The sequence below is a fragment of the Pezoporus occidentalis genome, unplaced genomic scaffold, assembly GCF_034315485.1.
Source record: "Pezoporus occidentalis ecotype Australia unplaced genomic scaffold, CSIRO_AGI_Poc_V1 ctg8, whole genome shotgun sequence".
Taxonomy (NCBI): domain Eukaryota; kingdom Metazoa; phylum Chordata; class Aves; order Psittaciformes; family Psittacidae; genus Pezoporus; species Pezoporus occidentalis.
The window spans coordinates 2,960,598-3,073,427 of record NW_026916158.1 but is presented as its reverse complement, the minus strand read 5'-3'; the positions used below and the strand labels follow the sequence as shown (position 1 = coordinate 3,073,427).

The 112,830-nt window shown below is 44.1% G+C and overlaps 3 protein-coding genes and 1 pseudogene across 3 annotated transcripts; 2 read left to right on the top strand and 2 right to left on the bottom strand.

Annotated features, from left to right (window-relative positions):
- Positions 1-18,568: 18,568 nt before the first annotated feature.
- LOC134155748 (zonadhesin-like) lies at positions 18,569-71,937 on the top strand. The gene is made up of 60 exons (XM_062603223.1): positions 18,569-18,670; positions 18,759-18,908; positions 20,516-20,778; positions 21,380-21,461; positions 23,657-23,722; positions 23,982-24,226; positions 25,715-25,998; positions 26,657-26,934; positions 29,703-30,301; positions 30,699-31,263; positions 31,865-32,064; positions 32,157-32,537; positions 33,190-33,476; positions 34,208-34,479; positions 35,775-35,924; positions 36,359-36,615; positions 36,719-36,803; positions 36,929-37,012; positions 37,120-37,361; positions 37,456-37,739; positions 37,849-38,126; positions 38,413-39,011; positions 39,409-39,973; positions 40,125-40,324; positions 40,426-40,806; positions 41,167-41,453; positions 42,028-42,299; positions 42,592-42,678; positions 42,867-43,016; positions 43,971-44,227; positions 44,329-44,413; positions 44,829-44,921; positions 45,225-45,305; positions 49,591-49,671; positions 49,967-50,047; positions 50,342-50,422; positions 50,722-50,802; positions 52,560-52,807; positions 53,081-53,258; positions 54,772-54,880; positions 55,360-55,451; positions 56,073-56,249; positions 56,964-57,166; positions 57,470-57,614; positions 58,350-58,591; positions 59,221-59,385; positions 59,833-59,957; positions 60,678-60,946; positions 62,154-62,362; positions 62,829-62,970; positions 63,638-63,888; positions 64,503-64,632; positions 65,674-65,842; positions 67,047-67,223; positions 67,954-68,084; positions 68,948-69,147; positions 70,333-70,471; positions 70,771-70,902; positions 71,256-71,364; positions 71,685-71,937. Exons 3-60 carry the CDS (start codon positions 20,629-20,631, stop codon positions 71,833-71,835), a joined length of 12,063 nt encoding a protein of 4,020 aa, XP_062459207.1. The 5' UTR covers positions 18,569-18,670; positions 18,759-18,908; positions 20,516-20,628; the 3' UTR covers positions 71,836-71,937.
- Positions 43,642-43,762, bottom strand: LOC134155880 (5S ribosomal RNA; annotated as a pseudogene).
- Positions 71,938-74,101: 2,164 nt separating the features above from the next.
- On the top strand, positions 74,102-76,147 carry PLAAT1 (phospholipase A and acyltransferase 1). The gene is made up of 4 exons (XM_062603013.1): positions 74,102-74,303; positions 74,719-74,960; positions 75,138-75,406; positions 75,786-76,147. The coding sequence occupies exons 2-4, from the start codon at positions 74,822-74,824 to the stop codon at positions 75,885-75,887; spliced, it is 510 nt and encodes a 169-aa protein (XP_062458997.1). The 5' UTR covers positions 74,102-74,303; positions 74,719-74,821; the 3' UTR covers positions 75,888-76,147.
- A 1,458-nt stretch (positions 76,148-77,605) lies between these two features.
- LOC134155631 (probable cation-transporting ATPase 13A5) lies at positions 77,606-112,277 on the bottom strand. Its single transcript, XM_062603011.1, has 30 exons — positions 112,156-112,277; positions 107,266-107,439; positions 106,331-106,471; positions 106,063-106,133; positions 105,907-105,987; positions 105,296-105,365; positions 104,247-104,381; positions 101,920-101,992; positions 101,009-101,140; positions 100,227-100,397; positions 99,851-100,008; positions 99,382-99,570; positions 99,061-99,122; positions 96,488-96,638; positions 95,092-95,175; positions 93,845-94,001; positions 92,335-92,452; positions 91,598-91,722; positions 91,285-91,448; positions 90,630-90,752; positions 89,759-89,838; positions 88,743-88,785; positions 87,791-87,900; positions 86,971-87,067; positions 85,006-85,078; positions 84,257-84,431; positions 81,742-81,932; positions 80,176-80,264; positions 79,242-79,322; positions 77,606-78,543 (listed from the first exon to the last, which is right to left on the bottom strand). The coding sequence occupies exons 1-30, from the start codon at positions 112,216-112,218 to the stop codon at positions 78,343-78,345; spliced, it is 3,582 nt and encodes a 1,193-aa protein (XP_062458995.1). The 5' UTR covers positions 112,219-112,277; the 3' UTR covers positions 77,606-78,342.
- Positions 112,278-112,830: the final 553 nt, after the last annotated feature.

The following is a 112,830-nucleotide window of genomic DNA, read 5'->3' as shown; positions in this document are numbered from 1 at the left end:
CGCTTCGTGGCGAAGCGCGGTGGTGCAGGGTGGGCCCCGTACAGGTGTTGCCACCGCAAGGCCCCATGCCCGGCCCTAGTCCCGGAGGAGAGTGAATCCTGGTTACTTAGTGCGTGTAAACGGCCATGGCTGCAGCTCTGGGCTGGAGGAGCCCTGGAGTGGCCAGTGTGGCTAATGGTGATGGTCACTCTGTGTGACGGGGCTGCAGCCCCGGGGGATGCTGCTGCTGGGGCACACCTGCCTTTGAGGGCTGATGAGTTGCGTGTTTCTTTTGCAGACACAAGCTAATCCCAACGTGGCTGTTGTCATCTTTCTTCCATCTTCCCTGCTCTGAATTTGCAAGAGCTAAATGGGGATAGATACCTAGACATTTGCTATGGCTTCTTTTGTTCTCTGATCTGCAAACATTTGCATCTGGCAGCCTTAGCTGTATTGCTAAAACTCAGGGGGGCATGCTGGTGTCGGGCGCTGTTCAGCATGTTTCACATCAGGTGGTGGAATAACAATCTGTTGAATAGCATACAACTACACTCAGGAAGATGTTTTCTTTCAAGGTTCTATAACAACAGGGCAAAAAGAGTTGGCATAAGCAGAAAAAGGAACAGAAATGCCTATCAGAAATGGAATTCAGATGAACTCCAGGGCTGGCCTTTCTTATGGCAGTCCTATAGAACCTGCTGACTGCCACTTGGCTAGTCCCAGCCCAGTTAGCAGGGATTGCACACCGTCACCTTCTGGTGCAAGTAAGCAAGAGCAGTGATTGGATTACTACTGGAAGTCCTCAGAGAAAGAGTCACCAGTCCTTCTTAAGTTAGAATCAGAGTGGAGGCAAACAAGTATGGACTAGAACATTAAAAGCTACTTGGGTAAATGAGCTCCACTGGAAAGGGGAAAAGTCTTGTATTTGTCTAAAATTACAATCAGAAGGAGAAATGGCAACAGGCTTTTGGGGATAATGAATGTGCTCTGTGGCAGTCTGAGGTGAATAGAAATGATTGCTACATCTGTCTAATGGATGGTGTCCCACAAGAGGTTCCTGAGCATTTGTTCAGGTTTGAGCTGTTGGAAAATGTGCTGGCCTGCTGCAGACTGGCAACAGTTTGGACTCTTTTCTTTTACCTTCCCTCTGTCAGCATTTTGAAGAGAAATTTCCTCTGGGCCAATCAGGGAATATGGTAGACCACAGCCTAGTTAGAAGTGGGCTGAGTTCAGAAATCCTTTTCACATCACTGTTAGTATGAGACTTCACCTACTGATGCAGAGGGGATTGCTGATTCGGTACATCCCCATTTCCCTGCTGTGAGTGAATTAATCCCTCTGGCCTTTTATTCTTCATAGTCATACAGAGGAAGCTACCCACCTCCGTATGTCTGTACTGCAGCATCAGCAGGCCCGGCTGAGGCTGGGATGGGCACATACCATATTTAAATAGCAGCTGCCTTTTGCTATCTCGTTATTACAGCCTTCTGATTAATGATTCTTATGTAGAACAGAGGAGAAAGCTGATGTCTCCCACAGACAGATTTCCTGACTACACGTTCACCCTTTGCCAAAGGCTCATACAGTCAGCACTTTCTTATGATTAAACTTTCTTTGAGAAAAAAAAAATATTCTAACAATCAGCCTTTAATCTTTCACCTACTGCTACAAAGAAGCTTTAGAAATAAGAATTCCTGCAGTATAACGCTTTTGAAATGTATATGCCAAGAGTGATAAACCCCTCTCTTTTATACTTGGGAAACAAATCTGTTTCATAGAATCATAGAATAGTTAGGGATGGAAAGGACCTTAAGATCATCTAGTTCCAACCCCCCTGCCATGGGCAGGGGACACCTCACACAAAACCATACCACCCAAGGCTTCATCCAACCTGGCCTTGAACACCAACCAGGAATGGAGCATTCACAACCTTCCTGGGCAACCCATTCCAGTGCCTCACCACCCTAACAGGAAAGAATTTCTTCCTTATATCCAATCTAAGCTTTCCCTGTTTAAGTTTTAACCCGTTACCCCTTCTCCTGTCACTACAGTCCCTAATGAAGAGTCCATCCCCAGCATCCCTATAGCCCCCCTTCAGATACTGGAAGGCTGCTCTGAGGTCTCCATGCAGTCTTCTCTTCTCCAGGCTGAACAGCCCCAACTTTCTCAGCCTGTCTTCATACAGGAGGTGCTCCAGTCCCCTGATCGTCCTCGTGGCCCTTCTCTGGACTTGTTCCAACAGTTCCATGTCCTTTTTATGTTGAGGACCCCAGAACTGCACACAATACTCCAAGTGAGGTCTCGAGCAGAGTAGAGAGGCAGGATCACCTCCTTCGACCTGCTGGTCATGCTCCTTTTGATGCAGCCCAGGATACAGTTGGCTTTCTGGGTTGCAAGCGCACACTGAAGCTGGCTTGTGTTCATTTTCTCATCAACCAGCACCCCCAAGTCCTTCTCCACAGGGCTGCTCTGAATCTCTTTCTTTGCCCAACCTGTAGCTGTGCCTGGGATTGCTCTGACCCAGGTGTAGGACCTCGCACTTGGCATGGTTAAACTTCATGAGGCTGGCATCAGCCCACCTCACAAGCGTGTCAAGGTCCCTCTGGATGGCATTCCTTCCCTCCAGCGTATCGAGCGAACCACACAGCTTGGTGTCATCGGCAAACTTGCTGAGGGCATGCTCAATCCCACTGTCCATGTCAGCGACAAAGACGTTGAACAAGACCGGTCCCAACACCGATCCGTAAGGGACACCACTCATTATTGGTCTCCAGCTGGACATTGAGCCACTGACCACAACTCTTTGTGTGCGGTCATCCAGCCAGTTCTTTACCCACTGAGTGGTCCATCCATCAAATTGATGTCTCTCCAATTTAGAGACAAGGATGTCGTGTGGGACAGTGTCGAACACTCTGCACAAGTCCAGGTAGATGACATCAACTGCTCTACCCCTGTCCATCGGTTCTGTAGCCCCATCATAGAAGGCCACCAAATTGGTCAGGCAGGATTTCCCCTTAGTGAAGCCATGCTGGCTGTCACCAAGCACCTTCTTATTTTTCATGTGCCTTAGCATGCTTTACAGGAGAATCTGCTCCAAGATTTTGCCAGGCACAGAGGTGAGACTGACTGGTCTGTAATTTCGCAGGTCATCCATTTTCCCCTTCTTGAATATGGGGGTTATATTCATCTTTTCCAGTCGTCAGTTGGGTGTACTCAGTCTTCCTCATTTGTTTAACATGCATCTTCAGTCTGTCTGAAGAGAGACCAACTTACTGAAGCCCTAGTATGTAAGGCTTTTAGATCTATTTTTATGATGTAGATGAAGCAAAAGCAAAACTGCAATGGGAAGGTGAGCACCAGACAACAGAATTAACGTCACTAAGTACCCTGATTTATTGTATAGCAGCCATATGGTTAGGTTTGTAATTTATGTGTAGATACCAGGATTCTCTCAGAAGTTGCCATACAGGAAAATCACAAGGAATCCTTACAGCAAAGGCACGGGTGGCCAAGAGCTGACCCACCACACATGCTGCTGTCAGAATGGAAATACACCCATAGAAGAGCTGCAGGTCTCTGCCCCACAGGAGCAACCAGTTCCTGCCTGCCTCATCTGGCATTGCTTCCTTTAGGAAAGACCTGATCTTTCTGCTGTCCATTCCTGCTATCTATTTCAGCTCATCTCTAGGGCAGAGAGGAATTTGTGGAAGCTGGCAGCACTTTCAGATACAAGCACTGAGTACCTTCCTTATCTTTAGGCAATTAATTTTGTCATCTCTCCCTTCCCTGTTGGCATAACTTCTTGGTAGACAGCGAAGCTTTGTTTGTTGAGTCATCTCATGGGTTGAATATTTTCATGTTGATGGAAAAAGATAAACCCAACTTAATATAGTAACATTTATCTGGCTGCAAAAATAAGCTCACACCCAGTGATGTGTGCTGCTCCCCACCCTCATACAGAAGCCTCACCCAAAATATAGTTTGTTAATTGTCCTGCCAATCTACTTAATTCTGTTGGACTGAAGGAAGATTTGGTGGCCAAGGGCAGAGCTTTCAGTAATTCTTTTGGTTCCCCAATTGACAGGTATAATGGAGACACTCTGCTTGACTTATGCTGTGATGATACATTGGCATGAGGGGCTCTGTAAGGCAGGTCCTAAAGGCAGGTCCTGACTTTGATTAAAGTCAGTGAGTATACCACTAATAAACTGAAAACTACAATTTTGCTGCAGTCTGTTATGACTCCATAAAGGCTTTATTGCTACACACAAACTGTGTGTCTGCTGAGATCTGGCTTCAAGGCAGAAAAGGTGTAGTACAAAAGTACTTTGAAGATGGGCAGTGCCCAAAAGGCCTTGCAGTTCTAATAGATGAAGGTGAGAAAAAGAAAGAGTTTTTGTCTCTATGCTATAGACAGACAGTGGAGTAGGTGTACCTTGAAATTGTACACTGCTGCTCATAGCTCTGAACCAGCTGATAATGCTTGGTATTGCTAAAAATCGCTATTGGACAGGCAAGGGCAGCACCATACAACATTGCCTTGAGCTAGCACACCTCTCATTTGACTTAACAGATCTGTGTTCTGTAAGTATAGCTAGATTGCTTCCAGACTGAGATTGGGGATCACTCAGCCACTCTGGCTCTTCACTCCCAGTTTCTTTGAATTTCTTTTCATCAGATTTAGTATGGCAAAGTCAACATCTGAATGTACACCAGAACATCCACCCATCACTATGTGAGTAGGCTGTAAGAACCAGGATTTAACCCTGGGTTTTATGTCCAGTATCTCACTGAAGGTAAACTTTCAAGTTGGCCTCCAGTAAAGGGTGATATATTTCAAAGTTGGGACAGTTGACAGTAGTGAATATGTAGTTGCAATCGTTTCACCATCAGTTTGATTTAGTCTGAGGGAGATTAAAATTTCCTCCTGACAATACCTGGGTAATAAAACTGTGATGCTTCTTTACTGACCACTGCAATAATATAGATTAAATATAGATAAATAAATTTCATTGTTCATTGTCATCCATCACCACATAAGTCACTCAAAGTATCCTGATATAAAGAGATGAAGAAACAACCTCAGAGAAAAAGTTAATTTTCCTCAATGTTTAAAACCCTCTCAAAAATTTGAAGGAATTTCCTAAATGGTCTATTATAGATCCCTTTTATATTCCTAAAAAATCTTTTATACACCATCTTTCATCTGTATGTACCTCAGAGTATGTTTTTTCCATATTGAGACTAGTTTTTACCCCAAAGTTTCAGGAAGGGCTCATGATTTGGAATGCTCCCATGCTAAGGACCCTACCTTGACATACTTGGAAAAGCTGAAAAATATTTAATCTGCCTAAACGTCACCATCCATCACTTTCAAATTTGAATGACTGCAAGACTCCTGTTAACCGCTGCTTTGCTCCATTAACTTGAGAACCAGACAACTCCTGCCTAAGCTTTCATTTCTGCTGTGCTCACAGTCATGCAGTGTCAAAGGGCACTATTTAAGATAGTCATGTAACTGTGGAAGGTTCCTTTTATCTTTGTACTTTCTACACCTACAATCTGAAGGCAATTAAATAATGTGCCTCAGGGCATGTCTACACAATGCAGTGCAATGCAGAGATTTTCAGTTACCACCCATTCATCCCATAGTGGAAGTTGACATGACTCCCAGGAGTCATTACAAAAAATTAAATTATGTACAGCTGCCGGAGCTGAGATGTCTGTTACAATGCTTCAGATCTTTCAGTGCCTTCAAAGTATCAGAGATTATGGGAAAAATTAAAGTATGTTTATGCATGGACAAACATTTAAAAGGCACGCTTCTGTAGTTCCTAGTCAGACTGCCTAAAAGACCAACAGATACCTGGTAGAACTTGAAAGTCTTCCACATTAAAGCATCAGGTGATCAGGACACTTTACTTCCGCCCAGTTTAAAATTAGGCTGAAGAACGTTGTTTTCAGAGGCCATCAGGAGCTCAGCACTTGAATACCTTGAAATGGAGACAGAATACTTACTTTTGAGAATTTGAGCAAGTAAAAGTAGAACTCTGCTGCTGTCTGCAGTTACTGATGTCATATAACCGAACTAACAGTTTGGGACATTTTCCATAGGACTGTGGGCTTCAGGTTTGGTTTTCCTGATGTACTCCAAGTAGAACTAATGAGTTAAAAGAAACTCTCCCAAAACAAGACAAAAATTCTATTTGGTCTGTATGTTAAAATTCCAGTGACTTTTCCACTTCATGAAGAACCAGACTTCTGGCCAGAATACAGTTTGGCCAGATCCCTGTAAGTGAATTCAAAAAAGCCACTGGTAATGCCATGAAACAGCAGAGCTAATGAGCCCCATCTCACTGGTAACTTGAAGGTTGCAGACCTGAGGAAGTACATCTCTTTAGCATCCGCTGACAAGGGAGGGAATTATGGCACACAAGAAAATTATTCCACCACACGTGGAACTGTGTTAAAAAAACAACCAAACAAAAACAAAGCAAAGAAACCTCACACCTCCATTAGATTTATATAGTCCAAGACTCTGTAATTGCATGACAGAATTTAAAACTACCATTTCTACTTCCATCACTTTGGCCTTATTCTCTGTAGGCACTATGACATTTAAGTGCATATCTGCATATTATTTATCAACAGTATAATATTTTTCAATATTTAAAGCTCCTTCTACCTGTTCTCTTTTGTATAATTTTGATATTTTCAGCAGGTTTCTTGGATCTTTGAATCCAGACTAAAATAACATACTCCAAATAAGCAGAAATGCTTAGATGACTATAGTTTCCATAGCTGACTTGGCATTCTCCACCCCAAATCAGGTCATCCCTTCTGTTTATGATATTGAATTCTGCTGATTGTACACTGTGAACATTCAATCTTTTGGAAAATTTCTTCTATTCTGTCACCTTTCTTTAGGTATAGCCTGTATTTTGGTAACAAGAGTACAACTTTATATTTGCCTTAAATGAATGTGCGTGCATATTGCAAGCACTCCAGATCTCTGTATCACTGTTCTATAGTCTTTCTTATCTTATATAGTCATAAATCTGTGTCACTGCAGACCTCATCAGTCATGATTTTATGGTTTCTACCGTATCTTTGCTCAGAATGTTAAACAGCATCCACCCAAGAGCTGAGAATAAACTGCACACCCAATCTGTAATAATCCCTTGTTTATAGTAACTCTCTGGGGTTTAGGAAATAACAGAGTTGGAAAAGGAACTCCTCAAGAGTTGAAACTTGTTCTCACAAAAAAATATTACACAGTGCATAGAATGTGGCTTTGCTAGAGGACTGTATTTTCTTAAAACCCTACTGACTGGCAGGTAGGGAGCATGTGAAAGTATCTATACTTAAAATGTTTATCCAAGCATTCACAATGTGTGAATAATCACACAAAGAATTATTACATGTCACACCTAGAGAAGCAGGGCATCTCTTTGAAAACATCCTCATACATCTCTTCTACAGGTTAATGAGTCAGTAACTCTTTAGTTAGAATAGGTTGCCCAGGGAGGTTATGAATGCTCCATCCCTGGCAGCGTTCAAGACCAGGTTGGACGAGGCCTTGGGTGATAAGATTTAGCGTAAGGTGTCCCTGCCCATGGCAGGGGGGTTGGAACTAGATGATCTTAAGGTCCTTTCCAACCCTAAAGATTCTATGATTCTATGAGCACAGCACAGTTTGATTTGGCCATCACCTGCAGCTGTGATTATCCAGGAATTATTGGAGACTGGTAATAATAGATGCACCTGCCTAACACTCTTACCCTTGTTTCATTTTAGGCAGCCTCCTCAGTGTCTGGTGGACTCTGGAGGTAGCAGAGGTGACAAAATTGAGCAGGAATAGCACCAAACTATCAGAAGAGAGAAATTATTGTCTTTCCTCCGTAACTGTCTGTAGTTTTGATGCCAGGGTGTTTGATCACATGGATTTTGCTCTGGTCTATTAAAGAGAGAAAGTTATTTGTGAAATTCAGCCCCAGAGTTTGGAGGGAAAGGAAGAGGGGACTGTGCCTAAAGATACACACAAGTACTAAAACAAGAATGATTGCCAGACATTAAGGAGGTTTATCCTCCGTTTCATAGCATGCCAGGGCTGGAGTCTGCAAAATGTCCAAGAAAGTTCAAAACCACTTCAGACCTTGGCTAGGCTTGCTGAGATCAATAGGACAAAACACAGTCCTGCCAGAAGACATTTTTAAATGCTTCATTACACTGAGCCAGAAAGGCAAAAGATTGGACCCGATCTTATCCAATCTCAAGAAAATAATCAAAGGGCAAGGGTCATGATTGACGGTTGTTTGACTTAACCTTCGAAAACTACCCAAGGTTTTCATGTCTATGCCAACCTAATACCAACATTAAAATCTTGAGGGATAACCAAAACAATAACTATTTTCTTGTTTTACACATTTTGCCTGCAGATACCAAAGCAAAGTTGACAACTTTACATAAAAGTCAAGATGAAGTGGCTTGTGATGAAGAGCTAACTCAGTGGGTCTGCTAACAGCAATGGATACCATACTCCACCCAGCTAAATGCTGGGCCGGGTTGTCATGGTGCATATCAAAGCTTACTCTTCTAAACACCAGGCGTGGTGAAGATGGAGTTTGGACTTGAGGAAGAAACTGCCATGCTGCTTGCTCAGCAACTGACTTCCCCGCAGATCAAGATCAGACCAGGTACCAGAAACAAAACCACAGAGCAATTCCAGCACAAACAGAAAATTCCTGTGACGTTACTGGGTGATCCCCTGGTTGCGTAAGGCCCATAGGGGACTGTGTAATAGGTAAAACAATCTGAACATGGAGAATCTCCTCCTGTGAGGAGACAGGTGGTGTGAGACATTGGGGTCCTGCCCTCCGTGGCATCCACCCGTGTGCCAGTCTCTTCCCTGCCAGCAGAGGCGCCACACCACCAGCCCCCCTGACCGGGTGCAGCCTGGGCCCCTCATGCAGTGCCCGAGCCAGTGCTGACCAGCTCAGGGCAGTTCCTGGCCCCCCAGGCTGAGGTGTGAGCCTATGTGTGGGGGTCACGGTGAGGCACAGACACAGCCTGGGATGGAAGGGTGTAACAGTGCAAGCCAGGACATCAGCTTGCAGGGCCTACAGCCAGTCAGGGCAGGGCTGTGTCATGGGCCAAAGAGCAGCCCCAAGTTGGGCTGCTTTTTAGTTCAGGTTTTGAGTACCAAACCTCAACTCCCTACTTACCACCAGCTTCTGCTACCAGCATCTCTGGTATTTGTCTCAGCCTGCTGCCAGGTGCTGGGGAGTGTCCTTAGGAAGGCCAGCCATCCCAACTCTTCACCTTGGCAACTCCCAAAAGTGATCTACCATCATCCCACTAAAAGCACGTTTGTATTTACAAAAGCCAGGAGATGCTTGGCAGTGTTTCAGCTACTTGCCTTCCATGGAGAAGCCTCACCCTTCACTGTATTTTCCAGTGCATAGTTTTCTCTTTCCTAGATGGCTGACACAGTGCAATTTGACCACCTTTAAGACTTAAGGGTTGCTCATCTGCTCATCTACCTGTACTCTCCATCACAGCCACTGTTTCATTCTGGTGAAACTTTGATGTTTTACAAATTAAGTAAGTGCTCTAGTCCCTGAGCTAACCAGGTAATTTCTCTCACATTTTTCTTCCTTGGACTTGCTCATTTGCTGTGAAAAATTAAATGCACCTGGGCCAGAAAGACAGGCTGACTCATACGGGATGTGGAAGACCAAGGTACAAGAGTTTACCCTGCAGAACAGGCATTTGAGATAAAGGCTGGGTTTTTTTTCCACTCTGACCTCTGACAGGTCCTGTCATATCATGGTTCCACCCTGGGAAATGGGAACTAACGAGCAGCTCTGAAACCTGATCCTGGGGAAAATTTTTCAGGTATAAGGAGCAAGCCCATGCGGCTTTATGGAGTGAATGCAACTACAGTACTATAGTGCACTTGGTCCCTGGAACACAGCAGTCTGGAAACCTGTTCCTAGCTGTGTGGATGCAAAGGGAGACAAGAGCAATGCTTTACAGTCTGTGGCTGCTTAAAAGATTTTTCTAAGTATATTATATTATTGTCTTCATTTTATTCATCTCCTGGATTTGCATGTTAACACAGGTAATAGGAGAACTGTGGGATAAAATGAAAGCTATTTTCCATAGTAAAATCTTAATTGATTAGTATACTAAATTTTCTTTTCTGTTTTCTCTTTTTTCTTTTTCTCCCCCCCCCCCCCAAGCTTTTCTCACAGATTATCCTCTGCTATACTCTTTGTATAGCAGGCCTAGAATAAAGAGAATTTACCAGGACTTGTAGGTGTCACATGATCCATCTCTAAAAGGTTTATTCAAAAGTACAGGAAAGATTTAAAAGTTTGCCTTTCTTGGAAGTCCTGTACTTAGAACATTAACAGTGTGAAGGGAATTGCCCCTGCTTCTGTTTCCCAGCTTTACCCATGTGTTTTTGTGTCATTGCTAATCCTCCCATTTTGATCTTAGTTTTAAGAAACTGTTTTCATAAATCTGAACTTGTGAAGTGGATATTTTTGACTCACAGATGGTGTTTTGCTTAAAAACAAACAAGGGAGAAAAGCATTCTACTTCTTTGAAAACCTGAAAGCATAACCTGGTATTACCCGGAGGATCAGAGCTCTTAGGGCAGTGAAGAAAAGGCAGAGGTGTGAACTTTGGGACTCTTTAGCCATCGCAAGGTTATTTCTGAAGCCTAACATGAATTTTCAGCACAGGTTTAAGTCTTGCTCATGGCACAGATGCACTAAGTACTACTATCCAAGTAAATCATATATTCTCATATGTTTGGAAGACATAAGCCTTGTTTTCCGGTATAGCTCAAAATTCACGTGCTTCTTTATAAATACAGTTCACTCCAAAGCAAACAGCAGAATGCTGATCACTCATTCTGAACCTGTCAATGACACAAGTGATCTTCATTTCAGTTTAGTTCATTTCAGATGTAGAATTTGTAGAACAAAGTACAAATAACAATGAATTTCACAAGTTTCATACTTTGCTAGGGTACAGAGTGGGTTTAGCTTTTGATCTGGGGACAGACTGTGCAACAGCTTGTATTTCATGTCTGTCTCTGCTTGTAGAAGCAGCAGGAGCTGCCAGACTGAGACTTTTTTTAGCTCAACTCAGTCACCTCTTAATGGGTTTTCCTGTCGACTGGAGAGGAAGGTATTTGTGATCTAGGTAATGGAAAGCAGCAGTACATAGTTCCAGGAATCATGGGAAGTTTAGGATATAGATCAGACCATATTAATAGATGTTGACAAGCTTCTTCATTTTTAAGTAATTTATAAATGCTCATAGAATCATAGAATAGTTAGGGTTGGAAAGGACCTTAAGATCATCTAGTTCCAAACCCGCTGCCATGGGCAGGGACACCTCATACTAAACCATGTCACCCAAGGGTCTGTCCAACCTGGCCTTGAACACTGCCAGGGATGGAGCATTCACAACTTCCCTGGGCAACCCATTCCAATGCCTCACCACCCTAACAGGAAAGAATTTCTCCCTTATATCCAATCTAAACTTCTCCTTTTTAAGTTTTAACCCATTACCCCTTGTTCTATCACTACAGTCCCTAATGAATAGTCCATCCCCAGCATCCCTATAGCCCCCCTTCAGATACTGGAAGGCTGCTCTGAGGTCTCCACACAGCCTTCTCTTCTCCAGGCTGAACAGCTCCAACTTTCTCAGCCTATCTTCATACAGGAGGTGCTCCAGTCCCCTGATCATCCTCGCTGCCCTCCTTTGGACTTGTTCCAACAGTTCCATGTCCTTTTTATGTTGAGGACACCAGAACTGCACACAGTACTCCAAGTGAGGTCTCACAAGAGCAGAGTAGAGGGGCAGGATCACCTCCTTTGACCTGCTGGTCACGCTCCTTTTGATGCAGCCCAGGATATGGTTGGCTTTAGTAATTTATAATTGTACATATCTATATATTTACATAAAAAAGGAAATTGTATTACATTTTTTTTTGTGAAGCAACTGTAATAACAAGGTTCAATAATTTAATTGCAGGAGCCATTGCATATCTAGAGGGCTCTCTTGCTGTAAGAAGTGACTGTTCCTTAGGACTATATCTTGAGAGAAAGCAACCTTATCTATGAGGTAACAGATGATGGGAGAAGTCATCCTTCCTGAAACAACCAGGAAAAGGTAAGAGGTCTGTAGGATTACTCAAGACATGAGAAATTGGACTGGAAGGCAAGGAACTGCACCAGTTCATCTGGGATCTATAGAAAAAAAATCAACCAGGCACATAACAGCTGTTTAAAATTGGTTCAAGTAAAAGCTTGTTAATATTAGAGTGCTGAGGACTGGAGGGACAATGTAGGCTTCATCAGCCTCAAAGAAGTGTGCAATGGTGAGCTGAAAATTCAATCACACTCCAGCATTCATTAAGCCAGGCCTGAGATTTCTAATTTTAGACACAGATGCATCTGTAATTTGAGTTATGTTATAGAGAATGAGCTATGTGTCTCATTTGTTTACACTAGAATGAACCAGGACTAGCACCACCAACTTTTACAGTAGCATATTGGAACTGAAACAGAGCGGAATCAGACCTTTACAGTAGTCTAAATCTTTTATCTCTGTAGGTAGTTTGGTTTCACAAACCCATTTGATGGAAATGAAAAAGCATCACTGCCTCTGAAAGAAACTACTGTTAGAGAATGGTCTTTGCATGCCACGGGTTTGTTGTGTATTGTAGATCCAAACCAATAAATGTAAAATACATCAAGATGCAGATATGAAATTATTGAACTCCAGTGAGACAAAAGCAACTGATTAGATTATCGCTGAATAACAAAACCCTAGAAAGAAGGCAGTTATAGAGATAAGTATAAACAGTTTCCTCCTGCCAGAGATCTGTTCCTGGAACTCTTGTATATCTCATCTGTTATTAATAGACAGACTTGGAAAAATTTCTGGGCTTTTATAAACTGATTTACTAATCTATGATTGCAAATGTAGCACCCCAAAATTAAGAAGAAAGCAGTTTTACCTGTGACAGTCTTTTCTTTATTCAAAATCAATTGGGATGCCAGCAAAAACTCTTTATTGCATTGATCAGGAGAAATGTTATGTTCATTAGCTTGTTATACCTGAAATGAAATACTCCGTGATTTATTTCAACTAAAAGATAATAAAAGCCTTAATAGTTATGATTTTCGTTATACATTACCCATATAGTACACCTTTGTAAGCACTTGGTAAACTTATGAATGTTACTTTGAAAATGCATTTCTTTTAAGTCACAGTGTAAGAGTACTATTTGCAGGCAGGAATTTTGTTAACAGGCAATTGACAGCTGAGAATACTGTCAGAAAACTGCTATCTTTTTATTTCTGTTAGCTCTGCAGTGTTCAAAACATAAGAAAGAGAATGAAATGTTAATCTGTCACCTGCACTTTAATAAGAATGCTACGTTTCATTTTCAAAATCATTACAGCTATCAAAGCAGGAAAAAGACAACTTGAATTTCAGATAGAAACTTGAGTTTGGGGAGCCAGCAGTTAGGAAAACAGCCTCAGCTTGTGCTCCATAGAACACAAGTACGCTTTACTCAACAAAAAACCATCCATTTGTTTTCTAGCAACAGAGATTTTTTTTGTGTGTGTACTTCCTCCTCAGCTTGTCAAAGCATGTTACTCAACATAGTAAATGTGGGATTAGTTGCACTGCTGCATAATCTAAATTCATCTGATTATAGATTTATGGGTGCTGATTGTTCATTTCATAACTCTTTAGTGAAGGTTTACAACAGTGACGTGGGTAGCTCAAACAAGAATCCAGCATAGACAGATTTGTGAAGGAATGAGAGATCTGGCTGTGCCTTCTCACACAAAGGCAGAGTGGAGCCCAGAGGGCACTAGGGGTTCCGGAAATAGTGACAGAGGTATTTCACGCTGCAGAAGTTGGCTCAGTCATTTGTCAGGGCAGAGGAAGAGCTGAATTGTTACCTGAATAGAAACAACAGAGGGATCCCTTTACTCATGCAAATGGTATCAATTTAACTAAAATTGATGCAAAAAGCCAATGCAGTTAAATCTCTGCAAGCCACAATGAGATACATTCATTGTCTGAAAATCACATAAGATGTTTAGGTTTTATGTACAAATTTACCGAACCTGATATATTCCAGATTAAGAGAATCTGCATGGAATTCTGCCATTTAAGAACAGCCATTTGGTTAATTCAGTTAAAATTTCTTCTAGATAGAGCCTCAGACAGAATAGGCCCTGGGGTATATAGGTGGTGCAAGTGCACCCCAACAAGACATCAGCATTTCATATCATCCAGTGACCTCTCTGCTTTGGGCTATGTAGCAGTGTAGAAGTCTCCCATAGTGTCACTATGAGGCTCAACTAGCCTCAAATCTATGACTTAGGAAAAAGAGGGTTTGTATAATTTTCCCCATTCTTCAAGGTTGCCAAAATCCTTAGTTTTCTACTGTTTATAACACCACAGACTAAGCATTATCAACATGGTGAAGTGCAATTGTTATTCATCAGAGAACACTTGGATTCAAGAAATTGGAGTAACCAGATTTAGATACTTGAGGACAATTGTATATGCTGGAAAAAAGCAAAAGCTGCACTTAGCACTCACTAGAATGGATGAACTGCTGAGTTTGCTTCTTTTAGTCTTTGATTTATCTTGCCCAGGACAATTTTTCTTTGGTTGCATCTTCATTTTGTTGTCCCTTTGCATAGGTATCTGGCTGATCCTGTCTCCTGGGAAGCATAACTTCATCCTGCAAAAATGAAGAGTCCCTTTCTGACCACCAGCCAGAAATGAAGCTGTATGCAATAGGATCTCTGTCCTTTTGAGGATGTTGTGTGCCATTGACAAGCTCTACTGTTGGCATCTTCTTATGCAGATTTTATGTGGGTAATCTGTCATGTTTGTTCCCACTGAGTGGCCCCAGTGAGCCTTGTCAACAAGCAGCAGGTGAGGAGAATTTCTAATGCTGGTGGTAGATGGGGTGAAGTCTAGTGTTTGGTTTCAAAATGAAGCACAGCAGTACAGAGCACTAAGCCAGCCATGGGGATTAACTGCCATTTGTCCATCACTTGCATCCTTGGTTTAAGCAAGAAGTAAAACATAACTTCTTTGTAAGATTGTCTCTAAATGCCCTTTCTTGGGAACAATTTTAGCTTCATGGTATTAGAAATGAAGAACTGTTGTTGTTCTTCTTCCTCAGGTTGCTATGCAGTCCAGGCCGATATACAAATGGCAGTGTCTCCCAGGAGCCTTTCAGAGATACGAAGCATGTGGGTAGAGAAGAGAAATAGTAGGCCTGCAAGGTGATCAATTTGGTTGTCAAGACTGCAGGATACTGTCACATCCCACGGCATCAAATGGCAAGTAATTTTCTTGTCATCCTTCCCATATATAAAAGTAGTTATTAATCGGTATCCCAGTTCACCTTTTACAGAGTACCTGAGCTGGCATTAAACAGGAGTGACAGATGATTGACAGAAAAGGTCACACAGCATGGCTGGAGAGCATGCCATGTTCTACTGACAGGAGTGTTCATGTACTGCAGTGCTTCATATTTGCTGTGGGTGAGGAGGGGTCAAGGACTGTGCCTCATCTGGATGGAAGGATTTACCATTTACCTTTACAGATTTGCCACTTACTGGGCCAGCATCTCAGCAGCCCTGCTCAAAATGCACTGTGCTCAATGCAACTTTCAGATGGTCAGTCATATTCTCCCTCTCACACTGAGTGTGCTCTATGGTTTTGTGCAGGGAATAAGTTTCTTTGTCTAGATCACAGAATTCTCTCCCCTGTTTACTGATTACCAAAAATACACACATTTTCTTAGGAAGGGATTTTCACTGAGAGGGGTGATTGCCAGTTACATAAGCATCCATCATTTGGCTCTGGTGGGGCTTGCGTGGGGCATCAGCCTGTGGCTGAATTGGCCCGAGGCCCATTGTCAACACAGCCATTAAGATCTAACTTGAAATATGTTTGTATTTCTGCTTACATTTTTGCTTAGTCTTACTTGATCCTCCCTTATTTCTCTTGTTTATATGATCAGCCTCCTAAGTTACTTGTTAATGGCAAGTGAAAATATTTTGTGCTGAGTAGGGGGAAAGGGAGTAGAAGAAATTACAGGCTTACATTATGAAGCTTAATGGCCTTAATCACTGGAATATAATCACAAAGGAAAAGTGCTTGTTACTAAGAGGCCACTTTCCCAGAAAGCCCCACTCCCAGAGACATCCTTTTATACAAAAATAGAGCTGTGGTCTAGGGTTTCTAGGCAATGTAAGGAAACACTGTACACTTTCTGATTCTCCTGTGGTTCTCATCACTCATAAAATTCAGATGAAGTAGGGAATTGGCTGCCTTCAAACCATTTCTTTGCAGGCCCTGATGCAAGGAATGCTGCAAAGAACAGAATAGCGAAGGATGAAGCGTCAGTGGGAATGATTCACTTGCTTTTTCTGTCCCAGTAACCAACAGAGACTCCATTATAGCCCAGAAAATGACCATTTGATTTTCAAGCAGGGCTGATATGATAACAATACTATTTCAGCAAGTTTGTGAATTGTGCCCACAAAAACATGACTGAATAAATTGAAAGCTTGTTATCAGCTCTGCTGAATGCTGGTTTCAGAAAGGGAGAAATTCAGTCAATATGAGGAACCTCACTTATGATAGCAGTAAAATCTGGGCAGGAGTTTTAAATGAAGAAAGTTGCCTTGCTATCAATGTAAGAAAAAAGCTCTTTAGAACTGCAGACTTTTAAAAATATAAAACAGCAAAACCAAAAATTGCCAATATCAAATCAATTTCTCCAGCAAGCAACTAAGAGTGTCAAAGCAAGTGACATTTGAAGTGAATATGAGCTTTTGGATCACATGTGCTTTTCTTGAGGTAGATAACCCAGGAAGCATAACTGATATATGGTCGGACAGGTTTTTATAATCGCCTCCACCCTCTGGTCAATATATTCTTCTGTTTCACTGTAGGTCATCCTCATTTTCTCCTCACCGAGTACAGCTGGTGGATTACTATGCAAACTATACCACACAGAAGACTTTACTCTGTCTTCTAGCATGGAGACCCTCTGGCACTTCCAATACACTTTGATTTTATTCTGTATTTCAGTGCTGAATACTACAGGGTAAGTAGCACAGTACTGAATTCAGCTTAATTCAGGAAGCTTAGCTGTTAATGATAAATATCCTTTCTTCACTTTTTATATGTGGAATGTTTCTTCCCTTTTTCAATGTGGAATATTGTACAACTGAACCATGTCATTGAAAAAAAGAAGAAATAATTTAAATTTTTAGTTCAGTTGAATAATTTAATTTTGCCTAATTCTGCACTGGCTCCTGTCTGTGTGAAAAACCTGTAATGTGGATTTTTGATGGCACATCTGAAGAGGAGAGATCTTGACAGAATAACCACAGTAGTTACAGAACACTAGAATATATCTAGGCTTAGGACTATCTGGCTTAGGACTTACCTGATTTGTAACAATTAAAAGACAGCACTGAATAGAGATGAGTGGCAACTTGTCACAGCTTTCCCTTTTTCATGAGAGAAGAGATCCAAGAAGGAACAGTGAAGAAAATTTTCTTACTTTATCTCTCTTTCCATATTCTCTTTCCTCCTTAGCCTTAGCTTGGTCAGTTCTCCAGTTGCTTGCTGCATTTCACTGATGAATTGATTGCGTGGTATTTGCTCCTAATGTCCCTAGGTTCTCTGAATATCATTGCTTGGATTTTGAAAGGCAGTGGGGCCATTCACTGTGATGCATTCACTTAAGGGCAGATTCTATATACTGTGTCAAGTACAATAAGAACAATTAAGGAGGCACCACAGAGGTTAGAACTGAACCGTTCCTCCAGAAACTGGGGGGCACCGTCAGAGTATGTCAGGAACTACTATTGTAGCCTTGCAGTCCCTATACAAAACACCCAAAAAGCAGAGCTATTTATGCTGTGATCTGTGACGGGATTTTGGTCCTGTGTCAAATCATCTCTGTGGGAGCATGTAGCACCACAAGGAATGTGCATTTGTAACTGCTTTTGTTCTGCAGCACTTTCAGGGTTAATTCGAATAGCTGAATGAGGTGGCAGCTCATGAGGTGAATGAGGTGACTCTCAGTGTCATGAGAGACTTGCAGGAGTTAAATACGTAGCCTTCCAACAAACAACAGAGTTACATAGTACACTAGTTTACAGGCATTTATCCACTTTGCAACAGTGGTGATGACAATCCCATGAGCAAGTCCTTGCTCTTATCCTACTACTATCTGAGCTGAGCTGCATCCATCCATCCCTTATGTAGCTCCCTGTACCAGGGGAACTGGTCTCCTTTCAGTTCAGTGGGATACAACGCAGAGGATTCCTCCACATAAGATGAAATGAACATATCCCACCTTTGACTCGCTCTCTGAGCTGTATCATGAAGGAGTAAATATGTATGGGAAGAGAAAAAGTGAGACATGGATCTGGTTCTATTCAGTTATTCAGTGAAACACCCAAAGACATACGTCAAAGTCCCAACATTCTTTCTTAAATAGTTTTTGAGTCACTAATTCCACAAGGGCTTCACTGTGTTGTTTTTCTTGGCAGGATCAAGCAAAGACCAGCTGGTAGCTTGAGAGCATGGGATCCTGAAACAGGTAACTGCGTGTCATTAGTGCTGTTAATATCCAGGCAGATTTTGAACATACTAGCTGCTCTTCCTTACTTTGATGTGGTGTATTTCAGCTTACCTCACCAGATGTGATTTTAACAACAACTCAAGACCATTTTGTGACTGGACCCAGCCTTGCAATCCCAACCAGGGATTGTGGATACGAACCAAGCATGATACTCCGACTGATGGAACGGGTCCTGATGGAGACTATCCTGACGGAAGTAAGTGCTCAGATATGGCATTGTTGATTTCCTTATGACTATCTTTATTCTTCTTTCTTTGAAAAAGAAATTAATGAAACCCCTTGCAATATGCCAGTTTTGTTTCATGCTAACACCTGTCTTTGACTTTTCACTGTCAGTTACGAGTAAATTAAACTGAGTTGGAAAACTTTATCAGTGCATGAAAGTAGAAGTAACCTAGTTATGTCATGGTTAAGGCTTCACAGAAAATGCAGTGATGTGCAACAGATTCAAGAGAGGGCTTGTGCCCAAATTACACTGATACCAGTTAATGGCAATAAATTTAATGATGGCTGTACTTAATGATGGCACTAGATGATGTTCACTCTAGTAAAATGTTAAAAGATCAAGTCTGAAATCAAAGAATATCTTTAAAAAGCTTGTCCTCAGCTACACGTGACTGAAAAACTGGGGTCTAACATGGTTGTATGGTTAAACAAGTGTTTTTTATTGCTCCATCTTTATCTTTTTGAACCGCTAGTTTTGTACCAGCAGAACCATTTATGGGTGATCAGTCTGCAGTCATACTGCTTTCTGTAATTATCCCAAGACTGAAAGCTCAACTGCTGTCAGGCTCAGTAAGTGGATCAGAACAGAGTTACAATTTTTGCTAAATTATTTTCTGCACTTTTAGTATTCTGATACTGAACAATTAAAATTGCCTGTTGAAAGAAGAAATTAAATAATTTTAATTTGGATTTACACAGTAATGTTTTGGTTTTTGATTCAGTACAGACCATATACCTTTAAATGTGACTTATATTTTCTCACCAACTAAAGCATGAATGTTAGATGCTATGTGTGGAACCATACTTTCCCATACAGAAATGGTTAATCATTCCTTTCTGATTCCTTTCCATAGTCAGATGGGAGAGTTGATTTCAGCCATGCTGGGGAATGTAGCTTTGATCTTAGCCCAAGGGAAGCAAAAATTTCAGGCCTAGTAAACCAAAACATGATCTCATATTGAAGCAATTCAGACTAAAGTGTTTCAAATCCTAAAAGAAATACTGTGAGTTTCTGAATTTTGAAAGTTTGCTTCCTTTTCATAATGTAAAACCTAAATATGTTGATGGAAATATCTGCATTAATTACTATCCCTTCCATTTCGAGATAAAAAGAAATGCTGACAGGTTGGAATCTTCCCTGTGCTTGGGCTTTGCTCTCGAGACCAAAATCTTTAGAAAAAAATACATCCCACAGGAGAAGGTGTATAGCAGATTGTATTATTTTCCTTAGAGGAAAGAGGAAACTGAACATGGACCAGTAAGGCACTGTATCTGGAGGTGCTGTCTTGTGAAAGAGGCCTACATCTTTATTTGTGATCCCAAAATAATGGTTCATGTGAGATGGGATATATTTGCTTTGCTCTGCAGCTCACATTCTGATTTGGCTAACTACATGGTGCTAACCATTGCAATGTAAATTCCAAGCGCTTTCAACTTTGCATTACTAAAGATGCCCTTTATTTCTTTCAGAGTTGGGTTGTACTTCAGTTTTAAATGACATCTGACAATCTACAAAGTTTCAACCATATCTGGTTTTGGTTTTGGTTTTTTTTTTGTTTGTTTTTTTTTAATATGCAGAAGGCTATTTCATCTACCAAGAAGCAAGTAATCTGATCCCATTTGACACTAACAGACTTGAGAGCCCAGATATTATAGTGTCTGAAAAAATATGCATAGATTTCTGGTACTATATGTTTGGGTCAGAAGAAATGAATGAGCTGAGAGTGCTTATCCAAGACAGCATGGGCGAGTCTGCAGTGTGGAGTCAGAAAGGAAGCCAAAATTCCTTGTGGAACTATGGTGCCATCACTCATAGTTTTCTAACAGAGAGAAAGATAAAGGTAATACATCTTCAGAATAAATTTATTTATACAGTATCAGCATTTATTCTCCCTTTGCAGGCTGTAAAAGGTTGAACATGTAAAGCAGAAAAATATAACCTCAAGATTTGCTCAGTTTATATTTTGTAAATATAACGACCTCATGCACTATGCTGATGAACTATGAGAAGAAACAAACAACCCCCTGAATTTTACTGGTGCTATTAGTTAGGGGATAAAAATATATTTAGTTTTCCTCTTTTTCCTTCCTTCCCTTCTTCACAAAGGAAGTCAATGGCTTTAGGTGCCTTAATTAAATTCAGCTTTGTCTGCTCTGGGTTAGGGTTTGAATTGTGAGATGCTGCTTATATTGGACTTCTCTATAGAATCCAGACAACTGATTTATCAGTCAGCAGAAGATAGGGCAATGTTTCCTGAAGTCCTTACCTTATTACAGAATATATATTCTAGGCTTCTAAGGGAAGCTAGGAAAATTGTTGTACCCTCAGTTTTACTTAGCACCTTTAGAGATAGACCAGAAAGAATATTTGAAAACATGCTAAGGGAAATGGTCTGCCATTTGCCTAAAGAAATGCAGTGATTCACTTTTCTTCCTGTCTAGGTAATTTTTGAGGCTGTCCGAGGACTGACAGAGTATGGGGATACGGCACTGGACAATGTGAGAGTAAGGGATGGATCCTGTGGTAAGTCTGTTTTTGCACCTTAGAGTATACTTCTTCATCTCTGTTCAAGCTGTTGATCATTACTCAGTTCCATGTAGAAACTCCTCATGACCTTGAACCACAAAAGAGAAAAGGCAAAAACTTTATAGCTCACTTCACTTCAATGCTCTCTCTTTTGCTGTGGTTCTTCCTAAATCTTTCCACACCACCTCAAATGTTGAGAATAAGCTATCCCATTCTCTGAAAACATGACTGTTTTCACAAGGTCCAGCAAACTTTACCTTAAATCTGAAGTGCAACTCTAAACCCACCCAAAGGTATACATACTGGTCTTGGGTTCCAGATTAAAGTGCTCTAATTGGCATATTGCAGCAAATCTCAGTTCATACAAGCTCAGCAAATACAAAGTGCTGCAATAAAAAGAAGTAATGGTGAGTTATTAAAGCTGAGTTGCACCACCACATCTGACTATAAATCAACAACATGAATTTGAGCCTTGACCCTGTAACAAATCAGCTAAGACTGGCAGAAGCTGTGGATGACTAGAATCTGGAAGTGAAATACAGTTTCATCCCATCTTTACTGACAAGCATGCAATACTTACAGAATGTGAATTGAACAATAAACTTGCTGAAACCACGTAGAAGGTGTTGTTAGGTCTTATTAGACCTCAGTCTTTGTGAAATACTACTCATATAATGACAATAAAATGTTTCAAATTTATGCTAGCAAAGACAAGGACTTCTATTCAGGTCCATGCTCTTAGAACATAAAATTTTCTTTTAAATTCTGTGAAAATACTTGGGGTCTTTTCTTTTTGAGGGCTAGTGAGAGCCAGTCCTTCATTTTTCCAGGTGTATTTGCACCAGGTGTATTTCCAGGTGTACGATTCAGCCACTGGGTGGTGCACTAACATAACTCCAAAAGTGCTTCTCCCTCTGTTATACTATATAGCTACTAGTGTGATGAAAGTTGAGTTATTAGGTCCAGAAAAGTCAAAGTCCTCCCAGCCTTTTTGTTTCTACAAGAATGTTTGATTGAATAGGTATTTTAATCAACTTATAAAATACTAAATGTATGTCTATTTGTCACATGAAAAAATAGCTTCCAAGGCAAGTTTGTGATGAGTTTCTTCAGTATACACTAGACTTCAAGTTACGTGAAGTCTATTGGTTTCTTCTATATTACAAATAGTAAGTATTTTGCAAAACCCCCACATCCAGCTCAGTTTGAATTGCATAGTTAGCACAAAAGCAGTATGGTCATAGTATGTAGTTACTGAATCGTTACTCAAAAATCTCTAACTTGTTCTTGTATAACTTCTTTTCTGTATTACAATTTAATTCGTATAAATACTGTCATTAGCAATGTCAGTGATACGGAAGAACAACTGCCTTACTTGTGGATTCATTTGAATGGTTATACACCTATAGTGCATCTATAAGTAGGTTGGAAAGCATTACCTTCCATGAATCAATTCATCACTTGGTCATCTTCTTGTGCAATGACTGTTATCACACCCTCAGTGCACAGTGGAGGGCTCATTAGGATGCAGTAGAAGAGTACCTGAATGAGGAGAGCATTCTTTGTTTTGCAAAGGGGCAGGAGTGAATGCATGCATGCTCTGAGGTTAGTCTGTTGTACTTCCAGAGATTCAGATCCAACACTCATTGGCATGTCACCAGGTTAATGAACATGACATGGGAATACTCACCCTGATGTTTCTAGACCACACATACAAGTACACCAAAAGGATCACTTCTTTTAGAAGACATCTTTCTGATGGGTAAATATAGGTTGAGGAGGTGCAAATGCTTATTAGCAAGCAGAAGCAGTTGGGAGGGAAGACTCTGCAGCATGACTGTTTGTTGTGTCTGTCAGTAGAAAGCTCTTACAGCTGTCACATTCCCAAGACATAAATATAATTTTAAAGGAACAACAGAACTCTCTGATTAGAAACTGCCAGTGCCCTGAGAATTATTTTTTTTTCTGCTATACGGCATCTGTTGACAAGCTGCTGACTTGCAGACCAACCTAAGAATCAGACAAGCTTTTCTAAGCACTCAAAAGACCTATGTATCCTCATTTTTAAATATAGGCAGTCCCACTTCTAACTTTATGCTGGTGAAGAATAAGAAGAAATTAATGTATGTTGGTGTGTAAGTAGTGTTCACCCTATAATGTCGCAACTCACTGTATTTCTTTTCTATTAACAGAAGCTGTCGCTACCCCTGTACCACCAACAACTGCACCAACAGAATCTACACCATCTTCAGTGACAGGTAATTTTAGACAATCATATGCTAGCCAGTGGGTTGTAGAAGGACACCTAAAGCTTTCACTCTCTGTGCTACTTATTTGCCTCTGTTGATTTCTTTGGGTATATCTGTTATGGCCATATAAATCTGCCTTTTCTGTTTCAGTTTTTCCATATGTAATCTATAAAATGGGGATGATTGTGCTTTCCTACTGCACAGCAAGGTGGCTTTTCTGGATGTATCCATGTGTTAATGAGAACATACTCCTTTTTCCTGTCTCCAGAAGCAATTTGCAGTATACATGGAGATCCTCACTATGACACATTTGACAAGCAGCTTCATGACTTTATGGGCACCTGCACTTATACCCTCTCCAAGCTGTGCGAGAGCAACAGTTCGCTGCCCTATTTCAACATAGAAGCAGCCAATGAGCACAGGGGAGGCAACACTCGCGTGTCTTACATCCAATACGTGGATGTTGATGTGTATGGCTACAGGATTAATCTGGGTAAAAACAGAGTTGTTAAGGTAAGGTTAGAGCCCACTATCTATCATTAGTAGTTCATAGCCTGAAAGAAGAATGACTACAAATTTTATCACACATGCAGTAATACTTAGAGGGCAATCAGATATTTAGGAGTAGGAGTAGTGTGGAGCTCTTAAGATTGGAATTTCAGAACTGAAATCATAGGCTACAGTTTTGTGCTTTGTAGCTACAAGTTGGGATTAGAACTGACACCCCAGAAGGTGTTGGTGGGCTAGCCTATCTTTCTAGCTTGCCCTGCATGCTCAAGCTGGGTCTGAATCAGGGAATAAAAAGGCCCTGCATTAACCCAGTCTACGCTGGTAGTTATTTCCTGATTCTGAGTGGTATCCTGTAAAACTTCATGCTTATCCCTGATTTCTAGTTATTAGACATCACTGCTAACTTCCCTTGACACCTGGCACTTGCTATAAGCATGACCAGATGAGAGTCCTAGAGTGACAATCTGATGACTCTCCTCACACTCACCCATTGTGTCACTTTGCCAGTTATTGTATTTTAAGGCTTCTTTATGGCACCTTTCCATAAAGGGACAATAGACATGTTTGATTCAAACCCCAAATAAATGAGTAGGTCACCTTACTTTGCTACCAACCTTCTTTTAAGAAAATAGTATAGTGATTTAAGTAATAGGAGACAAGGTTTAAAATGTACATTGAGACCTTTCATATTTGATCTTAGAAACATAGTAAACTCATATATCCACATTTGTCTATGGCTTCTCTTTTATAGCTTTTATAGCTTTCATAACTTGTATAGCTTTTATAACTTGTATATCTTTTATAACTTGTATAGCTTTTATAACTTGTATAGCTTTTGTAACTTGTATAGCTTTTATAACTTGTATAGCTTTTATAGCTTTCCCTTCTATTTACATTTTTTATTATGTATGTGTTTATTTTTTTATATATATGTTTCTAAGTAAACCAGACTTTCTTACATATGTAATAAGAGCAAATATTCAAAGTAGATACTAATTTTAGCAAATTTTAAAGGATTTGAAGTTTTTTTGTTTGGGTGCTTACTTTTTATCGTCTGGTGTTTCAAACATGACGTTTGAAAGAGAAAAAAAAACACCCCAAACAAAACAAAAAGAACCTTTTTCAAGATTTGACCTATCCTGAAAATTTTATGAGAATTGATTGTAGCTACATCTTTTTTAATCTTACCTAAAATAAAAGACTACTGCTGAGAGATCATGCCAAGTCTTGGATTTCTGCCAGTTGGGTCTGGTTCACCAAGCTCACTTTGACTGCACTTGGAAACTATGTAGCTATGTTATTATGGCCTCCAGGTCTTAGACTATGCCCACATATACTACATTCATGGTAAATAATACTTAACCCAATATGAATTCTTACTGCTCACTGTGTAAGTCCTATGCTCAGGAAAGGGGTGTGATCTAAGAGGGTCGTGATTAAAAATACTTCTTTTGACGTTATTATAATGACTATCCTTCTCTGTGCCTGCAGGTTAATGGAGTCAGCCAGGTGCTCCCTCTGACCTTGGTGCAGGGTGTCAGTATTTCCCTCAGTGGGCAGTATGTGGTGGTTACTACTGACTTTGGGCTGAATGTCAGGTTTGATGGAAATCACAGAGCACAAATCACTATTCCCAGTACCTATATGTCTAAAGTTTGTGGAATATGTGGAAATTATAATGGGCACAAGGCAGATGACTTCCTTAACCCAGATGGAGAGATGGAAACAAACTCAGCCAGCCTTGGCAACAGTTGGCAAGTTTACAATGATTCCAGGTAGGACTACAAATGCCATGCTGGGCCTTAGCTGTTGGTTATGCAATGATAAGTATTTTCAGCAAATGTTGTACGTGTACCAAAAATGTCAGGCACATGGGACAAAATATATTCTTGTTAGTGTGCTTACTTTTATCTGTCTGGGTAAAGTTTCATAACAAATGTAACTGTGCCTAAAAAGAGAAAGTGTGAATAAAACACTGCAGATACCACTAAGATTTCTGTATTGTTATAGTATATTAATGCTAATACTTGAAGATCTATTTGAACTCTTCTGAAGATACTTCACTATTTATTTTATAATTTCACAGTATATTATTTAATGATAGTAGAGGTTTAACTTTGAATGCTTTTACTTTTTTTTTGCCCTTCCTCTAGGTATTTTCCATGTAGAAAGCTTGACTTAAAAGAAAGCCAAAATAAATATTTGGATTTCTTCTAGGCCTCTCAAAGGTTATAAGGTTGAAATCATATTAAAATCTGAATTTCTATCCCAAGTGTTTGAAATGTAGAGCTTTAAAATACGCCATGCCTATCCTGGGTCAACCCTGTAGTTTTGTTAGATCTGAGTTGAAAAGCATCTTAGGCGCTAGTCCATCCCAATTTCATTAGTGAATTTTTCTACATGCTTTTTTTTTTTTTTTTCTTTCCACATTAGGTGCTTGCCAGATGATGGTCATACTCCAAGTTGCACTGCTGATGAAAAACATGTCATCCAAAGCAATGAATATTGTGGTCTGATCACAGATCCCAGTGGTCCATTCCAGAATTGCCACTCAGTAATTGATCCACAGAGTTATTCTAAAGCCTGCCAGTATGATCTCTGTGAACTTCATTTGAACAATGCAGCCCTCTGCCAAAACCTGCAGGCTTATGCAGACATGTGCCAATCTGCAGGAGTCCAGCTGACACCGTGGAGAAATGCAACCTTCTGCCGTATGTATCAAAATTTACTGGAAATCACCACTTGTCAGGAGGCTGTAATTAGGACTTCCTGAATAACTTCTGTATTTCTTGTACAGAACAGTACAAAACATTGTTTTGAATTCATATGCCATTGTGAATCTTGGCTGTTCATGCTAAAGATTTCAGGGTTGCATACAGTCCTCAGTTTGATTCTCTCAGGAAAGGTCTAGTGAAAATAGTTAAGCTGCTTCGGACGAAAGGAGAAAATACTGTCTAGTCCATCTTAAAATAGAATTGGAGGCTTTTGCTTTGAAATCCTCTAGTGTCTCTAATATTTGTTCAGGGGTATTAAGTATGTCAGGGACATATGACTTAGAGGGATTTTTACCTTCTGAAGAAGCTATGCCTAAACTTAAATGTCTTTGAGAGAAAAAAAAAAAGCCTCTGCACATGCTTAGTAGATGTCTAAGAGTTTTATGCACCCTTCCTGCTGAGAGTCAGAGCTGCCTTCTTCTGTACTCCCAGCCTCTCTACTTCAGAGTGATCAGACACCCAGTTAACAGAAGGGAAGCTGTGTCTTCTCCTCTTGCAGCAACCTCAGCAAAAACACATCAAGGTGGGTAACTTACATGAACATAGAAATTATATGAGCCTGAGCAGATATGAGGTAGAGCCGTAGATGTGGATAAGGAATCCAGGCAGTCTGGGACAGTGAGAAAGGACCTCTAACTAGGAGCTGGAGAGGACTAATGAATAGGCTAAGAGAAAGACCCTGGATTTAGTGGAAGCAAGTAGGAGCTAGAAAAGAAAATGAGAATTTGTTTAGAAGTCTAGAGAAGAGAGGAAGAATAGGTTGAAACTGGCTAGGCAGAGAGCCAAGGACCCAGAAGCACAGACTAGATAGCTGGTCCAGGAGTCACAGCTTGTTGGTCTTGCAAGAATAATAAAATCAGAGTTGATGGGAGGAATAACTCTGAGATCAGACAGAGAGACTATCTTAATCTCACAGTTTGTATCAGTGCAAATAGAGCAGGATGAAGGAGGAGCACATCTGACGAACTTAGCAGGAGAACTGGGATGAAGGGAGAAGGACAGTATTGGAAACACTATCAGTGGCACAAACTCCCATATGTATAAGAGAGAAGGGGTTGCTGGCCATTCACCCCTGTGGATGGCATCAGTGTGTTCTGTACAGGCATAGTGATTCATGGTTTCAGATGGGAGAGGAAGCAACACAGGTAGGCAGCCTGGAATTAAAGGCCAGTACTGAAGCAAGAAGCCTGCGCAATGGAGATTGTTAACCACAATAATGGAAGTGGAGATTGTAGTTGAGGATGTAGAGGAGACAGAAACAAAATACTTGACAAAAGATGTCAAGTACTGAAGTAATAGAAGTCTAAGCTGGAGATTAAATAGGAATAATGACCTTTCTTCTGTGAATGTTCGTAAACATTACATCAAAAACATTTCTCAAGCTTTCAGGCACCTATTATAGAAAAAAAAGGAGAAAACCCCCCAAACGACAAATAAAGCATTTTGTCTTTGGAATAGAATTTAAATATTGCCTGAAAGTCCTGGACAGATCTGCTTCCACCAGAAACAATGCAAATGGTGATCCAGTGCTCTATGTGCCTTTTGCACTGAAGGAGATGAGGAGACTGGAGACTTGGCTGTAAACACTTGAATGACTAAGTCCTGATTTCTTTCTGGCTTTTGTTTCACATTTGACTGCAGTCTGTAGGTGGAGCATTTTCTCTGCTGGGGGCATTACGGAAGTTTTCTCTCACATATATTCTATGGTTTCTGAGCAGGAGTGAGCCCTCTCTGTAGCTGTTATTTCTGCTTGTAGGATCTCTCCTCTTACCCTTATGCCTATTTCAATTAATGGACCTGGATATGTTTTTGTCCTCTACCAATGTCACCAGCTTGTTTCCAATAAATCAGCTGGGTCAAATTTAGTACGTGGGAGGATGAGCAGAGAAATGTACAATAAAATTCTGTAATCTCTGTCTTCTTAGGAAAGCAGACTAAAAACAGGGTGAGAAAATCTGTGATTATAAACTGAATGGCATCACGTAAACACATGGAACCTGAAAAGATTGTTCAGGAAACTTCAGTTCTGACATCTTCTCACCTGAAAATCTCAGTATTTAAAACCTCTAAATAACTTGGGTATCTACATGTTGTGCATGTAATGATATGTAAAAATAGAATAGAGGACTTCTACATCCTGATTATTTAACAAATAATGAAGACCTTGGTGAAATAAAAAAATATTAATTAAGAAGCCATAAGATAATTAGAATTAAATATCAGGAATATTACCTAAATATGGCACATCCTTGACAATGTTCAAGGCCAGGCTGGATGGAATCTTGGTTGACATGGTTTAGTGCAAGGTGTTCCTGCCCATAGCAGAGGGGATGGAACTAGATGATCTTAAGGTCCTTTCCAACCCTAACTATTCTATGATTTTATGATTTTATGATTCTATGACTAGGACAAATAACTAACATGACATGGATATCCTTAGCCCAATGCAAGAATTCAAACCAATCAACTTCAGCAGCAAGAGGTCTCCTAGGAAATTCCCTCCATGAGTGAAACTTTCAATAACCCAAACCTAAAAAGAAGGGTGGTAAGACAGCAAAGGCATGCATCAAACTGCCTCAGAACTCCAAGATACACCCAAATATTTCAAATGGGATACGTATTCAAATATGCATGATAATGAAAAAAAAACCAGTCCTTCAGTACTTAAAATAGATTAATAGAAAGGTTTTTCTTTTATTACACAGCATTAGCCTGTCCAGTCAACAGTCACTATGAGCCATGTGCTGCAGCCTGCCCTGCCACCTGTGTGGACCCAATAGCACCATACAGCTGCAACCTGCCGTGCGTGGAGGGCTGTGTGTGCGACAGCGGGTACCTGCTCTACAATGACCAGTGCGTGGCCAGCCAGCAGTGTGGGTGCTGGCACAACGGGCAGCACTACCCCGTGGGCTCTGAGTTCTGGACAGACAACACCTGCTCGTCAAAGTGCACGTGTCCCGCGCGGGGAAGCAAAGTCCAGTGCTTTAACGCCTCATGCCCTGCGGGCCAGTTCTGTGGGGTGCAGGATGGGAGACCCGAGTGCCTCGAGCAATCCTACGGCATCTGCCATGTCCACGGTGACCCTCACTACAACACCTTTGACAAGGTGACGCACAACTTCATGGGCAACTGCACCTACACCCTGGCCAAAGTGTGCTCCAACACCACCTCCCTGCCCTACTTCAACGTTGAGGCCAAGAACGAGCATCGTGGGAACACCAGAGTGTCCTATGTGCGCAAAGTCCTGGTTGAGGTGTACGGGGAGCGCATTGCCATTGTCAAGCAGGAGAAGAGCCAAGTGCTGGTAGGCAGTGGGGCCGGCATGAGCATGGCACAGCTGCAAGGCAGCAAGGCAGGGCTGGCTTTTCTTGGCAGGGCATGGCATGGTGTGTACCAGACACCTTCATTGTCCCAGGTGTGGGCGGGTTCCCCTGAAGCCACTGGGTTGCTTTCTTTTACTTTTCTGGTGGCATTGAGGAGGAAGAGGCAAATGGGGAATGTGGCCGACGGTGAAGAGCGGCCCCTGCAGGGAGCAGAACACAGCCACGGCTCTGCAAGCCAGAGGGGCAACTGGGTTGTGAGGGCATCGCGGGCTCCGGTTTGCTGCGCCTGGGCTGGGAGCAGATTTCCTCGGGACAGGAGAGCCAGGAATGCCAGGGACAAGTGCAGGGCCCAGGCCCATTGCCGTGTGTCTGCCCTAGGTGAACAATGTGCGCCAGACCTTGCCGGTGAGTGCAGCGGGAGGTGCCATCACGGTGAGCAGGAGTGGCCGCTACATTGTCCTGGAGACAGACTTCGACCTCAGAGTGTCCTACGACACTGACCACTCGGTGGAGGTGAAGGTGCCCACCACCTACTTCAACCTGACCTGTGGCATGTGTGGGAACTTCAACAACCGTAGGGAGGACGATTACATGATGCCCAACGGGCAGCAAGCCGCAGACTCCAATGAGCTGGGGGAGAGCTGGCAGGTCCCAGAGAGTGACTCACCTTGCGGTGTCCCCGACCCCTCCCCACCCTGCAGTGCAGAAGAGGAGAAGCTCTACGGATCGGACCAGTTCTGCGGCATGCTGACCGCCAGTCCTGGCTCTTTTGAGAAGTGCCACGCTGTGATCAACCCGCAGAGCTACTTTGAGACCTGCCTCTATGACCTGTGTGCCCTGAATGGTGGCCAGGAGGTGCTGTGTGCTGCTCTGGAGGCCTACGCTGACGCCTGCCAAGCAGCCGGTGTGACTCTTCTTCCCTGGCGGAATGCGACCTTCTGCCGTGAGTTTCTGTAGAGATCTGAATCTTTGGATAATTCCTTTGTTGTCTGAACAGGTTGATTGTAGCCATTACCTGACAAAGTTAAGAGATCTTATGTTCTTCACATAACATTCAAAATATTTAGAAATAAAATTTTGTAAATGTCACCTCATTATTGTTTTCTGCCAGACAGAAGTTAATTTTGTTCATTATCTGAAGAATCTATCTTAAAGCAGTAACAGTAGGTCCTGATAATACGAAATCCCATCTGAGTTTTAGAAGATGTTTTGCCTTTAATATGTTGGTTCATTTCCAGACTTTGTCCAATGACTTTAACAATCTCTGTACTTCTAGAAATGTACCAGATAAAAGTACCTAGCTTCGAGAGGCATAGTTTTTACCTGGATTTGGAGATGCTTAGCATCTAGTATATATGTGTTAAGCATTCAAGCTTATTTCTTGTAGAATGTTTTTTTTCTTTTTTTTGCTTTCTGCTATAATAACAGGAAAGGAATTTCTGCTTCAAAAAATCCAGCATTGTCACTTGCTGAAAATAATCAGTCTTGAGTCGTGGTTTATGTGAGTTGTGATTGTCAATTCTGTGCTTGTTACTGTTTTTCAGCTGTTGCATGCCCTCCCAATAGTCATTACAATCCATGCACCAGTGCTTGTCCAGCAACCTGCATTGACCCTCTTGCATCAAAGAACTGCAGCAGACCTTGTCTAGAAGGATGTGAATGCAGCAATGGTTTTGTCATCAGTGGTGGAGAGTGTGTGTCCATGAGCAACTGTGGCTGCCTTCATAATGGCAGATATTATGAGGTTTGTTCTGGCACATAGTTCAGGGGCTTATTTCACAGATCAACTTTACCATTAACTCTTTTAATTTATTTTTGTTTTGTTGCCTCTAACAGAAAGGAGAAGCCTTTTGGCAAACAAACTGTGCAGGCCAATGTATATGCGCTGGAAATGGCACTGTAGTTTGCAATTCAGACACTTGTGAAGTAAACGAAGTTTGCAAGGTGCAGAATGGACTCCTGGGATGTTATCCATTGAATCCCAGCACCTGCCACATTTTTGGGGATCCACATTATATAACCTTTGATGGGAGACTCTATCATTTCCAAGGAGACTGCAATTATACTGTCATTGAGACATGCACAAATTCTTCTGAAAGGTTTTCAGTGACAACGAGAAATGAACATAGAGGAAACCCGAACTGGACTGCCTTGAACTCAGTTGCTGTCACACTGAAAAATCTTCATATTGTTTTGCAGAAAAATAAAGAAACCTATGTAAGTGTTCTACTTTAAGCATAAACAATCCATCACATCTATTTACTTTACATTTCTGTCTAAAAGAAATGAATCAGGCTTCTCTGCTTTATTCAGCTCCAAGACTGCACCTGCTAAAAGTCACAGAAATGGGTTGGGTTTTGTTTTGGAGGGGGAGTGGGGGTTGTTTGGATTTTTTTTTCTTCCCCAGAAAGGCAGGAATCAGCATAGCTTCCTTCTGTCAATTCAAATCTTTTTTAAGGTTGTGGGAAAGTATCAACTTCATCCATAGCCTCATCTAAAACAGAAAGCTTTTGCTGAACTAAATCTCAGTCTGAATTTTGTAGATCTCGTCTTTAAAATATAAATAATATTTTTGCTATACACTGTCAGGATCATACTTACCAGAACTTTAAACTAGGTATTCCAAGTATTGCTATGTGTGTAGTTCTGACAGCACGGAGTTCAACTTGTGCTAAATAGCACTGTTCAAGATGTGGGATAAGTATACACCCCGTAATCCTCTGTTAAGCTTCAAACTTCTGTGTCTACATTGTTCATTAGCATAAGGCTGACTTGGTGAAGAAAGATATAGTTCTGGCAGTATAGACCTCCCCTTTGTTACTGGGAGCTTTATTGACTTACCTGGTTGTCTGGGTTTTGTTTTCTTTAGGTGAATGGAGTTCGGGTTTATCTTCCTGTGGATTTGAATCATGGAGCCAGAGTAGCTATAAAAGGACATTATGTGGTCATTGATACCTCTGTAGGGATACAGGTTAAGTTTGATGGTGACCAGGAGCTTTTCATTCTGGCTGACGAAAGCCTCAAAGGACAGCTGTGTGGTCTGTGTGGGACATTCAATGACAACCAACTGGATGATTTTCTAAGACCAGATAAAGTCATAGAACAGGATCCAAATAAATTTGGTGACAGCTGGTTAGTGAAGGATGACAACAGGACGTAAGTATCTGATATTTTAGGAAACAGCAAAATGCCTGAAACAAACTCATCTAGTTATAGGATTAACATACATGACTTACATTCCATAGTAGCCCCTCTTTGATGTTACTTGTTTGCTAGTGGTTTTACTTTTTAATAACTCCACTTTTTGGTAGAAAAGAATTGAAACTTTAAAACCACCCTTGAGAGGTTTTCCATGTGAACTTTGTAGATTATATTTGAAACTGGACTCTTTTTTTTCATATAACTTGTTGTTTTTTTTTCCTTATTTCTCCATTCTAAAATATCTTCTTTATATTATCTTACTATAAGAAGTCTAAGTATATCTCTCAGATTCAGCTCCTAAGATAGCTCCACATTTATTAACATAGCCATCGGATATTTATCTGTCTATTAATGCTTTCACCTACAAATTACTGCTCTTATTATATGCAATAGTGAATTGAAATTATCTTGCTTGGCTTAGATAGCTGATTTGTTGGTTCCTTCTCGATTTCGTTCTACGGATAGACAGTCATACATCAACAATTTACAGTTATACTCTTAATGGGTAAATGCAAGTTGAATTGTAATATTTCTCACTTTGGGGTTTGACACACTAAAGATGACTATACACAGCAAATCTACAAAATTTGGCCTAGGCTTCTGTTACTGTTGAGGTATGCTTTGCAGGATAGGACAGAATATAAAGATGTATTATATAACCAAACTGCTGCTTATTTTTGATGCAGGTGTAGTCCAGTTGCAGTTGTACCACCTACTTGTGACACAGCAAAAGAGAAAGAATATGAAGAACTCTGCAAAACTATTTTGAAAAATAGTGGGCCTTTTCAGGTCTGCCATTGGCACATTCCCCCACAGCTGTACTTTGAGAGCTGTGTCTATGACATGTGTGCTACAGAGGGGAATTCTGATCAGTTTTGCCAGATTTTAGAGGCATATGCTGCTGCTTGTGAACTTAGAGGTGTAAATCTGGGTGAATGGAAGAAAGATACCATCTGTGGTAAGTCATTAGGTCATTTAGCAAACAGCTGTCCAATTAAATCTTCATGCTACAAATATATATTTGAATGACTAAGAGGTTGAGCAGAATTTCAGAAAAGGAGATTAAAAGAAATACAGGAAGCTTTCAAGTGCTTAGCATGTCCTGAAATTTGGTTTATAATCTAAGCTTCTAATGGTCTTGCATTATTCACTTTAGAAGGTGATGTTTGAGCACTTTTAACCTAAGACTGTTTTCAGAATTGAGTCATGAAATACAACATACATTGTAAATCAACATCTCAGTCAGGGACAATTGAGCACTGTCTGACAAATCACTTCTTTGGCTTTAATAAAATAGTTTATCTTTTTTGAGAAGTGTTAAATTATGTGACTTACATAACCTGTCTACAGACCTAGGTTTCAGGAAGCATGTAAGATGAATTCAGAAATATATAAACCAGGGCTTTAAAATGAATAAAGGGAAATTGTGTACCTTGCGGTCCATTCAGCCTTCCAGTTGTAACACTATTAGGCCCTTACCTAGATAGACTAGTTAACATAGAATTACGGCTAGAGACAAGAAATTAATAGAATAATAGAATAGTTTGGGTTGGGAGGGACCTGTAAAGGTCATTTAGTCCAAACCGCTGCAAGGAGAAGGGCCATCTCAAACTAGATCAGGTTGTTCAGAGCCCTGTAACCTTGAATCGTTTCCAAGGATAGGACATCTACCGTTTCTCTGGGCTACCTGTTCCAGTCTTGCACCACCCTCATTGTAAAAAAAAATTTTCCATATACCCTTAAATTTCTTCTTCTAGAACTGCCAAAGGTGATTACCAAAGCCAGCAGAAATAGCAGCATAAGTATAAGGCTATGACATTAAAATGCATTACATAACCTTTTTCCAATTCTGAGACAGTATTTCTCACCCGAGTTCATCAGTAGTAGAAACATTCTCGTTACGATGTCTAGATTTCTGCCTAAGCAGGACTTTGAGAGCCAGATGAATACTACTATGTCAAATAAGACAGCTTTGAGCAATTTGCAGTGACCAAGAATTATGACTGTGGCACAAAAATGTAGGATATTAGTGTATTATGATGATAACTGAGGAAGTGACTCATAAAATAACACACAATCTCAGTCACTTAAAATTTCATATTTTATAGCCAATTTGTCAATATCGGTCACTTCTTCTCATTCCATTACGATGTCTTCAAATTTTTCATGAACATGGGTGCAGAAGACCTAGAAGGGCAATGTCAGAACAGAGAGAAGATTCCAAACCTTATTGTGAAAACTCTGTTTTTCTAGCTGCACCAACAGCCTGCAATATGTCCTGTACATTTGATGTCGACTTCTGTGAGTGGAAACAGGCTACCAGTGACAACTTTGACTGGACAAGGCACAAGGGGCCAACACCCACACCAAATACTGGCCCTTCCCATGACCACACAACTGGAGGTAGGAACAGCAGACAGTATGTGGATGTGTTTCTCTTGAAAGGGGGCAAGGAGCCTCTTTTAATGGCAAATCCAGGCCACGTGTTTCTTAGGCTCAATCCAGAACCTTCTGCAGCAGTAAGGATCTGTTGTGGGGTGGATGAACATTGCAGGACATTGAGCATGTGACCTGTTAGCATCACTTCCTGTAAAGAAGCTTCAGCAAAGGTGTACCCAGGCTGACACTGGATCACTGTGGCACTTGGTCTTCCTTTAGAAGGCTTTCCTTTGCCTAAGTAGGAGACCAGTGTAATCTGGTGGAAATCCATTTGAGGACTGAGAGATTAGTGCAGAAGCTGAGTGAAGAAAAGTTATACTGTACACAATGTGTAAATGAAGTCAATTTATCTTGTGTTAGCCCATTAATGTAAAAAATTGACACTCTGCTGTTTCCAGAGGGCTACTATATCTACCTGCAAGGAAGTAAACAAGAACCGGGTGAGGTAGCACAATTGGTCAGTCCAGTGTGCAGTTCAGAAGGACCACACTGCTTCCGCTTCTGGTATCACATGTACGGAGAGGCTGAAGCAATGGCTCTGCGGGTGTATGTAGTTAACAATGAAACATCAACACTGGAATGGAAAGAGGCTGGAAACAAAGGGGACAGATGGAACTTGGGAGAGGTCACGGTGCACATCAAAGGAAACATGCAGGTAAGGGAACAGGCTGTAAATACCACATGAGATGAGACATGCTTCTTAATGGCACTTCACATATGTGGATGGACCTAATGCTGGGAATCACCTCTTCCATTAGATTGTCCTGGAGGGCATGATAGGTGAAGATTTCCAGAGCGATATAGCATTGGATGATCTGTCCATTGAAAAAGGATACTGCACAGGTAAAAGGCTTGGGTTAGGGAGGGGCAGCTTAAATGACATTATGCTTTTTGTGGAAGTACATGTAGTTCCTGTCTTGAGAAAAAGCTAGTCAAGTACAATTGATACACTTGTAACATTTTCATAGGAGATGTAACACCAACAACACCAGGTACCATTATCACATCACCTTCAGAAGACAAAACCACATCAGCACCCATGCCAGGCTCAGGTGAGTAAAGTAGACCACTCATAGGGCTGATGTTCTTTGGTGAAGGTGGGCTTAGGAGAAGAGGCAACAGGAGGTGCTTAACTGAACTCTCGTCTTTCCACTGCCAGGGACCTGTGTGGTAGAAGGAGACCCTCACTACCACACGTTTGACAATCAGCTGCACCACTTCATGGGCACCTGCACTTACACCCTCTCTAAGCTGTGCGAGAGCAACAGTTCTCTGCCCTACTTCAACGTGGAAGCAGCCAACGAGCACAGGGGAGGCAACATTCGCGTGTCCTACGTCCAATATGTGGATGTCGATGTGGCTGGCCAGCGGATAAGGCTGGGGAAGGGTGGTTCGGTGACGGTAAGCACAAGGAAGAGAGGCACTGTGCTGTGTGAGAGGAGAGGACTGTGTCGAATGGGTCGCTCCAACCCTGTCTTGTTTTCTGTCCTTCCAGGTCAATGGAGTGGCAGAGGTCCTGCCTTGCACCCCATCCGCAGGTGTGCAGGTCTCGGCCAGTGGGTTCTACACTGTGGTCACAACAGACTTTGGCTTGAAAGTGAAGTTTGATGGGAGCCATCGGGTGGAGGTGACGCTTCCGAGCACCTTTGGGCAGAAGGTGTGTGGCATGTGTGGCAACTTCAACGGGATGGCATCAGATGACTTCCTGAACCCGGAAGGGGTGCTGGAGCCAGACTCCACCAGCCTGGGCAACAGCTGGCAGGTGTCCAACGACAGCAGGTATGTGTTGTCCCCCAGCAGGTCTGGGGACGTGTCGGGCAAGGGTATGTTGAGACACGAGGAGAAGCCCACAGGTGACTCAGGGGCCCTGCTTCCTGTCTTTCCACAGCTGCTCAGCCGGACCACTCCCCACCCCAGCCTGCAGTGAGACAGACAAGGAAGTCATAGCCAGCAGCCACTTCTGTGGGCTCCTCACCGACAGCGGCGGCCCGTTCCAGATGTGCCACGCTGTGCTGAGCCCCAGCAGTTACTTTGACACCTGCTCTTATGACCTGTGCGAGCTGGAGCTGGACCACGAAGCCCTGTGCAAGAGCTTGCAGTCCTACGCGGATGCCTGCCAGTCGCTTGGTGTCAAGATACCTGTGTGGAGGAACGCAACCTTCTGCCGTAAGTCCACACACGGTACCACAGACTGTTAACTCTCAGTAAAACATAGAATTGGAATGAAGGAGTGGGGTGGGGAATAATAAATGTTTTTGTTACGTGCCTTGCGGATTTACAGGCAGTTGTCAGAATCAGGGGCACCGTTTTCTGCTTCGTTTGCTCAGGTATGATTCAGAATACCCGTGCAGCCAAGCAGATCACAGAGAAAATAATGCAGACGATTAATTTTCCAAAGGGTAGAATACAGCACAGAGACATCATCTAATGGCCATATGTTCTGTCTCGGCAGCTGTCACCTGTCCAGCCAACAGTCACTACGAGCCGTGTGCTGCAGCCTGCCCTGCCACCTGTGTTGATCCCATGGCTCCTGCCAGCTGCAGCCTGCCGTGCGTGGAGGGCTGTGTGTGCGACAGCGGGTACCTGCTCTACAATGACCAGTGCGTGGCCAGCCAGCAGTGTGGGTGCTGGCACAACGGGCAGCACTACCCCGTGGGCTCTGAGTTCTGGACAGACAACACCTGCTCGTCAAAGTGCACGTGTCCCGCGCGGGGAAGCAAAGTCCAGTGCTTTAACGCCTCATGCCCTGCGGGCCAGTTCTGTGGGGTGCAGGATGGGAGACCCGAGTGCCTCGAGCAATCCTACGGCATCTGCCATGTCCACGGTGACCCTCACTACAACACCTTTGACAAGGTGACGCACAACTTCATGGGCAACTGCACCTACACCCTGGCCAAAGTGTGCTCCAACACCACCTCCCTGCCCTACTTCAACGTTGAGGCCAAGAACGAGCATCGTGGGAACACCAGAGTGTCCTATGTGCGCAAAGTCCTGGTTGAGGTGTACGGGGAGCGCATTGCCATTGTCAAGCAGGAGAAGAGCCAAGTGCTGGTAGGCAGTGGGGCCGGCATGAGCATGGCACAGCTGCAAGGCAGCAAGGCAGGGCTGGCTTTTCTTGGCAGGGCATGGCATGGTGTGTACCAGACACCTTCATTGTCCCAGGTGTGGGCGGGTTCCCCTGAAGCCACTGGGTTGCTTTCTTTTACTTTTCTGGAGGGGTTGAGGAGGAAGAGGCAAATGGGGAATGTGGCCGACGGTGAAGTGCGGCCCCTGCAGGGAGCAGAACACGGCCACGGCTCTGCAAGCCAGAGGGGCAACTGGGTTGTGAGGGCATCGCGGGCTCCGGTTTGCTGCGCCTGGGCTGGGAGCAGATTTCCTCGGGACAGGAGAGCCAGGAATGCCAGGGACAAGTGCAGGGCCCAGGCCCATTGCCGTGTGTCTGCCCTAGGTGAACAATGTGCGCCAGACCTTGCCGGTGAGTGCAGCGGGAGGTGCCATCACGGTGAGCAGGAGTGGCCGCTACATTGTCCTGGAGACAGACTTCGACCTCAGAGTGTCCTACGACACTGACCACTCGGTGGAGGTGAAGGTGCCCACCACCTACTTCAACCTGACCTGTGGCATGTGTGGGAACTTCAACAACCGTAGGGAGGACGATTACATGATGCCCAACGGGCAGCAAGCCGCAGACTCCAATGAGCTGGGGGAGAGCTGGCAGGTCCCAGAGAGTGACTCACCTTGCGGTGTCCCCGACCCCTCCCCACCCTGCAGTGCAGAAGAGGAGAAGCTCTACGGATCGGACCAGTTCTGCGGCATGCTGACCGCCAGTCCTGGCTCTTTTGAGAAGTGCCACGCTGTGATCAACCCGCAGAGCTACTTTGAGACCTGCCTCTATGACCTGTGTGCCCTGAATGGTGGCCAGGAGGTGCTGTGTGCTGCTCTGGAGGCCTACGCTGACGCCTGCCAAGCAGCCGGTGTGACTCTTCTTCCCTGGCGGAATGCGACCTTCTGCCGTGAGTACCTGCTTTGCAATTGCCGGGAGGGAAATGTTCCGCTCCCTGTTCCCAGAACCTCTGGCCACAGCAAGTCGTTTGTTTGCCACTTCTCAGAAGGTCCTCCTTCCTTGAAGGCTTGCTGGTCTCAACTGTCCCCTTCCCATTGCAGCCCTGCTGTGCCCCGACAACAGCTACTATGACCCTTGCATGACTGGCTGTCCTGCCACCTGTGTTGACCGACAAGCCCCGCAGAACTGCTCCAAGCCCTGCATGGAGGGCTGCGCATGTACCTCTGGCTTCCTTCTCAGCGGAGACACGTGTGTGCCCGAGGCCCACTGTGGCTGCCTCTTTGAGGGCAACTACTACAGCGTGAGTGAAAACCCTGCCCTGGCTTGCACCCCTCCCAGGGCACTCCCTTGCCTCTGCTTTCCAGCCTGATAGACTGACGCTCGGTGTTTGTCTGCCTGCAGGAAGGCGAGTATTCTGTGAGCGAGGACTGTGCTCGCCAGTGCCGCTGTGAAGCCAAGGGCCAGATGGTTTGCTCTCCGTTGTCCTGTGGTGAGGATGAGGTCTGCAAGATCCAGGACGGCCAGAGGGGCTGCTACCCAGCCAGCACCGCTCTCTGCCACATCTATGGCGACCCGCATTACAGCACCTTCGATGGGAAGCTTCACCACTTCCAGGGCTCTTGCAACTACACAGTGGTGACAGGCTGTGACAACTCCTCCGCTGGGTTCAGTGTCACCACCCGCAACGAACATCGTGGCAGCCTGAGCTGGACAGCTCTGAACTCGGTGGCACTGTCCATGGAAGGCCTCCACATTGCCCTGCGCGAGAACAAGGCGGTCTACGTAAGCCCCTCGTTTTTACACCTGGGAACAACGGATGCCCTGGCCACCCTTAAGTACCACTCTGTCCCCGAGAAGAGCTTGATGTTCCCTGAGCCTGCTGGTGCGCTCGCATAAGAGCATGGCGAGGCTCTGAGTGGTGCTGAAATGGCTGCTTGTGCAGCAAGAGATTTTCGGCTTGTTTTCCTTAGCTTTCAGTGTGGCGTCTGTAGTCGCTGCTGTTCTCATAGGCCTGGGCAGGGTTTCTCATGCCATTCGTCCTCCTGACTCCCAGGGCCCTGGCACTGTCAGAGTGGAAAAGAGTGAACTCTCAGTGGAGGGCATCTGTTTATGCTTCTGTCTCGCTCTGTCCCTCTTATTCAGATCAACGGTGCTCTGGCCTCCCTGCCTGCTTCTCCTGCCCCCGGTGTAAACATTTCCCTGAGTGGCTCCTACGTGTGGGTTTCTACCGAGCTGGGCCTGCAGCTGCTGTTCAATGGGGATGATGAGCTCCTAGTGAAGGTGTCTGAGAAGCACAAGGGCAAGCTGTGTGGGCTGTGTGGGACGTACACTGGGAACCAGCAAGATGACTTCATGCGACCTGATGGGGTTGTCGTGCCTGACTTCAATGACTTTGGGGCCAGCTGGATGGTGCCGGATGATGAATGGCCGTGAGTCCTTGTTCCACTGCATAGATGACGGACAAAAGGGAGCATGGGAGAGGGGAGCTGTGAGGGGCAGAAGCAGGGAGGGTTGGTAATGGTAGGCATGGGCACATGGTGTGTGGGAGAGGAGGAGGCAGTTGTGACAGTGCGCGTGAGGGCACGCAGAAGCTCCACTGCAACAGACGCATCGTCCTTGCATCTCACCTCTGCTCCACCCAAGAGTGGGATGTCTTGTGTGCAAATGGGTGCCAGACGTGTGGCCGTTCCCCTTTCCTCTCAGGGCTGGCTTGTTTGTGGCACTGTCCAGGCCTCTCCATGCGGTCAGGGTGCATGGTGCTCTCTGCTCTCTCCCCATAGGCGCTCAGCTCTGTGGTCCTTGGTGACCTCTGTGCATGGCTCTGCCCTCCCAGTCCACTGTGAACCATTTTGCCCACCCTCGCAAGAGACAGCACTTGGTGCCTTCTCTTATCGAGGGCTGTGGACTCCAGAGGCTGAGGTTTTGGCTGGGACAAGGTCTGGAAATGGTGTGGCTGGAGTCCACAGGCTGTTGTGAGCTCAGGGCTGCCTTTCTGCTTCCTAGGTGTGACCCAGCCATCAACCCGCCCCCGTCCTGCTCCCCCTCTGAGGAGGAGGCAGCTAACAAGCAGTGTGCAATCCTCACGCAACTTGGTGGCCCGTTCCAGCCATGCCATGCAGTTGTACCACCCAAGACGTACTTTGAGAGCTGTGTCTATGACCAGTGTGCCACGGGCGGCAGCACTGAGCAGCTCTGCAATGACTTGGAGGCCTATGCTGCAGCGTGTGCCGAGGCAGGCGTTGCCCTGGGAGACTGGAGTGCTGGCACTGTCTGTGGTAAGTGTTCCGTTGATTTCCGTTGTGGCCCAGATTCAAGGAATGGGGCAGCAGTGGTGGAGGTTTGCCCTGTTAAGGGGGCACTTAACAGTGTTAAGTGTGTCACTTAACAGTGCTGGTGGGCCAGCCCTTGGGTGGAGAGTCTCTTTGTGACTGGGATATTGTGGATTTCCTCTGCTGTGCTCCTTTTGCCATGATGTGGGTGTGTTTGGGAAGGCGCAACATCCCCTCTTGGGAACAAATCTCCATTATGAAACCCGTCATCTCCACCTCTCTTTCACTGTACATCCAGCAGCTCCTACAACCTCGTCCCCGTTGCCAGGCACCTCAACGCGGCCTCCACATACAACAAGATCACCAGCGCCTGGGACGAGCACAGGTACTGTTGTGTCCCATTCATGTGTTTTACTGGCTGTGCTAGGCACCCAGCTTGTGCACTTCCACTCAGTTGGCCATCCTCACCTGACCTGAACGTGCCAGGGAGGTAGGTGTGCCCTGTGGGACACAGAGAAAAGCTGGCCTGTCCTCACCCTAGAATCTCTGCTTTCCTCTCTGCGCCATACCCAGCTCCCACAGCAGACTGCAATTTTGATTGCACATTCGACAACGACTTCTGCGAGTGGGTCCAGGCAGATTACAGCAGCATTGACTGGATGAGGAACAAGGGTCCGACACCCACGCAAGATACGGGTCCGTCCTCTGACCACACGACGGGAGGTAGGAACAGCAGTCCGTACACAGCGGTCCTTCTGGCGGAGGGGTGTCCCTAGGAAGACGCAACTAACCTTTTCTAAGAGCAAATTTGGGCCACATGTTTCCTGACCTTGATCCAGAGCCTTTTTGTGGCTGTCTTTCGCAGAGCCGTCCTTCAGGAAGCGCTGCAGGGCTGGGAGTCAGCCTGTGGTACCTCAGGGCAGGCAAGGACCTGCCAGACAAGGGGGAAAGTAATGCAAAGTTTGATGACCTGGCTTGTCTCAGAACAAGAACGGGTCTCTATTTTAGGAGACGGTGGCTTCTCCAGTAGCCAGCGATGAGTGGAACGCAAAGTGGCAGAGCCATGCGAGGACTGTGGCAATGCATTGGAGGTTACCCGGTCCAAGCCATACAGAGAGCATGGTTCATAGGCGGACTGTCGTGGTTTAAGCTCAGCTGTAAATCACGCAGTCGCTCTCTCACTCCCCCCTTTCCTTTCCTTTCCCCGCTCCCGGAGGGTGGGGAGGACAATCGAAAGAATGTAACTCCCATGGGTTGAGGTAAGAACAGTTTAGTAACTGAGGTATAGCACAAACCACTACTGCTACCACCAATAATAATAATGATAAAGGAAATAACAAGGGAGAAAAGCCTACAGCTTTCCCAGGATTCCCAGGCAGCCTCCCATCCAAGTACGAACTAAGCCTGACCCTGCTTAGCTTCCGAGATCAGACGGGATCGGGCATTTTCAGGGCGGTGTGGCCGTAGGCCTGCTTTGGCCGCCACCAGGTGAACCCAGGACACGGACTCAGGCCTGGGGGAGTGTTGTGGCTAGCAAAGGACCTATATTTGCTGTCCCCTCCTTTTGCCTGCCTTGAAGCCCTGGAGGGGTGCTCCAGGACTGTGCTTGGGCTGTGTCTGGCTGCTTGGTCTGGATTTGATTATGCATGGGATGGTGTGTCTCACACTGTGTTTCAGACGGCTACTACATCTACCTGCAAGGGAGCAATGCCCTCCCTGGCTTTGTGGCTCAGCTGGTCAGTCCGGTGTGCAGTTCAGAAGGACCACACTGCTTCCGCTTCTGGTATCACATGTACGGAGCGGCTGAAACAATGGCCCTGCGGGTGTACGTGGTTAAGGACGAAGACCTAGAGCTGGTCTGGAGCAGCGTTGGGAACCATGGGGACAGATGGAACATGGGAGAGGTCACAGTGCACAGCACAGGAAACATGCAGGTAAGGGCACAGGCTCACTGCTGTCTGAGGTGAACCGTGCTTTCTAATGGCACTTCACACATGTGGCTGGAGCTAATGCTGGGAAATGTCCCTTCCCTTAGATTGTCCTGGAGGGTGAATGGGGTGAAAATATCCGCAGTGACGTAGCGTTGGATGATCTGTCCATCGAAGAAGGATCCTGCGAAGGTACCAGCCTTGTCTTGGGGAAGGGCAGCTTGAGAGATGTCACCGAGGTGGAAGGCTACACTTAGAGGCAGGAGCGCAGGTTCTCTTTGCAGCGCCCTGTAGGCCAGTGTTGCAGCCTGTGCCCGAGCAGGCTTTCCTCTGAGAGACTGGAGGACTGGCCGTGCCTGCAGTCGCTACTTAGTTTGTGTATTAGAAGGCGCACAGCCAAGACACCGAGCATAGGTACTGAAGAGTCTAATCTGCTTTTGTCACCCAGCTGTGATGGTGGCAGAGCCCTTGAGTGGCACGGTTCTTTCCGATCCCTGCCCTGGGCCTCTCCAGGTGTGGTGTTGATGTGTTTAGGAAGCTTGGGTCAGCTTCCTGAAGCAAAACGCACATGTGAGCTCGGATGCCCACTGACTCTCTCTTGTGCTAGATCCATCGACACCAAAACCCACGCTCCCCTTGCCAGGAACTACAACACAGCCTCCACGCACGCCGTCACCACCAAGACCCACACCGAGTTCAGGTACTCTCTTGCTCCCTCCCACTTTTCTACTGCTTGTGACAAGCTTTCAATTAGCTTTCTTCAAGGCTCATGGCCAAGAGAGGGGGTGTCTGTATTGAAGGTCTGTGCGTCAATTCCTATCACCTAGCTGTGCTAGGCGATGGGAGACCACTTGAGCGCTGGAGTATTTTCTGAGGATCACTGTGCAATCTCGCCCCTGGGCCTCTCTGGTCACAGTGTTGGGTGTTTGGGAAGAGTGGGCCTGCGGCCTGCCGCAAATCCCCCGTGCTGGCACCGATTTCCCCCAACTCTCTCTTGTGCTAGGTCCATCCACCGGAGAACCTGGGACCACCTTGCCAAACACAACTCAGCTTCCTCACACACCAAGACCCACACCAAGCTCAGGTATTGCCATGTCCTGTCCCTGTCTTCTACTGCTTGTGGCAAGTGTTCAGTTGTCTGTCTTTGACCCTCATGGCCAAGGCATAAATTTCTGTAGTCAATGCACTGCATGTCTCCTGCTATATCCATAAATGTTGGTGGGAGAGCACTTGAGTCCTGAGGAGTTTTTCTGAGGATTCGTTGTGGAATTCCTGTCCTGCGTCTCTCTGGTCATGGTGTTGGGTGTTTGGGAAGGTTGGTCAGCTTCCTGGAGCAATACTCTCATGTCAGTGCTGGTATCCTCTAATTCTCTCTTCTGCTAGGTCCATCCACCGGAGAACCTGCAACCGCCTTGCCTAGCACAACACAGCCTCCTCATACATCAAGACCCACACCAAGCTCAGGTACTGCCACATCCCGTCTCTGTCTTCTGCTGCTTGTGGCAAGTGTTCGGTTGTCTTTATTTAAGCCTCAAGACTCGGGGATGAAGTGATTGTAGTGAAGGAGCTGCGTGTCTCTTTCTGTCACTCATCTATGCTAGTGGGAGGACGTTCAAGTACTGTATCACAGTATCACAGTATGCTAGCGATTGGAAGGGACCTCGAAAGATCATCTAGTCCAATCCCCCTGCCGGAGCAGGAACACCTAGATAATGTTACACAGGAATGTGTCCAGGCGGGTTTTGAATGTCTCCAGGGAAGGAGACTCCACAACCTCCCTGGGCAGCCTGTTCCAGTGTTCCGTCACCCTCACTGAGAAGAAGTTTCTTCTCAAGTTTAAGTGGAACCTCTTGTGTTCCAGTTTGTACCCATTACCCCTTGTCCTATCATTGTTTGCCACTGAGTAGAGGCTGGCTCCATCCTCGTGACACTCCCCCTTTATATATTTATAGACACTTATAAGGTCACCCCTCAGTCTTCTCTTCTCCAAACTATAGAGATCCAGCTCCCTCAGTCTTTCCTCATAAGGGAGATGCTCCACTCCCTTAATCATCTTTGTTGCCCTGCGCTGGACTCTCTCCAGCAGGTCCCTGTCCTTCTTGAACTGAGGGGCCCAGAACTGGACACAATATTCCAGATGGGGTCTCACCAGGCAGAGTAGAGGGGAAGGAGGACCTCTCTCGACCTACTAACCACCCCCCTTCTAATACACCCCAGGATGCCATTGGCCTTCTTAGCCACAAGGGCACAGTGTTGGCTCATGGTCATCCTGTCGTTCACTAGGACCCCCAGGTCCCTCTCCCCTACACTGCTCTCTAACAGGTCGTTTCCCAACCTATACTGGAACCTGGGGTTGTTCCTGCCCAGATGCAGGACTCTACACTTTCCCTTGTTATATTTGATCAAGTTATTCCCTGCCCAACTCTCCAGCCTGTCCAGGTCTCGCTGGATGGCAGCACAGCCTTCTGGCGTGTCAGCCACTCCTCCCAGCTTAGTGTCATCAGCAAACTTGCTGATAGTACACTCAATTCCCTCATCTAAATCATTGATGAATATATTAAATAATACCGGTCCCAGTACTGACCCTTGAGGCACTCCACTAGTTACAGGCCTCCAACTAGACTCAGCCCCATAGACTACAACTCTCTGGCTTCTCTCCTTCAGCCAGTTCGCAGTCCACCTCACTACCTGATCATCCAGACCACACTTCCTCAATTTAGCTGTGAGGATGCTGTGGGAGACTGTGTCAAATGCTTTGCTGAAGTCAAGGTAGACCACATCCACCGCTCTGCCATCATCCATCCACCGTGTTATTTCCTCATAAAAGGCTAAGAGATTGGTCAAACATGATTTCTCCCTGGTGAAGCCATGTTGACTGCCCCTCATAACCCTCTTATCCTTGATACGCCTTAAGATGGCACCAAGGATAAGGTGCTCCATCACTTTCCCAGGGATGGAGGTGAGGCTGACCGGTCTATAGTTACCCGGGTCCTCCTTCTTGCCCTTTTTGAAGACTGGGGTGACATTTGCTTTCCTTCAGTCCTCAGGCACCTCTCCCGTTTCCCAAGACTTGGTAAAGATGATGGAGAGTGGTCTAGCAATGACTTCTGCCAGTTCCCTCAGCACCCGTGGGTGCATCCCATCTGGACCCATGGATTTATGGATGTCCAGATTGCTCAACTGATCTCTAACCCATTCCTCATCGACTAAGGCAAACCGCTCTGTCGACCTGACTTCATCTAAGGTCTCAGGGGTACAGGGCTCTTCAGGACTGCCTCCAGCAGAGTAGACAGAGACAAAGAAGGCATTCAGTAACTCTGCCATCTCTGTATCTTCTGTCACCAGGGCACCCACCCCGTTCATCAGTGGGCCTACATTGCCTCTGGTGTTAGTTTTGTCTGCCATGTATTTGAAAAAGCTCTTTTTGCTGTCCTTGACCCTTCTCGCCAGGTTTAATTCTAAGGATGCCTTAGTCCTCCTAGCTGTCTTCCTACGTCCTCTAGCAGCAGCCTTATATTCCTCCCAAGTGGCCAGCCCCTCCTTCCATGACCTGTAAACTCTCCTCTTCCACTTGAGCATACCCAGCAATTCCCTATTTAGCCACGCAGGTCTCTTGGCCCTCTTCCTTGACTTCCTACGTGTCGGGATGCTCCGATCTTGAGCACGGAAAAAGCAGTCCTTGAATGTCAACCATCTTGGGCCCCTTTACCTTCAATCAGCCTTGCCCATGGGATTTCCCCTAGCAATTGCTTGAAAAGGCCAAAGTTTGCCCTGCTAAAGTCCAGGGTTGCAATTCTACTTGGTATTCTCCTAGTCTTACCACACAAGATCCTGAACTCCACCATCTCGTGGTCTCTGCAACCAAGGCAGCCCTCAACCCTTACTGCTTCAACCAGATCCTCCTTGTTAGTGAGGATGAGATCCAGCAGCGCTCCTCTCCTGGTCGGCTCATCCACCATTTGCAGGAGGAAGTCATCATCCATACACTGGAGGAACCTCCTGGACTGCGGCTGGGTTGCCGAGTGGTCCTTCCAGCAAACATCAGGGAAGTTAAAATCCCCCACGACGACCACGGCCTGTGACTGTGAGGCCGCTCTCAGCTGCCTGTAGAAGGCCTCGTCAACTTCCTCACCCTGATCCGGTGGTCTGTAACAGACACCTACAACAGTATCGCCCCTGCCAGCCTGCCCCTTAATTCTCCCCCACAGACTCTCAACTTGCTCGTCATCTGTCCCTGGACAGAACTCGGTGCATTGTAGCTGCTCCCGCACATAAAGAGCAACCCCACCACCCCTCCTGGCTGGCCTGTCTTTCCTGAAAAGGACATAGCCCTCCATGACTATATTCCAGTCATGTGAGCTGTCCCACCACGTCTCTGTAATTGCCACCAGATCATAGTCTCCTGACTTAACACAGGTTTCCAACTCCTCCTGCTTATTTCCCATGCTGCGCGCATTGGTGTACAGACATTTCAGGGAGCGAGCTGAGCACACCGATTTCACCCTAGGATTATAGGAGGCCTCCCAGTCTTCATCAATTCTGGAGTGCTGTCCCACTGGGGCAAGCCCAGCTACAACCCCATCCCCCTTCGAATCTAGTTTAAAGCTCTCCAAATGAGCCCTGCTATTTCGTGCCCCAGCATCCTTTTGCCTCTGTGAGATAAACCTTCCCCACTTGTCATTGTCCAGACTGTGCCCTATAAAACCAGCTGTTATCAAAGAATCCAAAGCCCTGCCTGTAGCACCAGTCTCGAAGCCAATCGTTTATGGACTGAATCTTCCCATTCCTTCCCACATCATCAGTGGAAGATGGAAGGAGTGAGGAGAAGATCGCTTGAGCCCCAGACTCTTTCACCATCTGCCCCAAGGCCCTGTAGTCTTTCTTCATCCCCCTCAGACTGCAGGAAGCAGCTTCCCCCTCACCTGTCTGGAAGACCAGCAGTGGGTAGTAGCCTGTCGGGTGCACCAGGATGGGGAGTGCCCTGGTGATATCCCTGATCCGGGCTCCAGGCAGACTACACACTTCCCTATGATGAGGGTCAACTCTGCATATCGGGCCCTCTGTTCCTCTCAGAAGGGAATCCCCTACTACAATGACCCTTCTTTCTTTCTTAACAGAGGCAGTCTTGAGGTGCAAAGTCGACCCCCTTTTCCTATGTGGCCTTGTGGGCTGGCCCTGCCCCACATTCTCACCTACCTCTCCTTCAAGATCCAGGGCCTCGAACCTATTACTATAGTTTTCATGGAGGACTCACTGGGTGATCCCTGTTCTGCACCTCTCTGGTCATGGTGTTGGTGTCTGGAAAAGGTCTTGCTTGCAACAAAACTCCCATATTGGTGCACCTCTCCTCTACCTTTCTCTTGTTCTAGGTCCATCCACCGGAGAACCTGGGACTGCCTTGCCAAGCACAACACAACCTCCTCATACACCAGGACCCACACCAAGCTCAGGTATTGCCATGTCCTGTCCCTGTCTTCTACTGCTTGTGGCAAGTGTTCAGCTGTCTTTGACTCTCATGACCAAGGCATGAATTTCTGTAGTCAATGCACTATATGTCTCCTGCTATATCCATAAATGTTGGTGGGAGAGCACTTGAGTCCTGAGGAGTTTTTCTGAGGATTCGTTGTGGAATTCCTGTCCTGCGTCTCTCTGGTCATGGTGTTGGGTGTTTGGGAAGGTTGGTCAGCTTCCTGGAGCAATACTCTTATGTCAGTGCTGGTATCCTCTAATTCTCTCTTCTGCTAGGTCCATCCACCGGAGAACCTGGGACTGCCTTGCCTAGAACAACACAGCCTCCTCATACATCAAGACCCACACCAAGCTCAGGTACTGCCACATCCCGTCTCTGTCTTCTGCTGCTTGTGGCAAGTGTTCGGTTGTCTTTATTTAAGCCTCAAGACTCGGGGATGAAGTGATTGTAGTGAAGGAGCTGCGTGTCTCTTTCTGTCACTCATCTATGCTAGTGGGAGGACTTTCAAGTACTGTAGTTTTCATGGAGGACTTACTGGGCGATCCCTGTTCTGCACCTCTCTGGTCATGGTGTTGGTGTTTGGAAAAGGTCTTGCTTGCAACAAAACTCCCATATTGGTGCACCTCTCCTCTACCTTTCTCTTGTTCTAGGTCCATCCACTGGAGAACCTGGGACTGCCTTGCCAAGCACAACACAACCTCCTCATACACCAAGACCCACACCAAGCTCAGGTATTGCCATGTCCTGTCCCTGTCTTCTACTGCTTGTGGCAAGTGTTCAGTTGTCTGTCTTTGGCTCTCATGGCCAAGGCATGAATTTCTGTAGTCAATGCACTATATGTCGCCTGCTATATCCATAAATGTTGGTGGGAGAGCACTTGAGTCCTGAGGAGTTTTTCTGAGGATTCACTGTGGAATTCCTGTCCTGTGTCATTCTTGTCATGGTGTTGGGTGTTTGGGAAGGTTGGTCAGCTTCCTGGAGCAATACTCTCATGTCAGTGCTGGTATCCTCTAATTCTCTCTTCTGCTAGGTCCATCCCCCGGAGAACCTGGGACTGCCTTGCCTAGCACAACACAACCTCCTCATGCATCAAGACCCACACCAAGCTCAGGTACTGCCACATCCTGCCTCTGTCTTCTACTGCTTGTAGGAAGCATTCAGTTGTCTGTCTTTGAGTCACACGGCTAAGATATAAGGATTCTGTAGTGAACTGGCTGCATACCTTTGTTTATATCCCGACAGTATTTGTTGGAGAGCGCCTAAGTCCTTTAGTTTTTTCTGAGGAGACACTGGAATCACAGTCCTGGGCCTCTCTGGATATGGTGTTAGTGTATTTGGGAGAGTTGGGCCAGCTTTCTGAATTAAAATTCACATGTTGGTCCACATGTCCACTAACTCTCTCTTGAGTCCACACATGCCATCCCCACCAAGACCCACAGCAAGCTCAGGTACTCATCTCTTCTCCGTTCTCTTTTTGCCTGTCAGAATTTCTCTGTGTTTCTGATCCTTTTTCCTCAGCCAGGTGACACAGTTTTTATAGTGGAGGGTCAGAGCTTTTTCTTGCTCACCCAATATTCACTGGTGGGACAGTGCTTCAGTGTGGGATCTTCTCTGAGTAATGACAGTGTAACTCCTGCCGTTTGTCCCTTTTGCCACAGTTTTGGGGTTTTTGGTAACAGTAGACCAACTGCTTGATTGTTATCTCCCATACCCTTTATTGACATTTACATAAATATATAAAGTATCCTGTTCTATGGCAAGTTTTCAAGTGTTATACAGTTTATTGTTTGTAGGATTTTAGTTATACAGTTATTATTCGTAGTATTTTGATATTTAATTTAGTTTCCCATTTTTTTTTAATATAAACTTATTATTCTGTCCTCAAAAAGACTGAGTTGTGATTATTGTAGTTTTAATGCTTAGGAAACACTATATTTCAGTTCAGGTAAGTTTTAACTGCTTCTTTCTCCAATTTTAAGCACTAATTCTTCTACATATGTTGGCTCGTTAAGTACAAGAGGCTGCCAGCTCATCTCATCAGTTTGGATGTCTTCTGCATTTTTTATTTTTTTCTAAATAATGTTTATGTATATAATTCCTGGAGTTTTAATAGTTTATATGTAAGTGGTTAAGGTTGACATGTAGACACAACCTTAAGTGTAGCTACTTTTGTAATGTGCCATTGAAAATCAGAGAAGGATGGACCTATCTTCATTATTTTTTGTTGTGGTTAATAATCATCATAATGCACCTGCAAACTCAACTCTGCTAAGATTTGATGGGAGGATTTTTTTGTTGAAAATGGGAATTTCTTATTAGCACTCAAAACCTTACTCAGATCACACATATGCACGCTGTGTACCTCTATTTGCACATATTATCTCTGGCTAGTTAATTTTGATATTTTTAAAAAGTATGTCTGCAGTGTTCAAGAGGAATTCCATAACTGATGCAAGTACAGAACCCCAGACAGCTGGTAGCGCACCAGTCTATTCTGGCTAACGAACCCTGCACATTTTTTTGATTACATTCTTATTTATTCAGAAATAACCTTTCAGACATGGACATTAAAAACTCATTGCTCCACTTTATATAATGATGTCTTAATAATGATGCTTTTCTTGATATCAAGGCTTTCTGCTTTTATTTCACCCTCAGACTCCCACACAGATTTCTGATACTCAAGAGTACAGATTCTTTATTGGTTCAAAGATAGGAGACTGTACTGGGCTTTGGTATGTTTTTGACTGATGCCATCACTGTTTATATCTAAGCAGCAATTACAAAGTGAAGCAAACAAAGTGGGAACAAAGCAACTACGGAAGTCTGGTAGAGATTCAGAGGGAATTTGTCTTTCTTTCTTCCCAGGCCGTGCTTTCTGCAGTGCCTCTGGGGATCCACATTATAACACTTTTGACCACAGAGTTCATAATTTCATGGGAAATTGCACTTACACCCTCTCCAAAGTGTGCAACATCTCTGAGGGGCTTCCATACTTTGATGTATCCACAACGAATGAACACAGAGGAGCCAACACCAAAGTCTCTTATGTGAAGTCAGTGCAAGTGGAAGTCTATGGCAACCATATATCTTTGCTGAAAACCAGGAAAGTGAATGTAAGAGAATAGTTATTTAAAAGACATGTATCTTTTTAAGCTGTCATGCAGATAAATATTTTCTCTGTAGAGTTTACAGCAAACTTTCTCTTTTTATTAGTTAAATGTATCTCTTTTAGTGAGATGTCCAACAAATTTGCTCAGATGAAGTGTTGTTTAATTGCTTCCAGTTCCCTTGTGCACAAGATCATATATTCCTCTAATCTATTCTAGCTGCTGGAAGTTGTAGGAATATTAGCAGCTATACACTAACTTTTACAACTTGCTGTATAGGTGAATGGCAGCAGGATGAACCTGCCTGTATATATTGAAAAGAAGATCAGTATTCAAAGCACTGGTGGATATGTTCTCTTGGAAACTGACTTTGGACTGTGGGTGAGATATGATGGAAATCACTACGCAGAAATCTCTGTGCCTTCTGATTACAGTGGTCTGCTCTGTGGCCTCTGTGGTAAGTCATAGGCTTAGTCACTTTTTAGTGAGTTGTGGAGGCTGGTGATTGCTTAAACTTATTTTCTTATTATGTCATATTTTTTCTACACCCAACTGTTCCTTGCCAAGTGGACTAGAATTTACAGCAGGAAGAAAACATCAAGGAATTTTTAAGTTTCTAAGAACTCTTACTTACAAAATTCCTGTTAACGTGCTATCCATTTGGGATGTTGTGAGGTATATCTACAAATTACACTTTTAGCCAAATAAAAACCCTCACTTCAGTTCTACAGTTTAAATTCAGGAAGAGTAATGATTTACATGCATCTACTAAAGAACTCTGTGTTTTCCTGTTATTTACATTCTGATGTATTTGTCCTTTGTTGGCTCATTTCATTTGTGAATCATAAAAACTTGAGCCTGTTTCCACAGTAAAGAGAAATCTTCAGAATAGCTTACTGTCAACATCCTCAAGCTTTCCTGCTGCCGTTTTCCTGTGCAGTTTTAGGAGGTTTTTTTATAATCTGAATGATCGTGTTTATATGATCAAAGGCAAAAAAAGAAAAGCTGAATCAATAAAAGAAAAAGTAGACCACTAAAGCTTATTTTACCCATTTTTTTTTATTCCAGATAAAATATGCTGTGTCTACATTAAAACAAAGCAATGACAAGGATCCAATACAGATAAACCTGAGCTGACAGACTTGATGAATAAGAAAGAAAATTCATACTTTATTTCCAAAATTCAAATATCACCAAACATTAAATGCTATATATGATACAAAGCATAGAGGCCTTTTAGAGTCCTATGAGAAAGATCAGACAAAAAGGGCACAATCTGATGTGTTCTGTAAGAAATTCTGTTGCAATAGGATACCAAAGTAAATAAGTCACAGGTGACTTATATAGCTAATGAGAGTAGGAGCTTGATGGAATTAGTAGTGATCGATAATTTTTCCTCAGCAGCATTGCTAATGCCTGAACCTGAGCAGAGTTAGTTGCAACAACAGTCTGAAATCCAGGTGATTTTCAGGATGGAAATGGGACTGTAGAAATTACAAGAGTGGTTTGTCTTGTCAGTTTCTGATTATTCTTTGATTTGGATCATCTGAAATTTCCTACTTCAGTTATTTCTCCGTGAGTTTTTCACACTTTCAATTCAGGAAATCTACCTAAGTATGTAATGGTGCAAAATACACCATTTGGATTTTAGTCCAGCATTCTACACATAGGATCCAAGGAAATGAGTTGTTTTTTGGGTTTTTTTAGCTAAGCAATTTTTTCTTGTATGCAACATAACCTAGTTACAAAAGAACTTACAGACTACTTGCTTCAAGTCCACAAGTCTCTGAACAGCAGCTCGTCAGTGGTCAAAGTCTAAAACACAACTGAGCTCTTATTTTGCATATACACAGTGATGTTGCATATATACTCTCCCTAGTTTATTGTAGTTTATATTACAGCCTGAAACCTAGGTTTGTTGTACAGGTGAGAACTTCATGTGTCCCATAAATCTCTTTTTACCCTCACAGGTAATTATAATGGTGATCCAAATGATGACAACAGAAAGCCCAATGGTGACATTGCAAGTGGTTCCACTGATCTTGGACAAAGCTGGCTTGTGCCTGAGAATAACACCATGTATGTATATTAATTTAATCACGTGTCATTTGCTAATCAAACGTTATAAATCCAAACATCCCTCCACTCACTGGCTTTGTCACCCAGTACCATTATACATCTTTCAGCTGCCCATTAGAAGTCAGGACATGCTCCTTTACATTAAAGAGGGAATGAGGATTTGTGTCCTTTGAGTCTTGTTTTTCCAAGCAAGAACTGTCTGCTGAATGTGAAGGGGGATGGGACTTCAGTCCAGTTCCCTGACTAGAAACCATAACTAGCTGGATCCCATGGGCTCTTTTTGCAGCTAAGAATAAGCCTTTGAATAGCCCAGAAAGCATACAAAAAGGATTCAATTCAGTGTTAAGGCTGACATCAGTGAGCCTTGTGACTGTAATAAAATGCACTCTGTTGTGCAGGGTTGTCATGTGTCAATCTTCCACTTCCAAATCTGATGGTAAGAGATGTAAGACACGTTTGATTTTGCTTGTTTTCCCTAGATGCTCCAGTGGAACAAACCAGCAGTGTGATCCTGTGCTGGAGAGTGAAGCAAAGAAGAACACAGCATGTGGCATGATCACAGACCCAACAGGTAGTATGTTGGTAGTTCTCTGTGAGCCATGTCATGGGTCACTGTATAGCTTGTGTTGCCTTCTTTCTATAGTCCATTGTTCTGAGCTTGTATTAAACATATAAAACCTTCAGTGTGAATGGCCAACATAAAACTCATAGGTACTTGGTCAAGATATGTCAACCATTTGGACAGTGCTAGTGTGTCAATGAAGATTATCTGAGCATCTGTGTAGGGAGCCATAGCTGCTCTTTGCTTTATAATGACTTGCACTCTGCTTGATAAGAGAAACAGTTTAGAGAGCACTGTAATTGCATATATTTCAGATACTTTATCTGAAATACTGTACATGATCCCTGCATTGGACAGCCCCTGAAGTTGTTTAGAATAAGTGGCTTTCCTAGCTAACAACTCCTAATTTATATAAGCTATCTTCTATCAACCATGCAAAAAGAAGAAAACCTGATCTGGAGGGCCAAGTCTTATTGTGCATGCTCCATTTCAAGTGTTGGTTTAACTTAGTAAATAAAATTAGCCTGGAGCACTCACAATACATTTACTGTGACAGAAAATAGATGGTGTTGGTGATCTAGTAATTCCACTTTTGTTTTTTTATCCTTCTGTGTATCTTGATTTACACAGGAATCTTCAAGGACTGTCATTCCAGAGTGCTTCCAGATAATTTCTTTGACAACTGTGTTTATGACATGTGTTTCACTGATGGACAGGCAACATCCTTATGCTATGGACTGCAGGCCTATGCTGAGTCATGTATCAATGCTGGGATATGCATAGAGTGGAGGAATGCTACACTTTGCCGTGAGTGTTTTGACTTATAAAGATCTATTCCGGATTAAAACATCAAAAGTATGCACATTTTCTCTACCTTTTCATACATGTTATTTCATTTTATGTAATGTTTTGAGTATAACCTTTTGCCATATCTTAAGCCTGCTTCATTTCATTCCAGCATTTGTATAAAAGCCTAATTTTCAAGAACATTTGGATATGCAGGTCTAATCCTGAAAGTTTTAATAATTTAGTAACAGCTTTTTGGAAAAGTTTGATTACCTTCAACTATCTCATGTGAGCTTCTGCATTGGGGAAATAACTGTTGCTTTGCTCCACTGAGAATCTACCATCCTCAGTGTAAGCAGAGCTGGTAGTCCTCCATGCACAAATGCTTATAGATGGCTTTTGGTTAAAAAGCTACTTTAATAAGAAAACTTGAGAAAGAGCTGTTTCTAGGAAGTTTACAAGTATTTCTCTATAAAGCAAAGAAATCAAGTATTCTCACTTATCTCCCAATTAATTTTCTTCAGAATGACCTTTTGAGGAATTTCATATAATGAACTCTTATTTCTCAGAATAAAGCTTTCCAGCAAGAAAATCCTTTGTATGAAGCACTTTCCAGTATCAGACTTTCTAGCAGCAATTTTAAATATTTTCAGTAGCAAACCGTGTGAGCGTCAGGAAAACCTTTATCATTATTTTGCCCTTTTGAGTGATCTTACCTTTTCTTTTTCTCTCTAGCAATGTCCTGTTCTGGAGGCAGCATCTACAAGAGCTGTGGTACTAGGTGTCCCTCTACCTGTTTGAACATCTCAGCAGCTGATTCATGCAGTTCCTTGCCAGTGGAAGGTTGCTTCTGTAAGGAAGGCTATGTTTTGAGTGGAGACAAATGTGTGCCAGAAAACAGCTGCGGTTGTGTTGATGAAAAAAACCGGTATCATCAGGCAAGTTAATTCAGACACTTAAAGCGAAAAAAAACCACCAAACCCAGCAAACAGGGGATCTCATTCTTTATCACCATGAGAGTAAATAATATTAATAACACTAACACTATTATTATTTATGCCATTAATAGCAGCAAATAGACTCATTTTCCCAGCCTTCTTGATCTGTGAGCTGTGTAATACAATTGCCCAAATCCATCATATATCATGCACATTCAAATACTAATAATTTGACTGTCCCTTATGGTATTACCTTCCAATCTATTTTATAGTATATTCTTCTACATTCTTTTTTTCACTCAGCTGGATGAAAGCTGGTTTACCAGTTATCCCTGCACTGAACGCTGCACCTGCAAGGCTAATAACACCATCAAATGCACATCCTGGGAGTGTGGAGTCCAAGAGGAATGCAGTATTCAGGATGGAGTACTGGGATGTCATTCCAATGGTAAGTCCTGCCTAAAAACAGTTCTCAGTTCTAGCTTTATTGTAAATATCTTTATATATGGGATTGCAAAGAAATCTCAAATGACTGGTGCCAGTGCTAAAAGAAGAAAAGATATGATGAACTTTCTTGCAAGCATAGATACCCTTCTGTTGTAGTGGATATCAGCAAAAACTGATGCTACCCAAAAGCCTGCAAGGTCACCTGGGGTCTTTTTGTCTTGATAATTCAAATTCAAGCCCTACATCATGAGTAACCATTATTACAAGCTGTAAATTTGTGAATTATTGAGAACTGCATTTCTGAGAGTCTGGGTAATGGCAAATGCATTAAGCATTGATATATATGTAAATGAAAAAATATTTACTTTTAGATCTACACCTGTATGTATTTTTATATAGCTATGTAGAAAAACTCTGTATTAATCTCAACAACTATAAATCATAGCTACAACATATAGGAATATATATAATATTGTAATATATATAGAAATATAGAAATGTGTAAAGAGGTTCATTTGCTGCCAAATAGCCAGTTTGCCATAATTTGTGAATTTAATTTAGGAGACACTTTCTGGAAATTTCCAAATAGGCATGAACCTGAGATAGATACCTCTGTGAAGGTTTGCCCACACAATGATGATAAGGATTAGGTTGTTGCACTAATGGTTGCACTTTGGTTAGCTGAATCCAAGGTGAAATCCAGTCCAAAGTTCTTAGATATTTTTTTCACCTTCAGGCCAAGCAACATGTCAAGTGGCAGGAGATCCCCACTATTTCACTTTTGATGGAATGATGTACACTTTTGTGGGTACCTGCACCTACACCTTGGTTGAAGTTGTCAACACCAACAGTGTTATTCCTATAACCATCCTTGGCAAGAATGAAGACAGAGGACTAAGAGGGGCCACATACCTGAAAGAAGTCTACATAGATGTGTATGGTGTACGAATCACCCTTCAGAAAAACCAAGGAATCCTGGTAAGTGGTGATGCTCTTTATTCTGGCAAGAAGTAGGTTAAGATTAGCTCACTACAGTAGCTGTAGGACAGCTATGTTTCCTAAGGAATATGTACATGTGGGCACCTCCATTAACTGGGTATTACAAGGAAACATAATTTCTCACTAGTTCCCAAGGCTTCTGTTTGGGGTTTACTGTTCTACTGGGCATATCTTGGAGACAGAGCCCAGAGCCTCCAGACTGCAAAACTGCTGCCTGAACTAAAGAATGGGGCTTCCCACTTCAGTAGCTTTTGTCAATAGCTAGCTAACAAGAGCAGAGCAAAAGAGAGTCATACTGTAGTGGTCTAGCATAGCATGAGAATCTATGGCACTACCAGAGCAGGGAATCCACCCTATGGGCAGGTAAGAACTTGCTCACTACCAAGGATCTTTCCAGCTCTCTGTTAAAGGCACAGGCTGAATCCCATCCAGCTCTCCTCAGCTAAAAAGCTCATTCCTGCAACCCATAGTTGGAATATGCAATGGTGGAAGTGTAAAAGAGGTAAAATTGTCATTGAGGATTCTTCAGCACTTCAAGGAATATAGACTGTAAGCAGAAAAGCTTTCGTGGAAGAATGTCCATACTGACAAATGACATGTTTCTCCAGCTGAACAATGAGAGAGTCTACACTCCATTGGAGAACCGGTTGCAAGGCGTGTCCATTGGAAATGTTGGCAGATTTATAGTAGTGGAAACTGACTTTGGTGTGATAGTAAAATATGATGGCAATCACTACCTGGAAATCACTCTCCCACAGTCTTATTTCTCAAAGGTAAGATTTAGTATGTAAACATGTGGGAGTGTTTCAAAACTCCTGCTTTGTACATTTACTTCTGATTTCTTTTATTTCTGTGTTTTGCTGTTGCGTCTTTCTTTGTAGCTGTATTGTGACATGTTATTTTTTTTCCTTTCTATTTTTTTTTTCTCTTCACAACAATGTCCTTGAGTTCCAAAAGGATAGTGAAAGAAAACAGCTGGGCTAGGGGAATGCATCTAGTTTCTAGAATTAAACACCTTGAAAGCTTAGGGAACCACAGATTTACTGCAGTTTCTATTTTATTTCTTCATGGGTGTGATCAGACATCATGCAATGTCTGGTATAAGATTGGGTGTTGGTGGTGATTTGGTCATATCATTTCATAGGCAATGAGCAAGAAGTTCTTGGGGAAGCTGATGAAGAACAGATTGTGCCTAGACTATGGTTCTTTTTCATTTGCAGGTACATGGCATGTGTGGTAATTTCAATGATAATCGTGAAGATGATCTGTCCTTGCCCAATGGTACACTCGTCAGTGTCCCACAGTTTGGAAATAGCTGGGAAGTGGAGGAAGACAGTGATGAAGGGTAAATGTAACTTCTTTTCATACTTTCTATCTTTGAGAAAGTATCCTTTCAATTGTTTTGACTATTTGCTACTTTGTAACATCTGAGTAGCATATATGAGACTTTTCTTGAATGTGAAGCTCAAAGCCATACCACAGGAAAACACTGCACAGGCCAGAGGGTAGCCACAGACTTTCTGTTCATCTACATACACACTCGGGGAATTAGGCTCTGGGGCAGTCCAAAGTGTGGACATAGCCTCTGGCTTACACTGAAAACACCTAAAGCAGGAAGACGGTGTTGAGGAACAGTAAGGCCTGGCTGCTGCCAGGGACAGGGAGACAAGTATGATAAAATGACCAAGAGAATGGTGGCTTCACCAGCCAGGGCCCATCCTACACCATGCAAGCAAGGCAGGCCCAAGAGTGGAAGTCAGGGTTGGCCAAGAGTCCATATCACTACCCAAGCTGGCAGTGACAAAATGGTCTGAGGTCCGAGGTCAAGCTGGGAAGTCAATCCTCTAGTTAGGGTCAAGTTCAATGAGAGTAATGAAGGTTAGACACAGCATGGTGATTGCCAGGCAGATCTACTTCCACCTGATCTTTCACTCATAGATAGAAAGACTGAAGTATCTAGCTTTGTTTGTTTAATACATTTCAGTAGAAACAAATTTTTCAGTTTCAGTCTCAATCTTATATGTCTTTGAAACTGTAATGTAGCTATGTCTGTGCTTTCATGCAGTTGTTTATCAGACTTAAGAGAAGATGATGTTCCTCCTTGCATTTCTGAGAGTAAACCAGTCCTTGAAAGCCAGTGCAATGTCCTAAAATCAGACAATTTCAAAGCATGTCACGATCTAGTCAAGCCTGAAGACTTCATACAGATCTGCATCTATGACATGTGCCAGTATGATGGCATGAAGTCTGCCCTCTGTGACATAGTTCAAGCCTATGTAGACACCTGCAGCAATCATGGAATCACCATTAAATGGAGGAATAGCACGTTCTGTCGTAAGTGCACAAGCAAGTGAAAAAATGAAACTTGGATGGTTAATAGCATGAAAACAAACTAGTTGGATTAGGTGAAGAAGTTATGTAAAAGAAAATGAAACTCCAATTCTTACAAAACGTAATTTTATTATTATGATTTTATGGCTTCATTGTTGCACTGAATTGTGTTCAGGCTGAGCTAAACCCAGTGGTAACTCAGGACTAGACAACTTATGCATAGTAATGTGGAGTTAGAATGGCTTTAGAAGGCAAATGAGATATTGCAATAAACCTAAAATGGAGCAATAATGTAACCAGAAGCAAACCAAAACAGTGGAATACTGTGTTTTCACGCAGGGCTTGATGCCACTCACTGTGTTTTAAATGAAAATGGCAATTTGGCTCTGCTTAGTAAGGGCCACGTTCTTGGATGAATTTCCAGTGTATGTGCCTCACTCTGTGCATTCAACAAAGCTACAAACAAATGATATAAAAATTATTAAAGATTGCACTATTGGTTTCTTTCTTTTTTTTTTCTCTTAGTTTGTTGGTTTGTTTTTTTCACAATTTAGTGGGTTTCCTTTTGTTGTGGGTTTGTTTTTTTTTTTGTGGAATTAGTTACCACATGTTATAGAGGACAAAACAACTGCTTAGAAAACAAGCCAGATGAAGGTTTAACAGTTCCATTAGAAATACCTAGTTTCTTCCTTGCCAAAAGTGGGGGAAAATACTGGACAAAAGAACCATTTTTCCTGCTGCCCTGTTTCTTGAACTGTTTCTTGAAGATGAATCTTCAGTCTGATGATGTTTATCTGTTGTTCTTGCATGTGTTTATGACTGTGGTTAAGCTAGATATACACCTGGTTTGCATCAGTGGAGGGTTAAGGAATTTGCCCTAAAGATTCTAATTTCTAGCAGTGCCCAAAAAAGCATTTACAGCTGAACTGGAATACTGAATCTGAATGATCTAGTGCCAGTTGCCACCACTTCAGGCATACCTGTAATAGAACTGAAATCAGCAGCTCCAGAGAGGGTTCTTTACTTGGTCTTTGTTTTAAATAAAATATAAAAAATCAGAACTGGTTGATGATCAAAATCAGCTATTAAAAGGCAATTCTATACTACCATTTTAAAGGCCAAGTTGTAGCTTTTGGTCAGGCACACATGTCTGCAGTGTGCTTTTAAAACATATTTCATAACTCTGGTTCTATTCTCTTCGCCCACACAGCATTGCCCTGTCCATCCCACAGCCATTACACAGACTGTGTCTCCCTGTGCCCATCAACATGCAACGACATTTTTGCTTCTTCCCTTTGTGAGAAGACAGAAGAGTGCACAGAGGGCTGTGAATGTGATGATAACTATGTACTCAGTAGTGGCAAGTGTGTACCTCTGAGCAATTGTGGCTGCAGGGATGATGACGACAATTACTACACTGTAAGTAGTTTGTCTGAGGAGCAAATCTCTGGCTGCAAAACTTGTAGAAAGTTAGTCTCCTGCCCATCTGAATATGAGACAGAAATTTTCAGGGTCTGCATCTTAAATACCTTTAATTTGATTAGTAAAAGCTGCAGGCTCAAGTACTAGGAGATGCAGGAGCTTGGTACTTTGCACCTGAAGACAAAATTGAGGCATATTTGAAACTAGTCAATTGACCAGAGTTATTCAGGCAGTCTGTCCTAGTCCTATTTTGTGTTCAAATTTTCATGTCAAAGACAATAAGATAAATGGACTGGCATTCCCCCTCCCAGGCTTTTGGTGAAAGTACACCTGGGTTGAGCCATTATGGAATCACCAACTGGGCAGGCTGCACCTAGCCAGCCCCCACATCCTTTGCTATTAAACTTCTATTGCGTTGCAAAGCTGAGCACCTTAACATATAATTCACACAACTTGTGTCCAGGCTGGGGAGACCTGGATAACTCCACACTGCACCAAAAGATGCACATGTCAGAAGAATGGTGTCATTAGATGTGACAACTATAGCTGCGATTCTAAAGAAATCTGCGTGATCAAAAATGGAAAACACAAGTGCAACCCAACAGGTATGTGCAGACATGTCTTCACTTTGTGTTCCATGAGGGTTGGAGAAGGAGGAAGGATGTGGATGTCCATTCTTTCTTCTATGACACTTCCAGTCTTTTCCACAAGGAAAGAAGGCAGCTGACAGTGCTGCTAATGATACATGAACACAAAAAGGCCCCTGTTCTCAGAATAGAAAGTTCCAGTACAAGATAAAGAATTTGTAGAGTAATGTGAAACAGCAGTTTGAAAATTTACTTACATACAGAAATTTGACAGTTCAGTCTGACTAGTTTAATTTAAAAGATAAATAAATAAATATGGTTTGCACTGCATCTACCAAAACTCAGATATGTCTGTGAATGCTTTGGCAATGATACTGTTTTTAACATGGCATGTTGATTTGAGAAAAGAAAAAAATAAAGACAGAGCAGATCTGAATAGATAGGTAATAGGCAGTCAGTTGTTCAGTTGGCTTGCACTGCTTCTCAGCAGAGGAACAAGCTTCTCAGTCCATCTCTTCGCCTGAGTGCCCATTGCATAGGGTAATGCCTGAGCACCCATCTTTACTTTAAGAGGCCTGCATGCTAGCAGCAGTCATTTTTACCTGACTTATTTTAAACTGATCTATGCATAGGATCTAGCACATTCACATTCAGACTGGAGAGTAATGAAGTTCTGACCCTTTAGGTTTTGGGAAATGCCAGATCATGGGCGATCCACACTACGTCACCTTTGATGGTCTAGTGCACCACTTTCAAGGGAAATACACATATATTCTGGTTCAGACCATCCCTGACCTACCTGATACCCTGACGCAGTTCAGCATTGAAGGCATGAACTATCCTTTTCATCGAAGTCGACACATTACTAACCTGAAGGAGATTCTTGTCAATGTTTACAATCACACAGTGCGATTCAGGCAGAACAAGCAGCTTGTGGTAAGTCTCTCACTGATTGCAGAGTACAGAGTACAGAGAAAGACCTTCCCTTGGAGTAAAACACCTTTGAGTAATAAATGTCTGCTTTGAAGAATTTAAGTATCTAAGCAATCTGTATTATAACAGCAGTGCTATGACGTAATCACAAATGTGATTTTCAGTGTGTTGCATGTTTTTTTCTCTATAACTATGAAGGATACAATTCTCTTCAAATCAATGAATAAAAAGTGATTTAGGAATAAAGTGCCAAATATCCCAAGACCTACTGTGATGCCATACATATTTTTATCAGTGGTAGGAGAAAAAGATGTGTGAATTATGAAAGGAAAACTTCATTTCCTTTCTCTTTATTAATGTGTAAGAGTACACATAGCTCACATATAAATTAATAAAAATCTTTAAGGATGATATGAAAATACTGTGTCCAGATACTTTCCTCAATACGTGATTTTGTTAATTAAAAAAAAAAATCAAATACTAAAGTTTTTATCTGGTTAAATTATCTATTTATCATAAAACCAGAGGAGTGTTCACTTGTTGCATTGACCTGTACTGAAGAAAGATTTGAATTTGGCTTATATATTATGAATTTTTACTTATTCTTTCCCTGTTAGTTGGATGGTGTAAGAGTGATACCACCTGCTCATCCTCATGAAGGTATTCGTATATATCAGAGGACAACAAGAATTTACCTGGAAACAGATTTTGGCTTATACGTGAGCTTCGATGGCAATCAAAATGCAGGTAACTAAGCCAACATGCAGGAATATTTATGCACTGTCTCAAAAAATGTTATTTTTCCAAAGGAGGTCTAAACCCAGAGCAAAATTAGAAACCTTCAACCTTTGAGCCTATGGCCCTTTGTGATACGACCTTCCAGAAAATCAAAACAAAGTGTTTCCCAGGAACCAGAAAAAAAACCATAAAACTGGCATTTCTTTATCTGAATCCACCTCAACTTAGGAGAAATGAGATGTAGATTCATACTGTTCTACTTTATTTCATGTTAAGTAAGGCCTGAATGATAAAACTGACAGCAAATTACTTAAAAATTATGATTAGGATGATGGGATAAAGCCTGGATCTGCCCCGTGCCAATTTAAACCAGTCATAGGACTGAGGTCCTCAAGCTATACAGCATTTTTTTACATACTTCCCCTCAAACCTATTCCAGATAATGCCATTCTTTAATGATTCTCAATAGGACTCATGTCACGTATACACAACTCACTCATGTACGCTGAACACACATTACTACCTCCTCTGTTTAGAATTACTTCTGATTTACAACAGAATATAGCCCTGTTATTTCTGAGTGTATGGTGAAAGCACCAGGCCATTTACACATATGACCATCATTCCAAACCCTAAAATTCCAACTGCAGAAAGAAAAGGTCTGTTTTATAAGAATTTTGTTTCAAAATGAGCAAGGTCACTGTAACTGAAGGGCAAAATCTGGGTGCTGCATTCAGTTTGTTGCAAAGCAGTAAGCAGTATGCACTAAGAGCAATCAGGTAGTGATGTCATGTTGTATAACACCTTATTGGCTGCAAGAAATGACTTCATGATCCATGTTGCAGACTACAGAAACAGTCCTGTGAATACATATATGAAAACAGGTGTTTAGGGTTGTGCTCATATTTCTGAGGTCCATGTCATATTACCAACTCAAATCTAATCATGAAATGTTATACTTGGCTCTTCTTTCCACCTCTTCCATATGCTCAGAAGATCTCTGTGTAATGGCTTTTTTGTTTGTTTTTTTTTTGTTCTGAACTTCCATAGATATAAAGCTGGCCAACACCTACAGCAACAGAGTGGAAGGCTTGTGCGGTGACTTTGATGGAAGATATAAAAATGACTTCACAAAACCAGATGGTGTTTGGGTGAAGAACGTAAATACATTTGGTGAGAGCTGGAAAGTTCCCGTGACAAGAACAACCTCTCGCCTCAGGTACTTAACTTTCTACTTAATATCCACAGCAAGCACAGCCACTGGAAGTGAGTGAATTAAGCCACAGTTAATATCCAGGAATAACTACACTGTCTTATTTCTAGTCTTTCTTCATCTGGTCTGTGTGTGGGGACTCTTCCTGGTTAAAACTAGGGTGAACTATCAGTGCCCTTCTATTTAGCCAAAAGAGGCCTGAACTATCACTGCATTACTCCAATTCAGTATCCCTCTTTGGAGTCACAGCCGCTACAACTGCTAGGGCACAGGAATTCATAAGATCTTTGCCAAGCTCATGGTTCCTGGCAAAGATAAATACATCATGCTGTGCTGGATGGGCCAAGGGAGAGCAAATCCTGGTTCAGTGTCATCCCTCCCTTGGAACATGAAGGCAGCTTTGAAGTCCATCAAGATGAATTCACAATTCCTCCCAGAAGATGTTCTTGAAGAGTTTGATTTCCTTACATCTATGGCTATCCTATCTAGTGTTTTCTGCCAGTACACAAAAAGGACATTCTCTTGAGTATGAACGAGCATGATATTTGTGGCTAGACAAATTCTGTGCTAATTAGTCCATACAGAACATTGAAATAGGAGGGAAAGGAGTTTCTTTCCATCCTTCCTTTGAAAGACCTTTGGAAATTGCTTAGCCACTAACACAGGACTTTATCAGCAAGTAAATGTAATTGTATTAGCTGTTAGGATATAATCTGGCTGCAAAACTTGTTTGCCACAATAGTAGAAAGCAGTATGTAGGCTAATGTTCAGCATAAAGGGGCTCTGGAGGCTAATCCTATAGGAGAATTCTGGCACTTCAGGCATGCAGACAACTGCTCAGTGAAAATGAACATATGTCCAAGAAACAGTGACTTATACCAGCTGCACTATTCTGACTAATGTTCAAGTTTTATTAGATTGGATGAAGGAGGTATTGGATGAAGCCTGCGCCATGCAGAATTTCCAAAGAGATAATTACATATATCCCTTTTGATTTTAATATCCATAAATCTCTGATATGGTAGGAAGTGTTCTAGTACATCTTTGACTTGCTTTATCTATCTCTTTCCCATTCAGGATAAATCATGAGAGAGAAATAAGCTTCCACTTACACCATGAGGCAGAAGTACTCTTGTGGAATTACTTAGAGTAGTACCATGAATGTTGGTTGTAGAGAGAAATGATGGTTTCATAATAACTTAATTTACAGGCGAGATGTCAACTCAGAAGATGAGTCTGAGGAGGAACCAGATCCAGGGCTCTTCCAAGGCTGCAGTGAAAATAAGCTGGGACAAGAAAACAGAACTTCGAGATGTCATATCCTGATTGACTCGAATGGTCCTTTTGTAAACTGTCACTCCATGGTCTCACCAGATTTCTATTTCACGTGAGTGTCTACTGCAGACAGTCATTCTCCCCATTTGCAAAATCATTTTGGCACTAGTTTCTGACAAGAGTTTTGCATCTTCTGTCTCCAGGGTATTAATAGAAACTGAGGCTTCAATGTATGGGTATCCTGATTCTCAACATAAGCCTAATTTTCTGCTCAGTTAAGAGTTTTGTTGGGCAGCCTGTTCTACCTTCTTAGTGGTTGCCTCATTTTTCGGAGATGCTGCATAATTGCAGATCCCATTCATCTCAGATTTTAATGCCTCTGAAAATCAGCCTGTGGATATTCAGATGAGGAAAGCTGAGAAGGTAGCACTGGTAAACAAGCACTGGGTAAAACAGAATTCTGTGTCAATATTCAAGGTATATGAACATGGGGAGGGCACCCATGTATTAAAAGAAGTGTGAAGTCCAGCTCTAAGGACTTAGCAGTGTTAGAAAGTGCTCAATAAGCAAGATGCAGCCATGGTAACCCAAACCAGAAGCAGATCACAAAGAATAACTTGCAGTTATCTATCACAAAGAATAACAAGCAGTCAGGTACCTGTTTATTGCTTGTTCATATATGAATACCTCACATGTTAGCAGCAGCTGCACAACAAATGACCTGATCCACTGTGTTCCTGTCAGCCAGAAAATGGAACTAACTCAGAGTAAGGCAGAAAAGCAGCTGAAAATGAACAAAACCAAAAGCACTGGGAATTAACACTTTCTCATGTTGCACATAGGAGCTGCCTGTTTGATATGTGTGTGGAAGGAGATGAGGATGCTACCTTATGTCGCAGTCTGGAGGAGTATGTGCTGACTTGTCAGCTGCAAGGAGTCAGTATGGAAGGCTGGAGGCAACAGACAGATTGTGGTAAGCACAGGAAGAACCAGAAACTTCTTTCTGCCTAAAGGACTCTCCAGAGCTGAGATATGAGGCTTTTCCTAGATGTACCATACATCAAAGCTGCTCAGGGAGTAAAAGCATGTTGATTCACACTTAAATCATTGTTCACAGTTTAGCATGCACACTTGCTCTTCTGGCCTTTCTTGTACGTCTTATGCTGACTTTTGCATTTAGATCCCAGCTTAGAAAGCTACTTAGGAAAGCAGATCTGTCAGGTCCTCAGCTATCAGAAATGTCTCCATTCCCAACTGGGCAAAAAAAGTTAAAATTCTGGAGACCATCACAAGCCACAAATCTGAAGGGAAAAGCATTTAATATCAATCTCTTTTTTAAATCTACAAAAAATACTAGTTCTCTATTTGCCTGTGAAATTTCAAGATAAAAAAGATTCAGCTGAAAACTCCAAATCTCTCAGACTAAAAAAATGATAAAATAAAACTTATAATGGTCTAAAATCCTTTTTTTTTCTTTCCCCAAAATTGGGAGGTTCAAGGTTCATCAAACCATACTTCCCCTGCATCACCCATGGTTAGATGACTCTGTATTCCTGGTACTTGCAGGAATAGTTATCCTGAATGTGTGAGAAGTTATTTGTGGTCAGTGAGCACCAGGAATGAGAACACAGCACACAAATAGCTTTCACAATGCATTTTTGACTTTGGAGTGCTTTACTTAGAACTCCAGTACTATTATATATGTATGCACATCTCAGTATATGTGTGGTTATCATACTGCCCTCTACAACATGGTAACATCCTCTGAATCTCAAAGGGCATTGTGTAAGTAATGCACAGCAGCCTGCTGTAACTGGACTCTCCTTATTTTTACAGGTATATCATGTCCTGCCAACAGCAACTACAGCTCATGCATGTCTGCATGCCCAGCATCCTGCAGTGACTTGACCAGCCCCTCTGAGTGTGAATCACCTTGTCTTGAGGGCTGTGAATGTCTCCCTGGCTATGTTCTTAGTGGTTTTCATTGTGTGCCTTACAGGCAATGTGGCTGCACATACCTTGACAAATATTATGAGGTACAGTCTCTCTGTGGGTCAGACAGCTCCCGTGGCACCAAATAATTTTTTTTCTGCAAATTATTTTGACAGTCTCCTCATTCTCCTCAGCATGTAATTTCCATGGAGGAGGGGAAAAGAGAGAGGGATAACTTGGTCTGCCTCTGAAATGCTGCCTGCCAGAATACAAGGCAGATGCTTTGAGAAAGCATATGATTACACTCTAACCTCCATGTTAATTCTTCACCTTTATTATAAAGGAGAAATTTAGATTGGATGTAAGGAAGAAGTTTTTTACTGTAAGGGGGTTGAGGCACTGGAATGGGTTCCCCAAGGAAGTTGTGAATTCTCCAGCCCCGGTGGTGTTCAAGGCCAGGTTAGACAGAGCCTTGGGTGGCATGGTTTAGTGTGAGGTGTCTCTGCCCATGGCAGCAGGGTTGGAAGTAGATGATCTTAAGGTCCTTTCCAACCCTAGCCATTCTATGATTCTATTATGCTAAATAATAGCCTCATAGGCTCTGAATTTTACAACACACCAGTTTCACAAAAATTCTGTCAGTCACTGTGGTCACTTTCCTCTCAGTGAAGAGCAGTACAAGCAAGGTTGAAAGTTTGTAGAGTTGGCTGTGACATGAAGAGAGTCCCAATCAAGGCTGGATTCTGAGGAATATGGAGAAACTTCCATTGTTGCTGCAGGATAGAGCAGCTTTGTAATCTCAGAGATTTCTGTTTTAATACTAGAGATTTAGTAGAGAAAAGGCCTAAGTCAGTAAAGGTCGTTTTTTATGTGAGGAAGGAGACACTATGAAAAGGTGGCACTTTCAAGAAAAATGGCACATAGCATTTCCACACTGCCTTCAGAGGCACGATGTGATGTGTCTGCCACTCTCTCTTATCTCCAGCAACAGCTAGACATCGTTGGTTGCACTTGTATCCCGCCTGGGGCTAGGATGTTGTACGCCAAACTCTTCTTTTGCATTCATTCTTGGGCCATCCTTGAGTTTCAAAGGACTGGATTAATAAAATCCTCTTGCTCTTTTGTAGTTTTACAAACTACTTAAAAAAAGAAAAAAAAAAAAAAATCTGTGCTATTGCCATTCATCAGGAAGATATCAGAGAGAGTAGCATGGGGCCCCAGTGACGCATTCATGCTTTTTCTGGCTGGTTTTATTTGATATTTTTTAACATTTAACTGCTGTCTTCTAGATTGGAGAAATATTCACCACTGATGACTGCTCTCAGAGATGCCAGTGCACAGAAAGCTCCACTGTCTTCTGCTCAAACATAGTGTGTGGATCTGATGAAATCTGTGGCATTTCAAATTACAGTCGTGGATGCTACAGGAGTAAGTCATTCACTATCACATTGTCTTTGATGCTAAGAAGCCTTGACTTCCTATTTATAGGACATCACTGAGGTGAGGTGATGAGCGTGTACAGAAGAAAAGCATACAAGGGATCTTATTCTGATGTTTCATTGTAGAAACAGTGTTTCTTTCCCTTATTCCTGTTGTCTAGTGCAAGTAATACACTTTAAAATACAGGGGATATTCAACATTAGGAGTCAGCATAATCTCTGCATGAACAGTTCTCTCAGGGTTGGGTTATCTGGGAGCCTGAAGTGTTCCTTCTTCCTTGCTGCTAGGTGGACCATGTATGCCAAATCCTTGTAAAAATGATGGAGTTTGCTCTGAAACTACTGACAGCACCTCTCTCTCCTTCCACTGTGAATGTTCAGAACTGTACACAGGACAAACCTGCGAGGCAGAAAAGAGGGGTAATAAAACTATTCTGGTTTCACTGTTTGCATTACACACACTATTTTCAAAAATGGGTGCAATTATGGAGAAGGCGGAGCTTGCTCTTCACTTCTGTGCTGTAAATGAGTAACTCAGTAGGTAAGAGCCTGTGGTCATCCAAGAAGAAAGAAGGGGGTCAAATCCCCTAGTGGGCATGACAGTAGGGCTACGTAGAGCATACAGGACCCTGGTAACATGCCACTCCAGAAATCCACATTCATCAAAGAACATGGTGTAAACCAAGGAGACAGGCAAGGGTTGAAAAAAATGTTTCTGTTCACAGTATGGTTAGCTTTCACTGACAGAACTCCTCTTTGTTCTTCATTTGAAGTCTCTGCCACAGAGGATCCCGAGAACCACACGGTTGCCATAGTCATTGGAATTGTGGCAGGTGTAGTTGTTGTCACCATTCTCATCTCCTCTGCAGTGTACCTGTACAGGTAAGGCTTTTCCCAACTTTTCTAAGTTCAAGGAACATACACCCCTTTTAGCACCTGTAAACTTCAAAACTCCCATCAGTCACATACGTGCAGGACCAAAAAGGAACCACAGCATTCAGGATCTCATTTGAAGAATGTCAGGGAAAATACAGCTTCTTCTACAGAAATTAATATATGTCATTTCCATTATCCATATGCATCACTGTCACAAAACTTGGACTTCTCCAAATTCTGACTTCATTCATGCTCACACCATTGTTTGACCTCTCACTATAGATAAAATATAGATTGATTAATTACTTTTTTTTTTCATTGTGCAGAAGGAAAAGAAAGATGGATACACATGAGATATCAAGGAATTCTTTGAAACAGCCCGGGAATGTACTGGATGACAGAGTACATGAGCACAATTATGGCTGCATTGTGAACAATGCATTTGATCAAAATGAATCCCAAACTACATACCTATAGTTAGCAATACTTTTCCAATTAATTTGTATTACTTTCTGCTCTTGTATTTTAATAGTATTTCTAATATTTTGAGAATAAATAAATCATTGCATTTGCTGAAAACCTTTGAAGTTGTTCATTTAAAGTACCTCTCAGATCTCATGTTACAGACCCAAATTGAAATATATCCTAACTCAGAGACTGTTGTCTTCAGAGACTGTAAAACACAACATCCAGGCACAATTTGGCAGTAAAGTGTGCTGCACACCATCACATACACACCTCTGACAGATGTACTAGCCATAGATAGACTGATGAGGTCAGAATTCATTGTATCATCCCAGGCAGGTCTTCAAGAAATCATCTTACCCCACAGCCTTTCATGGGGAGGGGATTAGCTGACTGAGTTGGATACAGTTCTTACCCCTCTTCTGGCAAGGCATATTCAACTGGGGAGAGAAAGAATAAAGAAACCGCTGAACTCATGAGGTGACAGGTGTAGGAAAAAAAGATGACCCTCGTTGCCCCCCATGGGAGTGCTGGACTAAAAGAAGGGACTGTTTGAAGGAGAGCTGCCTCCTTGCTGTTATGGTGGAGTGGACAAGAAGGAGGGTTGTCATCAGTCCTCTGCCTGAAAGGCCTAAGCAAAGGCCTTAACTTCACAAAGCATAACTTCACTAAAACTTTCTAAAGAATAAGATCCTGTAATAAACTTTCCTTTGAGGTCTTTGCAGACTCTGAAGCTGCCACACTCTGATGAATGTGGGTAGACATCTGCATTGGCTCAGTCCCAGACCATGCTAAGGATGCCGCTACAGCAGAAGGCCAAATGTGTTTGGGGCAAGGCACGATAAGATGCAGTGTGAGACGCCTACTCCATGACAGACCACTCAAAACACTCAGGAAACTGAGGCACTGACTGGGCCTCGTCCAAGCCCTGAACTAATTTCCTGTGCCATGAGTGAAGCTTTGTGACTTACAGAGTGCACCATTTGCTGATAATTTTCCAGTTCTTTGCAGCTTCACTTCTGATTATGGTAAGGAACAATGTGGGCTTCCTGTTGTCACTGCCATAATCCTGGTTTTTATTTACTTATGCTTTCTCCTTTCCCTTGTGTCCATAAACTCATGGATGCTGCTAGCAAGAAAAGCATTGTGACCTCCATGAACAGTAAGGTAGATAAAAGGCATTTTATTCTGATCCATTCGAGAACATGCTAGCTGTCCACACATGCACAGCACAGCTATTTTGGACAGGATGTGACTGGAAAGGGGCTTTCAGCCTCATTACCTAATGAAAATGAATAACAGATCTACTCATGCACAAACGAACAGTCAACCTTATGCTGGAATTTCACCACAATTAATTTTAAAGGCATCTTTCCTGTTAGCCGAGTGGCAGCTTCCTACTGCACTCTCACACCTTCTAACCATGCAATGCTGTGAATGTTGACCACAGGTGACCAGGCTCACCTCCCCTTGCAGCTGGTAGGAGCACAGGCCAGTCCCTACCCTGCAGGATCCCAGCCCCAGCTCTTTCAAGCAGCAGGGCCCAGCTGCACCCAGGTAAAGCAGACTTCTCGGTTTCCATAGATCCCCTTTCCCTCCACCAATACCACAAGAATTCCCTTTGTTTTTCACTGCAAAGCTCTACAAATACTTCAGACTTGAAACAAGGGACGATACAGAAAGAATTACAATACACTGCTCCACTGGCTTAACTATTTCATGTCAGTAGAAGCCAGGAAAATGCCAAATCTGCAGCTCTGATCTTTTAAATCAACCAGCTTGCTCACCTGACTTTTGAAACACTAACCTTTAAATGCACTGCTTAGTCCAGCTCACTCAGAGGACTTTGTTGTTAGTGAACCCTCCTTCTTAACATACCGTACTGGTGACAGCCAAAGAGGAGACAACTGTGCCTACTCAGCTGTGCTCAGCCCTCAGCTCAGAGGATTACTGCCGGGTACAATCACGAAACTCCTCTGATATCCTAAAGGAAATTCCTCGGCCACAACATGAAAACCCATCCTAGAAATCTCTTTGCCTTAAAACGGCCACTGGGATTTCCTCTGAGCCTCCTTTGCTTCTCTTCACTAGGAAAAAAGAAGTGGATCAGCAGTGTGCCTTTTCTGTATCATAAGGTTACCCGGTAAGGGATGCTCGCTCTCTGCTCGGCAGGACAGCCCCGGCCCCGCATATCGGAGCTCACCCCCGCGGCCGGCGGGGCGCCGGCAGGGGCTCCCAGCGAGGAGGAGGTGATGGCCCGTCTTTCCCAGGGGCAGGACGAGCTTTTCCACACGACGCACAGATTTAGCAACACCTCCTAGAGCGCAGCCTCCAGACGAGGAGCAAAACGACTGCTCATCAGGGCTCCTCCTCGCTATTTATAACGGCCGGGAGGAGCGAGGACCCGGCCCAGCTTCCGCCGCTGCCCCCGCCCCGGCGTGGCAGCCCTGCTGCGGTGACAGCGGGGACGGCGCTGCAGGGTGAGCGGGGCACTGGGGGGGCATTGGGGTGCGGGCAGGCGTCTGCCAGCAGGACGTAGCTCTCCCGGGCTGCCGAGAGAGGCGAGCTGACCTGGGGACGGGCTGGGCGCCTCGCGGCCCTGCGACTGTCTGCCGGAGCCGCCGCGGTACCGGCACAAGCAGAGCCCCGAAAGGCACACGGCCGGGGCGGAACAGCAGACCGCTGTCCGGGGAGAGCACCGAGCGCTGCAGGCCGAAGGCCAGCCCGTAAAATGGCTTCATCCTCCGCGGGAGCGGTGGCGATTTCAAGCGCTGACTCCCCGGCTGCGCGTCGCTGGGCCCTGCAGAGGGCCGGGCGGCCGAGGCAGTAGTTAGGTGCCGGCTGCGATAGATAGAGCGTGCCAGTGCTAAGCCCTAATGATCTTCCTGCCTGCAGTCTTCCAGGAGATGCTCGGTGCACATCCCAGACCTCCCCTCCACCGTGCCTTGCACTGAGCCTGCCCAGCGAGAGGGGCATGTCCTGACCTTGGGCTCTGGAGATGGCAGCCATCCAGAGCTTTAGTACCACCCACCCCGGTGACCCTGAGCCTGGGGACCTGATCGAGATCTTCCGGCCAGCTTACCAGCACTGGGCCCTCTACGTGGGAGACGGGTATGTCATCAACGTGACGCCTGAAGGTAAGGCTGGTGCAGCTTGGCAGGGTGCAGATGGGCCTTTGGGATGACCAGGGAGCCCCTTCTCCATGGGCTGGTGGGGAGCCCTGTGGGTGCAGATGACCTTCTCAGAAACCCATCTGAGGTCTGGGAGGAGCCAGATGGGGTCTGCCTGGCTCATCCTATCCCTGCCTTCCCCAGATGAAGGGCCCCCAGCCGCGTTCTCCAGTGTGAAGTCAGTGTTCAGCAGGAAGGCCCGGGTGAGGATGCAGCTCCTGAAGGATGTGGTGGGAAATGATACCTACCACGTCAACAACAAGTATGACGGCACCTATGCTCCCCTCCCCGTGGAGGAGATCATCCGCCGTGCTGAGTACCTCATTGACCAGGAGGTGTCTTATGACCTGCTCAGCAACAACTGTGAGCACTTTGTGACCCTGCTCCGCTATGGGGAGGGTGTCTCTAGCCAGGTAAGTAACATGGTGTAAGGCCCTGTATGCCTCACAGTGCATCTGCTTGCTGCTGTATGAGTCCATGGACTGGGGCACAGCCTAGAAACTGCCTGGGGACAGCAAAGTCCAAGGCATAGGATCCAGACTGTCATTGCCTCTGGCCTCACAGGAGATCATGAACCAGGAGGTTCACTGTCTGCACCTTGATAGAGCCCTCTTACCAAATGCCACAGCCTAAGGGTGAAAGCCTGGGTGCTGCCTTGTTTGCTTATGGGGAAGGTGTCTCTTATTCAATTAATTGCTTTGATTATCCCTGCCTGCTCTTCATTATTCATGCCTGGGGGTAAAAAAAAAAAAAAGCTCATCATGTTCCAGCCTGTGTTTTACTTCTCTGCAGGCCAACAGAGCAATCAGTGCCATCGGGTTTGTGACAGCTGCTGCTGGTGCCTTCTCCTTGTTGGGCTTGCTTCGGAGCAGATCCAGAGAGAGACAGTATTGATGGGCCATTGGGATGAGCTCGGAGCAGGGCAGAGGCCCTGCCTGGGTTACTTGGAACAGTTTGTGGCCACAGCTGCCACTAAGATTTACTACCAACTGTGTCCCCTTGCTGAGAGCAGCACTAGTCTCTTTTCCACATCAGCTTTTGTTTCATTGCCTGTGATGATTTTTGTAGTAGTTTGGGAGTGTCTGCAAGCAAATTCTCCTCATGCACCCAGTGCTCTGCTGGGGAATGGTGCAGGCTTTCTACCCACATCATAGAGTCATAGAGTAGTTAGGGTTGGAAAGGACCTTAAGATCATCTCGTTCCAACATCCTGGTTTTATTAGCTACACCCTGCTGCCTTTTTCTGTGAATAACTTGTTTTAACCTTAACATTATTACTTTGTTTTTCTTGTTTGGGGTGTTCTGTTTTTTAATTAAAACTAATGTAAATGTATTGCTGAGTGTTTATTGTGTGTCCTCCAGCTAAGGGCCTGTTCAAGTGGAAAACCCCAGGTTCTCAGGCCTGCGAAAGGGCAGACAAAGCATGCACTGTGTTTTGGAGCCTGTGTGCACTGCCTACATGGAGCTGCTCCTGTGAAGGGCGGGAGGTAGGAAGGAAGGGCTGGTCTTACAAGTTATATCCTTCAGTGTTTTAAATGAGTGCGCTATTGTTTCATGATGGTGTTGTGGTCAATTTTCTCCTGCCTGGAAACCATCCCTTTCACTGGCTCTTGTGCCTCCTTTTGGGAGCAGCAGAGCCCCAGTTTGGTGGGGGGATGGTGGTGTGGTCTAGCAAAAAAACAGGTAGGGTTTTCACTGTTTGTTCCAGACTGGGGCTGCTGTGCCACTGAAATGCTTCATCACTGTAAGTGCAGTAATTGTTTGCACTGTATCTTACCAGGCTTACTAGATGATCTTTACACTCCCTTCTAACCGAAACCATTCTATGATTCTACTCCTTGGGCTGCCAAAGCACTGAGGTTTAAAGATCACAATGGATTGCAAGGCAGCCTTTCTGCGGTGCTGTGGGTGATGTACCTAGAGAATGAGCTATGCAGCACCTATGCCCCATCTCCCTGTGTACAGAGCCCTGCTATTTCAGTGTTGCAAAGCTGACATGCGGCTTGTCTTAGAAAAGTGTGATTTATTGCTTTTTACCAGGAGCATGAGGCTGATGTGTTTAGAACCATGTTATTTACAGATGGCATGTAAGAAATAAAATCCTGTGTGGCTTTTGCCACAAGCAGCTGCCTGGACTGTAAGAAGAGATGGCAGCAAAAGAGCTGTTTGTAAGAGGCTTGCTGGTTTTTGTCTGCTCTTAACACGTACATAAAGGGATCAGAGGGGTTTTTTTAAACATCAGTTGTTTCAGTGTTTGAAATAACAAAACCAAGACTTCTGGTCATATTTGTAGTGCCCTCTGTTACTACATTTAAATGAAGTCACTCTTTTTTAATATGAGAAAGCATAATAAAACTGAAAGTCCTTTTTTTTTTTTTCTTCCTGCAAGTGTAACCAAGAGATCTTTCATAGCTAAACTAATTAGGTGGTTGAACCACTTGAGCAAGTACAAAGGGGCTCAATCTCTTGTACCTATCCAGCAGCCATGTGCTGGAGCAGGTTAAACTCCCTGCTTCTTGGCATGACCTAGTTAAAGTGAGAAGCCAAGACTTAGCCCTGCTTTCTGCTGCGTGACAGCAAACACAGGGCAGGACCTGGAAGGGGGGTGGGGGCGTGTGTGTCATGTATGCAGCAGTTGTGCTGGCCTTTCCAGCCTTAAGTAGGGCATATCCTCACCAGCCTTCTCAGCCTGGTCTCACAGCAATCCATGAGCTTTAACCTTTCGTATACTTGCAGCATTATGCCTGCAAGAACTGGCAAGGGATAGCTGTGAGAGGGCAATGTAGGCACCCTCTCACATCTGTAATGTGATCTGTAATCATTCTGCGATGCAAGAAAACTGGAATTGCTTCATCTGGGGAACTTTCTTGGAGTTCTTGGAAGCTGCAGTGTTGCGTTAAACACAGGATTTTGCAATTGTACACGTGCTCCTCTGTGCAGTCAAGACTTACTCTGGATTGCGTTCCTTCAAGCCTGATGGGCGCATTGACAGGATTTGGTGGAGCAGTGACTGAAACATGGAGTGAGAGTGTGACATGGAGCAACAGAAGCCATTGCTTTGCTGTATTCAGTATTTTTGAGTCTTTGTAGGAGTTGCTGGCAAGGCCCAAGAACTGCTGTTGCCACGGAGTAGAGTCAAGGCTGTTATTTCACTAGCAGCCAAGAGAATAAACCTTGCCTGTCCCCTAGGCACAGCCAGCACAGGCCCAGGGGCCCCTGAATGGGTGGGTTTATGCAGGGATTTCAAACATGTGAAGCTAGCACACACAGGATGCAGACACAGGCTGTTCAGTGCAAGCCAGCGAAGCTACCAGCACTGTGCAGCCCCACACCCAGCTGCAGGGTCTCACCTAGTCCTTGTCACTGTGTTCATAGGTGGGGTTAATGTAAATCTCATCTGTGCTTTTTGCTGCGAAGTCTTCTGTGTTTACAGGAGGCCAGTTGGGATCCCTCTGCAGCGTCCTCTGCCATTTTCGGTACTGGCTGTTTGATTGGTACCCAAACCAGGCTTTAATCAACAGCCAGAGGTGCTTGTTCTGCAAGATAATGTCCTGTGGAGTGACATGATGCAGGGTCAGTGTTATTGTGCTTCACTGGAAAGGAGGACCACTTGGGGACAAAAGCCGTCCCTTGCTACATGCACAGACCCCTGAGCCCCATGGCGCTGGGCAGCTGTGTGCACAGCTGACAAATGCCACCTTCCTTATCCACACGAAGGCTCTGCTCAGTTCTGTCAGGACAGCACTGATCTCGGTTTAGCTGATGGGGATAATCAAGGGGGAAGATTTTCCTCCTGAGGCTGTGGGACAACCAGGCACTGCTGCTTCTTGCCGGGGACTATCCCTGGTGCTGCATACAGCCAGCCTCAGTCCACAGAACACTTCAGGACTTAGTCATTACTGCAGTTTCCAATGCCACAAGCCTGTGTAGTCTCTGGCCTGATTGTAGGTCAAGAGGGAACTGGTTGTTTCAAAATCACTGCCAAGCGCCTGGCCCATGATGCCGTGGACTCTTCCCAGGCAGCTGCACTTCTGCTCACTCCCTCTCTAAAGACTTGAGATGTGGTCTAAATCATCTCTGGGGCTGCATAAAATGTATCTGACTGACACACATTGAGTCTTAAGGGGAAAAAAAAGCCTGAAGTTTTATGCTTCTACAGGACATTGCAGCTGTAAATGGGGTAGAAAGACCTCACAAAGGGCTCCTCCTGTTCACCCCAGGGAGCAGGTAGGTAAACAAAGGCACTCACCTCTGTAAATAAAGAAACACAAAAGGTGACCAAGAGCATTAGTAAGACGTAAACTCTCCAGATGAGAGGAGTGCAAAGAAACTGTTGGAAAAGACATGAACAGCAATTAGGCTTAAATGCCTTGTCAAGATTTGTATCTGTTCCTAATGATTTGAGAAGCTGAGTTTTCCCAGGAATAAGTATGGAGGAGGCAGTGGGAAATAACACTTGTCACAGAGATCTTGGAAGGTTTGATGCCAGATCCCCCATGGCATGTAGCTGCCTAACTCATCTTGGCTATTTAAGCTGCTGCTGAAACATGCAGATTGGGTGCCTGGGTCAAGATCCGGTGCTCAAATACTTCCAGGGAGCTGCAGCTAATGCACGATGTGTGGCTTCTCTCCCTCTGTATATGCTTGCCCTAATGGCAGGCCCCTTCTGAATTCATCATTTGCAGGATGTCTGGAGATGATCCTAAGGGCTTTGCCATTCCCGATGTTGCACAGCACAGCTGGAGGCAGCTGCCTGCACTGTGCCCTGGCTGAATGCCCAGGAGGGCTGAAGCAGCTGGCCCCATGTAAGTTCATGGTGCTCCTAGAGAAGGGGGTGGCAGCAGCAATCCTTGCCCACTCGCTTCTCTGGCCAACAAGCCTCCTCCAGTACAAAACCACAATCCACCCTATTGTGCCTTTTCTGTTAGTCAGAAAAGCCCAGCAAGCTATAAGCGCTTTTTCTTCTCCTGGTGATGCCCAGTCTTTAGAGAAGAGGAGGTCTACCTCATTAATGAAGCTCTTGTAAGAGGGGTATTAGAGACGTTTGAAAGGGCTGCCCAATCACCATCAGATCAGCAAATTAATTTACAAAACTGCAGGTGTAGCTTCTGCTCTGTATGCTTAGGTAGAGGGCCAGCAAAATTCATGGATGAGAAGGAAATACATATTTAGTTTGTGCTTACCTGCATTCCACTGTACACAGCATCAATGTCTGCGAAGAAGAGGAAGAGGCAGACTGCAAGCTGGAGGGCCAGGAGCACTGAAAATACATCTATGGAAAGAAGAGCATTTGTGGCCCTGGGAAGGAGGGAGTCTGGTGATAAAACTCAGCAAATACGCTGGCAGAAGCCCAACTGCTAATGTTATAAAAATGCTATCATGTAGAGTGCCTTTCTTTTCCTCCTCCGTAAAAGAAGAGCTAGGGAACTGAGCTGCTCCCCAGCAGCCTGTTCCAAAGCTCACCACCCACACTTTTTATTTGCACAAGTGATTCGACACATCCTGATTCTTATACAGCCACAGAAAACTGCCCCAAAGGGGCACTGCTGTGAGCCACACCAGCATTCCTCCTGCGCTTGCTTCTCCATGTGCTCAGCTGCATGCTTGGAGCACCAGCAGTGGAAGAGGCTGCTTGTCCTCCCCTACAGAAGAGCCCACTACTTCTGCACCAACAGAATACAAAGGTGGGCTACTCCTGTGCCTTTCACAGGGAGGGTCTGTCTGGCTTTGCATCCTTTTCCAAAGGAGCAGGAGGCCACAGTGATGGCAAATAGCTCAGACATCCAGAGGTGCCAAACTCCTGGCAGTGACCAGGAACTGAGCATCTTAAAACTAGCTGGCAGATTGGGTCAATAGCTCCCAACAGCCTCCTGGCAACCTTCTTGCTGTCTGGGACTAGAGGCTGCTGAGTGGGTGGCAAAACCAAGGGAATTGTCCTTTGATTCCTCCTAGGCACTGCCCCAGTATGGGGATAAAACACAAGATAAGTACATGCAGATTTCTCAGCTGACAGAGTCCTGTGTCCCATCTCAGCCTGGCTGCTTGCAGGGCAGCTTTTTTCTGCTCTTGCCTCTCTTCTGCAGGTGATCAATGCTCTGTGAAACAGGTCTGGGACCTGCCTTTTAACAAAATCCTTAACAAAATCAACTCTGCTAAGATGAAGCAACCTCCTGCCCTCTCATCCATGAGAAAAAAATGCTGCAATTGCAAAGGAGCTACCAGTGAACTCATGGATAGAAGGGCTACATCATCTCTGCAAAACTCAGGAAAAAAAAAGGTTATTGTGAGAGGATTTTAGCAGTGATATTATCACAGGCTTTTCTCTCTCATCACTAGGAATGGAAGTCAAACAAGATAAGACTGTGAATCTCAGAGGAAATTTTCTGCTGTATTTTGAAACAGATGTATCTGATCCTCATGTTCTTTGTGTGGACAATAATGCACAGTTCTGTACTAAATCCAGTACATCATCTTCTGGGATGCACATTTTCCAAACCAAGATGCAGTCTGCTTTTTCAGCTATGCTGCCTCTTATCTCAAGGAAGGAGCTAACATAAGCAGTGCTTACTGAGCTTTTTTCAAATTGAGAAGTAGGAGCTCACATATACTAACAATTATTCTACATGCCAGTAACCTGTGTGGATACAGAAAAATCCACAACACCCCTTCCCTAGCAGCCTCTCCTGCCAGGGTTATTTTGAGGCAGGAACAGGAGTCCGTGGAGTACATGTTACTCCAGCTCTACTCACAATTGGTGTAGATGGGCTTCCGGAATGGCTTTCCCTTGGAAAAGACAAAGGCCACAATGATGCAATTGATAGAGGACAGCGGCCACAATGTAGTGTCTTCATAACTGAGTACATTGCTCTGGGAACCGCTGCTGGTACTGTTTCCACCTGGGCTACTGTTGGACATGGTCTGGTTCCCTGGAGAGCAGTGTCTGTAAGGTAACATGCAGCACTTTGTTCCTGCTCCGTCTAGCAACAGAGAGCTGCAACAGCAATTCCCTCTTCTTTCTAACCCAGCCTACTGTAATAACCATGTAACAGCCACTGAAGTGAAACTTCAAAACAAACAAACAAACCAGCCAAATGAAAAATCATCTTAATCTTCTGGTCTGTGCCAAAATCTCAGCTTGCAGGTGGCCAACAGCAGCAATGTTTGAGAGGCAACGGCTATGAAGATGCAGTCCCCAGCTGCCTGCACACCACTCTGGCACACTTGCCCTGCGGTACATGTGTGCAGCGACAGGAAAATGGTCCTGGCTGAGCCCTGGCACCTGGGAGCATCCTCACTGAAACCCCTCATGCCCCACAGGTTTATTTCTGCATGATGGTATGCTGCGCATTAATATATATTATAATCTAGATGCAATATATATATATATAACATATACATATGTACCCGGGTAATTATAGACCGGTCAGTCTTACCTCCATCCCTGGAAAGGTAATGGAACAACTTATTCTTGACACCATCTCTAGGCATATCAAGGATAAGGAGGTCATTAAGAGCAGCCAACATGGCTTTATCAAGGGGAAGTCATGTTTGACCAACCTTATAGCCTTCTATGAGCAAGTAACTAGGTGGATGGATGATGGTAGAGCGGTAGATGTGGTTTTTCTTGATTTCAGTAAGGCATTTGATACTGTCTCCCACAGCATCCTCATAGATAAGCTAAGGAAGTGTGGGCTTGATGATCAGGTAGTGAGGTGGATCAAGAACTGGTTGGAAGGAAGAAGGCAGAGGGTTGTGGTCAATGGGGCAGAATCTAGCTGGAGGTCTGTGACTAGTGGAGTCCCTCAGGGGTCGGTGCTGGGACCAGTGCTGTTTAATATTTTCATCAAGGACCTGGATGAGGGAACTGAATGTACCCTCAGCAAGTTTGCTGATGATACTAAACTGGGAGGAGTGGCTGACACACCAGAGGGCTGTGTTGCCATTCAGCGAGACCTGGACAGGCTGGAGAGGTGGGCGGAGAGGAACTTGATGAAATTCAACAAGGGCAAGTGCAGAGTCTTGCATCTGGGGAAGAACAACCCCATGTACCAGTACAGGTTGGGGGCTGACCTGCTGGACAGTAGTGAAGGGGAAAGGGACCTGGGGGTCCTGGTGGATAGGAGGATGACATGAGCCAACAATGTGCCCTTGTGGCCAAGAAGGCCAATGGCATCCTAGGGTGCATTAGAAAGAGTGTGCTTAGTAGGTCAAGAGAGGTTCTCCTCCCCCTCTACTCTGCCCTGGTGAGGCCGCATCTGGAATATTGTGTCCGGTTCTGGGCCCCTCAGTTCAAGAAGGACAGGGAATTGCTTGAAAGAGTCCAGCGCAGAGCTACAAAGATGATTAAGGGAATGAAACATCTCTCTTATGAGGAGAGGCTGAGGGAGCTGGGACTCTTTAGCTTGGAGAAGAGGAGACTGAGGGGTGACCTCATCAGTGTTTACAAATATGCAAAGGGTGAGTGTCAGGATGACGGAGCGAGGGTTTTTTCAGTGATGTCCAGTGATAGGACAAGGGGCAATGGGTGTAAACTGGAGCGTAGGAGGTTCCATGTGAACATCAGGAAAAATTTCTTTACTGTGAGAGTGACAGATCACTGGAACAGGTTGCCCAGGAGGGTTGTGGAGTCTCCTACGTTGGAGATATTCAAGGCCCGCCTGGACAAGTTCCTGTGTGATGTACTCTAGGTTACCCTGCTCTTGCAGGAGGGTTGGACTAGATGATCTCTTGAGGTCCCTTCCAACCCTTAGGATTCTGTGATTCTGTGATAACATACAGTTCAGCTCTGGAATATGGGGAGACTTTTCATCTTTCACAGACACAAACGGCTGCGGCTTCCAGCCTCGTAACTGTTTCGTAAGCCGAGCTAGGTCCCAGAAGAGCCCGGCCCAAGGGCTGGTTATTACTGTGGGGCCTGACCCCGAGAGCAGGCAGTACAGGGGAGCAGAGGGACGGCCAGCGAAGCTTGCACTTCTGGGGGCAGAGTCTTGCATGCTTCAGAGGCGGTGCTTGAAAACCACGTTAGGCGTCCAACTGGTCCTCGAGGTTGTAGTGCAGTATCTGCAGCAACTTAATTTTGTCTTGGCAGTGTTCTGCTGAGTACACACACGGCTTGGGGGGGGGGGGGGGGGGGGGGGAAGAATTGCCCCACTCGGGTTCTGTGGTGTGCCCAGCAGCAGGCCACAGTGAGGCTGAAGTGTCCCCCCTAAGTAGCAGCAATGTGATCTGCAAGTTTGAAGTCAGAGACAAAAAAGAGAGCCTTACCTCTGGCTGGCCAGTGCTACATACCAGGGCTGCTGCCTCACCAGGAGGAAGCCACAGGTTTGCATGATTATGGTAAAACACACGTTGAGGATGATGGAGAACAGCAATGGAGGAGAGATGAGCTGGCCAGGAGGGCGATAAGGTGCCAGCTTTGGATAGGCTTCAGTCAAACTCACTGGAGAGAAACAAGAGGCATTTACAGTCCATAGCAACCCAGCCCACCAGCATTCTCCCTCTGTACTTGATGGGCAAGCAGAGCCACAAGCAGACCCACTCATCTGCTTATCACAGGTGAAAGTTGCAAAACCTGGCCCTAATAAGCAGACAAGAAATGGCTATTATCTTCATTATTTTCCACCTGAAACTTCTCTGAATCCCCCTTTAGGAAAACACACAGAGAAGATGAGGAATACCATCCTATCCGTGGGCATCTCCACAGCAGTTTAAGAGCTGTACTGGGTCTCATGACAGACACACAGGAGCCCCATAGCAGTCACCAAAGCAACTGTTCCTTTTCCAGTCAAGTCTCACATCAAAACCCTAGCGGTTACTTACAGACTTCTGCAGCTTCGAGCTATGGGCCAGATCTCATATCCCTGGGCCCTAGGGATTGATCTAGCATCAGTTGTTATGATGTTACTGACACAGCAGAATGTGGCTCTTCATTTTAATTTTTATTGGGAAATGAAGTCAGCTATTTATAACTCAGGCTCTCAAACAGACACAGGTGGCTTCCCCAGGCTGCTTACTTGTTAGACAAACCAGAAGGGTGATGACGGCATCTTGTATCAAATACTGTCGATTCCCAAAGATCTGCAGTTGCTGGAAAGAAAAGCAAAGGCAGCACCACCTGAGAACTGATGACAACTTGTACTGCGGTACAAACTGCAGCACCCGATGCTATTTCAGAGCAATGTCATGCCAGCAACAGCAGCCTCATAGCCCTGATGCAATACCATGAGAGCTAGCAAGCCCAGCTTGCCAGCTGTCAGATGGGTCATAGAATCACAGAATAGTTAGGGTTGGAAAGGACCTTAAGATCATCTAGTTCCAACCTCCCTGCCATGGGCAGGGACACCTCACACTAAACCATGTCACCCAAGGCTCTGTCCTACCTGGCCTTGAACACCAGCCAGGGATGGAGCATTCACAACTTCCCTGGGCAACCCATTCCAGTGCCTCACCACCCTCACAGGAAAGAACTTCTTCCTTATGTCCAATCTAAACTTCCCCTGTTTAAGTTTTAACCCATTACCTCTTGTCCTATCACTACAGTCTGTAACGAAGAGTCCCTCTACAGCATCCCTATAGCCCCCCTTCAGATACTGGAAGGCTGCTATGAGGTCTCCACGCAGCCTTCTCTTCTCCAGGCTCAACAGCCCCAACTTTCTCAGCCTGTCTTCATACGGGAGGTGCTCCAGTCCCCTGACCACCCTAGTGGCCCTCCTCTGGACTTGTTCCAACAGTTCCATGTCCTTTTTATGTTGAGGACACCAGAACTGCACACAATACTCCAAGTGAGGTCTCACAAGAGCAGAGTAGAGGGGCAGGATCACCTCCTTCGACCTGCTGGTCACGCTCCTTTTGATGCAGCCCAGGATACGGTTGGCTTTCTGGGCTGCGAGTGCACACTGCAGGCTCATGTTCATTTTATCATCAGCCAACACCCACAGGCCCTTCTCTGAATCTCTTCTCTGCCCAACCTGTAGCTTTGCCTGGAATTGCTCCAACTGAGGTGTAGGACCTTGTACTTGGCATGGTTAGACTTCATAAGGTTGGCATCAGCCCACCTCACAAGCGTGTCAGGGTCCCTCTGGATGGCATTCCTTCCCTCCAGCATAGGGGTCCCATGAAACCCCTTGATAATTCATAGCAGTTGTGGGGGACCCAGTGTCTGAATGTTGCATTTGAATGTTTTTTCACCCTTCTTGCAGCAGATACCAATGCTGCTTGGACCAGTTAGACCAGGTCATGCACTCCCATCCCACAGTAATAGCAGTGACAGCTAGAGTTTTACTTTGTGCCAGGTTTGAAATGTCTTTGGGTAGTGGGGACATGGACAAAGTTGGTTTACCCAGACTAGTGGATGGAGAAGCTGTTCCCATGTGGTGACACACCAGTGGTCCTTGTTTGCCACTAAGCCTCAGCTGTACCTTGTAGATTCATGCCAGTTCACTTTGCTTTGTGCCCTTCACCTTCCATGGAACTGTGCACAGATGATGTGCATGAACTGGGCAAGAGAGGTGATCCAGGGTAAATCTATACATGAATTTCCTTCCCTGTTTTTCTTTTCATCTATTAAAATTTTAGAAGATTCATCACATAATGGTAATACACAATCGTAGGTTTTCCTTAACTACCCTCCTTCATCTACCTGAGACATTCCCTTTCAGGCATTTCCAGCAGAGAGGCAGCTGCTCTTCCAAAGCTCCCATTCTACAGAAGTCCTGGTCCTGGGCCTCCACCAACCAGCTAAGCAGGACTCACCCCCTTCTAATTCCCTTTCTTCTTTTGGAAGAGATGAAGTTTTATCACTGAGCTTTTTCCATGATTTTGGAGGTCCTTACAATCAATCTACCCTTTACCAGGTTTTCACATCTTTATTATTCCTTGAAGCCCTGTATGCCTGTTATTCTCTGATGACTAATACCACTAAAGATAAAATCCTATGGTGAGCAAAGTGTACAGATAAAAGATGAGCATGAAACACTTACCCAAAACAGCAGAGCCGTACCAACAAACTGAATCAGGCCATAAAGGGTCAGGTATTTAACCACAGCGAAGGAAGCAACCAAAGCTGCTCGACCTTCCCTGCTCAAAACACAAAACAAAGCTAAAATCCCCACTTACAGCTGCAGTGCTGTCTTTTAGTGCTACAGACAATTTCTGCATTTAGGATGTGTGTTTAGGGTCTCTAAGAAGAATAGAAAACAATTCAAATTCCATAGACAACTATTTTGGCCTTAAGATACTGCAGAGCCACTTAATTACCCTTCCTCTGCAGTATTTTGTTTCTTTGGTTTTATTCTGCACATAAAATTTAATACCTGGATTAAGCTGTTGATTTTTCATTATTAATTTGCTCAAACTGTTCTGAGAATGAAGCACAATACTACACAAACAGGTAATTGTCTTCACGTACATTTGGTTGAATGGCATTAATACTGGCTGCTCCATGACTGTGTGCAGCATATGGATATATATACTTTAAAGCTGTGGCAAGCAAATCTATTCTGTGATCACTGCAAAACTTGCCCCTTCATGCAACTCTGCTGCTGTACCTGTTCCAAAAATACCAGCCATCATGGGCAATACTCTCCTACAACCGCAAAAAAAACCCTCCCAGCACTGGAATTTGAGGATCAAAACCAATTGAAAACCTCTTCTGTTATATTTTCTGTAGTTTCTGAGGAATTAAGTTTGATTCGTCAGCACCTACGAGAGCAGCACACTCCTACCCACGGCCCTGCACACTGAGCTCAGAGCAGGCAGCAGCAGCCCGCAACTGCACCAGGCGGCACCCAGCCAACTCACCTGATCAACTCTGGCACACACTGGATGTTGGGGTTTTGGGAGGTGAAAGGCGAGGCCACTGATGCCTCCTGCTCTGACAGTGATATCCCTGCATGAGCCATTTTCAAAGCCTGAAACCCATGGGAGTCAGAAGATGAAGAGACATTCCTCTCACCCTGTGCAGTTATTTCTGCTTTACAAGTTTTGCTTCAAGTGTCCTTTATAACCGATCTTCCTCTATTCTGTGGCCCAGTTGATCTCATTTCTCACATCCTTTCTCTTCCCTGGATCTTAAATATTTCTTTTGTTCATTTAATCCCATTTTACCTTGTAAATACAATCCTTTGAACTACCCTGCATGCAGTTTCCCGTACTGGAGTTTGTGCATACCTTTCCTATTAAACAGTCTGCTAAGCTATTATTTAAATTACCATTTTATTTCCCTTCTATTCCTTTCAAAGTCCTGTTCATATTTCTTTTATTCCTCTCTTATGAGCTTGCTGGCCTTGTCACCTCTGGTTGAGCATTCAGGTGTAGACTATAGACAACTTTTACAAGCAAGTTAATGCATTATTTTAAAATAATATTGCCATATCATATTTATTATAATAATATCAGAATACAGTATATATAATTTACTAGACATAATGTATAATAGGTTATTATAATAGGTAATATAGTAATTACTTTTATGGCTACGACCCTCAGATTTCCAATTGTGTAAGAGACGTATAAGGAAAATGTCTCTTGCCCCTATTTCTGAGGACAAAGAAACAATAATCCTCTGTTATTGCATACATTACTATAAAAAAATGTGTAGATAGTATTTTACAGTGACATGCTGATGGAGCATACCCACAGACTAACTTGGGAAATGCTGGTGACAAGTGATGTTGGATGGCTTCTCATTACAGCACTCCTAAGGCTGAAGGAGAGGAAATTTAACAAGAATGGGAAATGATGTCCTACATACCCCGCAGTCATTGGCGCCATCACCACACATACCAACGTAGTAACTGGTGTAGGAAAAACAAGGAAAACATGTAAGTCTTGCATGTAGCTGATTCTGTAGTGAAGCACCCACTAGCTCAGCACTTGTGGGTACATCAGAGCAGGGACCGCTGCCAAGAAGACAGTGGATGTTTCTGGAGGACAAGATGTATATAGGGAGAGGTTGGGGTGAAGTACACAGAGCAAAACTAGGAGTAAGTTTTGAAAGGAGCTTTAACAGGAAAGGAACATTGCCACTTAATTCAAGACAATATTTTCCCCTTGGTATCAGGGGCCACAGAAAGGGAGCAGGGTGTGTGCATTTGCAACAGCTTTGGCTTTTAGCAGCATTTTCTCCTCAACTGTCTTTGTAGAACTAAAGGCACAGGAACTGCTGAAATAGTAACAGCAGCTCCCAAACCACCTTACATGAAGTCCCTCTGAGAGGACAGGGAACTTCATCCCCAGAGGAAGCACCTCATAACCAAAAATTAACTGTTCATTTTTCAGAAAGATAATCATGTCTTGATTATGCTTAGCAAGTAATATCCACTGTAAGCATGAGTCCTGCTGGGGGGAGGAAACATTTCTTGGAAAGTCCTGGAGGAGCATCTTTGGGGTTAAGCTCCTAAGTTGTGTTTTTTTCAGCTTTGCTGCAGCTAGGACAGCACCAGCAGCCATGCTGGGGATAGGAGTGATTTGTATACACAGGGGTCTGCCACTGTGTTTTTCCCTCAACCTCATTTAATTCTGCCTTCTGTACTGCACCAGAGAGAAGCAGTGGCTGTGTCTGGGCAAGGGGTGCAGGTATTCCTGATCCACAGGGATCCCTGTAGGGGAACTGGGAGGAAAGCAGCCACAAAGAATGTGAACAGGGGTCATGTGTGGAGGAAGGGAGGGTCAGAAAGATGAGCCTGAAACAGCACTAGCTGAAACAATCAGACTTCAGGAAAATGTGTTATTGATTTGGTTCAACAAGAAAACAAAAGACAGCCTTACTCAAGTTTCTGAAACTCTTCAACAAGACTGGACTTCTGGCCAGGAGACATCCTAGCAAAGACAGTTGCATTCACCAGTATCTGCAACAAAGAGCAGCAAGTTGCCTTGGGCAGGTATTTGTGCCTCCATTGCGCCACCAAGGCAGTACTGGGCCTTCCTGATGCGTGCCTGACACTTGCAAAACACTAATCCCATCTCCCAAACACTACCATGGTTTTGCTGCCCTTAAGGTTCGGATTTCCTGTAACACCAGATTTATCCTGCTCTGTTTTCTGCCTTGCCTGTTCTGCAGGAGGTGCTGGGAAGCCAGCAATCGTCATGTGCTCCTCAGGAGCCTTTAAAGCAGCAAGGCTTTATAAGTGTTTCCCAAGTGCAGAAGAGATGGTTGATGACAGCAGCAATAACACTGCTTAGCCTGTGTTTTCTCCTATGTGAATGGCCAGAAAGTATAAAATCCAAAAATCTGTCCCGGTGCCAGCTATTTTATGGACTGGGTGACAGGAATTGAAGATTTCTGCAGCTGTATGTGGGCATTTTTTGTTCCTGGTGCCCCCATTGCCAGCTATGGTAGTGGCACATAGGAATGGGGCTGATGTTTTTAATTAAACTGAAATTAAGAAGGTGACCATGGAGTAACTCCACTGCACAGCTGCAATCAGCACCACAGCCAACTCTGCTATCTGAGGTCTAAGAGGCTGAAAGCAAGCTATTCAGGTTAAACCTGAGGCATGGTGGGAGGCTGACCAAAGCTGTCAAATTGTGAAGTGGCATTACAACTATTGACAAAACCCCACCTTTCTCCAGCCAGAACACCACTGACATTTAATAAAACAGGGAGGACAAGTAAATGCTTTTTTTCCCCTGAACTTACTTTTGGCAGCAAGCTGTAGAAGTGCTTTATAATAACCTGATAGGACTTTCCATTCATTGCAAAATGGTAGTTGCAGGTTTCTTCTTCCAAGGTGATCTTTTGCTCAGTATTATTATGTACCTCCTAGAAATAAGACATTTATTTTCAAATGTGGTCATAGCATGCCATTTGACTTCCACCTTGTCAGCCTCCCACCAGGCAACCATCCTTCTGCAGTATTCTTTTGTAAAACTTTATGCCTGGCAGTACTTGATTTTCTAGCTGTGTTTCCACACATAACTAATCTCTGTTAGCCACCGGATGCTAGTTTAGACACTGAGGTTTGGCCCAGCAAATAGTCACACAGACAAGTACGTGTAATTCTGCATACTTCAAGCATGACTGAAGTGACCACTGCATCTGCAACGCCTTGCCAGTTATTTGTATAGTTATTTTGCATGTTGCCCTGAGTGAAGAACCACTGGATTAATTATTTCACCCTAACACATCCATTGCACACCTCCATATATCCTGGGGTAGATACAAACTATCTCCTAGGTTTCCTCTGTTCCTCAGAGCTACTTCTAAATCCTCAGCAAGGAGCCAGTTACTAGACATTAAAAGCTTTGTTAATTCCTCCTGGCTCTGGAAAGTGATCGTCCCTGGCTGTGCTTACATGGGGAGCAGCTGTGTTTGCTTCGCAGTCTTCTGCTAATCTCCAGGCAATGGAAGCGGGAGTTGAGCCTTCTGGTTCTCTTGCTTCAACAAGGATGACTTTGCTGCCTGTATGAATCATACCCGCAGTTCTGGCCACCATGACAGCTGTCTGCAAGTTGTCTCCTGCAAGGACAGTGGAGAGGCAGGCTCCTCAAGTTGGCCGTAGCCCGGTGGCAGTCCAGGTAGAGACAATGGAGATGCTGGAGGAGTGAATCTCTTCTGCATGCCCTGCAACAGCCAGCATGGCCACAGGAAGAGCCTAGGGGATTTACCTGTGACCATGACACTCCTGATGCGGGCGGCAGCCAGCTGCTGTAACACAGGCTTTGTCTCCTGTTTCAGGCGGTTCTCCATCACCAGGAGGCCCAGGAACTCCAGCTCAGACTCTGCGTCCTCTCTTGGAGCAAGGAAGGAAACACACATTGCTGTTTCTCATGGATGGCACAGAGAGCAAGTTCTGCCTGTGGTCTTTGTTCAACAGGAAAGCCATGCTTGGTGAGAAATGCTTGCTCTGCAACACAACTGCTAGGAGTTCAAGACACGCAGTGCTCAATAAGTGTCAACATTTCTGCAGCTTCAGCCAAGCTGCTGATCTGCGATATTGCTCTCTCTAGGAAGGATCAATGCAGCAGAGATGCATGTGCAGAGGGACAGGGATTTGCAGCAAGTGGTTGGCTGAAACCCACAGATTATGGCGTACAGAATTTCTATTGCAGTCCCGATGTGCTGCCATATGGAAGCACAATAACCAGCTTTCATTACCCTTTGATAACAGACTCTGAAGTTCAGCTCTGTGAGCCTTGCAAGAACAGTAGTAGAGCAGGCAATTAACAATCTAATTGGCATCTGCTGAGAAGAAGGTAGTATATGGTACAGCTTCCCAAGAGGCTTACTTTGGCAGGAGAGGAGGGGAAGGTTTGGGTCAGGGCAGGGTGTTTTAGGGCAGGTCGTACATGCCGATAGGAAAGCAGCCCCACAGCAATACCAATGGCTTATCAGCACACCTTACCTCTCTAGGTTGCTCACGTCTACATCCTTTCCTGGGTTTAGAACTTTATGGGCCAGGGCAATGACTCTGAAGCCTTGGCTTGTGTATGTCTTAAGCTCCTTTAAGAAATTATCTGGGACTGTTTACAGGAAAAAAAATATAATGGTTAGAATATTCCATCCTTGCTGATTGCTTTTCTAGGGTTAAATGCCTGTCCTTTAAACTAAATTACAGCCTTAGTTACGATGCTGTAGCCTTTCACAGAAGTCAGCTGCTTTGTACCAATGCTGCATAACTGACTGGTCAAATAAGTGATCTATGCATCTTTTTATATTTTTAAAAGCATGTTAAGGTGCAGGTAGTAGATAAGATGAATTACTGAGCAGAGGATGAATAACTGACTTCATAATTCTGTCCTAACCTTTACTGCGTACATGCTGAGTGACTGAGGAAACTGTTTTTATGTTTATGCCTTAATGTGAGAATTCTCCCAAATCCTAAATTTTCAATTCTCTGTTCATTCCTGTGACTCTAAAAGCCAAGAGTTCCTTTTAACTTTGCAGTATTTTGTATTCACTACATACTGCAATCACAGCTTTACAGTGTGGCACCTAATTATTCATTAAGCTGTAATCAATATAGAAACAATCAAGACAGAATAAAAGGAGCTATCTAGAAACCTGAGAAAGTAGAATATAATTTTGAAGACATTTTTCTTGCTGGTGTTGGCTTGTTTGGAGGTTTGTGTCATTAGATCTTAGGTGGTTCTAAACTAAATATTTTCATTGTCCCTCAAACCATTTTAATTTGTTTTCAGGTCAGTGCCATCTGAAATAACAAACCACAGGGCCACATTAGACTGCGTTTGTTTGGCATCCTTCTGAAATATTCAGAGAATGTGACCCGAGTTTCAAGTTTGTAGACAAATTTGTATACAAATCTATAATATTGTTCACATACAAAAAAGAAAAGCCTATGTTTACTTCCAGAGAGAAGATAGAAGTCTTGGCTCAAGTGTTAATACCAATTATCCTTAATAACAGTAATTTGCATGTCCACAGCAATTTTTCCATTACTGAGCTTTTGTGAGCTGGGTCAGTAACTCAATGCTGAATTTACAGGGCAATAAATTAGGAGGAAATTTGAGAACTTGTAGAGCACAACACACCTGCTGTGACATATGCAATTACCATGATTCTACATATGCTCTGGGTATTTTGGTATATCAATATTATTTATGTACTATATCTTCAGGTGATGCAAGTTAGCTAAGGCGTGTACTGTGGCTGAACTTCAGGCTGTGCATCTCACTAGATGTTGGGCTGCATGAATCTTTACCTTACAAACAAACAGTGAAAGCTTGTTTGTAGAATCAACTAATGAAATTTAATAAGACGAAAGCTTGGTTTTGGGAAGAGTCATACACATGCAGTTGCAGTGTGGCCAGTGGGATTTCAGCCTCAACATAAACTCTGTTTTGGATTCAATCCAAATAAACAGTGTGTGAAGTCCCCTTTTCCCAATTCTGTACCAGTATCTTGTCTGCAAAAGCTGGACACTGTTTCTGGTGCTCCTTTCATGTACAGGTCATACTGTTCCTCTCCTATCTTCTGTGAAACAACAGACATTCTCTGCAGCGCTGAAGAAAATGGGAATTGATGTAGGATTGCTATTCCTTCTGTGGGAGCCTTGAAGAGTTGAGGAAAATGAAATGTTACCTGAGTCACTGATTATACAAAGCAAATCCATTCTGAATTTTAGCTCATTTGAGTCTTTCTTGCTAAGGTGACTTACTATTAATAGGAGACTGTTGTTGTCTTCTGCCTATTGGATCAGATCACTGATTACATGTTTAGGAACCGCTGTCTTAACAGCTCTGCCTTCCCAGCATACTTACAAGGAACCTCAATGTTTTTGAGGCTTTTCCCCAGCCTTTCTCTTAATAAGCACATATTAATGTAATATTCCTGAATCTACAGTCCTGGGAACTGAAATTTGATGAGTTACAGTACATTACCATGGGAACAAAGACATCCTAGAAACAAGACTGACTTCCTTGTGCCACAGCACTGTCTTGCTGGTGGTAGTAATAGAAATCACACACCTTCCATTGAGAAGAAGCTGTCTGGGCCAATTGGACTGAAAACATATGAATTTCCAACTATCAAGACACAAAGTTTCCCAAGGGGCCTTCTAAGTGGAAGGATGAAGCAGAACACTTTAAGAAGAGGAGTAAAGCTTTGGGGTGAGGCTGATAAATCTGCTAGCAGGGTTGCATGACCATTACCAGCAGGATTTATGGACCCACATCTATGCTTCTCAATGTAATGCCTTTTCCTTACTCACATTGCTTTCTCCTGCAGATGACCTCATACTTCAGACATATTCTTCCATTTATGTGGTCTCTCTGTATTAGTTTCCACTTAAATTGATTGTGTGCATTCATTTTGACAGCAACTTTATAGAGGGAGGACTCAAGAGAACTCTGTACATTTAATTAGTACAAATTGTAGAGTTGAAAATGAGGGGCTTTTAGGCCCATGAAAAGCTTTAGGTGCCACTTCAGGAGTAGCATCTCCAGTTTAATCAGAATTTGTTTTTCTGGTTCTAAGCTTCCAGAAGGTCTGTTCTGGGGGAAGATGCAACACAGTACCAAGAGTGGCTGAAAGGCATTTTGCAGCTGCTAGCCATGTAAATGAATAGTGCGTGTGCCAAGATTTTGCATTTTCTGCAGGTTGAAAACACAGAATATTAATTCTCAGAAAGAACAGGACTTACACTGCTGGCCTTTGGCCCTGGTCTAACGATGCAGGTGCTGAGAGCATCAGACCTGTCCTGAGTTATGCTGGAGTCTTCTACTACCTGTATAAGAAAAAAAAATATTTCTGATATTTCTGGTACTGTTTTGTTGTGGGGTTGTGGTTTTTTTGTGTTTTTTTTTTGGGGGGGGGGTTGTTTGTTTGTTTGTTTTTTTCCTTCACACCTGTTAAAGCAGGGGCAACAGCACATGGCATCATGTTTCCCTCTTACTCTTGGTATCCAGTTGTAGAAGTATTTTGTTATGATCCAACAGGTCTTCCTATCCATCATCAGTGACAGCCTCCCTACAGCCTTGTCCTTGCAGAAGCCTACATGGCCCTGAATCTTCTGACTTGATGAGAGTAAGAACCTATGTCAAATTCTGTGGTTTCTCTAAAGTTCCACATACATTTAATGCCAAATCAATGATGATGGGAAAGAGAAATAATTATCTGGCTGGTTTTGTCTGCCATTCTCTTGCTTTTAAAAGACTCTCACTGATGTTCTGTACAGAAACAGGGTGGTAACTTTCAGCATAGGATGCTTTTAGCCCTCCAACTCTGTTACTTTATGTGCTGCCAAGGCTCATTCACTCTCAAAGTCCCCTTCTGCTGTCTCCCACAGGAGTGAGCACCAGTCTTATGCCTTTCCACAGTGCTGCTGGAAGAGCTGCTATCTGTTCTACTTATTGATTAATCTCTTTTGAGCAAAAGGTTGAAGGAGAAAACATGACAAAGCTGTTAATTGCAGAGACACAGAACCCCTCCAGTCAAGCACATGTAAGGGAGAGGAGCTGCCCCTTTCCTTCTCGTGCCTCCTCGCATTCTGCTCCCACCAAAGCAACTCTCCATCCCTATGGATGAACCCCAAGCCTCAATCTCTCACTTCCTCCCCAGGTCTCCAAGACTTGCTGTTCACTCAGCTGGAGGCTCCAGCCTTGGTTTCTCCATAGGGATGTCCCTTTGCTAATCAGGGGTGACAGCCTTTAGCATAAGGGCATAAAAACTTGGGTGTGCCTTGGCTGAATTGCTCTCTCTGAACCACATGGCAAATCAGTGGACTGATCATCTGCTTCTAGCAAGCAGCAACTAGGCTCCCCCTCTGCTTCCGTACACTCCAGTGTTCCCAAATCAAATTAAGAGAGCAAATGGAGGCACCCCCAAGGAAAACAATTGCTGGACTACCAAAAAGCAGCCTCAGTCCTGCAAATCTGTCATGAGGTTAGTAGAAATAGTGAATTCCAGATGTTAAGACCAGGACTGCAAAGGAGTTCCCCCTATAAGCATGTATTTGAGCATGACTTGTGAGTAAATACCCATGGGCTGGGTTGCAGTGTCCATGCTTTGGATGTGTGCAGAGGATGCGTGTCAATTACCCAGTGTGTGCCCTCAAACATTTTCAGGTCCAGTGGATCTCCCTGAATCTTCTTATCCAAAATGACCAGTGAATGACAGGTTGCCATGGCTCCACACAGAGGTCCCCAGGGCAGAGAAGTGCTGGATGGGAACTTATGGACTTTCTGAAACCTGATTGAAAGCAGAAGGTTAGTGGGACCACTTGTAAGAGGGACATGGAGACATAGGTCCTAAGCTAGTGCTTACAGGTGCTGCTCTGCTGCATTCAGCGGAGCCAAGCCCAGTAACTGCAAGCAACACTATGTCCTACCCATCCTTCTGATTAACAGGTTGGATGCATTCAGGAGGCCAAAATGGACTCAGTAACTGATTGGCAACTTGATACAAAGTAACTGAGACAATAAAACACTCAAGAGGGACTGACACAGGAATCGTGCTTGGCAATTGCTATTTGGTAACAGACCAATCAGAGAAGACCCTATCAGAGAGGAAACAACTTGCAGCATGGATCTCAAAGAAGTTCGGCAATATGTCCTGGGAGAAGTTTTGTGAAGCTGCCCTATGGAAAGGGAGTGCATCTGCTTGGATGGTACTGTGCACACACCAAGGTTGGGATAAGCACCGACAGCCTCCTCTCAGACCCAGGAAGTGATGCGGGAGATTATTTTGTAAGTCAAATTAAATTCCTTTACTGTTGCTTTGTGGCATCAGCTTAGTTGATAGCTAATCTTATGTTTTAAAATGTGACTGTTTAAAAAAGATTAATTATGCAAATAGGCTAATGAGATCCATGCAGACAGTAATAGCTCCTCCTTGTGTTTTGGCAAGCCACCAGCACTGGTTCCCAGCTAGGTGCAGACTGAACATGTATGCAAAGAGAGCTTTACATTTTGATACCATGGATTTTTTTATTCTGTGAATTTATTCTGATATATGGATCTAGTTTTGTTCTGCTGATTTTGTGAGCAGATACCACCTGCAAGGCTGCATTGGTGGAAATCATTCTGGTGCTGCTATGAGCTGTCTGCCTTTTGGTGGGCTGCAAGCCTTTTCAATGTGCACATGGCCTCTCTGATGCACTCTGATGCACAGAGGCCCACGAAGAGATTGTACTATGTGTGTGAGGTTTGGTTCTACTGGGAAACCTTAATTGGTTGACACTTACTAATTTCTTCTCATTACTTTGCATCAGATAATAAGTTTCTCTCTGTCCTTTGTGGAAGTACTGGAAGTGTGATATTTTTCCTCTCGCAAAGAATTAGTTTTTTTCATTCACAGTATCACAGTATGCTAGAGATTGGAAGGGACCTCGAAAGATCATCTAGTCCAATCCCCCTGCTGGAGCAGGAACACCTAGATAATGTTACACAGGAATGTGTCCAGGCGGGTTTTGTATGTCTCCAGGGAAGGAGACTCCACAACCTCCCTGGGCAGCCTGTTCCAGTGTTCCGTCACCCTCACTGAGAAGAAGTTTCTTCTCAAGTTTAAGTGGAACCTCTTGTGTTCCAGTTTGTACCCATTACCCCTTGTCCTGTCATTGTTTGCCACTGAGTAGAGCCTGGCTCCATCCTCATGACACTCCCCCTTTATATATTTATATACACTAATAAGGTCACCCCTCAGTCTCCTCTTCTCCAAACTATAGAGACCCAGCTCCCTCAGTCTTTCCTCATAAGGGAGATGCTCCACTCCCTTAATCATCTTAGTTGCCCTGTGCTGGACTCTCTCCAGCAGATCCCTGGATTCATTATGTCATGATTATCTCTGTGGTGTTGAACTGATGTATTAACAACTATTAATAAAACTTGGGAGCTGATATGGGGTGTATGATTTATCCCGGCCACTGCAAAGATTAATATATTGAGCTTGGCATAACATGCACTGCAGAGCTGAAGTCTGTTATTTTATTACAGTAATATGAATTAAATAGTATAATTCTGGGTACATTCAAGTTTAATCATAGAATCCTAGAATAGTTAGGGTTGGAAAGGATCTTAAGATCATCTAGTTCCAGCCCCCAATGTTTACATAGTGGTTATTTCTATTAATCTATTCATTGAGGATTTCAGGGGTCTTTGGGCTTGGAATTGAGATAGAACCTGCCATGTATTTGGATTTATTTTTTTTTTCCCATGGCATTTACAGAAGGTAGGTGAGATTTGACGGGCACCAAAGTCAGCAACACTCGATTTCATCACTATTTCTTAACTTTTAAATGATGAAATGTTTATTGACTAGAGTAAGAATATTTATTGAACTGTGCTGAGAATGACATAATTGAAAAGCTCTGTGCATATTCTCCAAATCCCCTCAGAATAATTAAAAGCACTCACGCTGCTGCTGACTTCTGTTTGCCTTGAATTAGTAGCAACCTTTATGGCTATGACTGCCACAGCAGCACCCAGATACCCTCCTCAGAGGGAAGGAGCTGAGCAGGGGGCAAGGACACCCACTGCACTCTGCCTCCCCAAATGGACGTGAACATCACTTGCTGCCTTTCTGCATCCTATGCAACTGCCTCCCTCCTAACTAGACATTTGGGCAGCGCATTCACACTGGAGATTAGTTCTTTCTAAATGAAATCCTTCCTTACCGGCTTCCCTCAGAAGGGATGACGCCCCACAGGTCCAGTCCATCTTCTGTCAGGGTGCCCGTCTAAAGTTAAATAAATATCTAGTTACCTTGATATTGCCACCCACCCTTCATTCCTCCTGCATGTTCCCAGAGGTCCTTCCCCAGTACCCAGCAAGGTAAGGAAAGCCTCTTGCTCACAGTGTGACCCTGCTGCATGGGCACCTTTAGAAGATCTCTGCCTGAGGTTAGATATGGGTAGATGAGGTGGGGAAAAGAAACAATAAAATCCCATGTTCCTAGTAGCCACAAGCATCTTTCAGTGCCCCAGGAAGTGCCTCACTTTGTCAAAGCAAACAAGGTTGATCTGCCCGCAGATATTAATCCTCTGTGGGCTGATGCAGAAAATCTTCTTCTTCTTCAGCCTCCTTTGAGCATAAACAGTGCCTGTTGTCAAGGCGGTGGGGATAGCAGGAGGCACAGCCACAGTGAGGAGGAGGAGGGCCATAGCCACCACATCTGCTGCTGGCTTCTGCAAACAGGAAGAACAACAGGGGCAATGGGGTGGGAACAGGCTCCCTGCCTTGTTACCGCCACTCTCGGGGAGTCCAACCCTCCTGCCCAGCAGCAATACAACCCATGCTTTGCCCCTGTGGATGACAGATTGATTCTGCTTTGTTCTGTCTGTCCCTCCTCCCCCAATTTCTGGTGTCTGAAAACTGAATTACAGAAGTGAACGGTATTCCAAGGACCTTGAGTGACCACGGGCTCCGAGCTGGGGCCTGCAGCAGAGAGGCATCCCTTGTAATTACCTTGTGGGACACGAACACACACACAGTGTAGATAAGTCCAAACACACCAATGACAGACAGGCCTACGATGAACTTGAAGGCATCTCTGTAGAGTTTGAAGTTCAGTGGTTTGGGGTAGAGGATGGATCTCACCAGGTTACCTTTAGCTGTATTGAACCCTGTGTGAAAACATGTGCCGTTGCATATGTGACATAGCATTGTATGTACCGTGTTAGTGAGATAACATTGAACAAGCTTTAGCCACCAAGTGGCAATAAGCACTTCCCAGGACACCAGACTTGTGCTGGACTTGAGCTAGAAAGAGGAGCCAGCTCTCTTACCAGCCTCTGGGGCTGCCACTTTCCCTCTGCTGTTTAGGAAACAATAAAAGAAATACCGGTTTGCAGCACGACAGCTTTCACTGGCCCTTTGCCTGATGGCTTTGTTTGTATGACTTCTGTCCCACAGAAGAGGACATGTCTCCGGTAGTCTTCCATGCTATGGGTTTTCCAGGGCATTGGACTCTCCGTGAGGGGCAAGGGGGTTTTAGTAACCGGAATGCTTTCACCTAACAACAACAGCATGTAGCATCACTTAAAGGGGGTTTAAAAGTCTGTCAGATTCTGCATGTTAGAAAGTGACAGCATCCTTTAGGTGTTCACCTGACTAATTAGCTTGCTTATGTACTTACACAAGTGGATTTATGGTGACAGCCATTACAGTTTTCACTTCAAGAGTACATCACATGGTTTCTCTGAGCATTTTGTATCAAGGAGCTTGGGTCAAATTTTGCCTCTAAATCAAGTTCATGCCTAGTAGTGCCTTGATGTTTATGTGTAACACTAATCTCTATTCATGCATTGCATGCTTGAACACAACTGTGGCAAGATCAGAATGCAAAAACTCAAAAAAAAATAATTAACTGTATTTGAGTATTTTCCCTTTTTTGTTCCTGACAGTATATTAATACTACTTGTTTTTAACGTGGATAAGAAATGCATAATACAAAACAGCAGACAATTGCCCAAGACAAACATGAATTATTCAAGCCACAGTTTTTCCACGTCCTGATGCAAAATATTCTAATAAATAGTAAACAATTTGATGTCAGAACAGATAGAGACATCTCCCTGACAGAACCTGCACAAAGCCTTAGCATTTCTAACTCCAATACTGCACCTGTGAGCATCCCTTCATTCACAATGCAGCTTCCATCAATCAGGACAGCATCACATGGGAGAGCAAGCTTTTTTCCGTCTAAAAGAAACATGTCTCCAGGGACTAAGTAACAAGACTTTGTCTCTTTGCAACCTGTAGAAGAATACAAAAATTAACCTCGCTTGTGCACAAGTTCTGGGCAATTAAAAAAAGTCTCAAGGCACACACATCATCACTAAACTTCTACATTACATGATTTAAGGTTAATGCTTCATAGAAACAACCCTGGCTGAAAAGAAACAGTGCAAACATCAGCCCTTGTCTAGAAGTGGGTATCTTCAGTTTCATTCGCTTAGTGTCCATAAAACACACACCAAGTAAACGTATCCAAGGTCTTTACATCTCCCATCACCCTAGGAATTGCCTATCTCAATATATTTAGGAGGCAAACCAGCTATAGCCTGTATTTTATGGGCAAGGAACTGACACGCAGGAAACTGCATACCTCAGTAGGAGCCATATATCTAGACTCCTTGAAACTCCCTCACAAGCTATTTGACAGGATTGTGAAAGCAGCCTATAGCAGAGTGGGGGAGCAGGTCTCAGAAGGCCAGAGTTGTTACTTAGTTGCTTGTTTGTAAATTTACATTTTCCCAGCTGTTCTTGACTCTTAACACAAATTACTAGGTCCACCTGTATCATTACAGCTGTGGAAGATACAGATAATGATATAGATGCATCATTACTGCGCCGCTTAAGCTGTGCCCACACTTCTCTTTGCCCTTCCTGCGTCACCTCCCTCTGCAGCATTCTCACTGCAGATCACCCTTCATGTTTCAGCAGTAGAAATCAACAGGAGCTCTGCAATTCCAGATACATTTCAACACATTACTTAATTACACTGTGAGGAAAACGAGATGCAGATGACTCACCTTCACTCTTCATACAGACTGTAACCTGGACTTCGTTATGCTCCTCAACCAGGTGATGCAGCTTGGTAGACTGCTGTTGATGGGAAAGCAATTGCAGTGTTGAAACACCAATACTCAAGTGAAACAGTAGGTTGCAATTCAGTGACCATGTTAACATCACAGAAACTGAACCCTGGTGAGTTATCCAGGGGAGGTTTCACATTGCTTGTTAGAAATCAGGATGTCAATTCATCAAGTTAACATAGAACCCGCTGCTATGGGACCTAATTTTCTCTTTGCTTTGTTCATGATGCTGTATCTCCCTTGACCTTCAAGGGGCTATTTCTGCTTTGTGTCAGAGTACATCTCCTTAGCTGCAACACTGCTATTTGCAGTCCCTTAGTAGAGGGTTTCTTTGTGCTCAGCAGTTTTCTCCTTGCTATCAACAGGTTGCTGTCAACAGGACAACCAAGTTCTAAAGGCTATTCTTACAAAATTGACATTGCAAGAAAAACAGAAATTCTAATTTAGCTGGGTGTCTGTGCTTCGCCAGTTTTTGCAATCCAATTTAGACAATTACATATCCTGAGATAATGAAGTCAACTCTCATTGCAAAGCCATTAGAGAGAATGTCTTATCTTGATTTAAAAGTTGCAATTGCAAAACACTAATCCCCAAGCATGGATTTCTTTATTAGCATTGTTAATGTGAAGACGTTAAGCCAGTTTGAAGAATATCCGGAGGCTCCAAACATTGTGACTCGTCCTGCCAAAATTACCAGTTGCATAATGAAACTGGCCTTGCTAAAGAAAGCTGAATGGACTTTATCTGTTCTTTATTCTCTGCAATACCAGGAGGGACACCAATATTTTAAGGACAAAGGTGTGCTCAAAGAGATATGAGTGCTTGTTCAACATGGGAGTGCTAGTCATCCTCTGATATTAGTCAGAGATACAAAAACATGATGTGCAGCCAACATACCTGTGATGGCAAAATCCCAACTATTCACAAAGCCCTTGCTGAGATCAGTGTGAGGCAGCAATAAAAGCTTGCCCTTGGCAGGGCAAAAGGTGCACAGCAGTGCCAAGTCAGCACAGCAGACTGGAGAGTGCCTACTGCCCAAAGTCCCACGAGTGCAGTGGCCTGGGACCTATGCAGGGAACATGCTGTGTGCCTCTACCAGTCCAGGGAAAAGCCAGCTCCTGGAAGGGCAAGTTATTGCTTCCTCCTGGGTGGCACTTCGCAGGGAAGTTTGTTATACCCCTTTCTCCAGGAACCTTTTAAATGGTTGAATCTTGCCCTTGCCCAGTAAATCTGTGTGGGAACAATGATTTTAGCAGTGGATTTTGGTGCAATGTGAGCTGTGCCTGGCTCTGAAGTAGCACACGACCATGACACTCAGGTCAGTGCACCGCAGGGCTGCCCCCCCTTCCACCACCTCTAGTCACATCACACTGTCTGCAGGAACTGTAATTCTCAATGCTGCCCTCTAACCCTCATATTGTTCCTGAAGATGGATAAAACACCTAGTAGGACTCAGGAACCCCAGTTCATTTTTGCTTTTAAATCTTAACAATACAGAGGAATGTGATAACCTAACATCCAGACCCAAGAGTATTGCCTGCCAGGCTCCTTTTCCTACTGCTCTTTTCCATTCTTTCATTCACACAGGATTACAAAAGAGAAACTTTCTCCATGTGATTTTGACTTTCCTGTGTATTTAAAGTGGGTTCAGAGATCAAGGAAATGTCTTCCGAATTCCCAGTGAAAGTGTCCTGTGATTCCAGCAGAAAGCACCAGGAATCTCACCTGGCTGCATGAAGATACTCAATGGCAGGCAAACATTGCATAAGGCTCATTTCAATCTATTTGCCTTTGCCATAGAGGCTGAATCGGGTATATCACAGGCAAGTGCTTTAGGTCAAGTGAATGAGCTGAGACTATTAGAAAATTCTTGCAAGCAGCTGTATCCATGATGGAAGTGTTGAACAAATCTGAGGGATAGTTGTGTTTCTTTTTGCTGTTAAGACTTTTTATTTAGCAAAGCTTAAGAGGAGTGGATCCTCCTGAAATTACAGTAGGAATCAGACTCATGGATACAGTCTACCTTCATAAAGTCTTACAAACCCTGGGTATCAGACTTCAATCTTTAATTTTTGGGAAGTTTAAGATGCCCAGGTACAGCCTTTTTAACTTTTCTATAGCAATAAATTTGTAGTAATACAGCAGAATGCACAGCAATAAAACCTAAGAAGAAAGAGTATATAAATAGCCAGTTGTGTCTGTGATAGATGGAACTACTAGCAAAGTGCAGTCTGGGGAGCTGGCAGGCTGCATGGCAGACTCACCTGCCTGAGGTCATACACGGTTAAGCCAATGGAAATGATAGTCAGAATTATGATGGCCACTGAATATTCAATGTAACCTTGGCTCAGCCACAGCGTGAGGGTGAAGCCTTGGAAGACATAGAAGGGGTTTAAAATCTGCAAATACAAACATAATGCACGTCAGAGGATGGACATAACACATCAGGAGAGATTGAGTGTGGCAGTAGGTGAGAACACTTCATTACAGTGTCCAAGATTATTAAATAGCAATTTAAAAGATTATTTTGCCATCCCAGAGCAGCATTCTTTCATGGCTCTTTTAGAACATTAATAGCCCCCAGCTTTGAACTTACCAGCTTACATGTAGTTTGTGGTATTTGTAATTAGAAGCTGTTGCTAACCAGTTACTATGCAGCAACAACTATGCTGGCAACTTGAAGTCAGACTTAAGTGACTTTAAGTTGGTTGGTTTCCCACCACAGCTACCTAACAAACATGACCTTAACACTTCTGATTCTAAGTAATGGCTACAGAGAAGGCACTACCCAAATGTGGGAAAAAAAGTCCTTAATACTTTGTGATTTATAAACATCACTGTGACTATGGTATTTATTTGAAAAATAAAAATTCTAAAGAAGATCTAATGGTCTGTGGGGCCATCAGTAATCAGTCTTAGACTGCAGCTAAAATGAAGGCTTGATTTCCTTATACTTCTATACTTCTAGTTACTCTATATTATGACAACCTTATGATACCAGTCATTATTCACTTTAATGTGTTATGCTGAAACAGGCCACAAAAGCCCCACTGAAGTCTGAGAATATAATTTTGGTTATTGTAAGGAAAACATTTAGTGTTACAAGTATGCAGCACCAGTCATCCTCTTAACTTCACATTTTTTCCTGCAACACTCTTCTAGGAATGTGTGCTAATAGCTAAAAAGGAGGTTCACCAACTTTCCTCCATGGCTTATATTTATGAAGCATCAATCACCCCATCCCAGAGTGCCCAGGTGAAGTCTTCAAAAAACTTCATACCTGTCCCAACAAGTGCTAGTCTGACTTACTGACCTCTTTAAAAAGTAACTTCCAAATAGGACGAATTTCAACTTCAATGGCATTGGGTCCACACACCACCTGCCTGTAGGAAGGTATAGAAGAGTTCCCCATGTTATAGCTTAGTCATGTCAGGTAAGACTTCATGTGGAAAACTGCATCCAGGTAACATTAACACTTATCTAAAAATCAAAGTTGTGGGGGCATCATATGGCTGAGCAGGACAAATAAACCTGTCAGGAGTCTATTGTATTCAAGAGAACTTTACACAGAGGCAGAATTTTACTGTTTCCTTGCTGAAAAGATCATCACTTTGCTGCTCAACTCTATGATGAGCTTTCTGGAGGGCTTTCAAGGAGATGACGCCAAAGGAAGCTAGTCATGTCTTGCTGTGCCTTTAGCCCCAACTGGAACCAGTGCTGTTTTCACCAGACTTAACTCTGGCAACACTCAGAACACAAAAAGTGTAAGAAAGTGTGAGGGATGATGATTTTGCACCTTTTCACATGTTTGCACTGCATTACTACTAAGGTGGGTACTAAGAAGCTCACATGAATTTGAAAGGAAGAATTAATAGGTCACACTGTCAGGATTAGCTCATACATCTACTCATGTGTAGAACATACCTGATCTTCTGTTCTTCCCTTGTCAGGCCAGCTCCAAACTTGTGGTGTATGCTGTGACATGTGTTGCTGTCTTCTAGTGATCTAGGGTAACAGAAGAAAGCTCAGACAAGGGAGTTCCTACCACAAAGGCTTTTGTAACAGACTGTTGACACTCACCCAACTTTCTTGAACTCTTTTACAGAAAAGTCCCAAATATAACGGATTTTCTGCACCTGGATACATCTCATCTGCAAGACCAAATTGCAAAAATACCTTTTGCCACTCAAGGGAAAACCGCTTCACTGTTACAGAAATGCTTCCCTATGTTTTAGAGTTTGTGGGAAGATGCTGATAGAATACCCCTGGGAGCCTCCATGTGCCTTGACTCCCATTTTCACCCACCATCTCCCTGCCATCTTTCTTCTTCATTTTATAGATGACTTACCTTTAACTTCATTACAGCTCTGTTTATGACCGAATCTGTGTCGGCTACAAGAGGACTTTGTGTATTACTACCAACATGTAGTGCCAATGTGGACAAATCAATCCAGGTTACCTTCTTCCAGGTGTATCTCTGGAACTCATCCTAGAGAAATCAAAGCACAGCTCAGTGACAAGTCCAAAATGTTGCCTGTGAGCATGTTTCCTGATGCTGGGAAGTATATATGAGATTCCTAGAGAATGCATACAGATATGTTAGAATGAATTGTTCTTTAATCAGTTTAGCCTAATGTAATTAGTTATAATGAGCAATAGATTACTCATTTAGTGGTTTGAGTGCCATTCAACAACTATTGGTTATTTTAGGAATATCACTGCAATGTTGAGCATTAAGTGTCTTCAGCATTTGCTCTGCTGGAATTGGGTTGGGGTTTAATCTATAGTCATGGAAACTTAGAATATCATTAATGCCTGAAATCCAGCTGCCCAAAACCTATTACTTCAGCATTGCCCAATAACTTTAAAACAGAAAGGTTACTAACAGCCACAACTTCTGAAGATGACTCCTCTGCTGAAGGCAGTTGGCCACATCTCATGCACATCAAGGGAGGAACAGGCAGAGCTGTTTTATGGAACATGTTATCGGCAGAAGGCAGCTTATGGAGCTTGTGGATGGGCAGCTGCAATGCCTGAAGACTGCTTGGTGCCCAGCCTTTTGGCAGAGCAGCTGTGGTCTTGTTAGTGTAAGCGTGGTGTGCAAAATACTTTTGCACAGTATTTCAAACTCTGAAAATAAAAATGGAAGCTTGACCGATCCCTGCTGCTTCACTTGAAAAAGTGGTGTTATTAACCTGCTACTTGACACAGACAGACAGGCTGCCTTATCTGTGAAAACAATAGGTTCTGCAAAGTAACAGGGAGCTAGGAGGTTTCACCTACTGTTGTTCTGAGCAGAACAACATCTGCTTCTTCCAAGCTGCAGCGGATGCAGTTTGCCCACACATGCCACTCTGGCTTCCAGTAAAACAGCAGCAGCAGAGCCCCACAGGACAAGATGCAACCAGCAATGCACAAGGTCCTCCTCCAGACTTGGGTTTTGTAGCCAAATATCTCCTGTACAGCAAAAACAAAGCATTCTTTGTTAACAAGTTTGACCTTGGTATTTGTTCATCAGGAAGCCCAAGCTTATTGAAAAGAGAGGCTGGTGGCTGAAGCCCTCCGTCATAACTGCTCAAAGTTATTTTTTAGAAATTAGAGCTTGCCGATTCATAAAACATAGTTATGAATACATCAGAGCTGCTAAAAGGATGCTGCTGCTGGTAGGAGTTTTCTCACGTCAGTTCTCCCAGGATTAATGAAGAATTAACTCCAGTCTGGTGCTATTACCACAAAGACTGGAGCTGACCCTTCATGGTAACAGTTCTTTAACTGCAGTGCTAGTGCCAAACCGCCCTGCCTGCCACTGAGAAGGATGTCTCCATTTGAACTTAGTGCTGGCTGTTGAAATGCACCCTGCCAACAGTGGCACAGAACCTGCCTCAGGGAAAGAAAACTGCCAGACCCTGAGCAGCTCCTCTCAGGTACCAGACCTACTGGTGTGTTATCTTCCACCCCATATACCTTATCTTGAAAACCAATATGGAAGGGCTCTTTTTGCTCTGTACACTCTTTTCCTCTAACTTATACTCCAGATCGTCTATCATCTTCCCTACTTGCACTTTCATTCTAATAACCCAGTAGTCATCTGCTCAGCAATGCACTATTGTCTGTGAAGAAGATCAAGTCCACAGCTTCAGTTTTTCCCCTTGAGAAATCCTGTGGATTTTTGCACCCTTTGGTTTGCCTTAAACCTCCTCATGAGGCTAGCAGTAACTTTAATGCTTATAGCATAACTGGATCCTTGTCTACATGTTGGGTGCTTTCCTGGACCTCTCAGTACTCTGAAGGATATTAAGGAAATGGGGAGATGTTCCATCCACAGCTGGTGGCTCACAGCACCCAGGGGTGCCAACCCTTTGGACAAGGACCTGTTGGAGCCAGTCCAGAGGAAGACCACAGAATGATCAGAGGGCTGGAGCACCTCTCCTACAGAGACAGGCTGAGAGCTGCTGTTCAGCTTGGAGAAGGGAAGGCTCCGGGGAGACCTTAGAGCAGCTTCCAGTGCCTAAAAGGGGCAAGAAATCCAGAGAGGGACTTTTTACAAAGGTATGTAGGGATAGGACAAGGGGGAATGGCTTAAACTGACAGAAGGTAGATTTAGATTAGATGTAAGACGTTCTTCACTCTGAGGGTGCTGAGGCACTGGCACAGGTTGCCCAGGGCAGTTGTGGATGCCCCATCCCTGGAAGTGTTCAAGGCCAGGTTGGACAGGGCTTTGAACAACCTGGTCTAGTGGAAGGTGTCCCTGCCCATGACATGGGGTTGGAACTGGATGATCTTTAAGGTCTCTTCCAGCCCAAACCATTCCGTGATTCTGCCACTCCCATCCAGCCTGGCCAGAGCTCTCACAGCACTGAGACAGGTGCCCTGGTAGGTGCCACCCTGGCCCTGCAACCCTACACCCACCACCTCAGTAGCCATGCAAATGTCCCTTTCTGCTTTCCTATTGGCACCAAGGCGTGAATCCTGCAGCTCTCACCACAGGGTTTCTTTTGTGCCAACTATGCTATGGTAGATTATGTAAAAGTTTATTTGGGAGAATAATTTTGTTTTAAGACTGAAATGAAAACCTAGAAAAAAAGATATTTGTCTATTTGTCTGTTGCATCCCCTGCTGGGGAGGAGGGGGGAAATCCCAACAAACCCAAACCCACACAAAAATCCCCAAACAAAACACACGGGGCGGGGGGAAGATTGTCCAGCTCCATACAATCCCTGTGACTTCATCCTAAGGCTGATGATGAGGGCAGGAGCACACCTGTGCTCAGGAGCAGTGGCATTGCAGGTAAATGGCTATGATGCTGCCCTGCTGGCGCCTGGCCCATCACCCTGGCACCAGCAGACCTGCTGCCAGCTACCCACTGCTCCTGGGTGCTGCAGGACAGGCCCGTGCAAGGAGCAATCCTGTGCCATCACCAAGGTAGACGCCTAACCCCGACCACACATAACAGTTGCCCTCCCACCAGGCAGCAGGTGCATGAGGTACCTTCCCCTGGGCAGCCATGAAGTGACCCCTCAAATGTAGTCAGAGGTAGTAAGTAAAAGGAAGTGTTCTTGTACATCTACTTGTGATTCCACTGAATGATTTTGCATAATAGCTTGCCTATTAAAGCCCACAATGTAGTGAATTAGTATAACCTATTCACATGGCTTATCGTACTTGAGAGGAGGAGGAGGGGGAAATGGTGTTTTAAATTCTAACAAAAGAATAAAAATGAGTAAGTCCCACATCTGAAATGTACATCAGTGAAATACCAGAAGGATGATCAGTGCTTAACAGAATACTTCGCAACAAAGCAGAACTCCTTGGAGAGGACTTGCACAAACAATTGTGCTGGTGCAACTGTAAATATAATTTTGAAGTGATTTAAAAGCGGTGAAGTAAGAGCCTATTTAGGTTTAACAGAACAATTATCTTGATTTATTTGAGCTCTGATCATAATCAACATAAACCAAGCTGAAACCAGTGGAGCTCAACTGAAGTAAATATAATCATGCAACTTTAATATGGTTAGCAAAATCCATTTCAAACCAGCTCTGTAGCTCTGTATGCAGCCCAGCTGTATACAAAATATTATTCCTCCAGAGGTTACTGAAGTTTTAAATCAATAACTACAGATAGTGTTTCCAGGTATTTGGGGTAAGCCACAGAGTCCACAACTAAACAAATTCAAGGAGATTTTCATTTGCTTGCCTTTTCATTGCAGGATTTTTATAAATACACTCCAAATGGGGGCCTGGAAAACAAGGAGCCTAATATGGGGCTAGCTGAAATGACAGAAGGTATGTGGAACCACAACCCCACAGGATCACTCCATAGGGAGTGGAGAGGATCAAATCAACAGCAAAACATGGAGGGAAGGCTGGAGAAGAACTGTGGCATTAGGGCTGGGTGAGTGCAAGCGTATGTCAGCTTCACCCAGAAAGAGCATTTGGGGATCTCTAGCATGGAGCACAGGCTGTTGCCAAAAAGCGGGGCTCTAGCACACAACAACTAACTGATGAACCTGAAAATGCATTATACATGTTGGAAGATAATCAATAGAAGTGCACTGTACCTGTCTAAAAGGGGTGGTTTAAACAAGTAAGAGTGGTGTGGTCAGCTCCTGACATGTGGGGTGCTGGGCAGGTCCCCCTTTGCAGATGCTGAAAGACCTCAGCACAGCCAGGACATTCCAGGTCCTCGCTGCTGTGCCAGTTCAGGGCTGGGCAGCAGCCGAAGCTCCCTGGGGCAAACAGATGGTTTTCCCTGTTGAAGTTAGTCACATACATCTGCAGCAGGTGGCCATTCAACTGGATGACTGTGCACAGGCAAGGTACAAAGGCAGCCTGTGGCAGTGCACAGCGTGTTCTCAGAGAATACACACTGGGCATTCACACAGCGCTTAGGAGGAAGCACTGAAGATCAGAGCTGAGGGAACCCACTTCACAGCTGATTCACCTCAGTGAGCCTGCAGTGAGAGGAGTTTCCCAGGAAGTGCAGTACCTGGAAGCAAGGCTGCTCCAGCAAACAGGACCACAGGAAGGTGTATCATAAAAACCAGCACTCATCCTGATGCAGACAACCCTGAACAAGGCAGGCTGCATCAGCAGCACCCAGGGCAGAGCTGGTGCCCTCCTCTGCCTACAGGGTTTTCAGCCACAGGCTGGATAAGGGAAGAGAGGCATCTCCTGGAAGCACAGGCAGCCCACGTGGGGTGCACAAGGCTCCCGGTCTAAAGGCTGCATGTGGCAACAGCCCAACTCTTCCCATTCATCCTCATCAGAGAGCTATGCTTCTTATGCAAGTAGAGGCAGGCACTAAGGGCCATATCCACATGCCAGCTAGTGACCCCCTGACAAACACTATCAGTAGCAACAAGCAGGACACAGGTGACTCCTTACCTGTTTCCCACAGGCATTTTTGCCCTGTGTGCTCGATCCAGGCTGCTGCAACTGGCCTAAATTTCCTAGTCTAAGACAAGTTTACATAAAAAACAGTCCCAGCAGACATTTACTGAAGGCAACCAGGAAAGCTAAAGCCCCAGTGCTATTAGTAGCCCTGGAAGCATTCCTGATATAGAGGTGCAGGTGTGCTCTTCAGGGCAGGATCTCTCTCACTTGTGCATACACTGAGCACCTTCATCCCCATAAAGGAAGCTGGTTGAACAGTGGTACTGGAGATCATAGAATCAATAGAATGGTTTGGGTTAGAAAGGACCTTAAGATCACCTAGTTCCGACCCCTGCTATGGGCAGGGAGTCTTCACACTAGACCGCGTCACCCAAGGCTTTGCTTGCAGAGGACAGAGACTCTTACTCTGGGGAAGTGTGCTGCTGGACTTCCAGTACGTACAGCACATATATATCTCCAGCATATAGAGTGGTAAGACTATATTTTATACCTCTGCAGAGGCATCTACTTCTCTGCCCAGTCCATGCACTGGAAATATCTGTGTTCTAGTTGTTCCTTGCACAGAAAGCAGAAGAAAGTCTTATTCCCACCCTCACCAGACTCTTGTGTAATCACTCCATAGCAGGTAGAGGAAGAGTTTCCAGTTCACTGTGTTTGCGAAGCCCTCAATGTGGCCCTTCCAGGCAGCTTTGTATAATCAATAGGCACATCCAAAATGGGCATGTGGGAAAAGAGGCGCAAAAGGAAACTAAACCCAGCACAGATCCCCACTTCTTACCAGCTCATTTTCTTCATCCTTGTTGAGGAGTGCATAATGATCCTTCCACAGCTTTTCCCCCATCTTACCACGTTGTTTGCAGTCCTGGATGTCCTTGTTGGTGGGGTCAAGCAACTCTGAACACAATTACTGTCTAAAACTCAGGCCAGTGTTGAAGTCACTCTCACCATGGTCCTCTCTGCTACCTTTAAAAGTCCTACAGTGTACATGCTTCTTATAAGGCTGCCAGCAGAAGGAGGAAGATCCGCCCTCACATGTAAAGCCCTTAAATGCCTGGCTTATGCAAGACGTGTGCTTCTCTGCTTCCTGGATTTGCTGAGTTCGCTGGGGTGGGCCTGTCCAGAGCAGAGCTCTGGTGGCAGAGGAGGGAGGGCAGCTGTATGTCAGGGAGATGGCTTGGAGGGAAATAGAGGCATGTGGCAAGGAGAAGGGTGGAGAGTGCTGCAGCCCCATGCACAGCTGACCCCAGAGCAACCACCTAAGTGCTGGGAACCACCTACAGTGTGTCAGAGAGAAGCATCTGCCCTGGGGACATCACAGTGTCCAGGCCTGGGCTTGGTTTCAGCGCAGTGGAGGTGCACACCGTAGCAGTGGTTTTCAGGTGTGGATCCAGTCTGACCTTCCCCACTATCTCTGGGCATCACTCAAACATGAGCTTTGGTTCAAATTCTGCCT

What these genes read in the sequence shown, in the direction of transcription:
- LOC134155748 (XM_062603223.1), top strand. Translation starts at nt 20,629, where the DNA reads ATGTTTGGGTCAGAAGAAATGAATGAGCTGAGAGTGCTTATCCAAGAC. An exon ending in CCATGACCACACAACTGGAG is followed by an intron (nt 35,925 to 36,358) that starts GTAGGAACAGCA and finishes TGCTGTTTCCAG; the next exon opens with AGGGCTACTATATCTACCTG. An exon ending in CTCTGACCACACGACGGGAG is followed by an intron (nt 43,017 to 43,970) that starts GTAGGAACAGCA and finishes ACTGTGTTTCAG; the next exon opens with ACGGCTACTACATCTACCTG.
- PLAAT1 (XM_062603013.1), top strand. Translation starts at nt 74,822, where the DNA reads ATGGCAGCCATCCAGAGCTTTAGTACCACCCACCCCGGTGACCCTGAG. An exon ending in CATCAACGTGACGCCTGAAG is followed by an intron (nt 74,961 to 75,137) that starts GTAAGGCTGGTG and finishes TGCCTTCCCCAG; the next exon opens with ATGAAGGGCCCCCAGCCGCG. An exon ending in GGGAGGGTGTCTCTAGCCAG is followed by an intron (nt 75,407 to 75,785) that starts GTAAGTAACATG and finishes ACTTCTCTGCAG; the next exon opens with GCCAACAGAGCAATCAGTGC.
- LOC134155631 (XM_062603011.1), bottom strand. Translation starts at nt 112,218, where the DNA reads ATGGGGGAAAAGCTGTGGAAGGATCATTATGCACTCCTCAACAAGGAT. An exon ending in GAGCTGTAATGAAGTTAAAG is followed by an intron (nt 106,134 to 106,330) that starts GTAAGTCATCTA and finishes TTGGTCTTGCAG; the next exon opens with ATGAGATGTATCCAGGTGCA. An exon ending in CTGTGTACAGTGGAATGCAG is followed by an intron (nt 79,323 to 80,175) that starts GTAAGCACAAAC and finishes CTTTTCCAACAG; the next exon opens with TTTCTTTGCACTCCTCTCAT.